We start from the raw sequence: 144,179 nt of genomic DNA, 5'->3' as shown, positions 1-144,179 counted from the left end.
AGAGAGTTCTTCCGGGTGGAGTATTCCACTTTGGTTGGGCTACCTCATCTGAGCTATTGACTTCGGTGACCGTTCTTTCCCGAATCTTTGGTTTAGACGATCTTATGAGAGCTGCAGCGGCACACCCGAAAGGGCAAACCCGTTGAGTATCTTGCCCGATTGTCGAGACCATTATCCGCCTTAGGATGACCTTGTTAGAATTTACCTGTAAGGGGAGGGTTTGATTCCTACAGATGCATGTTCTGATGGTGACTCTCTGATGGTGACTTTGGTTCAGTTGGATTATGGATATTTATTTCTGAGACGCCGGAGTTCTGTCCGTGGTATTTATCAGTGGGGATCCGTTTATTTCAGGATTCCCTGGGTTGGTACAGATGATTTTGTGGTTATCAGATCAATGGTTCTCCAGTGATGGTGGTGGTATATCCTCCGTTCCGTTTATTTCGGAACCCTGAGATGGATTTACGGTTACTCAGTACCTCAGATGGTTGTGATCAGTTCAGAGACCAGGGCTTCAGTGCAGTGGATGTTCAAATGACTTGGAGGATGGCACAGTGCATTGCATTCATGCATCAGCATCATTCACATTTTGCATTTATCCACATCTAACACATTTTTATCCATATGCAGGGGACATTCTTGATTGAGATATCGGTTGGGAGACTTCTTTGTTCCAGATATGAGGCCCGGCTTGAAGAATGATGTTGTATACAGTTTCTTTGATCCAGAGATTGATGCACTGAAAGAGATGATAGCATTGATTACGCCTGACCATGTGGGGATGTTCCGTGAGGCTTATGGGGGTATTCTGAAGGTGGTTTTCAGGCTTACAGAGGATGATAGGAGCGCCATCCATACTCTTCTCCAGTTTTATGACCCTGGTTTGAGATGCTTTATGTTCCCGGATTACCTGTTGGGGCCTTTGATGGAGGACTATGCTAGTATCCTGGGTATTCAAATCAGAGACCAGATTCCATTCTATGTCACTAAGGGGGAACCTAAGGTTGCTGAGATTTCTCGCACTCTTTATTTGAGCCAGGAGGTGACTAAGAGAGGTTTGAAGGAGAAGGGAAAGTTGCCCGGTTTTCATCTGAGTTTCTTGGAGGCTAAAGCCAAGGAGCATGCTGTTGTGGCTAATTGGAAGGCCGTTTGTGCTCTGCTTGCTGTGAGCATCTATGGAAATATCATGTTTCCTAACCAGAAGAACTTTGTAGATATTAATGTTATCCGGTTGTTTATGCAGAGGAATCCCATTCCTACCCTGGTTGGGGATGTTTATTACTCGGTCCATAATCAGAACGAGAAGCGGCGAGGGGGATTGATCAGATGTTGTGCTCAACTGTTATACAAATGGTTCATAGGGTATTTGCCTTCTAGAGGTACATTTGTCTTTCTTGATCCTACTGTCAAATGGTCAATCAGGTTGATGGGTTTGCGAGCCAAGGACATAGCTTGGACTCACAATGGTATGGCTGGACGAGATTTCATTTACAGTTGTCGGAGTCTTCCCAATGTGCCTCTTATAGGATTTCAAGGTTGCATTAATTACAACCCAGTGCTTCTTAGGAGACAAATGGGGTTTGCTGTGGAGGGTCCTCCTCTTGGGCGAGAGATTCAGGAGTCTTTCTACTTCCCAATTGAGGGTAATCAGCCAAAGTTAAGGCAAGTGTCTGATGAATGGGGCGACATTCAAAGGAAGGGCAAGGTTCCTTTTGGTAGGGTTAATAGCAGGTCTTTTCCTTCGTTTGATGATTGGCTTAGGAAGAGGATTGAGCTCACACATCTACCATTTCCTGGGGGTGATCCTTGGTGTCCATTGATTGAGGGGCCATGTTCTTCTATCAGCATGGAAGAGTTTCTTGAGATGAAGAAGGCCAGAGATCAGCTGCAAGCAGAGAAGACTGAATTGGAGATGAGTGTTGCTAGAATTCAGATGGCTAATCAGGAAATCAAAGGGAAAATAGAAGACCAGGATAAGAGACATGCCGTGGAGGTGAAGCGCTTTGAGATAGACACCGCCTATTACCGCAAGATCAGCCAAGCTTTGGAGTCATCTACGAAGGAGCACGACATTACCAAGGAGAAATTGGCTAGAGCTTTGAGGGTCGTTGAAGATGAGAAGAGGAGGCAGATCCTTGTGAAGAACCAGAGGGAAGCCAGAGTCAGAGTCCTTATCACCGAGTGGGAAGCAAAGCTGAAGATTAAGGAAGAAGAGAACGCGAAAATTACTGCTGAGAGAGATCATTATCTTCCTGAGAGGGATCATTATTTCCGTCAGATGAAGATTCATCAGAAGGAGGTGGGAAGACTGCAGCAGGAGAACACTGAGCTCAGGTTCGCCGTGAAGTTTACCAAGATGGTTGATGATGCAGAGCCGTCTGTGGGACCTTCTTCAGTGTAGACTTTTGTTATCATGTGTGGGATTACCGTCAGGCCTGTTGACGGAATTCACTTGCTTGTATTTTCTTTCTGATGCTGGAGAATTGTAATTTGATTTGTATCAGCCTGATGTATGATTCTTGCACGTATAGTGCACTTTTGATATACAGTGGTTGTTATCATTCAGCGATTGATCTTCAAGCTTTATTTGCTTGTCTGCGTGCACACTCACATAACACATACATGGTTGGTGATATCTTTGCTAAATCATAATTCTCTGCTCTGTATGGTGAAACCAAATGATTGATGTCAGAATATTGTTGCCGGATTATTATCTGTCTCGATGAAACCAGGATCGAAAGACAGAGTGTTCCTCATATGGATAGACATTGCATTCATGCGTGAGTCATAATAACCTGTCTTCTGTTTTGTAGGTGTAAGTTTCTAACATGTTTGATTGACACAGGAATGATGAATCCACCCAACGCTGACATTCTCGAGCTGAAAGAGAAGATGAGTGAGCTGATCAGTGTTATGCAAGAGTTCGCCTTGGGGCAGAAAGCTATCACTGAGAAGGTGGAGAGAATTGAAAGTTGGCTGAGAATGGGGGAAATACAGGGAAACGCTGCGCCGTCTGGAGTAAAGAAGCCCTTTGGTGATAGTCAGCGCAAGAAGGAGGGAGAATCAAGTGATGTGTCTGCCCAAAGGGGAAGCGGTAGGGATCGTTATCACCCGTATGCTGCTACAGTAACGATTCCTGTTGGTAATCAATCTGTACGACAGCAACAACAGCCATCTCAACAGAGAACACAGAGAGCTGGGTGCCAAGCAAGGAGAAGGATGACTGATCATCAGTTTGATAAGCCACCCATGGTGTATGCTCTTCTGTTTAAGAGGTTGAAGGATCTTGGGTTGGTTCAGCCGAGGACGTTGGCTCCGGTAGGATCATACCAAAGGCTTGCAGGTTACAATGAGAACATCAAGTGTGAGTTCCATTCTGGTGCACCCGGGCATAGCATTGAAGGTTGTAAAGCTTTTAAGCATGTCGTTCAAGATTTGGTGGATTCTAAAGCCATCAATTTTGCACCGACACCAAATGTTAATGCTACCCCCATGCCGGTGCATGGTCCTATGGGGGTGAACGTGATGTCAGAAGATAAGAGAAAAATGGAGGTGACGGATGTGAATCAGTTGAGGACTCCACTGTCTGTGGTCAAGAGGTATCTGATGAAGAGTGGAGTTTTCCCTGGTTGTGATAATCGTTGTGCTGCTTGCACCGTCACTGCGAATGGGTGCGTAATGCTGAGGGAGGCGATTCAGAGAATGATGGATGAAGGACGTCTCCGATTTGAGAAAGTTGATTGGGGGGAGGAGGAGATCTTCGTCAGCCACCTATCATCGTTCAAATATGTAGAAATGGACGGTGAGATATGGGAAACACCGAGCCAGGCATTCGAAACCGTCAAGGTGGAGAATGCTGTTTTTGTCAAAGAAGAGGAGAAGCCGTCCATTTCTTCGTATAAGCAGGCCGCTGAGGTGGTGAAGAGTGGAGAAGCCCCAGGTTGGGGAAAGATGATTGACATCGCCACCAAAGAAGACAGATTTGGGGTTGGTTATCAGTCGGGGCGAGGCTCGTCTGGGCAGAGCAAGGGACGTCGTCAGCCATTCACATTCACCAGCGCTGGAATGTTGGATCCAGATCGCATCTGTGCGGTGGGTGAAGAGATCGACAGTGACTGCGAGCTTGATCAGTGGATAAAACCGTGCGTACCAGGGACGGAGATCCAGAACTGGAAGGCCGAAAAGATCATCACTGTCACTCTACGTGAAGAGTAATATTTCTTGTTTTCAATTCTGTCTGCATGAAAGCCATACGTTTTGCCCGAAACGTAATGGTCCATTGTAAGGGCCACCTCATGTGTTTCATTGTGCAACATTTTGCATCATTAATAAATGGATGTTTTTCACATTAAAAGCGGTGTTCCCTGTTTTTCATTTATTTTGCAGTTTTAAAAATAAAAAATGGCAATGTTTATTTTCATTCTCTTTCCTTTTGATTTGTCTCGTTTCGACCTCAAAAGCAATGCATGAATCCGCATTCATGTAGATGCGACTATTCTCCTGATCTCATTGATAACAATTTGGTTACACATTTGTATGACTTCGACAATTCGATCTATCATGCCGAAGAAGAAGGCGAAGACGATTGTGAACTGCCGGAGGAATTAGCCAGGTTGTTCAAACAGGAGGAGAAGGTGATTCAACCGCACGAGGAGCAAGTCGAGATTGTGAATCTGGGTACCGAGGAGGCCAGGAAAGAAGTGAAGGTCGGGGCTGCTTTGGAGGCGAATGTCAAGAGCAGAATGGTAGCCTTGTTGAAAGAGTATGTTGATATCTTCGCCTGGTCTTATCAAGATATGCCAGGGTTGGATACCGATATTGTTGTGCACAAGCTACCGTTGAGAGCAGATTATCCTCCAGTAAAGCAGAAGTTGCGCAAAACTCGACCTGAGATGGCCATGAAAATCAAAGAGGAGGTACAGAAGCAGTTAGATGCTGGTTTCCTCGCTGTCACTAATTATCCACCTTGGGTCGCGAACATTGTGTCGGTGCCGAAGAAGGATGGGAAGGTGAGAATGTGTGTGGACTACCGGGATTTGAACAGAGCTAGCCCGAAGGATGATTTCCCATTACCTCACATCGATGTGTTGGTAGATAATACAGCTCAATTCTCGGTGTTTTCCTTCATGGATGGCTTTTCTGGCTATAATCAGATCAAAATGTCGCCAGATGATATGGAGAAAACAACGTTCATCACACCGTGGGGCACTTTCTATTACAAGGTGATGCCATTCGGTCTCAAGAACGCCGGTGCCACGTATCAGAGGGCTATGGTGACTTTGTTTCATGATATGATTCATCATGAAATCGAATGCTATGTTGATGACATGATAGCAAAGTCCCAAACAGAAGAGGGGCATTTGGTAGACCTGGCCAAGTTGTTTGACCGGTTGAGACAGTTCAGACTGAGGTTGAATCCGAATAAGTGCATTTTCGAAGTGCGGTCCGGAAAGTTGTTGGGGTTTATTGTGAGTGAAAGAGGAATCGAGGTTGATCCTGCTAAAGTAAAAGATATACGAGAAATGCCTGAACCGAGAATAGAAAAGGAGGTTCATGGTTTCTTAGGTAGATTGAACTACATTTCACGGTTCATATCTCATCTAACAGCCACGTGCGAACCTATATTCAAGTTGTTAAGAAAAGATCAAACGGTCAGGTGAAATAATGATTGCCAAGTGGCATTTGAAAAGATAAAAGAATATTTGCAGGAGCCTCTGATTCTGATGCCTCCTGTGGAGGGACGACCGTTAATTATGTACTTGACGGTCCTCGAGGGGTCTATGGGGTGTGTACTGGGGCAGCATGACGAGTCTGGTCGAAAAGAGCATGCGATTTACTACCTTAGCAAAAAGTTTGCTGACTGTGAAACAAGATATTCACTGCTCGAGAAAACTTGTTGTGCTTTGGTATGGGCTGCTCACCGACTGAGACAGTATATGCTGGTTCATACCACTTTATTGATTTCCAAGATGGATCCGATCAAGTATATATTTGAAAAGCCAGCATTGACCGGACGGGTTGCGAGGTGGCAAATGATTTTGACTGAATATGATATACAGTATACCTCTCAGAAAGCGATCAAGGGGAGTGTATTGTCTGATTACCTCGCCCAGCAACCCATTGAGGATTATCAACCGATGAAGTTTGAGTTCCCTGATGAGGACATCATGTTTCTCAAATCGAAAGATTGTGAGGAATCAATCCCGGAGGAGGGGCCTGACCCTGAATCCGAATGGATTCTGATGTTTGATGGGGTCGTTAACGTGAATGGTAGTGGAGTTGGTGCTGTTTTGGTTACGCCGAAAGGATCCCACATTCCTTTTGCTGCCCGGCTAACATTTGAATGCACCAACAATGTGGCTGAATACGAAGCTTGTATATTGGGTATTGAAGAGGCGATTGATTTGCGGATCAAGAACCTTGTCATCTATGGAGATTCAGCTTTGGTTGTGAATCAGGTTAACGGAAAATGGTATACGCATCAATCTCATTTAGTTCCATACCGGGACTATACGAGGAGATTGTTGACGTTCTTCACCAAGGTGAAATTGCATCATGTGCCGAGAGAAGAGAACCCTTTGGCAGATGCTTTGGCTACTCTGGCTGCCTTGATTAAGGTGCGGTGGTGGAATCAGTTCCCTAGCGTTGAGGTGGGACGTCTGGATAGACCGGCTTATGTGTTTGCTGTCGACACAGCGCCTGATGATGAAAAGCCGTGGTATTACGATATCAAGCGCTATCTGGAAACCCAAGAATATCCTGAGGGAGCATCCAAGAAGGACCGAAAAACTCTGAGGAGGTTGGCCATGGTGTTCTATCTGAACAAGGATGGGGTTTTGTACAAGCGGAATTTCGATTGGGTTTTGCTCAGATGTGTTGATGACAAAGAAGCAAGCCAATTGATGAAAGAAGTACACGAGGGGTCGTTTGGTACCCATGCCAGTGGGAATGCAATGGTGAAAAAGTTGTTGAGAGCTGGTTATTATTGGATGACGATGGAGGCCCAATGTTTCAATTTCGTGCGGAAATGTCATAAATGCCAGATTGATGCTGACAAGGTGCACGTGCCTCCTAATCCGTTGAGTTTGATGTCGTCTCCGTGGCCGTTTGCTATGTGGGGCATTGATATGATCGGGAAGATTGAGCCTACGGCTTCGAATGGGAACCGGTTCATATTAGTGGCTATTGATTACTTCACCAAGTGGGTGGAAGCAGCCTCTTATGCAAATGTGACGAAGCAGGTCGTTGCCAGATTTCTCAAGAGAGACATTATTTGCAGATATGGGGTTCCCGAAAGAATCATTACTGATAATGGTTCTAACTTGAATAATAAGATGATGGCAGAACTGTGTCGGGAATTCAAGATCGAGCATCACAATTCTTCTCCTTATCGTCCGAAGATGAATGGGGCGGTTGAGGCGGCCAATAAGAACATAAAGAAGATTGTGCAGAAAATGGTCGTGAACTATAAAGATTGGCACGAGATGTTGTCGTTTGCATTGCATGGGTATCGAACCTCGGTGCGCACGTCTACTGGGGCAACGTCGTTCTCACTTGTGTATGGGATGGAAGTCGTGCTACCAATTGAGGTTCAGATTCCGTCGTTAAGAGTCCTGATGGACGTGAAACAGGAAGAGGCTGAATGGGTAAGGACTCGGTACGAAGAGTTGAGCCTGATTGAGGAAAAGAGGCTGGCGGCCATCTGTCATGGGCAGTTGTACCAGCAGCGGATGAAGCGTGCTTTTGACCGAAAGGTGCGACCTCGTGTGTATCATGTGGGAGGTCTGGTGTTGAAAAGGATCCTTCCTCCTCAAAACGATCGTAGGGGCAAGTGGACACCCAATTATGAAGGACCGTTCGTGGTCAAGAAGGTTTTCTCTGGCGGAGCCTTGTTGTTGACGACCATGGATGGCGAGGATTTTCCATCCCCTGTGAATGCGGACGCAGTTAAAAAATACTTCGTATAAGAGACCCGCTGGACGAAAAGAATAAAATAGTCTAGGCAAAAATGGGCATCCCGGCGAACCATAAAAAATGAAAAAAGGTTCGGGCAAAAATTAGGGATAAAATGAAAAAACTATACACCCGGCAAGTCGAAAACCCCACAAGGGCGGCTTGGGCAAAAAAGGGTATCCCGGTGGACTGAAAACCCGAAAGGGCGGTCCAGGCAAAAGAGGGATTGAAACGAACAACTGCGTCCAGCATGATCGTTTGTGCTTTGGTTACGACACCAGGATAAGCCCCCGGCAGGGATCAATCGGAAGCGTCTTGTTCAGAAGGCAGAAAGCGCGGAGAGTCTTGAGGACATATGGGGTGTAACCGAGTTGGAACTCGATGAGATCACGGGTTCACATTGCCATTAGGATAGATTTTTCCTTTTGTGCGCAATTACCTCTTTTCAGGGATTGCTTCCTGTGTATTGCTCATTTATGAGCCACATTTTCAATCAATAAAATGCATATTCATTCAAATAATTTTGTCTTTGTTTTCATTACCGCTTTGATTGCAAAAACATCCAGTTATTTTTTATAAGAATATTTGCATTTTGAGACATACAGGTCCCTTCCAATGCATGTTTATAAGATTGAAAGCCTGAAATCTTATTCGGAAGTTTGAGTGACCTAGGTGTTGAAATTTTGGCACGCCTAGGGCACGTTTTTATCTAACGATCTCTTTTGCAGGTGCTGTTAGATATTTTCACTCACTTGCAGGTTGTGATGTGAAGCCTTTTGACAAGAGATCCCCGTGGAGTCCAATCAGGGACGAGGAATTGAAGAATGGTGAAAAGACGGCGAGAGGATCGCGACGATCCTGGAGGATTAATCAAGAAGACTCTTCAAAGTCTGAAAAATTGGAAAGTTGATACCAATTTGAGGGGTTCGATCTCCGTAGGGTACGGAGAAGTCAAGAATACAAGGTGATGAATCAGAGAAGTCCAGACGAGTCTGGGAGCTCTCAAAAGTGGAAAGCTGACACTGTGGTTAGATAGTGAATGCCAGTGTTCGACGAGTCGACAGGTGTTCCGTGTCAATATTCCGTATTTTCCCTAGCAGGGTCGGGATTGTTATCTCCCCAGCAGGTTTGGGATCGGTGTTTCATCGGCAGCCAGATCTGAAGGTTGTTGTTTCCCCTAGCATGATGGAGCTTGTTAGTTCCCCAGCAAGTCGAAGATTGCTGTTTTCCCCGCAGAGTGCGTCGGTAGCTGTTTCCCAGCGAAGTTCCCCAACCGATCGGGTTCAGTGGAAGTCATCCCTGGTGAGGTTTGTCCTTTCCCCAACAGCAGTGCTATTCCCCAGTAGGGTGGAGATTGAAGTGGTATCGAGTTCCTCAGCAGAGTGTCTCGAGCTCCCCAGTGGAGTCCCTCGAGGGGGATACTTTTTATGCATTCATCATTTAGATAAGCATAGCATATTGCATAATAAATTGCGTAGCATTTCCATGGTTATGGAGCATTACGATGGAAAAAAAATCATGCATCATCATTGCAAGCATAAGCTAGTCTCAAGTCGTGGTTACCGTTTGAGATTCGGGCTCGCCGGTTGGTGAAGATGCTACTCAAGCCATGGTTACCGTTTGAGAAGTGGTTTCGCTGGTTGAAGGATCAACATCAACATTGCAAGCATTAGTTACTCGAGCCGTGGTTACCGCTTGAGAGTTGATTTCACCGGATGGTGAAGATGTTACTCTGAGGAGCTTAGCATCGTGACGTTGGATCAACGGTATTCCCCGGTAGTGCGATACTGGAGGAGATTTCTGTCGTGCGATATGGAAATTAGAAGATGTTACTCTGAGGAGCTTAGCATCGTGACATTGGGTCAACGGTATTCCCCAGTAGTGCGATACTGGAGGAGATTTTTGTCGTGTGAGATGGAAATTAGAAGATGTTACTCTGAGGAGCTTAGCATCGTGACGTTGGGTCAATGGTATTCCCCAGTAGTGCGATACTGGAGGAGATTATTGTCGTGCGAGATGGAAGTGTGAAGATGTTACTCTAAGGAGTTTAGCATCGTGACGTTGGGTCAACGGTATTCCCCAGTAGTGTGATACTGGAGGAGATTTCTGTCGTGCGAGATGGAAGTTTGAAGATGTTACTCTGAGGAGTTTAGCATCGTGACGTTGGGTCAACGATATTCCCCAGTAGTGCGATACTGGAGGAGATTTCTGTCGTGCGAGATGGAAGTTTGAAGATGTTACTCTGAGGAGTTTAGCATCATGACGTCAAATCAGCAATGTTCCCCAGTAGTGCAATATTGGAGGAAAATTTTCCGTCGGGCAGAGATGGAAATGAAGATCAGAGAACGTTACGCGATCAGCGCGAAAGTCGGGGTTCAAATGTGGTGATCCGGGATCATCCGCGTGGAAGAAACATATTTGTTATGAGGTTCAAAAAAAAATCAAAAAAAAGTTGTGGGGTTCGAGGAAAAAAATCAATCAAAAAGTTTTGGGGTTCAAGAAAAACAAAAAGAAAGAGAGAATTAAAAGAAAAGTTGTGGGGTTCAAGAAAAGCAAAAAAATATAATAATCCCCAGCGGAGCGCAAATTGTTCGTCTGTTCTTGGTATTCAACCACTTTTCACTCTGATCATCTGAAAGTCGAGGTTGTTCATGTCGACAGGTTCACAGTGGATTGAATAGGGGCAGCTGTAACACCTCAAAATTTTCCCTCCTCTTCTTGGGACTAGTTTAGCATATTGCATTTCATGTTTTAGGACATTAGGCATTTGCATATTGCATATCATGTGATAATAAGAAGGTCATCCTCCTAAGTCTTTCTCAGAAGATAGAGAGTTTAAGAGATTCAAGCCTGAGGGTCTCCATAAGTTGATCATCAACCATCTGAGGGTTTACAGTGCATTAGGGTTTCTTGATCCCTCAAGGAGGTTGAGCATTATCTTATTGGCAAGGGTACATCATCATCATCATGGTTCTATCACCATCAAGGGTTTTAGAATTCATGCTCATGTTCCTTGGGATTAGGGTTTTGACCTCTGGTCAACCCTAATCATTGACTTTTCTTCCAACCAGGGATTCTCAAGGAGATGGTAGAGGCTCAAAGTCCATAGTGCATTGCCAAGTCATCTGGGGCCCATAAAAGTCAACTGCAAGTCAACTGAGGGCTAGGAGGTGGAGAAATGGTTTGAGACACTTCATTCATGTCCCAAAGAGGCTTATTCATCATGTCAAATACATATCTTGAATAATTTGAGGTCAGATCAAAAGTTTCCAAAAATGGAAAGTGACCTGTAATTGAAAGTTTCCAAAAATGGAAAGATTTTGGTCCAAATTCAACTTGATCTTACATCATCAAAGAAGCTTCAAATGAAATTTAGTCCAACATGAAAGTTTAAGATCTCTCTCTCCCATTTCCAAAAAGTCCAAGATCATGAGCATCTGATGAATGGTTGAGAAGATGTGGTCAAATGATTGCCAAGTGTGCATGGAACTTCAACAAGCCATAACTTTTGATCCAAAGCTCCAATTTGAGTGCCTCTTTTTGCATTATGCTCCTTATGACATATATTTTCCAAATCCATCATTGCATTGCATGAAATTTCATCATATGATCATTTGCCCATGCATGCTCATTTTGGAGGGAAAATGGAAAGTTTGAATTTGGTGCATCATATGAACTTAATTCCAAGCCAATTATGCTCATGAGATGATTTTAAGTGTATTTGAATGATAATTTGGCACTGTTCACGTGCATTTCTTGCCATGCATAAGGTGAATTGGCAATTTGGTCATACACCTCTTTTCTTCTTAATTTTTCATTAGCCAAGTTAATTATCATTAGCAAAGTAATTAGGAGGTGGTATATAATGCTAATCATAACAGAATTTTCATTCTAACACAATTCTAGATCTAGATCTCATTTTCCCTCCAAATTTTTCTCTCATTGGAATTCAAATTTTCTCCATACAAACACATAATCTCTGCATAGATCCTTCATCATCATGGAATTTTGAGCTAGATCCATACATTTTTCATGGAAATTGAGCAAGGTTTGGGACTGTTCAAGTACATGAACACATCCATGGAAGTTTGAAATTCAACAAGATCTAGGAAGATTCAAGTGTTGTTTATCATTCAAAGCTTCAAGGCAAGGTTGTTGGAGCTGGTTTGGATCATTTAGAGGCTTGAACACGTGCAATTTCGTCACTGCCATTCCAGGTTGGTGAAAATTCGAAGCTCTTAATTCTTAATTTTATGGACATGATATTGTAGAGCTTTGCATGCTGGTGATTCTGATCTAAATTTCATTAAATTTGGTTGATATTTGAAGAAGTTATGATGAATTGAAAGTTTGATGTTCATAGATGTTTTGCTTCGATTCTTAAAATACATGATGATTTAGACTGAAATGATGCTCGATATGTGTTCTACATGTGATAACCTTTCCATTGATATAATTTTTATGAAAATCGGCAAAAAAAAAATTAGTGAGGCTACTGTAGCACCACCGTCTTCATGAAGAAGACGGTGGAAACCACCATCCCTGTCCTGTAGCGCCACCGCCTGCTGTATGTGCTAGGGCAAGACCAAAACGACGTCGTTTGGTCCAGCGCGCTTACCTGCTTCGATTCCCAGGCGCAACATTGGCAATTCTTTTTTTGATTTTTCATGCCTTGGCCAAAAACGACGGCGTTTTGTATAGCGCCATCCTCACTTCGATTCCAGCCTACAACATTATTTCCAATTGCTCACACTTTTCCATTTCCCTCCATATTTTCATGTTTTGATCTTCATTATTTCAATATTTTCTTGTCAACTTCAAAAAATCATATCAAATTGAAAATTAATCCAATTCAATCCAAATTTTTTGCTACATGTTCATATGGATGTCCTTTATTTTTTTATATGAATTTCTGGATTTTATCATTTCTGGATTTTATCATTTCTGGATTTTGGATTGTGGGCTGTTATTTGAACATGCATGCAAATGTGACATGCTTCAGTCATTCTATTGTGAAATTCTCATACATTGGCCAATTGGTTTGAAATTTGGTATGTTGATTCCTAACATGTTGCTTGATGTTTGAGGCTTGGTTGTGTATTTTTATCATTTTTCATCTCTGTTTTAGACACATGGATATTTGGTGTGACAATGTGTGTCACACAATTTGATGTCATACTTGTGCATTTTCATTTCTAGGTCAAATGAGCTCTTCTGTTTCCAATTTTTGGCATGATGATTGTATTTGACATGTTGTATGTACATAAAAATTTCCATGTTTGTTTGATTCATTTCTGTTTTAATATGGAATTTTGATTCTTCATGTCCAATTATGATCACCTTGTGTACCTTTTGCCTTATCTTGTGCAATTGATGACTTTGCCATTTGATTTAGGTTTGGTCCTTTTTAGGACATGTTCTTACTTGAATAAATATGCTTCATGTTGAATATTGGTTATTGTTTTGACTTTTTGCTTTGCCTTTGACCCTAGTCTTGGACTAGTGGTTTGTTCTTATCTTTTGAGCTTTGTATTTCAGGTTCAAGCTATTAGCTCTAGTGGTTGATGCAATCTCATGACTTGAGATGCAAATTTGCTTTATCCACTAACCTTTGTTGTGTTGTAGGTTCCTTGGTGATGAACTCACTTGAGTTGATTGGCTTACATTGTGCATATTGGTTGTAACACTGTTGACTGTTTGTTGGATTTGTCTGAATGTGAATATTGACTTGTTTGACTTTCTCACAGGTACTTTAGCCGCTTTAACTCATTGCTTGAGTTGCTTTGCTTGTGTTTGGCATACCACCTAAGTAACCATTCTATTCTCCATGTAGTCTGGAAGCCCTGTCATTTCTTTTGGCAGGCACCTGTCTGAAGCCCTCCTTAAGAGGCAATGTTTGTGATTGTTTATATTTGTGCCATGTACTTCAAAGACCTCCTAAGTGAAAAGGCATTGGCAGATAGAAGGGATTTGCAATCAATCCCCTGCTATTCAGTTGAGTCTTTCATCTTGCTTGCACTACGTGCTGATGCATTTCGAATAAACACCCAAGATCCTTGTATATAGAGTCAGTCAAGTGGAGTAGAGTCCCACATTCTGAACCCCCATGTTTTCATTGATTTGAAGCTCACCCAGGTATGGGTTAAGAGATATGAGTTCTTACCCTCATTACCTTTTCATCTGCTCACCCTGACGGTCAATGTCAGTGCTTAAGAGCCTCAGACACCCCTTCCAATGATGGCTTGTTTGTCGAGGTTGATATGACCCCTCGACTAAAGCCCAGCCTTGTATGAGCGACTTGTTTGCATATAGCGTGTGATACTTGTTCACCTGTGCTTGTGCTTGCTTACTTGTTGATTAGGCTAGCTTGTTTCCTGTGCGAGTTAGGATTTGATTAGAGACCTCAACATAGGGATCATTTGCATGACAACTTCTAGGCTCGAGTCGTAGTCTCCCTTTTAGTTGTTATCTCCCTAGTCTCTGGTTAGGATAAAGTTCTCCCCTGTTCAGGGGAACTACGTCGCCCTGATCCTCATACCAGATGAGGTACGTAGGCAGGAGATCGTGCGAGATCTCTCCGGGCAACCTTTTTCTTTTTTGCGTGTGTTTTGCTTGACAGCTATTAGGTCCGAGTTCCCGACTCCCTTTTAGTCTGTGTGTTCATCCACTTTGTTTCTCTTGATGTCTCAGCGTCTTCTTGGTGTTCGCTTGACAGCTATTAGGCTCGAGTTCCAGACTCCCTATTAGCTTGTCTGTTTGATAACCTTTTTATGTGTGTTAGGAGTTGGATGTAAGACCAGCGATTGGCATTCCGTTTCCTATTTGTTGTTTATTTGTGGAGTCTGATGTAAGCCCAGCGATTGGCATTCGGTTTCCTGTTTGTGTTTCTTTTGTTTGGAGTCTGATGTAAGTCCAACCATTGGCGTTCGGTTTCCTGTTTATGTTTCTTTTGTTCGGAGTCGGACGTAAGGCCAGCCATTGGCAGTCTGTTTCCATTTGCGAGTTTCTTTTGACGTCTCAGTGTCTTTGTGTTGTGTTTTGTTTCGACGTGCGTTAGTCGAACTACGGTAGCTCTGATTCTCATTCCAGATGAGATACGTAGGCATAGGATGCGATATCCTAGCGAGCCCATTTCCCATTTCCCCGAACTACGTCGACTCTGATGTTTGTTTCTGACAAACTACGTAGGCCCAGGATGCGACATCCTGCCGAGTCCGCTTCCGTCTTCTTCCGTCTGTGTTTTATTCCAGTGTGTGTGCATTCTTTGAGCAGTTATTCAGCAACCTTATTCTATTCTTTTCTGAGGGTGGATCCCGTCGAGTACGACGGACGTGAGGGGTGCTAATACCTTCCCCTTGCGTAACCGACTCCCGTACCTAGCAATCTCCGGTCGTAAGACCATTTCCTTTCCAGGTTTACTTCAAGCGTTTCCTTTCCCTCCTTTCGGATAAATAACGCACGGTGGCGGCTCTGTTTGTTTGTTTTTTCCCGCCGGTTATTTTTCGCGTTGCGACACCTCCAAGGAGAGGCATGTGATATTTGATAAGACCTCCAAGAGAAGAGGCAATTGACGGATAAAAGGGATTAGCAGCCAATCCCCCGTTATTCAGTGTGTCGTTCTTTATGCTCGCACTACGTGTTGATGCTTCTGAACATGTGCCCCAGATCTTTTGTCCAGAGTCTGTCAAGCGGAATAAGATCCCACTTTCTGGATCCCCACGCTTTCTATGTCATGAGCTCACCCTGGCTAGGGTTAAGTGCTATGAGGTCTCATCCTCATTACCATTTTGAGCTGCTCACCCTGACGTTCAATGTCAGTGGTTAAGAGCCCAGTTGATTACCCTTACAGTTTGGCTTGTTTGTCGAGGTTGATATGACCCCTCTTGACTAAAGCCCACCCATTGTTTGGGCCTCTTGTATGGATATAGTGTGTGATGCTTGTTCATTTGTGCTGGTGTGTTTATCTGCTTTCCTCTTCTCATCTCCATTTTTGTAGGAGTTGTATGATTGATTTCTGAGGAAGTTGAATGCATGTTAGAGACCTCAACTTAGGGATATTGATTGCATGACAACTATTAGGCTCGAGTCTTAGTCTCCCTATTAGTTTGTTGTCTCCCTGGTCTCTGGTTAGGAGAGTGTTTTACCCCTGTTAAGGGGAACTACGTCACCCTGATTCTCATACTAGATGAGATACGTAGGCAAGAGGTTGCGAGCAATCTCTCCGGGCACCCTTTTGTTTGTGTGTGTGTGTGTGTGTGTGTTCACCCTTTTGTTTTTTTTTTGTGTGTGTGTGTGTTCACCCTTTTCTTTTTTTTGGTGTGAGTACTCGTTTGTTCAGCATGTGTGTGGTGGTGTGTTCATACCTTGGGGTGTAAGTCCATGTATTGGCATTCTGTTTCCTTTTGTTTGTTGTTGTTGGGAGTCAGATATAAGTCCATGTATTGGCATTCTGTTTCCCTTTGAGTGTTTCTTCTGACGTCTCAGCGTCCCGTTTTGGTGTCTTATTTCAGCGTGCGTTAGCCGAGCTACGAGTGCTCTAATTCTCCTCTGGATAGAGAAGATACATAGGCATAGGACGCGATGTCCTAGCGAGCATGTCTCCCTTTTCCCGAACTACGTTGACTCTGATGTTTGTTTCTGACAAACTACGTAGGCCCAGGATGCAACATCCTGCCGAGTCCATTTCCTCCGTCTTCTTTCTTCTTTCACCTGTTTATTATTCCAGTTTGTGCAATTTCTTTGAGCAGTTTATTAGCAACCTTTTTCTTATCCTTTGAGCTATCTTTTGAGCATGGATCCCGTCGAGTACGGCGAACGTGAGGGGTGCTAACACATTCCCCTTGCGTAACCGACTCCCGTACCTTGTAATCTCTGGTCGTAAGACCGTTCCTTTCCCTTTCTTAGGTTAGTCCTGCGCTCCCTTTCCGTCATAGGATGAATAGCGTCGGTGGCGGCTCTGTATTTTCCGCTGGTTGTTTTTCACGTTGCGACATTTCCGCTTTGCAATTTATCCAACCCTCCGATTGGAGCAGGTTTTTATTACTTGTCTTTATCTTATTTATTTTCCCGCACTCGCTTTACTTTATTTATTTTCCCGCACTCGCTTTACTTTATTTATTTCCTCGCACTCGCTTTACTTTCGTTTATTTCCTCGCACTCGCTTTAAATTATTTATTTCCTCGCACTCGCTTTAAATTATTTATTTCCTCGCACTCGCTTTACTTTATTTATTTCTCGCACTCGCACTACTTTTATTTACTTTCCGCACTCGCACTACTTTTATTTACTTTCCACACTCGCACTACTTTTATTTAAATTAATGCACTTTTACTTTACCATGTCTAACTAAGTTTATAAGGTTAGAATGTAAGGATCGTAATTGAACCGATAATCCGTACAATTGTTCGTAGAAATACTTAAGGGTTATTTTAACTTTCAACTTAAGTTTTCCCGCACTTCAAAATGTTCCCCAAGTCCTCTTAAGACAACCAACTAAGGTTCCAAGAACTTGTAATTGTGGATGTTCTTTCTCTCGGGATTCATGCTTCGCTTTGAATGCTTGGTAAACAAATTGGACTCTCAGATTCCTGGAAAAGACATGCATATGCAAAGATTTGTCATCATGAATGATAATGTAATAATGGTATGATATAAGTCACATGGATTCAAAACTTTGGTATGTTCTGAATAATCTGTATGTGCCACATGTTGCAAGTTCAAAGGTTCGACGTAACATGAGTATCTAGGTAGGTAGAGTCTATGGTTTCCTGCAATAAGAACCCATATCCCCCTCACAGGTGTAGACTATGCTCCAAGGTGGTCCCTAGAAGGTCTCCCAAAGTCATCGACTCGAAATGGAAATACCCTGTCGTAGCGAATACTCACAAGACAAAAGTATTTCCATGTGAATCTAGTCTAGGTGTGACTCTCGTGACAACCTAACGCGTGAAACGCAGGCGTACATGACCATCCACGAGTCTAACCTATGTGTATGCTAAGCTCGGTTATAGAGCTTTCCTCTCATGTAGTCTATCCCATCCCAATAACAACACAACAGATGATATCTATAATATAAAGCAAAGAAGAAATGTGATAAATAGAAGCGAGTAAATCTATAAAAGTAAATACCTAAAACTAGCGAGGAAACAACCTAAACTAGGCTCGACTCCTTTTAGCGACTAGGAAGTACAACAAGTAGCAAAGTATCCCCAACAGAGTCGCCAGCTGAAGCTAGCGGAAATATACCCGAACGTATCGCATGCTCGAACATACAACAGAGTCACCATCGAACTTTATTTATCCCCAAAGGGAAGGGAAAACATTGATAAAACTCGGGTGAAAGAGATATGTTGGGTAAGGAAGTCGGTTATGCAAGGGGAAAGTATTAGCACCCGAAACATCCATGGTACTCCATGGGAACCATTTTGATTGTTCTCGCTCGAATAGGTGTTATCTAAAGATTACTCGCAAAACAATGGGGAAAGGAAAGAAATAGATAGAGTGCTTGGTAAGCATTGGGGCTCTCATGCCTACGTATCCTTATAGTGCAATGAAGAATTCAGAGCTTCGTAGTTCAAGGAACTAGAAGTGGGAGGTGAAAAGAATTGTGATAGAAAGTATGGTCTAAACCAAAGAATTGTATGGTTTGAACTCCAACAAGGGTGAAAAGATAAACCCAAGAGTAAACAAGCATGAACTAACAAGTGAGGGCCTACAGCGTTGTATCACTGTATTGGAACAACCGAAAAAGAGAGGAATTAGGTGTCTGGGTTAAGGGCCAAACAGCGCTTGGTTCACAAGGAGGTACAAGATGGAGCACAAAGGTCTAGTGTATTTGGCTCGAAGCAAGGGTATATCACATGAAGTGAAGGAATGTAGAATATGAGTGTATCACGGAGATGAATGGAATAAAGTGACCACAGTCACAGAATTGGATATTTGGTAACAAGTGACTGAATAAGTGTTGTTTGAAATCGAAAGGTGAAAGTGTATTGGAATCCATAAGAGAAATGAGATTTCCACCATAGAGGGAAACAACTTTAACCGCTACAGGGTGTTAGCTAAAAAGAAGGAATTAAATGTTTGGGTTAAGGGCCAAACAACTCTTGGTAGAAATACGGACTATTCGTTAGGCGTCCTAAAAGGGTGTATATGGAATTCCAAGGAAAGTATATTTTGATGTCAAAGAGTCAGTATGTCACTGGGTGAACGATTTATGATCGAAAGCAGACAATGGTTTGTGAAAGATGTGAATGATGCCCTAAGGCAAAGGAGGAATAATTATAAGTATGCTCGCCAAGGATTCGCATCCTTGTGCCTACGTATTCTCATCGTGCAATGAGAAAGTTAGAGCAATCATAGTTCAGAACTACGAGAATAGAAAGAGGGACATAGAGTGATGAAAAGTATAACTTGTACCAACAGAATGGTATCAAGGGAACCCACAACTGGAGGGAACTTGGAATCAAAGAGTAAACAAGCCTCTCAACCAAAGGAATGAATTAAATGTTTGGAAACGAGCCAAACAACTCTAGATTCATAAGATGAATTGGTATTACAACGTCTCAAAGGGGTAAAAGCAGGGCCCAAGAGAAAGTATTGTTGTGTACAAGGAACAATATATCACTGGATGGGGAACGAACAGTTCGAGTTCAAACAAGAATAGTATCTTGGGTCCAAGAAAGGGATAGACTCTTAATCGAAGAGCAAAGTGGCGTCTTAGCCGAAAAAGACTGAATTAAATGTTTGGGTGACGTGCCTAACAACTCTCAATTAATGAGGCGGACTATCATTATCGTCCTAAAAGGATAGACAAGGAGTCCAAGGAGAAGTGTGATTGATCTCAAAAAGATGGTATTGATAGAATGAATGGAGAATGATTGATTGATAAATAGGGTAGCTCACAAAGAAACCGGGTTCTCCTGCCTACGTATCCTTATAGTGCAATACGGAAATCAGAGCTTTCATAGTTCAGCCCACTAGGGCTGAAAGCTAGAATGATTGGAGGCAAAAGAAGGGATGATAGAATGATTGGATTAAAGTGATATGAATAGAATAGACTTGATAGTTACTGGATGAGAATTGCACTAAAGTCTATGGGTAAAGGCGGATACGATAAGCAACGAGCCAAACGTCTTGCACCCAAAGATATCCATAATGAGTGTAGGAAAGCTCTAGTCTCATTCCTTCTTTACCACTTAAGGCTCGTGACATGTGATTCTCGTCTTAACCTTTAAGTGGAGAGAGAAGAGTCTTTGTAGTTGTTTCTTCCATTGATGATGATCTTATCAATCGTTCGATTTGAATTGCACTAAAGTCTATGAATAGAGGTGAATACAATGAGTGTTGGGTCATACGTCTCATACCCAAAGATACTCAGAATGGGGGTAGGAATACTCCAGTTTCACTCCTTCTCCATTACTTACGGCTCGTATCGTACAACTTGATTCATGATTGATAAGTTGTTGATGTAGTCCTTGCTTTGTTGTTTTTGCTTTGTGAGGATACGTATGATTAGAATCGTGCTAAAGTTTATGAATAGAGGTGAGTACGATGAGCGCAGGGTCATACGTCCCATACCCAAATATACTCAGAATGAGGGTAGGAATACTCTAGTCCCACTCCTTCTCTATTGCTTAAGGCTCATGCCACACGATTCTAACTTTGATTTAACAAGTTTTTGTAGTTTCCACCTTTGACGTACTTGAATAATCAGTTGCTTGGTATGACTGAGGATTCCTTGATTGAAGATCTTATCTTGAGGCCTTGAGCTCCACAGCTTGGAAGAAAAGTCTTTTTAAGTGACCAGGGGTCTTTTGGTCACTCAATCTAGACTGTGGGATTGTACAAGTTCAAAGGATTTAATCAATCAAAATTTTTTTCGATCAATTTAATCATGGGTTTTATTTTGGTTTTAGGGAATTAGGTTAATTCTACTCTAGAAGTTAGTGATTGTTAGAAACTATCCTAAGGGATCATGCATTGATTGATTAAAGTTTATTGTAAATTCTAAGTTAGAGGTCCTAAGGGAGCATGTACATATTGGTCAAAATATTGATTAAAAACTCTATGTATAAGTCCTAAGGGAACCTACAATTGTAAGGAAAAGACTAGTTCCTAATGTCAAATTCTAATCCTAATGGGATCATGTCATTTTATCACTAAAATAACAAAACCAAGCCCATAAGGGCAAAATGGTCATTTGTAAAATATGTCAAATTTTAACCGTGGCCTAAAGTTGATTAAGTCCTAATGTTAAAAATGATATTGTTCTAAGTTCAATTAAAGGCTAATTGAAATCTAATCAAAGTCCTAATTAAAATTCTAATTAAAATTCTAATTAAAAGTCCTAATTAAATCCTAATTAAAAGCCCTAATCAAATCCTAATATCCTAAAATCAAGATTAAATTCCTAATTGTCAATTATCAACATAATTAATCTAATACTATCCTAATTAATCCAATTAGAAATTGTAAAAAAACAATTAAGAAAAGAAAAAGAAAAAAAAACAATTAACTAGGAGGTATGAATTGGAGATGAAGGTGCAGACTGAAATAACCTAATGGGCTGCAAGTGAGCCCAAACCAATTTTTGGTACAGGAAGCAAAATTCCAAAAATGGAGGTGGGGTGTGAAACAAAAAATACACCTGGGATGCGTCCAAGCCCAAATGACATTTCATTCGTTCATGGGGGGTGTACGCTAGTAATGTATGTGAAACAACAGAGATGCCAATGGGCTTGGCTAAGCCCAATTTCCATTTCTTTTGATACTCATTGGGGGTGTGCTAGCAATTAGCAAGGTATGAAAAGGAAATCAATGGGCCTAAACGAATTAAGCCCAATCACCCTCGCCTCTATTCACTTGTCTAAGTCAACAAATTTAAATTGGCTTCCTATGCGCGCTCACTCTCTCACTAGAGTCGGCAGTGGCCTATAACTAAACTATTACCACCACTGGATGCATAAATGTATGCTGAAATTCTGGTATCAGATATGAGATGTCGAAGATAATGTCATGACACTAATATCTGAGTAACACAAACATGATAAAGATAAAGAATGGTAATGCAAGAGACATAAGCAATTGTTAACCCAGTTCGGTGCAACTCACCTACGTCTGGGGGCTACCAAGCCAGGAAGGAAATCCACTAAATAGAATCAGTTCAAAGACTCTCAGTACACTTCAACAAGTTACAGTCTTTCTCACCTAATCTCTACCCATGTAATTTCTACCTAAGCACTCTTAGATATGAGAACCCACTCACTCCCCCCCAATCACACTTGTGATTTTAAACAACAATTCCTTGTGAAAAGAAGACACTTTTCAATAACACACACTTGATCTTACTTAACAACTTCAATCAAGTAGACACACACTTGATCTTGCTTAACATCTTTAATCAAGTAGACACACACTCGATCTTGCTTAACAGCTTTGATCAAGTAGACACACACTCTTGCTTACAAGCTTAGAGTGACAGATTACAACCCACAAATCTGACTAATTCAATCATCTATGGATGAATTGAATGGCTTACAAGTCTCACGACTAAACAAGACACAAACCCTTATACTCTCTCAATATTTCGCTCAGTATTGGTTGTGTATCAAATCAGGTTTTCCAAGTCCCTTTTTATAGAAGCTTTCAGCTGGGCTTGGACATCTTGAAAACCCTGAAACTATTTTCCAATTAAATCTTCTCATAACAGCTGGTTAGATCTCCTTGGAAAATAAGTAAATCAGGTTGTAATCAATGATTGAATGCGCCTGCAAATCAGATCTTCAATCATACATAGATTTCCATTAAATGCGCAATCACATAACACATAACATTCACCCTGAATGTTCTGTGTACAGGATGTCATGACATCGGGTCTGACATCCTGGAACAATCCTGCATAATTCCATTTATAATTTCCAGCAGGTACAAAATATCAGATGTCATGACATCGTGTATGACATCCTAAAACAATCCTGCATAACTATGATTTTAAACTCCAATAGGTACATAGATATCTTATGTTAAGACATCACATGTAACATCTTGTGAACACTCTTTGTTTTACCAAAATTGTTGCCAACACTTAGAACCAACAAACTCCCCCTTTGGCAAATTTTGGCTAAAACATATATCTGTCCTTTTTGTTCACAAGAAAAACTATCAGCAGTTAAATAACGGTTTAAACAGCAGCAGAAGCAAACACAAAATTACTAGCTATAGAAGCGACTAGTAAAACATACAAATGCACAAGGGTACTTCTTCTCCCCCTAAATCTGTGCAACACAAACATCTCCTTTGATAATAGTAGCACTTGTAACCACAGCACCTGTAACAGTCATAATCACCTTCTGACTTCTGCTTCAACATCACTTGTGCACCACATCAGACATCTCCTCCAACATCTGTAAACAGAACATCATTCTGTCTTACAAAACACATCTCCTTCAATAATAACTGCTCACCTGTTCAGCTACACCAGCACATACATCTCCACACAGCTTCCACATACATCTCCACACAGCTCCATATAGTCATTTCTCCCCCTTTTTAGTCAAAATTGACCAAAGGTGGCCAATTAGACAAAATAAATGTCAATCAGCCTAGCAGAGAATGTCACAACAGATGTCATAACATATAAAATGTTAAAACATAATTGTTAGGAGATACAAACCATAATTATACACAACTATGATGGCTGAGATAATTAGAAATCCATGGAACTCATTAAGAGCCCAAATATTACATAAAGGCATCAGTAAGGACTGCCACAAATTACACACATTTCAACATAAAAAAACAAATTCTTCAGCATCAAAACAGCAGGGGGCCAGTCTTCATAACAACACACGCAACAGCCAAACCAACTCAGTCTTCATCACAACTCACACAGTCTTCAGTTCAGGGGGAACCGTTACCACTCAGTCTAAGGAAGAAGTATCATCTTCACCTTCAGAATCAGAGCTGCCAGTAGATTGAGCATTGGACCTCTCACTTGAGGTATTGGCATCTGAATCCTTGGTCTCACCAGCCTTCTCCATCTTTTCCTTCTCTAAGATATTAATAAGAACCTCCAAAGCCTCTTTCCTTGCCTTGGCAACCCTAATACCATTATCCAGCTCCTTGCAAGTTTCCTTTAATTAATCAATCAAGCTACCTTGAGAGGCAGGCTCCTTTCTTGCAGATGTCATGACAACATCATTGACATGGCTTCCTTCAAACAACTTGTAGTGAATGGGTAGTGGAAGCTTTCTTCTGCTAGGAATATCACTTGTGTTGAGAATGCCTGGTTGCTGGCTCAAGATAATCCCACAAATGATATATGGAAAGGCAATGGGCAGCTTCACTGCATTAGTGGAGGCATGTCTGACAATTTGATCAAACATAAACCTTCCAAAGTCAAAGTTTATCCTGATTCCAATAGCATGAATGCTTCTTCCAAGACCAATAGAGATGGTTGAGATATGATTAGTAGGCACCCAGTTGGCTGAACCAATCTTATGTAAGATGGCATATTTGACAGTTAGCTTGTCAACTGATAGGTGATTCTTACTAGGCCACTCCTTGACTTGGCCAACAGTAATAGTCCTACAGACTTCATTGTCTATAGCCTCTAAATCCATACGTCCTTCAGTTCCTCTCCCTAGGAACTTGTTGATTATGGTTGGGGAGAATCTCATACATCTACCTCTTACAAAAACCTTGCATGATTCCTTTCTACTCTTTTCAGAAATATCCTCAGGGATATTCATAACAAACTCTTTTACTAACCCCTCATAACATTGGGGTAGAGCAACCACAATCTTCATCAGTCCAGCAGCCTTAATCAATTCCATGACTTCCTTCACCTCTACAGTCTCATTTCCCAGCTCCCTTTCAACAGAAACCCTCATTTGAATGACAAACTTCCACTTGGCAACCTCATCTTCTAGATGGAAAAAGATGTTATCTAAGTGCAAGCTGCAACTTTGCCTGGGGACTTTTTAACAGCCTGCCTTTTAGCAGGGGAGATATCTGGGACATTGTCTTCGACATCTTCTTCAGAGTCAGAACTCTCTTTTACCTTCCTCTTCCTAACCTCAACTTTACTCCATGATTTGGAGGGTCCTACACCAGCAACCTTTTTCACTCTTCTTGCTGTCCTCATTTCAGCCACAGTCTTCCCTTTTCTAGTCCTTAGTTTCTTTGCTACACTTGGTTTCACAAGATAGACCAATGTGTCATCTTCTTCCTCAGAACTTTCTTCCTCCAGATCAATAACATTCTCAGCAGTTTCATGAGACACATCTGCAGGTTTCTTACTAGGTAAGGTTTTACCTAGAGAACATAATCCCTCAGCAGCCACTTCCTTCTCTGATCTAGATGAATCATCATCTTTCTCAGCTTGGGGTTCCACCTCAGGAGAGGGGTCCCTTCTAGACAGAGGGGTAGAAACACCCTTGACTGCATGCCCTTCATTCAGAATCCTAGTAACTAGGTTTCTAATGGTACGATCAGTGAAGTGCGTGTCATCTTTATGAGGAGATTTTTCAGGAATGTTACCTTGGTTACTTCCAGCTGTGGAAGAAGGGCCAGGGACGTCGCCTGGAATAACAGAGAGGGGGATAACCTCCAGAATATCTTCATCCAAAAACTCCATGGAGGGAGTCCTTCCTTTGTGAGTGGGTTTTGATCCTGATGATGAAGGATGTTGTGACATTTTGTTAGACTTTTGGAAAAAATCTCTTTGCCCTAGCAGAGGTTTTCTAAGAAGTTGGATGAAGATGGAAATGGTAGTGTGGAGGTAGCGTATGGAAATGGCATAGATACTAGTTCCAATAGTAGGTAATGATTTATCATTAATGTGGCTCTTTCTTTTAAATGGGCAGACAATATTTTTATTACCTTTTCCACTCCATTTTAATTGTTATAACTTCACAAGAATCCAAATCCCCAATTTCCCTCTTAAAAACTGATTATCATTCAAAACCCTTGCAAATTTGTCAGCTAATTGCATTTCATGCTTTAGTGCTGTGATTTTGTCCTCCACAAATTCTCTAATGAAGTGATGACAAGAATCAAAGTGCTTAGTCCATTTGTGCTGAATATGATTTTTGGACATAGTTGTAGCACTCAGGTTGTCATAGTACAATGTCATGACATCGTGTGTGACATTGTGTTCAATCAACATTATATTCAACCAACCCTATTGAGAGCAGCTACTTCCAGCTGCTATATATTCAGCTTGATATATAGCACAAACACCATTTTTATCTTTCAAAGGAACAGGTGTCCTTTCACTCTCCATCCCAATCTTCTTCACATTGGTCTTGGCACATTTGCTTTAAGATAGACACATAGACCCTTCCATCTGTTTGACTTGTAGCTCAAGTCCAACAAGGTTCTTTCCAACTTCAGACTGCATATGACTAGCAACATGTTCAACCATCTGATCCACCCTCCTATCTATTTGAGCCACCATGACCTTTTCTCCTTTGGATGTGATGTCAAGTCTGAGTTCCTGGTGTGACATCCTTGTATGACATTTCTCACGGACTTGTCTTTCATCAAACTTCAATTTGGGAGTTCCTCTAGCAGATATGATCACTTTTATCCCTTTTTCTTTGACTGAGGTACACTTTGAGGAATAACCAATTTGAGAGCTCCACATGTAACAGTTGTCTTTGGTCCTGACTCCTTTCATGATCACTTCACTTACTTTGTTAGTAATCAGACATTCAGCTTTAGTGAAGTTAACATTTAGACCTTGGTCACATAGTTGACTAATGCTTATTAGATTTGCAGTTAAGCCCTTAACAAGTAGGACCTTGTCAAGTTTAGGAACTCCAGGGCAATCAAGCTTACATATCCCTTTGCTCCATCACCAAAAGTCACATAGCTTATGGCATGAGGATGAAGGCTAGTTAGCAGGTCTTTGTTTCCAATCATGTATCTAGAGCACCCACTGTCAAAATACCAATCTTCTTTGGCTGAACCTCTGAAGGGAGTGTGAGCTATTAGACTTGTAACATTAGTCTTAGGAACCCATTGCTTCTTGTTGACAAGCCTGTGATGTTTGGGTCTTGGTTGGTAGTGAGTCTGATGATGAACAGGGCTAGGATAACCATACAGCTTATAGCAGAAGGACTTCTGGTGGCCAAATTTTCCACAGTAATGGCACATCCATCTTTGGTATTTCCCTTTCTATTGTCTTTCCTTCTGATGTCGTGACATATGATGTGACATCTCAGGTTTGCTTTTAATATGGCTGCACTTAGGTTTGGATTTAGGTTTGCAACCAGTGTAACTGCACTAAACCCTAGATTCATTATACCCAATGCCAGATTTGTCTCCTGTTATTTGTCCAGTTTGGAGAATCTTGTCTAAGGAGTCAGATCCATTGTTTAACATTCTAACATACTTGGTCAGCTCTTCTAGTTTAGAATTCAAGAACATAGCTTCACTTCTTAATTTGGAGATGGTTTTCACATGTTCTGCCTTCTCATTCTCCAGCTGTACTATCACTTTCTTCTGGCTCTCAACTTGTTGACTTTCATCTAGCTTGGCATTCAGAACCACTCCTTCTGTTTTTAATTTGGAGATAGTTTCCAAGTTTTCTTCCTTCTCATTCTCAAGTTGAGTTATTACCTTCTTCTGGCTTTCAACCTGTTTACACACCTCTGCACTTTTGTGACACAACTTTCTGTAAGTAGTGGCCAACTCTTCAAAGGTTACTTCATCATCACTTGACTCTTCATCAGAACCTCATCTTCATGTCAATACAATCACAAGATTTGCAGCTTCCTCTGTTTCACTCTCATCAGACCAGGTGGCAGCAAGACTCATCTTCTGCTTCTTGAGGTAGGTTCCACATTCAGTTCTAATGTGTCCATACCCATCACATTCATAGCACTACACTTCTTTTCCTTCTTTGGACTTATCATCAAACCTTGTTCTTCTTCTAGCATTGTTGGATTTACTGATGTCAGATGAGATGTTCTTGACATTAGCCTTAGATCTTACATCCATCTTGTAAGACCCCAATTTTGTCCCTAAGATCCCTCATGGCATCATAACATTGCAATTGCATAGCCTCAAGGATCATTGAGCATCTTGGTTCCCTTTGCCTTTAGGTGGGACTCCTTGTGAGTGGTTTGAGATCCCCAAGCATGCTTGAATTATATACCATTGCTTTTCTCATTTTGTTTACTAACCAAAAGCACAAAAATATGTCACTAACATCTTTTGGTTGTAGCTTGAGCAATCACAAGGTCAAAAGCTTCTAGGAGATCATTGGTACAATGACATGGTCAAGAAGAGGTGAAAGCAAGCATGGTAATGGTTTCCAAGGCTCTCATCCATCAAATATGCCTCTCTAGCATCTCAATTTATCATGTTTGATCCAAGCAAGTCAAGGGTTTGAGGTCTTGTTTTTTAAAGAAGCCTTAATTCATCTGTGCATCACAATGTCTTGCTCATGAAGCAACCTCAGCCCATGGTCAAATATAATCAAGGGAAGTTCTTTAATTCTTCATTTCATGCATATTTGAACTCATTTGAGTATCCTCAATCATCAATTCATCAACGTATGAGTTGTGGACTTGAAAAGTTGATCAATCAATTCATCTGACTATTGTGGAATGCACTGAGACCTAAATTTTGATGTGTTGGTCAAATGGAGATGGTTCAAAAAGCAAATATGTTCTTAAGGACAATATGAACAACTTTCATGTTCATCAAAATTTGATTTGAAGCTTGGAAAACCATCTGCCATTCCAATACATTATAGGTCATTTTGACTGAAACAATAATTTTAGGCCAACTTCCCAAGGACATAACTCACTCATTTTTTATGATTTGAGGTGCGATCAAATGAATTGGAAATCTTAAGATGTCTAATTCAAATTTTATGTTGGACAAAATTTCAAAATCTCAAAGGAAATACATGTGATAATGCAAGACATTATAGGTCCTTTTTGACCAAATGCATTAAAAGTCAAAAAAGTCCAACTTCAAGTGCCCATAACTTCTTCATCAAAAATCCAAATGATGCAAAACTTAAGTCCATTTTGAGTTTATTTAAAATATCTACAACTTTTATGTTGGAGGTTTTTCCATTTGGAGCATTCATCAACAAAACAGAAGGGCTTGAAAGTTGGCCAATTTTAGAAACCTTGCCTTGACATGTTTTGCACATCACCCTTCAAGCTCAAATTTCACTAATTTCCAAGGCCCAAATGAAATTTTGATCAACATGACATTTGTTCCTTATACAAATACCTTTCCAACCATTACTCATATGCTTATATTTGGATTTTTCATGAGTGACTTTCGAAGAGCTGAATATTTGTGACCAATTGTGAAATTCACATTGAATCTTGAAATGCAAGCTATTGCAAGGCAAATTACACGTCCATTTCCCTTTGGTCATTGCTCAGAGTTCATTTGGCATTGCTTTTGGGCCTTGTGAATGATCATGCAAGCCCATGCAAGTGATATCCAAATTCATGCACACGGTTTCCTTCACACTTCCCTTGCCAATTCAGCTATAAATACATGCTTCATTCCCTCCATTTGAAGAAAAAATTTCAACCTGAAATGCTGCTGAAATCGTTCCCTAACCATCACTAAAGAAGCAATTGCATTTTCTTCAAAAAAATTCAGATCTTGAATTCAACTTCATCTGGTTGTTTTCATAGATCTAATGCTTCTAGACCTTCACTCCACACTCCATTGAACTTCTGTTTTGATAAAGCAAGCAAGGTTTCAAGCTCAAATCACCAGAACTCAAACTTGAACTCCAACTGGTATTTGCTTCGATTCTCTTCATCCTTTGACCTATTGGCTGTGATTTTGTGTTGGCTGAAGTCCTCTCAATGGAGGCATCATGTTTATGCTTTTAATTTTTGCAATTCATTGAGTTCATGATGAACACCAGAATTTTCAACTTCTGATTTCTCAAATCATAGAGATCTAGAATGAAAATGGATGGTATAGGGATGATGTACATCATTCCAGCTTTCTATTGATGTATAGATCGCACGTTTTGGTTGCCTTTTTATTTTCTACAACTTGGCCGGAATCTGGGAAGCTCACCGGAGAAGACGGTGGCTCCGGTGGCTTCATCATTGCCAGTTTAAATCCTGGCCGTTGGATCCATTCTCCAGATTTGATCCCGTCCCTTCATTGTTATGACTTTTAATTCTTTCCCATACGCGTGCATTGACCGTGGATCACCATAGGTGCGCGCTTCTTGGCCTCATGATTTGCCAACTCAATTAATGAGCTTAGATCAGACGGTCCACGCTTTTTCCAATTTCTATTTTCTGTTTTATTTTCATTTTATTTTCTTTAATTTCAATTATTTTCAAAAATTAATATCTCTCTCATTTTTTATCTAAAAAATATGGGACCAATTGCATTATTTCCTAAATAAATTCTAGTTTCTATTTCTAATTTTTAATATTTTTTATTTTGTCATTTGATATTTTTTATGAATTTTCTTTTTTCTGGTTATTTTTAATTCATTTTAAATAGTTTTTGATATTCAAAAAATGCAAAAATATTTTCCTAACCTATTTGAATGATGATGGATCTATGAAAAATATTCTCATCAATTTTTGAATTGATTTGAGATTTATTTGAGATTTTAGTTCAATTAGGTTGTTTTTATTCATTTTTAATTGATTAAAATTAGTTTCTGACTTTCAAAAATGCTGAAATTTTTTGTCAAACTTTCTTTGACCTTGTTGAACTTAGGATAAATCACTTGGACCTTTCAAGGTTGATTTGAAGTGATTTTGAAGTTTGACCTTTCCATTTATTTTAATTCAAGTTTATTTTTAATATTAAAAAATGCCAAAAATATTTTTATTCTTTTCTTGACTTCGAATCTTCATCTCACTTCTGTTTTTGATTGTTTGACCTTGACTTTTAATGTTATTGGTCAACATATGAGGATTGGTACATGAGGTTTCATTTAATGCACTTTAATTTTGTCATTTTCATTTTCTCTTATTCAACCTCTTCTTCTCCTTCTTCTCCTTTTTTCTTTTTGATCAATGAGTTGAAGGTTGATAAGTTAGCATTGATTAGAGGGATTTAACCTTTCTTGGTTCAAATCTAATTCATCTTGATCAATTGATCAAGTGAATGGCTTTGCATTAAGGATAGGTTGTCTTTTAAATCATGCATAAGGCTTAAACCAATACAAGATCAATCCTCTTCTCCTTTTGGGCATGGCAAGTTGTTGGGACTTGGTTCACTAATCAAGACTCCTAACTTGTGTTTGTTGCCTACATTATTATTGACCAACCTCAGATAGTTGTGACTTCTACATAAGTCCAATTACGATTGCTTAACATAGCGCTAAATTTGCCTTATGGCACACTAACTATTAACAATTAACCTTTACTTTATGCAATTTACTTTTATGCAATTTACTATTCTTGCACATATTATCCATTTGATTTTCTCTTTGCTCACTTGAGCACATGTTTATGTTAATGCCATTTGCCTTTTGCTCACTTGAGCACATAATTGTGTATATATTATTTTGCTTGTGTTTTTGTTTTGATTGTTGTGGACCAAATGCAAAGAATTGGACTTAGATTCTAGGACCTTCCTTATGCAAAATTGGAGTAAAATAAACCTTAATGTTGAAGATGGATTAGAAGGACCCAATCTCTAAACTCACTCTTGTCCATTCTTGATTTGCTTCATAGAACTTTTTGATGTGTGTGCTTTTGTGCTAGGAGTCCCCATTTGAGCTTAATTGGAGGATCATTACCATGTTCATTCAAGTGGAAGATACAAGACACATTGAGGATCTCTTATGAGACTTGTTTGATTGCTTATACTTTGTGGTTGCTTATTCCAAAGGATGGGAGCTACTTGGATCATCAATATGATCTCAAGAGAGGAACTCCTAGTGTGGTTTCACTTCTTATCCCTCACCTTTTTATTTTCCTTAGGACTTTAGCCATTCTTCTTCTTCTCTCCACTCTAACCCAAGCCAAAACTTTTGTGCAAACATTTAACTATTGTTTTCAAACATTAGAAACCTAAGCATTATGCTTTTGATTTCCAAACCTCCTTTTCATAATACTTATTTTGAATTGAACCTTTTAATCTACTTTGACCATTTTTATATATACTTCTAATTTGTAAATATAACACATTCAAATGTCTTTTGTGGTTCCAATGGCCACCTTCTTAATCAAATTTTCCATAACCTTTAGCTATTAGGTTTGAGTTATCCTTGTGGTAGATGTAATACTCACCTATATCCTTAGTGATGGACAATGAGTCTTCCATGCTTATTATAGGGTTAACCCCTCACTAGCATGTTGAAGCTATCCTCACATGGTGGATTTGTGGTTTGGTTGAGTTTTCTCCCTTTGATAATAAAAGACCTTAAGGCTTTTGGACCAATCAATTCACCAACTCATTTTGAGATTTTTACCCCGAACTACGAGGTTTTGATCCTAATCTTTTGTAAGATGGTACTTAGGCAATGGGTTTATCCATCCAAACAAAAATGTAAATAAACTTGTATATTCTCTTCTCATCTCTTCAATCATGTTTGCACAAATAAATTTTCACAAAATAACAACCTTCACAAGTATGAAAAGGGCTCCCTAGGAGTACCTAGGATATTTTGGGTGCCTAACACCTTCCCATCGCATAACCAACCCCCTTACCCAGATCTCTGTTTCTTTTACTAGTTTTTTGTTAAAACTTTTAGGTTTTTGTTCGCTTTCTAACCATTCCTTTGGATAAATAGAAGTGTGGTGGCGACTCGACTTGTATGGTTTACCTTGGATTTAGTCAATATCTCTAATGGTAACGAATACCCCGCTACACATCTTTTTCAACAATTTGTTGAACTGTCTTCCGAGCATTGCTACATCATTTGCCAGATCCTCATCAACATCCTGACTATTTTCCTCCTCTGTGTTTGACATGAAGGCTATGCTTTTGGTTTTCCTTTCAGATCCATCATTCATTCCCATCTCAAATGTTTGGAGGGAACCAATTAGCTCATCAACTCTCATGTTGGAGACGTCTTGAGACTCTTCTATGGCTGTCACCTTCATAGCAAATCTCTTAGGGAGTGACCTGAGTATTTTTCTTACCAATTTTTCATCTGACATCTTCTCTCCCAGGGCTCCCGAGGAATTGGAAATTTCAAGAATACTCATATGAAATTCATGAATATTTTCATCTTCTTTCATCCTTAAAATTTCAAACTTGGAGGTGAGCAGTTATAGTCTAGACATTTTAACTCTAGAGGTGCCTTCATGAGTGGTTTTGAGAATGTCCCAAGTATCTTTAGCCACCTCATAGTTGTTTACCAACCTGAAGATATTATTGTCTACTCCATTGAATATGGCATTCAATGCTTTAGAAATTCCAAGGGCTAGATCATCCTCTTCCTTGGACCATTGTTCTTCAGGCTTCTTGTCAGTTGTGGCTTCTCCTTCCTTAGTAATTACTGGATGTACCCATCCTGTTAACACAACCTTCAAAGCCTTATTATCCAGAGATTTTAAGAAAGCTACCATTCGAGGTTTCCAATATTCATAGTTAGATCCATCCAAAATTGGTGGCCTGTGAACAGATCCTCTATCTCTCTCCATAGTACCAGAAAGTATTGTCCATAGATCTCACTCAGAACCAGAGCAGGATGCCTGCTTTGATACCAATAGAAATTTTGGTATCATATATGAGATGTCGAAGGTAATACGACACTAATATTTGAGTAACACAAACAGGATAAAGATAAAGAATGGTAATGCAAGAGACACAAGCAACTGTTAACCCAGTTCGGTGCAACTCACCTACGTTTGGGGGCTACCAAGCCATGAAGGAAATCCACTAAATAGAATCAGTTCAAAGACTCTCAGTACACTTCAACAAGTTACAGTCTTTCTCACCTAATCTCTACCCGTGCAATTTCTACCTAAGCACTCTTAGATATGAGAACCCACTCACTCCCCCTCAATCACACCTGTAATTTTAAACAACAATTCCTTGTGAAAAGAAGACACTTTTCAATAACACACACTTGATCTTACTTAACAGCTTCAATCAAGTAGACACACACTTCTTGCTTAACAGCTTTGATCAAGTAGACACACACTCTTGCTTACAAGCTTAGAGTGACAAATTACAACTCACAAATCAGACCAATTCAATCATCTATGGATGAATTGAATGGCTTACAAGTCTCACGACTAAACAAGACACAAACCCTTATATTCTCTCAATATTTCGCTCAGTTTTGGTTGTGTATGAAATCAGGTTTTCCAAGTCCCTTTTTATAGAAGCTTTCAGCTGGGCTTGGACATCTTGAAAACCCTAAAACTATTTTCCAATTAAATCTTCTCATAACAACTGATTAGATCTCCTTGGAAATAAGTAAATCAGGTTGTAATCAATGATTGAATGCGCCTGCAAATTAGATCTTCAATCATATATAGATTATCATTAAATGCGCAATCACATAACACATAACATTCACCCTGAATGTTCTGTGTACAGGATGTCATGACATCGGGTCTGACATCCTGGAACAATCCTGCATAATTCCATTTATAATTTCCAGCAGGTACAAAATATCAGATGTCATGACATCATGTATGACATCTTGAAACAATCCTGCATAACTATGATTTTAAACTTCAGCAGGTACATAGATATCTTATGTTAAGACATCACATGTAACATCTTGTGAACACTCTTTGTTTTACCAAAATTGCTGCAAACACTTAGAACCAGGTATGCTAAGCATGAATATGGTAATGGATTTGGGAAACAAACATGGGATCAGTTGAATCGAACATGAACGTGGAAGAACCCTAACTGTATGATCTCAAATTAAATAGCGCCTGACACGAATTGATCCCTACTACTATGGGGATTTCACTCCCTATCCTAGATGTTACGCTCCGTTACGCTCAAAGTAAGAAAACATCACGGAGGAGAAACGGACTTACCAGAGAAGACGATTAGAAACTTCAGCAGGTGAGTTCTTGAACTTGATTCGAACTCTTCTTCTTCCTCTTTCTCCTCCTTCTTCTTCTTCTTCTGAACTAGGAAACAGTGAGATGAGAATGTCGTGGCTTAGCTCAAGCAGATTGAAGCTTCAATGTGAAGCTTCAATAGTTTATAGGAGAGAGAGCTTTGAGTAGGGTGAGGGAAGAGAGATTGCAATAGAGAGAGCGCAAATTCGAGAAAATGCCAAGGGTGTGAGAATGTGAGTGATGAATTCCTTAAATAGAAGTGAGGTTTGGAACTTTGGTAGGTTTGGATTTAGGTCTGGAGTTGGTTAGATATGGCTTGAAATCAGTTGGACTTAACTCAGTGGGTTTAGATAGACCCCGGAAGCTCACTTGACATCTAATTATGTTATTCCTTCCAAAAACTCTAGCTCGATTCTAGCAACATCACAGTGTTCTAGTGATCGTTAGTAGGCTTATCAGGCGAACACGTACAAGTAAGGGGCCACGTAGCCCTTAAGCACAACATGTGGCATATGATCTGATTCCTAAATGATTAAAGTCAATCATCTTATATTGGACATTGTATCTCCTTGTAACATCATTCTGGGAAGACCCTCTATCAATGTGTTAGGGGTTGTTGTTTCCACCAGGTACCTGATTCTAAAGTACCCGCTACCTAATGGGCAAGCTGGGGCTATTCAAGGTGTTCAACAAAGAGCCCAAGAGTGTTATCAGAGTAGCTTGGCGACATAAGAGGAAGAGCTCGCCTTTGTGGGCGTCCCCCTCCCCGAGGCGTTGGATGCAAATGGTGATGGTTGTGATCCTAGACTAGGCAAAGACAATGAGAGGCTCGCGCACACAAAAGACCTAAATAAAGTACAAATAAGCCCTTCACCCCACCAGGTGACAAAGATATGTACCTCTCTCACTGAGGAAGAATAACGTGAGTTAGTCGACCAATTTATCAGAAATGCTAACTTGTTTTCTTGGGATACCTATGACATACCAAGAATAGACACCGGGGTGGTGTGCCACCATTTTTCTGTCAACCCTTCTACCAAGCCAGTGACGCAGAGGAAGCGAAAATTTGGCGATGAGAAGAGAGTCACCATCGATGAAGAAGTAGGCAAGCTATACGATGTTGGGTTCATTACGGAGACACAATACCCAACATGGCTAGCCAACACAGTATTTGTGAGGAAGGTGGCAAACAATTGGCACATGTGCGTGGACTTCATCGATCTCAACATGGCCTTTCCTAAGGACCCATATCCTTTATCTGATATTGATCGCCTGATTGATGGGTCCTCGAGCTATCGCATGTTAAGCTTCATGAATGTCTATTCAAGGTACAACTATATTATAATGGGCTCCCTAAATGCGCCAAAGACGATGTTCATGTCAAATCCTGACAACTACCACTACTACAATGGCATACCTTTTGGTCTAAAAAATGTTGGCGCCACCTACGAGTAACTCATAACTCATGGACGTCGTCAATGTCATAAAGCATGGTTAATAAGGCAATGTCATAAAGCATGGTTAATAAGGCATTCATTCCGTAAGCACATCAATAATAATCATCACATATATTTGTGAGCTTGCCGTCTCTCTCTCTCTCTATATATATAAAACAAAATATCCATATTCTACTAAACCTACATTTTAGTGGCGGGACTGACCAAAAATCCCTTAAATCAAACAAACACGAGTTGGGGTCAAAAATCTCCCAAATAATAGTCGTCTCGTTTCGGAAAGACAGAAATGGAGTGGTGTATGTCAATGCCAAAGGTAGAACTCCATGCTCACCTCAATGGATCCATTAGAGACTCCACCCTTCTGTATGTTTTTTTTCCGTCTTCTATTCACCTCTTTTGCTTTTTCAATCTCATTCTCCAACACTCACTCTCAATTCCTTTTCCCAGAGAACTTGCTAAAGGTTTGGGTGACAAGGGTCTCATAGATTTCTCCCAAGTAGAGCATGTTGTCCTCAAAAGTATGCCCATTTTCCTTTCTATTCTTCTTCTTTTCAATGCCAATTGTTACTATTAATTAGTACTGGCTAGAAGAAATGTACTTGTTGTAATTTAACTTTTTGCAATTTCAGTACATTTAGGAATCACAATGTCTATTTACTCCAAATTAATTTGGCCAGTACTTACCGGCCTTGATTTTTAGAAAAAAATTAGAGTAATTATTGGGAAAAACCTAAATCTGCTTTGAAATAGTTTATATAGAGTGACAAACTCTAATATAGGATCAGAGTCTATCGATGGAACCTTGGACGATCCACAGATTAAATCCATGCACCAAGCCCAAAAAAAGTGTTGAGCGTGAGGAAGTGTATTGGGAATGTTGTATATAAATTACCCATAGCCTCGATTCCCATGCAATGTGGGGATTATTTTGGCCAATCCGTAAAAGTTGCACCAGTCGAGGCTAAGGGGCACGGTGCAAACTTCGAGTTCCTATAGACGGTGTAAATGTTCCGGTCAACCTCAAGTCCGCGCCTCTGCGACCATGAGGTATTGTCCATTTTTGGTGTGAGAATCCTCACTGCTCTGCCCTTTAAAAAAGATGCCTTGTTGGGTTAAGATGTATGGGTGTTGTATATAAACTACCCTTAGATTTGATTCTCAAGCAATGCAAAAGACTATTTTGACCAACTCATAATAGTTTAGATAGAGGATAGAGCAAAAACTATTAACTAGAGATAGTGGGAGACCAAAGAAAACTATAGATCCATGTACATTTTTTTTGGAAACCTCAAATGTTAGTATTATGCTAGGAGTGGAGTTTGAATCCTCAACATCCTTATACTCTGCTACTGCTACTTAACTCGCCTGCCCTAGCTACCTGACCAGCCTTATATCCCTTTCTATCCGTGCACTTAATACATTAGATTGTAACGGTGTTGACTTATCCAAGTAACTGATGGCACCTTAAGGAAAAGATTTAATTGATTTTGTTTGGATAGTAGTTTTGTTCCGTATGGTAGATGTTGAAGAATTCCAAAAGGATCCATGTATTCAGGTTCAGGTCCAATACGTTGTTGTATCCATGCAGATATTTCTTTTTATAACCATACAATTGCTACTACACATACTGTGATTCCCAATACAACAACCAAAATTGGTACCGGTATCCTTATAATGCTGATTGTGGTTTTGTCAATATAGATGATCGTTCATTATCCGAGGTATTCAAGCTGTTTGACGTAATCCACATTCTTACAACTGATCATGCCACTGTTACAAGAATTACCAAAGAAGTATGTTTGCTTGCTTAGCGCTTACTGTCAGTATTTTATTAATCTGGAATTTTTGCCTTTGCATTTACGCTAGCAAATTCAAAACGCAGGTTATTGAAGATTTTGCGTCAGAAAACGTTGTGTATGTGGAGTTGAGAACTACTCCAAAGGTAACTAAAGGATCTCAGTTGGTAGGTTTGTGTTTTTTTGTTTCCATGGATTTGGTGAAGAAAACATTTGGTTAATTTCATGCAGAAAAATGAGGCCAAAGGAATGAGCAAACGCTCTTATATTGAAGCTGTTCTGGAAGGTCTAAGAGCCATCAGTTCAGTTGATGTGTGTTTTATTCCTCACAGCGAGGAGCTAAAGAATCATTCAAACCCTATTTCAATCTCAGCCATAAATGATAAATGTAATGAAAATACTAGGAAAAAAATCTTTGTTAGGCTTCTCTTAAGCATTGATCGTAGGGAGACAACAGAAGCAGCAATGGAGACTGTAAGTTTAATACACTGATTTTGGGCCAGCTTATAGGCTTTTTTGTTACTTCCTAGGGATAATATGCTTTTTTTGCTGCAGGTCATGCTTGCGCTGGAAATGAGGCATTTTGGGGTTGTTGGAATTGACCTCTCTGGGAATCCCGCTGTTGGTGAATGGTATATCAACTTGATCTAGGATTCAAGTGCAGTATTTTGTTTCAAATATCATATATTGATGCTTAAGCTCAAAATCTCCTGTTATTATTTACAGGGTTACATATTTGCCAGCGCTAAAATTTGCTCGAGGACAAGGTCTTTATGTAACTCTTCACTGTGGAGAGGTGATTTTTGTTTTTCCCTGTAATTGTTACTATTGTTGTTTCCCTGGCTGGTTTTTATGACTTATAATGCTTTTTAGGTACCTAATTCAAGGGAGATACATGATATGCTTGACTTTCTTCCCGAGAGGATTGGACATGCATGCTTCTTTGAGGAGGAACACTGGAAAAAGCTGAAGTCCACTAAAATTCCGGTAGGATTTGCAAACTCTATCTTTTTTGTTAAATTTGAGTTTTATTTGATCTGGCAAAGTGGAAGTGAAAACCAATGATGTCTCTCCCTTCTATTGATCATTCCTTTAGGGCTTCTAATTGTGGCTATGTTTGAATTTGAATGCTTCATATGATATTGTCTGTTCCCAACTTATTAATCGACAAGTTCCATATATTCTAAATCTTTACCATCTTCATCATATTCAGGTTGAACTTTGCTTGACATCGAACATTAGGACATTGTCCGTTCCATCAATAGATGCTCATCATTTTGGTAGGTTATTTTGTTTACTTTTCAAATTGAAAATCATAAAGATAGAATTAATATAAGAGCCTCATTGTATTGTCAGTGTCCTTTAATGCCGTGCTTTTTGTGATGCAGTGGACTTGTATAAAGCAAAACATCCTGTAGTTCTGTGTACTGATGACTCAGGTGTGTTCTCTACCAGTCTCTCCAACGAATATAAAATTGCCGCTTCTTCATTCGGTAAGTTTCACTTTACTCTTGAACTAGATAGAATGTAAACTAATGCCTAGTAAACGTTGCTAACTAGTTGATTTGGATGTTATCTAGGCCTTGGAAGGAAAGAGATGTTTGAGCTATCAAAGAGTGCTGTTGAGTTTATATTTGCAGATAATACAGTAAAGGAGGATTTGAGAAATATTTTTAGTTTAGCGGCAAAGAATCTGGAGCTCTAGCCTCTAGGTACAATTCCGTACACGGGGATTGTGTGGACGTGTACGAGTTTACAGCGAGCTACACAACTTACTGCTGTTATGTTAGTAGACAATGAGTTAACTTAACAAGGTTGGATGGGTGCTGGTACTTTAGAATAGATTGGAATTGGTTCTTGGTAAAAAAATTGTTTATAAACCAGGCAAACAAGTGGTTATTCTAGGAGGTTTCAGTGGCTTGTGAATTTGGAGATAATCAAGCCATTAGGCATTATGTATATTTGACCACTATGAACTTGCTCATATTATGCCATGCAACACAACAAGAGACTTTTTTCTTCTTCTTGGGGGTGGAAGATTGCAGTTAAGTAAGCCAAAGCAGGTCTAGGTACATGGTTTCCTTGTCTGTTAAATTTTGTTATTTTGTTTTCTTGACTAATCCGATAAAGTTGTTAAAAGCAGGATGAATTCAAGTCCATATTGACTAAGAAATTTTATAAGAGAGAGGTCTCATATACTCCCTAATAAGTTTTTGAGTGGATAAATGGTTGGATCCTAAATCTTTAGTCCATTGACGGTCTCTATATTCCCTAACAAGTGGATTCAGAGTTATGGTTAGGCTATTAAATTGTTTTGGATGAATATGTGGTGTCAAAATAGCCAATTGACACTACCGCACTCCCCTCTAATAAGAAGCCAGTGAGAAAAAACAATAAAATTGATAATCCAAACCAAATCAGACACAAAAAATCCGATTGTTTTTGGGTTGGTACAAAAACAGGACCAAACCAATAAAAACGACGTGGTTTGATTCGACTTTCGGTTTTAGTGTTTACGAACCGTCAAACTGATAAACCAAACGGATAACTATAAATATCTATTTATTCTTTTATTTAGCCCATTATCAAGTTCATCTTTGTTTACATTTTTTTTCTTTGAACAAAATAGAAACAATAAGCCATTAAAACTTGCTTTCACCAATTTACTTTTCTGACAGTTTGCTACCATTGAATTTTTGATGTGTGTTTGAGGTGTGAAACATGTTAACTTATGTGCATTGAAACTTTGTTTTTATTGTTGTGTTTATTTGTTAAGTCTTCAAATCTCTTCCCAATTTTTTCATATCAAGTGTCAACTTTTCTATTTGATAGCGAACTTATTTCATAATGTGATGAAAGTTATGTCAATGTTTCGTATGGATTAAGAACAACTTATAAGTTATTTGAAAAGTACAGCATGAAATATATTATATGAAATGTATTATTTGAAAAAATAATAGTATAAAATACATCGAAAAACATAATAGCAAATAATACATAGATGAATATAATATTTAGAAAAAAATGTTGTAAACCGATCAACTAAATCGAACCAAACCGGTTAGTTTGGTTTGATTCCAATTTTAAAAGATACTAAAAATCGAACCAAATCAAATCGATGAAAAATCATCGTTTCGGATAATGTTTTGACCAAAAATCGGTTTAAATCAAACCGATTACATCCTTAATGGTTAAAGCGGTTGAATTGTGTTTTTGAGAAATATGTGATGTCAAGGTAGTCAATTGACACTATTGCGCTCCTCAGACTATTAACAAAAAAGTCTTTCCTAACAAATATTTTTGATAAATATGTGATGTCAAGGTAGTCAATTGACACTAGCATACTCTCCAAACTTCTAACAAAATATGCATATAATGATTTGACCCTCTTTAATCATGGAATCTTAGGATCAATTTATAACTACTAGATTAATTAGCTATTTAAATATGTTTAGTATATTTAGTCATGAGTTATACCTTTAAACATGAAATTGTGACATACCATGAAATATCACAAGTCACGAGTTTAATTTTATGCATTCCAAATTTCTCAGCAGATGTCATAGTGATTTAGTATATTATTAATTAGTTTGATAATATGATATATTAATATGCCTTAAAAATGTTACAGAGTAACATGTTAAAATTTTATGTATGTATATCTTGGTACAAACATACCTCAACTCTTCCATTCATAAGTGGAATATGTTACCTAAGAATGGTCAAAGTCAGTGCTCTCAAGAGAAGAATACTGAAAGGGGTTTCATATTAAAACTTTGAATTATGTGAGAAAGGATCCTACATGAAAATGTTATTGTTTCAAAAACTATGAATGATTAAACTTGGTAGTTGGCATGGATTAGAATAATATTATCCATACATCACGCTTTAGAATCAAATTCAAAGATAACACAATAAATGTGTAAAAATTGGCATGATAGACAGCTAATGGATCTCCTCTATATTTTTTATAAATAGTTTGGTATTGAAATTTTCATTAAGAATAGGAATATTGCGGGTTTGAATATGGACTCATATATATCTCATGTATATATACAATTGTCAATTGAATTTTCTTAACATAATTACATTTCCATTATTCTAATATCATTAAATTGAAGTTATTTTTTTAATTCAAAAATATAATAATAGATTATTAAAAGATAATATAAATTGTTAAATTAATCTTTTTCAAAATACCAAAAAATATGCTTGAGAGTACAAGCTAGTAATTAGACAACAAGAATTTTCAATAAAGTCACTTAGAAAAAGTTAAACTACCAAATCCAAATATAAAATTCAGTCGGCCATGGGTGCTTTTGAATAGAGTGGAGAGCCGAAGGCAAATAGCCAACAAAATGACACTATCCTGGCTAAAATAGTTCTAAATAAGTGTTTTTTTAAAGAATAAAATTGTTAAAATATTCAAAAGCGGACGATATACAAGAATATAGAATTTTTAAGTTGGTGATTTTTTTATGTGAGAACGGGGTGGAGGGAAAAGTTATCCGATGATCCTTTAGAATAGGGATTGAGAAAGTATCATCTGTTCCGCGAATTTTCTGATCCCGACCATATTATTTAATTTTAATATATAATATATAATTATATAATTTTATATGTTTTTCATTAATAAAATAATTAATATATTAAAAACGGAAGAGTTATCGGTTAATCATTTTATTTTTTGTTTTATTGTATAATGCATTGTTTAACTACCCAAATACCCAATCCTATACAAGTGCATCCATTAGATATGATATACACAATCTCTCCTATTTTTTCCCTCTTAATTCTCTTTGTCTTCTCCATTCTTCATCTTCTTTATTCTCTTCATCAAAATAATCACTCTCATTTGTTCAATGTGTTTATGATAATTACTATTTGACTTCAGTACATTTCAATTAATAATTTATTTTTTATTTAATTAATGAATTAATAGTTATGTTTTCGTAAGTGCAAGTGTTTTTGCATCTTTTTTTGTTATTGATACAATACGTATTTAAATAAATAAAAAATATCTTTTTTAAAAAGAAAAAATAATGAAATACTAATGTAATTTTAATGGAAAAATATAGAAATTTTTCTAAGACTCGATATAAAATAACAAAATATATTTTCAAGCGTTTTTTAATATAAAATAATCTCCGACCCTTTATTTTATTTTTCTCATTTTAATTCATCAACTTTTATCACTTTCAATTATGTCTTTGTTATTTTGAGTTTTAATCAATTAAATTCCAAAACAATTACCAAATCTCTACAATTAACAATCAAAGTTAAATTCTAAAATCATTCTAATTATACCTAATCATTTCTAATATTAACTAATTATTTCTAATATTAACTAATTAACGCAACTCAATCTAATTAATACTACTAAGCTATACTATGTCGTCAATTAACTAACAAAAGCAATGGAAGTGGATCCATCTCCAAAAACATCATGGGCCTGAAAAACTGCCTAGGGTCCAACCGCAGGAGGGTGTGTTGGCTATGGAGGGAGGTAAGCAATGCAAAATTCACTTGGGTTTGAAAGGGTAATAAGGTCAAATTCCTTTGTTTCAAAAATCAGTATTTGCACAGTCTTGATAAATTTTCTCTAGAGAAATCATTTAGGGGGTGTACCTATCGTACTTTCCTAACATACATCAGTAGGAGTCATCTCGACTCTGATGGGACTCCTTTACGACATGGTGAGTGGAGTGAGACTCTTTATAGGCGGGGTTGTTGAAGCACATGGTCAACTTCTCTCCCATGAGCATGTAAGGTTCAAATAGGGTTAACATTTCCTTGACATATTTTACTTTATTCTTCCCTAACTTTTGCCCAAATTGATGGTCTCTAAGAAAGCCATTATCAAAGATCTAACACTAAAAACCTTACTGGCCCTCTTCCACCTCAATAGAGACATGTGTGAGTCGGTCTATGTAAGATCTCAAGCTATAGTTATTCCCTTGGATGACCCCGTTCAGGGCAAAAAAAATTATCGGTCGTCACTTCTGGATTGTGAATTGCGTAGAAAACCCCTCACATAATTTCCCCTAAGAGTCGATGCTTCAGTATGGCATACCATTGAAGCACAATCAGGCCAACCCGATCGAGGTTAATGCATATATTTGCACTTGGAGGCATCATCTGTGTTGAAGTAACTAAGGTGATCGTTTACGAGTTGTACATGCTCGTTAGGATCTCATTTTTCGTCGTATTCGTTTAGATTTTGTGGCTTCTCCATGGACTTCGGGATCTTGCTCTCGAAGATTCTTACTGACAGCGGATGCTTCGTATGTATCATTTTTGTGAAATTTTTTGCTCGAGTCAGGGAAGGAACGTGTCTTCCCGATCTCCCCTGAGGCTTCGGGGATCAGTATGAAGTTTCTTGCTCTTACGTTGATCCTTTGACTAAGGGGCCTCGTCTCTCTTCACCCTAGTTGGTTTTGGGATGATAGCATGAGTAGTTCCTAACGTAACCTCTTAGATGATATTTCTATGGGATGAAGTGTTATGAAGGATTTCTTCCAAGCGTTGGATTTTCTCTTCAAGCAGATGCTAGTTTTGTTGTCGAACTATGTTAAACATGTTATTTAATAATTTGTTAGCACCTTGTACACTGAAGTTTTCTTGTTGATCATGTATCGAGGTTTGCTTATTGAGAATGGAGGTTTGACAAGGCTTCTGGTTGTATAATCGAAGGTGGTGAAAGAGTCTCACTCAGAGTAACTTGAATAATCTGACTAACTGCGAGGCTTGAACCAGATCTGGATGTAGCGAAACAACTGTTATAGGATCTATGGTGTTTGTGGAGGAGGGGGTTGTGGTTAACTACTTGATACTAGAGTAGTAACAACGGCTTCACGCTCAGCGACATATTGAGTGACCTTAGATCTAGCTATCACCAATAAATGTAAGAATTTAAGGTTTGGAAATTCGAGGAAACAAAATTGAGATTATGTTTGATTGAATCAAGATATAGTGGATCTCCTCGCTTGATTGAGAGTGCTTTTGCTCTATTGATTTGACCATATTGCAATCAATGAAGTTGAAGTGCGGGTGTAAATTTATGAAAATCGTAGGAATCAGAAGTCAGTTACCATATACGACACCATTATTCTGTTATGAACCCAGGAATGTATGTTGGTATGGCGGTGATGGAGAATCATAACTTCTGACGTAGTGGAATGGGCCCCCTGCAAGGTTAACACTCCAACACTGAAGTCAATATGTGAGGAATAAGAGTGGAATAAAAATTTGATTTAAAACTTGTTACCTCAATTTGGCTCTCTCTCTCTCTCTCTCTCTCTCTCTCTCTCTCTCTCTCTCTCTCTCTCTCTCTCTCTCTCTCTCTCTCTCTCTCTCTCTCTCTCTCTCTCTCTCTCTCTCTCTCTCTCTCTCTCTATCTATATATATCTATATCTATATATATATATATATATATATATATATATATATATATATATATATATATATATATATATATATATATAGAGAGAGAGAGAGAGAGAGAGAGAGAGAGAGAGGTGTAAATAAAGAACTTGATTTTTGTTAGAAGTGAAAAATAGAGAATCGTCTGATGTACTTGCAGTTGATATCTATTGTGAAGATTCTAAAACGAATGAACCCTGGTGGTCGACCCAAAATAGTCATAAAAGTAAAAAAAAAGCCTTTTTTTCATCTCATTTATATGAGAAAATCATGAAAATAAATCGATAAATATTCCCTCTTCATCCTACTTTTGTGATCGTAGTTCTAAATATAGAGATCATCTGCATTCCAGTGACGCAAGAGAATCCAAAAAGTGTCAGGTATCAAAGGTAAATAAAACATAAATTATGATGTATATATGTTTGACAATTTGAACTCAAAATTTAATACTTATAGTGGTTGTTCAAATCATATGACCAAAGATATAAATATTCTCTCTTATTTTCTAAAAAAGGAAACTTTTCTTCTCATGACAGCAACAAAGGTAAATATTTTGGATTTGAGACTATTAATAAGAGTTCTAATATTACCTTTGAGTTGTTGTGATTGTTGAAAATTTATAACATATTTTATTTAATACTAAGTAAATTGTGTAACAAAGATAACAAAGTATCACATAAATCTTTTATATGCAAGGTCTCTAAAACCTGGGAACAAACTCTTTCCATTAAAACTTTTTCAAAATTCTAAAAATACCATAACTAAATAAAAACTCCTACACGATACCTTTGATGAACTAACCCTATATCTATTCTAAAGGTATAAGCTTTTGTTTATGCATATATTATAAGAAAAAGATCTATTAGAAGATAAAGATGAGGAAAAACAAATTCAAAGAATGGACAACTTCGAAAAATCATCATCTTAATAAATAACATAAGAAATATCTCAATAGAAAAATACATCATTAAACAAATCAACTTGAAGAATGTGAAATGCAAAAAGAAATCCAAAGCTCTACATCAACAAAAATGAAGAAGGCCAACAAAGACTTTCGCTCAATGAACTAATCTCAAAGCTAAATATTATCATATGTGGGAGAAGTATGATCTTATGTCCTACTTAAATGTGCCTATAATGTTTATTTTTTTGTTTTTATCAAGTAACCCACGCCTTTCATTTTAAACAAGTTATTTTCATCCTTTTTACTCATTGTGCTTCATCTTTCTTTCATTTGTGATTATTTGTTTTACCTCTTTTTGATAATGTCAAAATGGGAGAAAAAGGAGTATACTTCAATCATTTTTCTTCTTAACCTCTCTTATAAGTCACCTTCTTGAGAGATGTTTTGTCATTATCAAAAAATGAGAGAATACAACTCAATATGTTTAACTAGTATAATAGGGTTAAATGATGACAAAATGAATCATATAAGAACTATCACAAGCATCACCAAGGATGAAAAAGATTGAAGCAAGTCATAAATCCATAAGGTTCTGATGTTTGGCACAAAATGATTAATTGTTAAAAATAACATCAAAAGAATTGCAGTTTGTACAAATTCTCTGGTGATATTGTGCTTTATTTTGTATTTATATAGTTTGGATTATTAGTGTGTAAATAAGCAAGAATAACTCTTAAAACACCAAGACAATGCACACACTCACTTAAAATAATTTGCAAAACTTAATATATTTTTAAAATCTTAAAATGGATTATGGATAATGTCTAATTGATTATAGATCATGCTTAATCGATTATATAGAGAGAATTTGACCTATAGTCGATTATGAATCATGTCTAATAGACTATGGGGAAAAATCGCTTTATAATCGATTAAGGAAATCACCTAATCGATTAGGAAGTCGTTCCAACAAACTTTTCATTTTTTTACTAGGTCTAATTAATTAGGACAAGTTTCTAAACGATTAAAATAGAATTCTAATTGATTAAATAGTGGATCCGACCCAAAAACTTGTTTTTAGTAAAATTCATCCTCTTATATAAATTAGTCTCTTGCACTCTTCTAAATAATAGAAATATGAATACCTACTCTATTTTATCACTCATTCTCTTCTCATAAACAAATTTTATTCACTATATTGTCTTAGTACTCAAAGAGTGAAAAAATTATATTGAGAATTGTGTAATTATGTTGATATGTTGAAATTGTATATTTAAAAGGTAAAATTGTGCATTTGTAATTCACTTGGAGGTTTTAAGTTAAAATTGTAAAAAATTTAGTGTACAAAAAGATTTGACGGGTTGAACCTATGTAAAAACTCAACTTATTGATATTGTAAATTTTAAGAGGAAACTCTTGGGGAATGGAACAAACTGCATGGTTTAAGGTTAAACCAATAATGTTTTTAGTATGATCTCTCTAACTTCACCTCTTTACTTTATGATGTATATTTTTTTTACAGCTTAATTTGTACTTCTACTCACTTCTTATAATCAATCTTTTATACAAAGTTTTTTGAAAATCATATAACAAAATTCACCATCTATCTTGTGTTTAGAGTCACTTATTCAATACAATGTGTATAAATCATTTACAATTATAACACTGAATACTTTTGTTCACTGATTTATTTTCCTTCCTATATACATGAGCAATGTTGTTTCTTGAAAAAGATTCAAATTCTTCATCTTTATTGAAGTCATCTTACTAAGATTCCTCCTTCTTTAATTTGTATTTTCATTTCTACTTTGAACTACCACCTTGTTTTTTTTTTGGATGAATGACTATGTATAATCGGTTAATTAATTGATATTTATTTTCTCAAGCATCATTTTCTCATGTGCTTCTAAGAACATTGTTATTCCTGAAACTTTATCACTGATAATTTGTTTTATCAATGGCCATTAGTATGTAATTTAATTTGGAGGAGATAGTGTACATCAATTTATTTAAGATGGTTTGATTAGAAAGAATTTTACCACAATTCTTCATTTGCTGGGTAATCATCATTGCCTTATGACAACAATTTGTTTTTTTCTTCATCTAGAACAACCTAATTTGTCTTCTTAATATTTGTAAATAACTTTTTTTAAGTCTGTCATCACCAACACGATTTTTCATATATATTTTGTTCTCTATTTTTTTATAGGAACTTGTTCATATTTTATAGATATTTATATTTGTTTGTCTTTCTTTGTTGTTTTTAGTTTTCTTAAGATTTTGACCTCTGTCTATTTCTTTTTACTATTTTTACTTTTAAAAAAAATATTTTTTTTACTATATAAAACATTTGCAATCAATTTTATTATGTGAAGCGAGAATATCATTCGTAAAAAAACCACACGAAGTGAAATAAGATTTATGTGATCCTTAAAATTGACCTTAAAAAAGCCTATGAATAAATTGAATTGAGTTTTATCACGAAAGTTATTTATCGTTTAGATATTCCTCTTAATATTAAGAGTATTATCTACCTTTGTATTAAATTTCTCATATTCTCACAACAATCAAATACAAATCATATGTTTTTGGTCTAGAGTCTTAAACCAAATTGCGAAAATTCATATTTTTTGCATACCGAAAACATTAGAGATAATAATACTACTAGTACTAGTGTGACTAAAACTTATATTGAGATTCTCAAAATGAGAATTGATGACGCTTACTGAAATTCTAGTTATCAGACTTTAGATGTCACACGGGTTGTTATGACATCCAATTCTGCACAGACAGGAATAATGCAGAACTTAAACGTAAGTGCAGTAAATAACACAAGTAATTGTTAACCCAGTTCAGTCCAACATGACCTACATCTGGGGGCTACCAAGCCAGGGAGGAAATCCACTATCAGTAGTATTAATTCAAAGTTAAACTCACCCGTTTACAACTTATCACTTAATCCCTACCCAATGCAATTTCAATCTTACACTAAGATCAGAGTTCCTACTCACTCCCCCTCAATCACCTCAGTGATTACTACCTTTAATCAATATTAAAGACAATTTGAAGTCACACTTCAAACAACTCTTGATTGTGCTTCACAGCTTTAATCAAGATACACAGCACTCACGCTTAAAAGCTTTGAGCGACACAACACTTACAACTCAATAAACACCCTATGCCACAACAATCATCTACTTGATAATGGCTTGGCTTACAAGATACGTCTAATACAAGACTCACAAAAATACAGCGGTGAAGTATGATGGACACACAAAATCTTCACGCCTCAAAAATCCCTGAAACTGAATGAAGGAACGCCTTCCTTTTATATTGCAGTACCTGGGCTTTTGCACCTGTATTCTCCTGAATTTAAGGTCACGCGAGTTCCCATAAATTCAACATTTAGGTTACTAACAAATAGGCTATTTGTTAGGTTCATTAAATGTAGCTTGGTTGTTGATTTCCTGGATTTTCTCTCAGCTGTTGAATCCCTGAAGAATAGCCTGAGAAAAAGCTGAAACAGAAAACTGAACAACCTACAATATAGCATATGCTGTCAGGAATGAATGTCACGACATTCAGCTTAACATCAAGGTCTATATGCTGAGTCTGTTTTTCCATAAAACAGACTGTACAATTTTGCTGACCTGTACATGATCAAAATGACCATACTACAGTAACAACTTACATTAATAAATGTCAAAGTGTCCAATTTAACATTTACACATTTGGCCTTAAGTTAGTTCTGTTATTCTCTTGAAGAACAGACTAAGTAACATGTTGAAGTATAGCAGAATACCACTCTGTCTAATGTTCAGTAGCTGCTGTCAATGATGAATGTCATAACATCCAGTTTGACATTCAGTCAGTAGGCCTTATGCCAGGTCTGGTCTTCCCTTGATAACCAGACTGGAAATAAATACTAAGTTCTAACAGAACACCAGCTGTTCTATTCCTTAGTATCTGCTGACAGGTATGAATGTCACAGTATCCAGTTTGACATTCAATAAATCCTGTGTTAGCTAATCCTGCGGTAACTACTCAAGTGTGTCATGACACCAGTCAAGACATCAGAGTACAGTTAGATATTCTAACCTACAATGTAGTCACATACCATGTCATGACATCAATCAAGACATTAGTAACCAGCTAGTGTTTTACCATACAATGCAGCCAATTAAGCACCTACAAACTCCCCCTTTGGCAAATTTTTGGCTAAAACACTTTGATCCCCATAACAGAGTTCATAGCAGCGGAATCACACACCTAGCAGGAAATAAGCCTAGCTAATACACTCAGAGTGGCAGCACACTCACACACATGGAAGTTAAATAAAAACTTCACAAAGCAGCACACATACAGAAGTTAAGTCTAAAATATAAACTTCAACACACAGCAGCTGCAGGGGAGGGAGTTAAATAAAAACTTCACACACAGCAACATACAATCAGAAGCTAAATACACACTTCATCACACATCAGCTGCAGTAGAGGAAAACTTCAATCTGTCATGTATGAGAACCTGTTTTAACAAAGTTTAACAAAGTAAACTTCTGCTGTCCTGGGGTATCAGTTGTCACTCCCCCTTTTTGTCCAAAAATGTTGCCAAAGCAACACTTTAAATTACAGATCCACAAATAGTACGTAGAATTACACAAATGACAGAAAACACACAAAGACAAGTATTTAATCCTCAGCCTCATCATCAGCCTCCTCTTCAGAGCTGGCCTCCTCCTCATCCTCAGAACTTTGCCTATCAGCTCCATCCGTGTCCTCAGCAGAAGTCTCCAATTGCAAGATGAGCTTTTCCAAAGCATGCTTTCTAGCCTCCAGCTCTTTGCAGGTCTCTCTGAGAACTGCAATAACAGCAGCTTTGTCTGGTTGGTTGCCAGCTTTGGATGTTTCTCCCGATGTCAAGACAATATCAGGGACATGCTTGCCCAGGAACAGTTTGTAGCTGAAGGCCAATGGACTCTCTCTTCTTTTCACAAAGTCATTATCTGTTAGGATGTGTGGAAATTGATTCAGCACAATGCCACATATGAGAGATGGAAAGGCAATAGGTCCCTTCACACTAAAACTCCCAGCATGTTTCATTGTCTGATCAAAGATGTAAGTACCATAGTCCACCTTTGCCTTGGTTCCCACTGCATAGATGAACTTTCCTAACATCACAGACACAGTTGACTTGTGATTTGTGGGTACTCAGTTGGCTGCTCCAACTTTGTGTAACATTGCATACTTTACACTTAGTTGACCGGCCACCAGCTTCCCTTTGAGAGGCCATTTCCGGACTTGCTTTGCTGTGATGACTTGACAGATTGTATTGTCAGTCACTTCAAGCTCTGGTTGCACTTCATCTGATCTTCCCAAATACAGATTTATCACTGAGGGGGAAAAGGTCACACACTTGCCACGCACATAGACCTTTCTGAATTCTCTCGATTTCCCATCAGCACACTCCTCGGATAGATTTACAATGAACTCCTTCACTAAGGTCTCATAGCATTTAGGGAGTTGAGTCACAGTTCTCATCAACCCTGCCTCTTTGATGAGATCCACAATCTCCTTACATTCCAATGCATTCTGAGCCAGTTCTCTCTCCAAGGCCAGCCTCTTGTGGTAGACATACTTCCACCTGTTAACACTGGAGGCAAAGTGGAAGGACACATTGTCAATGGGAACTTCTGGGACACTAGCAGCCAACTTGCTAGAAGACGGCTTCTTCCTGGACATGGATGTTGTGACATCACATGGGACATCAGATTCAGACTCCACCACCACAACCTTGGTCTTCAACTTCTTGGGCACCTCTTTGCTCCAAGGTTTGGCAGGTCCATGACCTTTCCTTTTGCGTGCACTCTCTGTCCCTGTTTGCTTGTGAGGAGTTGTCTCATCAACTTCCTTGGATGGAGACCTTTGCAGCACTGTCTTTTTCCCTCTCCTAGTTCTGACCCTCTTGGCTATGCTAGGGATAACCGAGGCCAACAGTTCGTTATCAGAGAACTCGTCCAGGTTGACTGTGTCAGCTCTAGGGTTGGCGTCAACATCTTGAGGGACACTTACTTTCTCACCTCTCACCTTGCTTACATTTTTATCATTCTTAGGACCTTCTTCAGGTAATCCAGCCACATTTTCCCTTAACACAACTGCGGTTTCACGACATGCACCATCATCGGGTACGATAGTGTTCAAGGGAACAGAAACCCCAGGAACATTCTGATCCCCGGACAGAATCTTAGTGACCATAGAGGCAATGGCATTGTGCACATACCTCGATCCTTCCTTGGAAGGGTTGTCCAGAGCGATAGCTGAGGAGATTCTGGAGACCGTTTCTTTTGGTCTTCTTGCATGGGACGACGTTGCAGCGTTGACACTAACTTCCTCCCGGTTGGGATTGTTGAACTCCGTGCTGTGAGAATCGGACATGGTGGTATAGGCGGTGGTATCGGATTGATGTGCCATGCTGAATATCTCAGAGGGAAGATGAACCGTTTCTTTGGAAGAGGGTTTGCACGAATGGGGTTTGAAGCGACTGAATGTGAAACGCTTTATGCAAGAGTAAGGTCTATTAGATTTTGACCACTCAGAGCTCACTATTTGTTGTTTAATAATTTGACTTATTAAACAGTAGCTAACTAACTTTATTAGTTGCTATAACTTTTCAGACGCACGCATTCCCTCTTTGCCCTTACTATTGTCACACTTAGTAGCGTACAATGTCATGACATTCCGGGTGACATTGTACCCTGTCTGCATCAGGTTTCTCCATACTAGGGATGACCACCTGCTACCACAACCTAGGTACTGAGTTTCTGCAGACGGCAATAGTACACACCTCTGTCTGTCCCTTTTATCTACAGACAGATATGAGACTCTTCTCATAGCTCCCTTGGGAATGTTCTTCTTCATTCCTTTTCCCTGAAGGGGATCAAGTCTTCCATCCCCCAGCTTCCCTTCCTGATCTCCCTTGAGAGAGTCTTTAGATTTCCATAGATAGCAATTATCTTTGGATCTGTCTCCTCTCACCACTTCTTGATTGCACTCATTCAACACCACACATCCTCCCTTGGTAAATTCCACCTTGCATCCTTTGTCACATAGCTGGCTTATGCTTATGAGGTTCACAGTTAGTCCTTTTACTAACAATACACCATTCAATTTTGGAGCTTCAGGACAGTCCAGCTTGCCAACACCCTTGACTTCTCTTTTAGTTCCATCACCAAATGTCACAAACTTGGTGGGAGGAGGATGCAGATTCACCACTAGGTTGCTCACCCCAGTCATATGCCTTGAGCAGCCACTGTCAAGGTACCATTCTTGTCCGATATGTGCCCTTGAAGATGTGTGAGCAAGGTTAGCAACGCACTGTTGATTCTCAGGAGTGAAGTGATGCTTAGATACCTGCTGCTTAGGATTGCCCTGAGATGACTGCTTAGCCGCCCATGTTTGTTTCTTACTGAGGATATTATGCGTAGACACCTTCTTCTTAGGCCTACCTTGTGAGGTCTGGTTTGGGTAACCATGTAGCCTATAGCAGAAGGGTTTTATGTGACCGAATCTACCACAGTAATGGCATCTCCATCTCTTAAATTTCTTCTTCTGATGATTGCTCATTCTGGGTCCTCGATGTTGAGACATTGGATGTGACTTCCCTTGGGATTTCTGAACTTTAGCCTTTGGGCGTTTGCGTTCAGCTGAGGATCTTTTCCCCGAGCCTAAACTAGATGAGGTTCCAGACTTCTGTCCTATCTTCAGGATCTCTTCCACGGTGTCAGATCCCTTATTCTATAGTTTAATGGATTTGGTCATTTGGTCTAGCGTAGAGGTCAGCAAAGAAATCTCACTCTTCAGACCCTCTATGACTTTCAGCTGCTCTAGTTTCTCAGCTTCTAGCTCTTTGATGAGTTTCTTATGCTTTTCTCCTTGGATACAAACTTCTGGACTTTTAACACATAGTTCTTTATATGAGGCAGCAAGTTCATCCAAGGTGAGCTCATCTCCACTTGAGTTATCCTCTGAGGCACAGACACTGGTCAGAGCAGTGACATGTTTGGCAGATTCTCCTTCAGATTCACTCTCAGTGTCTTCTTCTGGCCAGGTGACAGATAGCCCTTTCCTTTGCCTCATGAGAAAGGTAGGGCAGTCAGCCTTAATATGACCATATCCTTCACATCCATGGCACTGGATTCCCTTGCCTTGGTTGAACTTTTCTTCAGAAGTTGATCTTTTTCTTATGTCAGACGGAATGTTCTTGACATTAGGTCTACCCTGTTGATCAAATTTCTTTATGAGCTTGTTGAATTGTCTCCCAAGCATGGCTAAGGTTTCTGATATACTTTCATCATCTTCAGTATATCCTGCTTCTGACTCTTCTTCAGCATTAGATACAAAAGCTACGCTTTTGTTCTTCTTTTCAGTATTCTCACACAAGCCCATTTCAAAGGTTTGGAGAGAACCAATGAGCTCATCCACCTTCATATTGGAGATGTCTTGTGCCTCCTCTATGGTTGTGACCTTCATAGCAAACCTTTTAGGCAAGGACCTGAGAATCTTTCTTACAAGTTTCTCTTCAGCCATTTTCTCACCTAGTCCACCAGAGGTGTTTGCAATTTCAAGAATATTCATGTGAAAGTCATGAATAGTCTCATCCTCTTTCATCCTCAGGTTTTCAAACTTGGTGGTCAACATCTGAAGTTTGGACATCTTCACCTTGGAAGTACCTTCATGAGTTACCTTGAGGGTATCCCAAACTTCCTTAGCTAGTTCACAGTGGTGCACCAGCCTGAAGATGTTCTTACTGATTCCATTGAACAATGCATTCAAGGCCTTGGAATTTCCAAGAGCTAGTGCCTCTTGCTCCTTGTCCCACTCCTCTTCAGGAATCTGCACACTGACTCCATCCTCACCTGTCTTCGTTGGATGTTCCCATCCTTTGTTGACAGCTCTCCAGACTTTGCTATCTAGAGACCTTAAGAAGGCTATCATACGAGGCTTCCAATCATCATAATTAGAGCCATCCAACATGGGTGGTCTATTTGAGTGTCCTATATCCTTGTCCATGGTACTAGAAAGTAACTTCCCTAGATCTCACCTAGAAATTCACAGGCAGGGTGCCTGCTCTGATGCCAATTGAAATTCTAGTTATCAGACTTTAGATGTCACACGGGTTGTTATGACATCCAATTCTGCACAGACAGGAATAATGCAGAACTTAAACGTAAGTGCAGTAAATAACACAAGTAATTGTTAACCCAGTTCAGTCCAACATGACCTACATCTGGGGGCTACCAAGCCAGGGAGGAAATCCACTATCAGTAGTATTAATTCAAAGCTAAACTCACCCGTTTACAACTTATCACTTAATCCCTGCCCAATGCAATTTCAATCTTACACTAAGATCAAAGTTCCTACTCACTCCCCCTCAATCACCTCAGTGATTACTACCTTTAATCAATATTAAAGACAATTTGAAGTCACACTTCAAACAACTCTTGATTGTGCTTCACAGCTTTAATAAAGATACACAGCACTCACGCTTAAAAGCTTTGAGCGACACAACACTTACAACTCAATGAACACCCTATGCCACAACAATCATCTACTTGATAATGGCTTGGCTTACAAGATACGTCTAATACAAGACTCACAAAAATACAGCGGTGAAGTATGATGGACACACAAAATCTTCACGCCTCAAAAATCCCCGAAACTGAATGAAGGAACACCTTCCTTTTATATTGCAGTACCTGGGCTTTTGCACCTGTATTCTCCTGAATTTAAGGTCACGCGAGTTCCCATAAGTTCAACATTTAGGTTACTAACAAATAGGCTATTTGTTAGGTTCATTAAATGTAGCTTGGTTGTTGATTTCCTGGATTTTCTCTCAGCTGTTGAATCCCTGAAGAATAGCCTGAGAAAAAGCTGAAACAGAAAACTGAACAACCTACAATATAGCATATGTTGTCAGGAATGAATGTCACGACATTCAGCTTGACATCAAGGTCCATATGCTGAGTCTGTTTTTCCAGAAAACAGACTGTACAATTTTGCTGACCTGTACATGATCAAAATGACCATACTACAGTAACAGCTTACATTAATAAATGTCAAAGTGTCCAATTTAACATTTACACATTTGGCCTTAAGTTAGTTCTGTTATTCTCTTGAAGAACAGACTAAGTAACATGCTGAAGTATAGCAGAACACCACTCTGTCTAATGTTCAGTAGCTGCTGTCAATGATGAATGTCATAACATCCAGTTTGACATTCAGTCAGTAGGCCTTATGCCAGGTCTGGTCTTCCCTTGATAACCAGACTGGAAATAAATACTAAGTTCTAACAGAACACCAGCTGTTCTATTCCTTAGTATCTACTGACAGGTATGAATGTCACAGTATCCAGTTTGACATTCAATAAATCCTGTGTTAGCTAATCCTGCAGTAACTACTCAAGTGTGTCATGACACCAGTCAAGACATCAGAGTACAGTTAGATATTCTAACCTACAATGTAGTCACATACCATGTCATGACATCAGTCAAGACATTAGTAACCAGCTAGTGTTTTACCATACAATGCAGCCAATTAAGCACCTACACTTACTCTTTTGCTAATGGTTATCGACATGCATATGTATATTTAAAGATCACAAATGGTGATTTAAAATAAATAAATTATACATGATAAATTAAAATATTTGATCTTTGCGGGAGTCTAAACCCTTTGAATAAATATTTATTTGATATGTAATATTAATTTTAATAATGTTATTTTAAAGAGATTAATTATTATGCACTGTCAGTGTAAAAAGTTTTACACTGTCGATTCATCACCATCATCCGTCTGCATTACTTTATAGATTTTTAAAATAAAAATCAAATTTGTTTCAATATCCAATGGTCATGATTAACTGACGGTGTAAAATTCTTTTACACTGTCAGTGTATTTCAATTAAATCCTATTTTAAAATAGTTTTACTATCTCTCAATGGTCAATGAAGATCATATTACATTCCCTTGATTTTACTCGACATTTTAACTCTAATTCATAACCAAAATTGAAATAATACTATTTACTTCTCTATAAGAGAGACAAATCAATGTATTTATTTACTTGTCCAATATGAATGCAACACACTTCTTCTACTATTTTTGAAATTAATATAATTTGGCATTTTTTTTAAATAACTTCTTTATTTTGCCAATCTCTAAGATTTACATTATATACTAGTAAATATAATCCGCACAGATAAATATATTTGGTATAAATAGAATATATATTTGATGCAAATATAAATTTAAAATGAATTATTTAATTATAAAATAAATAATAATCATATAAATTGAATTGTATTAAATAATTATAAAAATAATCATATAAGTTTTTGACATTTAAAAATAATAAAGATATTTACTAATTAAAATAAAATAGTATTGCATTTATAGTGACAGGGAAAAAGAACATTTTATAATAACACTAAAATTATATCAAATACTTTGATTAGCTTCAGTGTCATCTCAATTTCCTTGATTATTTCGTCCAACCCAACATCTTTATGCCAAACTCATCACAAGGCAGTTGAATTTCTTTCTTCAGTTTTAATACTTTACACTTTTGATTTAAATAGTTTCACTATCTTCAATGGATACCATATTACATTCCTTTGATTTTACTCAATATTTTAGCTTCATTTCACAATCAAAATTAAAATAGTACTGTTTACTTTTTATCAAAGAGACAAATCAATGTGTTTGTTTAGTTAGATATGCATATGATACTTCTTTTACTATTTTTGAATTAATATAATTTGTCATTCCTTATCAATAATTTATTTATTTTGCCAATCTCTAATATATAGTTTTAACTTAATCTTTTATTCGTAATTTTTACTGTTTTCCCCCACACATTAATATATAGAATTTTTTTTCAAAAAAATCAAAAATAACCAATTATTCAAAAAAAAATCAAAATAACCAAGTTTAGTAGAGGATGCGCTAGATGAATTGGCGCATCCCCAAAGTGTAAAGAGGAGGCGCCAATAGCATTGCCACATGCATTGGGCTCCTCATGAGGAAGCGGCAATGCTAGTGGCGCCTGCATTGAGCCTCATGAGGAGGCACCAATGCTAGTGGCGTCTTAGTGTGTTTTGGTTGGTGGGCGCCAATTCATTTGGCGTCTTCTTGTGATGGTCATGTGGACGCCAATCTCTCAGGCGCCCACAAGTTTGTACAATGAATGTTTCGTCTCTATAAATATCACGTCTTGGATACAATATTTTTCACTCAAACTCATCTCCTAATACCATAATTTGTCTAGTTCAACCATTAATTTCAATTATCTTTGTTTCAACAATGTCTGCATACATTCAGAAACAAAATGCTGATGTAATATTTTTTGTCGTTGCGGCTCCGATACAGGTTCGACTTTGGAACACATATATGTTTGAACATCTTAATCGGACGTTGTACACTTGGTTAAAGGGAGAAATTGGAGAGGGTGAACGGGTTAGAAGAATACAATGACTTGTGTCCACGTTCAACCAACACGAAGAAGTGCGCGAATGGGTGAATATTAAAACCGACCAAGACGCTCGTAGGATGATGCATTACATGTTCAAAATTGTTTTGATGGTTGTAATCGCATAGTTTTTGTATTCTAGTTGTTTTAATTGTTTGTGTTATTTTTTATGTAATGGTATTTTCGTCACAGACGTCTACTATGAAATAAATTTAGTTTTTCATATATTGCAACAGAGGTACATGTGAATTTATCTGGTTGTGCTCGTTCCAACACTAGGAAAGTTATTACGATTGTGACCTGGTTGACGGTATGAACTACATAGTCTAACCATTTTGTTCGTCATATCCATTTCGGTTCGAATTCGGGTGCTGTTAGGGCGACCTTTTTTCTTCCTTCGCATAACTTCGTTGTGCCAGACGATGTCCCCTTGATATTCTGGCTAATAATCCTCTTTTGCCACTACCGAAAAACTAATTTTAGAAACATTTGAAAGGATGGCGACTTTGTAAACTTTAGATAGCAAGTAGGATGAATCCCTTCAAACCTTTGAGCATACCACAATGACATGGGAGCAGGGGGTACGAAAGGCTTGGAACCTTCCGCAATCGCACCAACCTCTATCTATTTTGACTCTCTACTATCCCATCGGCATGCCCTCATTATGATCCATGGACTCGACAACACTAAACCAACCTTTAGTTTGGTCAAATACCGTAACCACGTGTGTGTTTGCTTTGGCAGTTTCATGTCTGATAAATTTCATTGAAGCATCACTGAACAACTGTCCATATTGCAACACTGAACTCCATTTTGAGCGTCTGGTTTCAAACAACGCCCCTAGCCTGAAATATGTAGCCTGCACCAAAGCGGTTATTGGTAGGTTACAGATGCCTTTGAAGACAGAGTTCATTGATTCCACAAGATTTATTGTCATGTGGCCCCAACGCTGACCGTTGTCGTATGCCCTAGTCCATTTCTCCAACAGAATACTATTGATCCACCGTACCACATCTTCGTTTGACAATCTTATTTCCTCGCGGTAGTGTTTGAAAGAAGGTTCTGATAATGCGTAACCTGCATTGACAACCTTCTTCCGCAACGTCTTATCTTTGATTTTCCGCATGAAATTCTGAGCAATATGTCTAATACATAACACATGCGTCGAAGGAGGATTTTGCCAGCCATTGTCAATATTGTTATATGCACTGATGATTGAGGGGTGTCTGTCGGAGATCAAACACAAGTTAGCCTGAGGTGCAACTTGCAATCGGAGATTTCTTAGGAAAAAACCCCATCCCTCAGCAGTCTCCTCTTCAACTAGGGCAAAGGCGATTGGAAAAATATTGATGTTCCCATCTTGTGTCACTACCATCAGTAACGTTTCTTTGTATTTTCCGTAGAACCATGTACCATCAATTTGTATAATTGGTTTACAGAAAGAAAAATCTATGATACATGGTTGATACGCCCAGAATAGACGGTGAAATATTCTATTTCCGACAGCACACGTACCATCTGGTGTATAGGCGGGCAATGTTTCCATCTTGACAATTATCTCGAGAGCATATTGTTTTAGAGCCAACATGTATTTTGGAAGTTGTTTGTAAGACTCCTCCCAATTTCCAAACATTTTTTCAACAACTTTTGTTCTAGCTATCCATGCCTTCCTATATGATGGAGTGTACTCGTACTCTGCCCTAATATGCGAGATTATTATACCCACCTTTAGCGATGAATTGTCGCTAATGACAGACAATATTTCATCGCATATTAGCTGAGAGCTTAATTTATGATGATCCTGCATTGGGTTTGTCAGCATGCATGTGTGATCTGGACCCATTGATCCAATCTCTCAAGACTCGTTCCTCTTCCGGTACGAAGCTGACAACCTAAAAAGGTAGTGCTCATTCGGACAATAAACTTATACCTCGATGTGTCAGTTCTGTCAACTCCAAAATCAGCTGATAGTTGCATGTGGAATTTCTTAATGGCTTTTACACGTTTCTCTTTTGTGCGAAATGTGTCTCCTTGTTTTAGAGATCCTTGCATTTGCACGTAAGGATTGTACCATACATTTGCCGAAGGTTCATCTGAACCCAAATTTAACCTTGTCGTGTGTTGGGGTGGGCAGTATACATGACTTACTGGTATTGGCTCCTCTTCCTCTTCAGCGTTCACCATTGAATCAACCATGATCTCAGGTTCCTCTTGTTCGTCGCCTGGAACATTCACCTCAGCTTGTTCGTCATTAGTCTCACAAAACACTTGTGACTGATCAATATACTGAGACACCTGTTGTTGATGTGGTAATATATACAACTCTATATTGTTGTAACCGGATTGTCCGTGACTGACAAACATATGTTGAACATCATCATCATCTCGAATCTTCTTCTGATAAAATTTTACCTGGTTTTTTGCAAACCAAACCGGATTTTTATAGATGATCTGACCCACATTACTGCACTGTAATTTCTTTTCTATTCTTTTTTTCAGATGTGAAAATTTTGATCGTCGATTTATTGTAGATCGAGTTACCTCTGTGTTTCGAAAACAAAAACTGAACAATTGATGATCAAATATTTCACCTTCGACATGGACACTGATCATGTAATGTTGTGTGGAAGACATTTTGTTGAAATATTAAATATGTAGATAGCTTGAATGGAATTGAATGCATTGCTAAGTTGTTCATCTGCACAACATAAATAGCTTGGTCATTGCTAAGTTGGTCGTTGCATTGATAACTTGGTCATTGTTTGTACAGACTTGACCATGCATGCAGTAGAAAGAATCAAGCATGCAGAGAAAAGAGTGACAAGAACACACATGCGCCAGGGAATCAAAGAATCTCTGAACCTTGAGCCATAGGATTCCCACCTAGGCGCCCATTTCTTAGGCGCCATAAAGTAACTGAGGCGCCAAAGGGTTGGGCGCCTCTTCACAAAAAATGGCCTTAGGCGCCAATAGGAAGGGCGCCCATTCCTATTGCCCTACACTAAGGCGCCAAGAGGAAGGGCGCCTTTTCCTTGCATGTGAGGAATCACATGTAGGCGCCAAGAGGAATGGCTTCTCTTCCCTTGCATGTGCTTTCTTCACATGCGTCAAGAAGAGATTCCTCACATGCTAGCTTTGTCTCACATTCTGAATTTTGTCATTACCTTGTCTCCTCTAGCCATTCCATGCAACCAATCACATCCATTTTAGGTTGCAAACCTACTCACTCATTCATCTATAAATAGTCTCTCATATCAACAATATCAAATCATCTTCATCAATACTCAATTATATTCTTCTACCACACTTCTTTCATCTACCACACTCAAGCTTTGCAAAATCAAATCATGTCTTTGTTGACTATGAGCGATGAACACAGAGGCACACTCGAGAATATCTCGGCATTTGTATGTTATCTCTCTCTTTTAACTTTTTATGTTTTTTGTGTTATACCTTTGTTATCTCTCTCTTTTTACTTTCTATGTTTTTCTTACTTCTTATAGATGTGTGTTTGTTGAGTCTGTATTTCTTCTTCTAATTGTATTTTCTTACTTTTTTGTTATTAGGATCCGAAGAGGTTTAGATACCGCGTACATGAATATATACCCCACGATCCTTTAATAGAACCATATATTAGAGGATATGGATTTGGAAATCTACTAAACATTGTTTCATACTCGGTGGACTACAAGTTCATTCTGACTTTGTTGGAGAGGTGGAGACCCGAGACCCACACATTTCACCTTCCGATTGGTGAGTGTACTATCACACTTAAAGACGTGTACATGTTGTTGGGTCTTCGTATAGACAGAAAGGCAGTGAATGGTCGAGTTAACCAAGACAACAATATAAGCAATTAATTATTGGGTGCCCCTTTGTTAGACGACGAAACTGAAGGAGACACATTCGGTCAAGCAAGGAGGAAAGGTATAAATTTAAAATACCTAAAACAATATTATGCCAGTATAGTATTGTCCGACGATTCAATCGAGTATGAGAAAATAATAAAAGTTCGGTGTTATATTATGATTTTATTTGGTAACTTTTTGTTTCCATAAAGTACAGGTAATTCTGTAAATATAATGTATTTACCTTTATTACGCAACATTAATAAGGTAAACACTTATAGTTGGGGTTCAACTGTGTTGGCCCATCTATATAGTGCAATGTGTAGAACTTTAAAAAAGAATACTTGTACTTTTTTTTTCATGTGCGTATTTGCTTCAAGCTTGGGGGTGGTCAAGAATGTCGTCGCTCGCCCCGATAAATGAGCGCCCATTCGTGTTCTCGTTTGCAACCAAGTAAGTTTAACACTTTACCATTCACCATTTAGTTAATTATATTTATCATTATAATTAACAGTAAATAATATTTTTCACTCATTTTTTATCTTAGGTGGTCAGTAAGGGGAATGAACTACAACAGGTGTCTGAAACACGCTATTATAGTCTATCGAAATCTATTGGACCACATTGGACATGACGATGTAATAATCCTACTGAACTATATTTTAATTTAAAAATACTTCTCAAATTATTTTCCATCTAACCATTTCGTATTGTTCTATAGTTTGTTTGGAGGCCATATCTGGGTCTGAATCATGATGTGAACCATGACGATGCTGCAGTTTGGACAACGAAGACACTGATTATCCGATTCACTGCGGTGGAAATGCACCAGAGTGACTGGGTCAAACTGCAGTTCGGAATGCTACAACAGATTCCAGAATCTCCTACGTGTTTGGGGAATTGACATCAAAAAAGGGTGATGCACAGTGGGATTATTCTGACTGGAGAGACTTTGCAAAAGACATGTGTCGTCAATGAAGGAATCTACGACAACACATCTTGAACGAACCAGTCATCCAAGGTGCAAGATCCACTCAACAATATATGACATGGTTTAGGTCGGTAACAACTTAACAATTTGTATCTGAGCCACAGTATTTGATGGATCCACGCCAACTTGCTTCATCATCGTATGCCCCACAACAATTCACCACCCAACACCAATGTGAACCCACCCAAACCCAACAACCAAGCACACAACATCAACCGACCACATACACATAACAACCAAACACCCAACATCGCAATTCGTTCATGCCAACCACCCAACAACCAACCATCCAACGTCGCACCCCGTTCATACCACCTACCCAAACACAAAACCAAGAATTAAACCCCGCATCCACAATCGTTTACAACCCAGATAATTCATATGGGTCACTTCACCGTAGCCCCCACCGATGAACACCCAACCATTGTTTAACTATAGTACGTCCCAAGAACCATTGCTTCGTTTCCAAAACGACTAAATTGCTCAATTTAGGCAACTATACCGTCCCCAATTCACCCACCCCCAACGCCCTAACTACGATGACATGGGCACTAAACTCCATTACGGAAGCGCCGTTGGCCAGAGCCCCTCCGGATATTGGGAGCAAATGATGACACATTTGTCAAATACCGCTGGAACTTCCGCCGGACCTTCCAACCAGCCATCGCTCGATCAGGTCAGCACCCAAAGACCGCAAACACCTCAAGAAAATCGTGGGAGACCTCGGAGACAAACTAACACACCGGGATGTGGAACTGGGAGACGTTATAATCGGGCAGGTCATTAGTTTATTGTCAGTTCAATGTAACAAATTATTACATATTCAATGAATTTATTTATTTTCATTACTATTTCTTATTTATTAAATATTAAAAATTCAAAAAAAAAATAGGAGGGGGTGCATGCGCCAGATGAATTGACGCATACACCAACCAAAACACACTAAGGCGCCACTAGCATTGGCGCCTCCTCATGAGGCCTAATGCAGGCGCCACTAGCATTGGCGCCTCCTCATGAGGAGCCCAATGCATGCGCCAATGCTATTGGCATCTCCTCTTTATGCTTTGGGGATGCGCCAATTCATCTGACGCATCCTCTACCAAACTTGATTATTTTGATTTTTTTTTTAATAATTGATTATTTTCGATTTTTTAAAAAAAAATTGATTATTTTAAAAAAAAATCTTAATATATACACATCCAAAGAAAACACAATTCCAAGCCGTATATATAAGCCTCTAAACCCTAATAATTCCATGTTGCCACATTAGCAACCTAAAAACCCTTCCTCTCGCCTCTCATTTTCTCTCGTTCATAACCAAAATGGTGAAGAGAAGCAAGAGTGAGTAAATCAATTACTTAATCTCTTTCATCGTTATTGTTATCATTGTTTAATTGAATCCATTGATCTGGTTTTCATTTGCAGAGAGTAAGAGTAAGAGGGTTCCATTGAAGAAGAAGTACAAAATCCTGAAGAAAGTGAAAGAGCATAACAAGAAGAAAACCAAAGAGGCTAAGAAGCTTCTTCAAAGTGGTAAGAAGAAGGTTGAGAAGGATCCTGGTATTCCCAATGATTGGCCTTTTAAGGAACAAGAGCTCAAAGCACTTGAAGCTCGTAGAGAAAAGGCTATTCAGGAATTGGAACAAAAGAAAGCAGATCGAAAAGAAAGGGTATTGTTTTTTCTTTTCAATTGTGTTTAATTAGGTTTTGATATTAAGAAAAAAATAATTTGATGTTTTTTATTTGTTATGGTTTTTGATAAGTAATTGTATCAGAAAAGAATGGGAAATCTTCAATTCTCTAGTTGAAGTGTACTATGAGGATTTGTTGTGATATATGTCGCACCCCAAAATTTGACTTTGGCTTTGTTGACCACATCTTGATTAATCTCGTTGTCTCGTATTCATCTCAATTTCTTAAACTTCGCGTGACAACTGGTTTGATTAGGTTTTGTGTGTTTTCGTTGCTTACCGTGTTGTATTTCGTTGTTTTAGCAAAACCTGGCCGATATCGTTGCCTCGTATTTATCTCGCTTATCTCTTTTGTGCGTGGCATCGCTTCGATTAGGTTTTGTGCGTTTTTATCTATTTAATTGTTTGTTTGTCGGTATTTTAACTGTATTTCGAATATATTAGAGTTTTCGTATTGTCCGATTATTTGTGATTGTGTTTGTCAGCGTTTTCGTGATGTCGTGTTGATTTTATTATTGCCTAGGGTTGTTTATTTAATTACGTGTTGTGCCGTGTGATTTAATCGAGTCTGTTTGAGTCGTGTTGTTGATTTTACTGGTTTACCGGTTTACTGGTTTATTGGTTTTATCAATTTGTCTGTTTTGCTGTCCAAATTGTCATCATTTTTATCGCGTTCGTGTCGCTCGATTTTATCGTATTTTAATCGTGTGCCGTTAATATTATTTGTGCTTAATATTAATTGTGTTTAGTTGTTAATTAGTTTATTTAATTAGGGTTAATATTATATTAGTTTATTATTATTATTATTATATAATATATAAATATATATTATTAATTTATGTTAGATATTTTTTAGGTTTCTTATTGTTTAAGTAATCTAAATACATATTATTAATTTATGTTAGATATTTTTTAGGTTTCTTATTGTTTAAGTAATCTAAATATATATTATTAATTTATATTAGATATTTTTTAGGTTTCTTATTGTTTAAGTAATCTAAATATATATTTTTAATTTATGTTAGATATTTTTTAGGTTTCTTATTGTTTAAGTAATCTAAATATATATATATATATATATATATATATATATATATATATATATATATATATATATATATATATATATATATATATATATATATATATATATGTGGTTAGTAAGAAAAAGAGAGAAGGTGGATCAGTAAGGAAAAAACGTGTGGTGAGAGAAACAGAGAATTGAAAAGAAATATTTGTCCAAAAGGTTACCGTATTTCACTTGTTCTTCATTTTCGGTAACCCAAAATCGTCCCGATTATTCACCGAAACACAAAACCGATTTCATATCTTTGAAGTTCGTTGAGTCCAGGTCACAAATATCCAAGGTTCATTTCATTCCGGCGTCGTTTCACCGATCAAAAGCGACGTTGAAGTCAGGTACTCACGAAGGCAGCCAGCACTGCGTCGGTGATGGTTTCCAGCTTTCGGTCGATCATTTGGACGATCAGAAGTTCATCCTCTTCACACAAGGTAATATTCTTCACTTATCTCTGAAATCGGAAAAGTTCCGGCTTGCCGACATGTGTTTTAATATATTATTAATCTAAATATATATATATATATATATATATATATATATATATATATATATAATATATATATATATATATATATATATATATATATATATATATATATTTTTGTCTATTATAGATCTAAATATATATATATATATATGTATATATATATATATATATATATATATATATATATATATAAATATATATATATATATATATATATATATATATATATATATATAATATATATATATATATATATATAAATATATATATATTATATATATATATATATATATATATTATTTTTGTCTATTATATATTATTTGTCTAAATGTACATATATATTATTTTTGTCTACTATATATTAATAAAATATAAATATATATATATATATATATATATATATATATATATATATATATATATATATATATATATATATATATATATATATATATATATATATTACTTTTGTTTACTAAATATTGTTTATCTTTTATTATTATTTTGCATATATGTTTTATTTAAATGTTAGTTAAATTAATTATTTGTTTAAATATTTATTTTAATTAAATGTTTATTTATATCAAATGTTTATTTTGTCTAAAGTAAATATTTATATTGTTTTTTTTATATTTGTTTATGTTGTTACTAACCGTTTCGTTTCAGTTTCAGCTCGATTAACTCCACTAACTATTCGTAATACTAACTATTCATAGCTAACTGTGTTGTAATAATTTACTTTCTCGCATTTTTTATTTTCTGTATTATGTGTTTAATCGTATTGTTCACGTTTTATGTTAAAAAATCGAAAAATCCAAAAAAGAGAAACCCGATGCGATTCCAACGGTCGCCGTTTAAGAAACCCTTTTCACACACTCACAAGCTTACTCTTGGGCTTCCTTATAATGAGCCCATTTATTTATTGTTTCAGGGTTTAGGCTCATTCAAATCTTTTGCCAGCTTTGGCTTTTCAGTTTAAAAACATTTTCAAAAGGACGTGTCAGTCTCGAAGCCTCCCGCCTAGGTCGAGCAAGAGATGGCAAGACACGCCAATCTAAAATCAACAAAACAGACTTTCCCCTTTTCTTTTGGGAGAACTACGTGGATTCTGATTTCTCCATTGCGCCTTGGAGATACGTAGGCATGAAGTCTACGACTTTATCGAGTCCAAAAACAATAAAATCAAGTTCTTTTCTCATCTCCCCAATCAAACGATCAAAGCGAAAAAAGCAAAGCATTCACATAAACATAAGCAAAAAGGTTCCTGTGGAGTACCACAGATGTAGAGGGTGCTAATACCTTCCCTTTGCATAACCAACCCCCGAACCCGTAACTCTAAAGGGATTTATCGTTATTTTTCCCTTCCTTTTTTGGATAAAATAAAAGACGGTGGCGACTCTTGCATTTAAAATATTTTTCAAAACGGGTTAAGTTCAATCAATACTTAATCTCGTGAAAAATCCCGCCGCGACAGAATGGCGACTCTGCTGGGGACAACAATGCTTAAACTTATTTGAGGGTTTAGCCTATCTTTGCTTGTTTATATGTTTGCTTTGTGAATATTTGCTAAATTGTATTGTTTGTAATGTTTGTTATTTTGGGTTTTGGGGGATACTTGTGATAAATCCTATACCCGGATTTGGGGCACATTTGAGATAGGATGGATGATAATTCAGGTTGACTTGATAGGAGACAATCCTTACCGAGTTGACTTGAGCCTTTGTCCGCTTGGTGGAGGCCTCTTTGAGGGTGATAGTGCTAAACAAGTCATTTGTGAGGCATTGTTGCTTTCGACGGGCCCGTGAAGCCAAGGACCTTAGTTTACCTTTACCCCATCTTGGCCTTACTTAGGATGTGATGCGGTGACCACTTCGGACCAAAAGTCTGGTTTGGTTGATACGCGATATCACACTCAAGCGAGATTCTTTTGAGAATAATATTGGAAAGCGGGCAGTTGCTTAACTCGGTATTATCCGAAAAAGGATCCATAACCTTGGGAACTTTTAGAACCCGTTTGGCAGGTGAACCTTAGAACTTATCTTGGGGCTTTGTCCTAAACTCCATGCTGGTGATGAACTTTGAGCCTTGTATTGTTTGACCATGTTTGTGTTTGTTGCATTCATGCATGAAATGCATTCATTCCCATCATTTCAACCTTTTTCCAAGGAACTTAAAGTGAGGATTGCAAATATTGCAGGAAACATGGATTTTGGACGAAGAAGTGTGAAAAAGTACAATCTCATCAATCCAAAGATAGATGAACTAAAGAAACTGGTTTCTTCGATCGCAGATCCTATTGGTTTTAGAGACAGATATGGGGCACTTATATCTTTATTGACACTTAGGATGGAAGAAGGGTTATTGCAGACATTAGAACAGTTCTATGATCCAGTCTATCACTGTTTCACATTCCCAGACTATCAACTCATGCCTACATTGGAAGAGTATGCCCAGTTGCTGATACAGTACCTTTCTCTGGTTCAGAAAAGTTACCCGAGCACAGTTCTCTTGCAAAAGTGTTGTACATGAAGAAGTCAGAATTCAAGAATAACTTCACCACCAAAGGAGGACTTCCAGGTTTCACTGCCAAGTTCTTAATGGGGAAGGTTTCTTATTTTGCCAGTCAAGGTTGTGATATTATTGTGGAGCATCTGTTCGCCTTGTTGATCTACGGTTTGTTACTATTTCCTAATATTGAAGGTTTTGTGGATTCATATGCTATACGCATCTTCCTAAGTGGTAATCCTGTTCCAACTTTGCTCGGAGACACCTATCATTCCATCCATTACCGTACTTTGAAAGGAGGAGGAACCATAGTCTGCTGTATACCGTTACTCTACAAATGGTTTGTCTCTCATCTTCCTAAGTCAGCTACTTTTTGGGATCGCAAGTCAGGACTTCAGTGGTCACAGAGGATTATGTCTCTTACCCAGTCAGATATTGCATGGTATAGTAGGGTTTTAGACGATGTGAAGATCATTGATAGTTGCGGAGAGTTCCCCAATGTGCCCCTCATGGGCACAAAGGGAATCATTTCTTATAATCCAGTACTTGCTAGGAGACAACTCGGTTACCCTATGAAGGACAAGCCTCCTAACATTCTTTTAGAAGGTATTTTCTTGAGGGATAACGAGGAGGACCCTACCATGAAAGAGAGAGTAGTAAGAGCTTGGCATCGTGTTTGTCGCAAAGGGAGACTTGAATTGGGTAAGAAAGATTGTACCTCCTATGAGCCGTACCTCCAGTGGATCAGAGCCAGAGCTATACAGTTGAAAATGCCATACCCACATCATGATCCTATCAAACCCGCTCCGTTGAAGACCCCCTACCTTCCGCTAGATGAAAAAGAAGAACTCCAAGCCACCTTGGAGAGGGTCAAGAAAGAGAGAGACGCTTGGAAGGATAAGGCTCAGATGCTCGAAATGGAAAATGAAGAACTTCAAAGACAGTTAAAGGAGCAGAGTGGAGAAGATCGTGCAGGTAAACGTCCAAGGGTGCAAGAGGATTTATTTTCCTCAGGCACAACAGATTACTCCCAGATTCCACAGTCCTCAGGTGCATGGAAAGGTCTTGTAGACAGTTTGGTGAAGGAGAAAGCTTTTATGCAGAAGGCCTATGAAGAAAGAATTGAGAGACTTGAAGGACAACTCCTACTTGTTTATGCTCGTCCTGATGACACATGTCTTTAAATGGTTTTCTTGGTTGTATTTTGGGTTGATAACTTTGTTTTGTTATCAAAAATGTTTGCAATTCTATTTTTTCCTTCACTTAGAGTTCCTTGGAAAATCATTCATTTTGCATATCCATGCATCACGTGCATACAGGTTGTCTGTCTTGGTCCAGTCTTCTAACAGTTGCTTCCCGCCAGCAGATCCATTTCAAGCTGACGCATAATTACAACACAAGAGCCAACTACAAAAGAAGAATGGAGATAACAAATAACGAGAACCGAGAATTGAAAGCTCAGGTTGACCGCCTTTCTGCTATGGTCGAGACATTGATAGCAAACCAAACAGCCCAAGCTGCTCAACTTCAAACAGCACAAGCTCAGGTTGCCGAAGCACAAGATGCACAGATCCAGGCGCAAGCACAGGCAGCAGAGATGCGCAACCAAATGTTAACCGCCCATCTACAAGCAGAGGAAGCCCAGGCTAGGGCTCAAGTTCATAATTCAGGACAGACTTCGGCACAGAATCAACCTCAAATTCAGAATCAGACAACAGCAGCACCCGTCACTACAGTCATCGCTTCAGAAATCAACGCTGTCTCAGTCACTTCTGTTACCATCACAGCATCCCGTCCTTGGGAAATACCCAGGGATCTTAATCAAGATAGATATCAAGAAGAGTTCGTTCCACCAAATGCTCCTGTCTTCACTAATGTGCCTCCCGTTGTTCACTATACTCCTCACCTAGGAGAACCTGTCTATCACGGCCCTACCCCAAGTGAGGATCCTGGTCTCAATGATAGAATGGATGAATTCCAGGATCAGTTTGCGGAATTACAAAAAGAGATAAAAGCTCTTCGAGGGAAAGACAGAATGGCGACTGGAGTAGTTATGAAGAACTGGACCGCAGTTGACATCCCACATTGTGTCCACATATCAAAGTAATTAAGCTTTTCAGTTTTCAAAAACCTTCCGCTTTAGCCCAAAGCGCGAAGCATTAATTTTGTAAAATGGGCACTTTTGTCAAAAACGTACTATCCATGAAAAAGATCTTTTGTGTTCCTATACACTTGTGTCCTTTTATCTTTTCAGCTTTTTCGGAAAATGGTAACACAAAAAACCTTAAAAAGAACACATTTTTGCATGGCATGGTCAGTCCTCTAAAAACAATTGTTTGTACAGGTTACTTAAACCCGTTGAACACAATGACATCATGCCCTCTCCCAACTTTGAACATTCTGTATTCGAAGCTGAAGAGGAAGAGTGGGATGAGATTCCAGAAGAGGTCGCCCGCCAGTTTGAAAATGAAGAAGACACTATTCAGCCATACAAGGAGTCTTTGGAAACAGTCAACTTGGGTTCGGAAGAAAATGTGAAAGAAGTCAAAATTGGAGCATTGTTATCCCTACAGGTTAAGGAGCAATTGATCAGCCTGTTGAAAGAGTATGTAGATGTGTTTGCTTGGTCTTATCAAGATATGCCTGGTCTCGACACTGACATCGTAGAGCACAAGCTACCTTTGAAGCCAGAATGTCCACCGGTCAAACAGAAATTAAGAAGAACACATCCAGATATGGCCGTCAAAATTAAAGAAGAAGTTCTGAAGCAAATAGATGCTGGTTTTCTTGCCACTTCAGTGTATCCAGAGTGGATAGCAAATATTGTGCCAGTTCCTAAGAAGGACGGGAAGGTACGAATGTGTGTCGACTATCGTGACTTAAATAGAGCAAGCCCAAAGGATGATTTCCCCCTGCCTCACATTGACATGTTGGTAGACAATACAGCAAAGTTTGACATATTCTCCTTCATGGACGGATTCTCCGGGTATAACCAGATCAAAATGGCTCCCGAAGACATGGAAAAAACTACCTTCATAACACCAAGGGGAACATTTTGTTATCAAGTAATGCCGTTTGGGTTGAAGAACGCAGGTGCTACTTACCAACGAGCCATGACAACGCTCTTTCACGACATGATGCACAAAGAGATTGAGGTTTATGTGGATGACATGATCGTGAAGTCTCGTTCAGAAGAAGGTCACTTAGTAGATCTATTGAAGTTGTTTCAACGATTGAGGAAGTTCCGTCTTCGCCTCAATCCGAACAAATGCACATTTGGCGTCAGGTCAGGTAAACTCTTGGGCTTCATTGTCGGCCAAAAAGGCATTGAAGTTGATCCAGATAAAGTAAAAGCTATCCAAGAGATGCCCGCACCAAAAACAGAAAGGCAAGTGAGAGGTTTTCTAGGACGATTGAATTACATATCCCGGTTTATTTCTCACATGACTGCCACTTGTGAACCTATCTTCAAATTGCTGAGAAAGAGTCAGAATTGTGTTTGGACAGAGGATTGTCAGAAAGCATTTGACAATATCAAAGAGTACCTCATGGAGCCTCCTATCTTGTTACCACCTGTTGCTGGAAGACCGTTGGTTATGTATTTGACAGTGCTTGAGAATTCTATGGGCTGTATTCTGGGTCAACAAGACGAAACTGGAAAGAAAGAGCATGCCATTTACTACTTAAGCAAGAAATTTACTGACTGTGAATCACGATACTCCTTACTCGAGAAGACATGTTGTGCATTGGCTTGGGCTGCTAAGAGATTGAGGCAGTATATGTTAAGTCACACCACTTGGTTGATATCCAAAATGGATCCAATCAAGTACATTTTTGAGAAGCCTACACTCACTGGTAAGATTGCCAGATGGCAGATGCTGTTATCAGAATACGACATTGAGTATCATACCCAGAAAGCTATCACGAGCAGTGTGTTGGCTGAGTACCTTGCTCACCAACCCGTTGAAGATCACGATGATAATGAGGATGAGTTTCCTGATGAAGATGTCATGTTCCTAAAATCCAGAGATTGTAAAGAGCCACTTCCTGAAGAAGGACCTGAACCAGATTCTCAATGGGGTTTAGTATTTGATGGAGCTTCCAACGTTTATGGACATGGAGTAGGTGCAGTCATTATTGTAAGAACAAAAATAGTTCTACAATAGATTCCATGATTTTGATGATAACAAAGGATGAAACCAAAAGTGGCACCCTAACGAAAAGTTTCTAAGTGTGCAGGGTTCTAAAGAAAGAAGAAATAAATCTGATGATGTCATCAGATGCAAAACAAGATCAGATGCAAAATCTCAAGTATCAGAAGCATCTAAAGTGAAATCTCGTTTCAAGAAGCTCTGACTCTGAACAAATGCCTTCTGCAAAGTCTGAAGTTATCAAGCGTCATCTGAACTTTCAAGAGATAACATCAGAAGCCAATTTCTCCAGATACACAAAGACTCTAATCAGAATTGTTAATCATGATGAAGTAACGTTTAAGCCAAGTTAAAGTTCTGCAAACGGATTTCCTCAATTAGAAAGAGACGTTAATCTCCACTTCCAAGAGAAAAGATACTAATTGTGGTAAGTAGTCACTTCTAAGTGAAAAAGTCTACTGCAGAAGCTATTAATGGAATGGCGTAATTACATCTCAATATCCAACAGATTCAACGCTACTTCAACTCTACTTCAACTCCTATAAATAGAGAAGAAATCTCATTCAGCATACACCAAGAAATCACTAGCCAAAACTATACTGAAATTATATCACGCTCAAGAAAAACTTCTTTGTTCTTCAAAGATTTTCACTAAGCTGTTGCTTATCAAGTGAAAAATTTGTTCTTAAGTTTGTAATATTTGCTTTCTTAGAAGCACTCTAGATTACACATCTTGTATCTATTTTTATTTGATTTCCTCAAGTGACTTGTTGTAGTCTGTAGACTTGAGAGGACTAAGAGATTTTCTTTTCTCTTAGGGGTTGTTTGTAATCTTTCAAGATTAGTGGATTAAGTCCTTGTTGAAGGCGAAATCACCTTGGCCGGGTGGACTGGAGTAGCTTTGTGTTATAAGCGAACCAGTATAAAATCTTTGTGTGATTTCATTTTGCAAAAGCGCTTATTTTTTCAAACAATTCAAACCCCCCCTTTCTTGTTTTTCTCACCTTCAATTGGTATCAGAGCTCCGGCTCTGTTATTGATTTTCAAATCAAACACTTAACCGTGTAGAGAGATCCAGTGCGAGAAAAACAAATGGCCCACTCAAATGAGAAAGATTCTTACAATGCCAAGCCTCCTGTTTTTGATGGAGAAAAGTTTGATTACTGGAAAGATAGAATCGAAAGTTTCTTTCTGGGTTATGATGCTGACCTCTGGGACATTGTCACAGATGGATACAAACCTCCAACCTTAAATGGAGCTGAAGTTCCCAGAAGCAAAATGTCAGAAGATCAGAAACGTGAGTTCAAAAATCATCACAAGGCCAGAACAATACTTCTAAATGCTATATCATACAACGAATACGAAAAGATCACCAACAGAGAGACGGCTAAAGATATACTTGACTCTCTGAAGATGACCCATGAAGGAAACTCCCAAGTCAAGGAGACGAAGGCTCTGGCGTTGATCCAGAAGTATGAAGCCTTCAAGATGGAAGATGACGAAGCTATAGAAGCTATGTTTTCCAGATTCCAAACTCTTATTGCAGGTCTTAAAGTGCTAGACAAGGGATATACGACTGCAGATCATGTTAAGAAGATTGTCAGAAGTCTGCCAAAGAAATGGAGACCAATGGTTACTGCTCTGAAGCTATCAAAGGATCTGAACAACATCAGCCTTGAGGAACTTGTTAGCTCTCTCAGAAGTCATGAGATAGAACTAGAGGAGGATGAGCCTCAGAAAAGGAACAAGTCAGTGGCGCTGAAGTCCAGACCTGAAAGACGGAAGTCAGACAGAACCAAGGCTCTTCAAGCAGAAACTGCAGACACTGATGACTCTGAACCTGAAGACTCTGATGATGAAGAAGAACTGTCCTTACTAACCAGAAGAGTTAAGCAACTCTGGAAAAGAATGAACAACAACAACTTCAGAAGATCAAGACCCAGAGGGGATAGATCAGAGTCAACTTCAAAAGGTAAACCTAATAAAGATATTACCTGTTTTGAATGTAAAGAAACAGGTCATTATAGAAATGAATGCCCCAAGCTGAAGAAAGATAACTCTAAGAAAGAAAACTTCAAGAAAAATGCCTTCAGAACAAAGAAGGGATTAATGGCGACCTGGGACGATAGTGAATCAGGATCATCAGAATCTGACTCTGATGAACAAGCCAACGTAGCATTTATGGCTACCACATCCAGCAGCTCAGATGAAGAATCTGAAGAGGTATTTTCTGAACTTTCTAGATCTGACTTAGAATCATGTTTATCAGAAACTCTTACCTCTCTTCAGAAATTAAAACAAAAAGTTAAAAGCATTAAAGGCCTTCTTAAAGCAAAATCTGAAGAATGTAGTGAACTTGAGACAACAATTCTAGCACATGAAGATACAATCAAATCTTTAACGTTAGAAAGAGATGAAGCTAAAACAAAAAGCTTAAAATTAGAAGAAGTGTTGTCTCAAGCACCACAAACTTCAAATGAAATTATTTATAAATATGAAGAAGCCTTTCAACAATTTCTGAAGAATGGGATAAATAGGAGTATTATGGCATCCATGATTTATGGAGTAGGTCAGAATAATAAAAAGGGTATTGGGTATGATTCTGATTCTGATAAAACTTCTACCAGTAACCAGCTTAAATCTCCTTTTTCATATCATTACACACACACACAAGAACAAAAATTTAAGAATGCTAGAAGACCCAAAGTTGTAAGAAACTCTGGGAAAACTAATCTAAAAGGACCCAAGAGATTCTGGGTACCGAAAGATAAGATTATCTATGTTGCAGATATCCTATGCAGCAAAGTTCAGACACCAGTCATGGTACCTGGACTCTGGATGCTCGCGACATATGACGGGAAGAAAGTCTATGTTCCAAAGCCTGGAACTTAAAGACGCTGGCTTCGTAGGCTTCGGAGGAGATCAGAAAGGAAGGATCAGAGGCTCCGGAACTATTGGTAATGGTACTCTTCCCTCTATATCTGATGTTCTTTATGTAGAAGGATTAATGCATAACTTGTTATCCATAAGTCAATTAAGTGATAACGGTTATGATGTAATCTTTAATCAAAAAACGTGTAAAGCCATTAATCAGAACGATGGCTCTGTCCTTTTCACAGGCAAGAGGAAAAACAACATTTATAAAATAAATCTTTCTGATTTAAAAGATCAAAATGTTAAATGTTTAATGTCAGTTCACGAAGAGCAATGGGTATGGCATAGACGCTTAGGCCACATTAGCATGAGGAAACTTTCTCAGCTAACTAAACTTGAGTTAGTCAGAGGCCTACCTAAACTGAAATTTTCTTCAGATGCTCTGTGTGAAGCTTGTCAGAAAGGAAAGTTTTCAAAAACATCTTTTAAAAAGAAAAATGTTGTTTCTACCTCCAAGCCTCTGGAGCTTCTTCACATTGACTTATTTGGTCCTGTGAAAACAGCATCAGTCAATGGAAAGAAGTATGGACTAGTAATCGTTGATGATTACAGCCGCTGGACATGGGTAAAATTCCTAAAGCACAAGAGTGAGTCTCACTCTGTATTCACCAGTTTCTGTTCTAAAGTGCAAAAAGAATTTGACTCTAAAATTGTTAGAGTCAGAAGTGATCATGGTGGAGAATTTGAAAATAAAGATTTTGAAGAATTATTTGATTCTAATGGAATATCCCATGATTTCTCCTGCCCTAGAACTCCACAACAAAATGGAGTTGTAGAGAGGAAGAATAGGACACTCCAAGAAATGGCCAGAACCATGATCAATGAAACTAATGTAGCAAAGCACTTTTGGGCAGAAGCTGTAAATACAGCGTGTTATATTCAGAATAGAATCTCTATTAGACCTATTCTGGATAAGACTCCCTATGAACTGTGTAAGGGAAGAAAACCCAACATTTCTTATTTCCATCCTTTTGGATGCTTTTGCTTTATATTAAATACTAAAGAACATCTAAACAAGTTTGATTCCAAAGCACAGAAAGGTATTATGTTAGGATACTCAGAACGCTCTAAAGGCTATAGAGTATACAACACAGAAACCAAAATTGTGGAGGAATCAATTCATGTTAGATTTGATGATAAGCTTGACCCTGAAAAGTCAAAGCTAGTTGAAAAGTTTGCAGATTTAGAGATCACTCTGGTAGAATCTGAGAAAACTCCAGAAGCAACTGTCACTCCAGACTCTGAAGAAATTAAATCTCCAGAAATTCCAAGGAAAGTCAAGAGTCGTAGCAACGTATCTGAAGAGTTGATTTTGGGAAACAAAGATGAACCTGTTAGAACCAGATCTACCTTCAGAACTTCTGAAGATATTCCTCTGGGACTAGTGTCTCTGATTGAGCCTACGTCCTGTGATGAAGCTCTTCAAGATAACGATTGGGTGGCAGCTATGCAAGAAGAGTTAGATCAATTCTCCAAGAATGATGTCTGGGATCTCGTTCCTAAACCCAGAGGCACTCATGTCATTGGAACCAGATGGGTTTTCAGAAACAAACTGAACGAGAAAGGAGAAGTTGTCAGAAACAAAGCACGACTGGTAGCTCAAGGTTATAGTCAACAAGAAGGTATTGATTATAATGAAACTTTTGCTCCAGTCGCAAGGTTAGAGTCTATTCGTCTTCTTGTATCATTTGCTATTAATCACTCTATAAAATTATACCAAATGGATGTCAAGAGTGCATTTCTAAATGGTTATATTTCAGAAGAAGTGTATGTAAATCAACCTCCTGGTTTTGAAAACTCAAATTTTCCAGAACATGTTTTCAAACTTAAGAAATCCTTATATGGACTTAAACAAGCTCCCAGAGCTTGGTATGAACGCTTAAGTAATTTTCTTCTGGAACAAAATTTTATCAGAGGGAAAGTTGATTCTACACTCTTCTGTAAAAATCATAAAAATGATCTCATGATATGCCAAATTTATGTTGATGACATTATTTTTGGTTCTGCTAATATTTCTGTTTGCCAAGAATTTTCTAAGTTAATGCAGGCAGAATTTGAAATGAGTCTAATGCAAGAACTAAAGTTCTTTCTGGGAATTCAAATCAATCAAACTCCAGAAGTCACGTACATTCATCAAAGCAAGTACATTAAAGACGTTCTAAAGAAGTTTGATATGTCTGAATGCAATTCTGCAAAGACTCCCATGCATCCAACTTGCATTCTGGAGAAGGAAGAGGTAAGCAACAAGGTTTGTCAGAAGCTCTATCGAGGTATGATAGGCTCTCTTCTCTATCTGACTGCTACTCGTCCTGATATTCTCTTTAGCGTCTGTCTTTGTGCCAGATTCCAATCAGATCCTAGAGAATCTCATTTAACAGCTGTTAAGAGAATTCTTAAGTATCTGAAAGGAACCCCTAACCTGGGCCTGATGTATGAGAAAACATCAGAGTATAGGCTTTCTGGTTATTGTGATGCAGATTATGCAGGAGATAGAATAGAACGTAAAAGCACATCTGGAAATTGCCAGCTTCTGGGAAACAACTTAATCTCCTGGGCTAGCAAAAGACAGTCAACAATTGCTCTATCAACTGCAGAAGCAGAATATATCTCAGCGTCACTATGCACAACTCAGATGCTCTGGATGAAACATCAGCTAGAAGATCTACAAATCTTTGAGAGTAACATTCCTATCCTTTGTGATAATACTGCTGCTATTTGTTTAAGTAAGAATCCCATTCTACATTCCAGAGCCAAACACATAGAAATTAAACATCATTTTATTAGAGACTATGTTCAGAAAGGAATAGTAACGCTGAAGTTCATTGATACAGAACATCAATGGGCAGATATCTTTACTAAGCCTCTAGCTGAAGATAGATTTCGTTTCATCTTAGAAAATCTGAACATTAAAAATTGTCCTGAGTAAAATTTGGCTCTGAACATGTAAAATGAGACTCTGATAAAAACAAATATACTTCTGCCTCTGACTCTGATACTTCTACCAAGTTAAGAAGATATCTGAGTTAGAAATCTTCAGAAATCCTTTTGTATTCCTGAAGATCAGAAACATCAACACGTGGGGAACATGCGTCTAACCCTAGAACTTCTAGACAGCTGTCAAGAGAAATCAAAGGTCAGAACGCTTGAAATCTCCTCGAGCAGTGTGCTTACTGTTGGGATTAGACATTCATTAATGAGCTGTAATCATTTTTCCCCCAAACGTGCCATTTTGGTTTTTGTGCTAACGCTGGTATGTGTGTCGTTTTGCATGTGTTTTTACCCTTAGGTATATAAACACTTTTCTCACATTTCACACACTTATCACTCTCACTCACTCTTAAACCCTAAACCCTCTCTCGAAGTTTTCTCTGCAACCTTCTCAGTTCTTCATCTTCTTCATCAATCTTCATCATGAATCCTCAAGAACAATCAGTTTTTGACTTCTCCCAACAAATGGAAGCTGCTTCTAACCCCCAAACTTCAAACACTCAAACACCCATGGTTGTAGATGTTACCACAACCCCAGTTTACAAAGAACCTCACATTTTGGAACGTGAACAACACATTCATCTTTCAACTCCCTTTGAAGGTTTGGATGTACTGTGTGAATCGCTGGTGGACTTTGAGAATTTGAAAAGAAATGGCGTTGATTTAACTGAAGATCTTCGCAAGCAAGGTTGGGAAACCTACTTCAACAGATTGTATGGTCCAATCTATCCTCTTCTGGTGAAAGAGTTCTGGAGATGTGCAGATGCTGATGATGAGTTCATTGTTTCCTTTGTTCTGGGAGTGAAGATCATCATCACAGAAGCATCTATTGCTTCTTTGCTGAATATGGAGAAAGCTGGAGGTAAAAGGATTTACAACATTCCTCCAAGGTCCAAGCGCATCACAGAAGTCATTAACCCTACTATCTTCAAAGCAAACGTTGAAGGAAACCCATCTAAGAACAAGGAGCTTCATCAGAACCTCCGAGTTTGGCTGAAGATTATTCTGGGAACAATCCATCATCGTCCAGCCTCCAACTCTTCAGATTATATAAATGCTGATCAGAAGTGCATCCTCTACTGTATTCAGAAGGGTATTCCAATCAACCTCCCTGTTCTTCTCTTCAGATATCTGAGGGATTCAGTCAGAGAAACAAGGAACAATATGAAGCCCAGATCCTACATTCCTCTGGGAAGATTGCTCTCTGACATCTTCATTGAGCATGGGCTGGTAGATGCTCTGGAAAAGACCAGATGCATGGATGATCTGGCAATTGACGTTGGAAAGCCTCTGAATGCCAGAAATCTGAGGAGTATGGGAATCATCAAGGACATCAGAGTCAAGCCCACTATGAATGTAACCTGGGAAGCTCTGAAGGATCAGAGGAAGATGCCTCATGGCCTTGAGAGGTTCTTCAAGAACGAACCCAGAGACGCCATTGCTATCTACCTTCAGGATCGTCTGGATGAAGGCATTGATATCTCTGATTTCCGCCTTGAAGACTGTCTGGACTCTGTTGAAGATCTGGTCAGATACAAAAGAGGCCTTTCTGAGAAGAAGATAGCTGAGGAAGCAAGGAAGGCAAAGAAAGCCAGAATTGGAGAAACCTCTGGCACCAAAGCTTCAGCACCTCTGAATGTCTCCTCTGGTAAGTCCATTCCTCCTGTCTCTTCTGAATCTGTAATGGCTTCCTCTAACCCTCTCTCCTCTCAACCAATTTTTACAACCTCAGAAATACCACCTTCTACCATTAGAACCTCTCAACCTCCACCTGTTCTAAAAATTGCCCGTACTTTTACAACAACCTCTGACCCTAATCAACTATATCACCACAGCTCTTCCTCATCCTCTGAGTATGAGTCACCACCTTACCTTTTCCCTTCTTCTAACCAAGAGTCCTCTGATCATGAGTCCTCTGATCAAGAACACTCTGACCCAAACTCCCCAACAATAGCTGAAATTTATGCTAAAAATTTCGCCCCACAAACTCAAACACAAACTGAAGTAACCTCTCCCCTCCGAACTTCTATTCCACAACAAACAACCACCATTACCTCTGAAAATCAAACTTCCCTTCCACCACAAACAACCACCACACCCTCTGAAACTCAACCATCTGTAATTCGCCCATCTGAACCTTATATCACTCCACCATTAATTCCCGCTGTACCTAGCCCAGACTCTGACCCATTAGATGTAAACCCACTCTATGCTTCATCCCCCAGTCTTCAACCAGACCCAGATTCTGAACTTCAACCAGAAGCAGAATCTGAACCCCAGCCAGAACCAGAAACTGAACCTCAACCTCTACATCTCAGCCCTCAAAACTCTCCACCTCATTCACCTGAACCTGAACCTAAAATTATCATACCTACCCTTGAGGAGGCCATTATGCAGGTTGCAGAATCCTCAGTCCAGAAGATCAAGTCTCTGGCTAAAAATTCTGAAGTCAGTGATGATCCTAAATCTGTTAGGACACACTGGAACAGAGTTATTAGTTGGATGACCTCTGAGTCTTATAGGCTGAAGAGTATCTCTGAACAAGTCAGAAATGGCTACATCAGAGACTCTGAGGAAAGACTCCAGGAAAGACTGGCCAGAGAAGCTGAGGCCAGAAGGTTAGAGGAGGAGAGACTGGCTAGAGAAGCTGAGGCCAAGAGATTGGAAGAAGAAAGGTTGGCTAAGGAAGCTGCAGAAGAAGCTAAGAGGTTGGAAGAAGAACGCCTGGCAAAGGAAGCAGAACTTCTGAGAATTCAGGAAGCAGAAGCCAAGGCTAAGGCAGATGCAGAAGCCCAAGCTGCTGCTGAAGCTGAAACTCAGCAGGCTCTGATTCAGGGGGAGTCTTCCTCTGCGATCCCTCTGATTCTTAACACTCTGAAGGAGATCAAGCAAGATCAGAAAGAGATCAAGCAAGATCAGAGTGAGCTCCGGGCAAGGATGGACAAACAAGACGCTCTGAATGAAAACCTCCAGAATATGTTTGCCATGCTACTACAGAGACTTCCTCCTCCTCCAAACCCTTAGGCACTTAGGATTTATTTTGGTTGCCTAGTGTTTTTGCTTCTGTCTTTTCTTTTTTAGCTCTGATATTCTCTTGAATCTGTTGTTTTTGACTGCTGTTTGCCTTTGTGCTGTTTAATGAAGTGTTTTTCTCTCTATTTTTTATGTTTTATGCCTTTTTGATTATGCCAAAAAGGGGGAGAAATTATTAAATAGCTCTGATGAAAATTATGTCTAAAACCTTAAGCATTCTGCAACAATTATAGAAATAGTTCTGATATAAATAAGCTCTGATTAAATAATAGCTCTGATTAAATAACTCTAACTTTAAAGTTAAGCATTTGCAGAAAGTTTTCAGAAACCTAATTACTTGGAAAAGCTCTGGTAAGAACTTCTGAACTCCCTAGCGCTAACTCAGGGGGAGCTTTTGTCTATCTGATCTAATATTTTTCATGTTTCATCTGATAATTTTATTTGTTTTGTCATCATCAAAAAGGGGGAGATTGTAAGAACAAAAATAGTTCTACAATAGATTCCATGATTTTGATGATAACAAAGGATGAAACCAAAAGTGGCACCCTAACGAAAAGTTTCTAAGTGTGCAGGGTTCTAAAGAAAGAAGAAATAAATCTGATGATGTCATCAGATGCAAAACAAGATCAGATGCAAAATCTCAAGTATCAGAAGCATCTAAAGTGAAATCTCGTTTCAAGAAGCTCTGACTCTGAACAAATGCCTTCTGCAAAGTCTGAAGTTATCAAGCGTCATCTGAACTTTCAAGAGATAACATCAGAAGCCAATTTCTCCAGATACACAAAGACTCTAATCAGAATTGTTAATCATGATGAAGTAACGTTTAAGCCAAGTTAAAGTTCTGCAAACGGATTTCCTCAATTAGAAAGAGACGTTAATCTCCACTTCCAAGAGAAAAGATACTAATTGTGGTAAGTAGTCACTTCTAAGTGAAAAAGTCTACTGCAGAAGCTATTAATGGAATGGCGTAATTACATCTCAATATCCAACAGATTCAACGCTACTTCAACTCTACTTCAACTCCTATAAATAGAGAAGAAATCTCATTCAGCATACACCAAGAAATCACTAGCCAAAACTATACTGAAATTATATCACGCTCAAGAAAAACTTCTTTGTTCTTCAAAGATTTTCACTAAGCTGTTGCTTATCAAGTGAAAAATTTGTTCTTAAGTTTGTAATATTTGCTTTCTTAGAAGCACTCTAGATTACACATCTTGTATCTATTTTTATTTGATTTCCTCAAGTGACTTGTTGTAGTCTGTAGACTTGAGAGGACTAAGAGATTTTCTTTTCTCTTAGGGGTTGTTTGTAATCTTTCAAGATTAGTGGATTAAGTCCTTGTTGAAGGCGAAATCACCTTGGCCGGGTGGACTGGAGTAGCTTTGTGTTATAAGCGAACCAGTATAAAATCTTTGTGTGATTTCATTTTGCAAAAGCGCTTATTTTTTCAAACAATTCAAACCCCCCCCTTTCTTGTTTTTCTCACCTTCAATTATCACTCCAGGAGGTTCTCATATTCCTTTCACGGCAAGAATTTGCTTTGAATGTACAAACAACATTGCTGAATATGAAGCCTGTATCATGGGTCTTGAAGAAGCCATTGACCTCCGCATCAAAAATCTTACTGTTTATGGTGACTCAGCGTTAGTTATCAATCAGATCAAAGGAGAATGGGAAACACGCCACCCTGGCTTGATCCCATACAAAGACTATGCAAGAAGATTGTTGACTTTCTTCACCAAGGTTGAATTGCATCACATTCCTCGGGATGAGAATCATATGGCGGATGCTCTAGCTACGTTGTCTTCAATGTATCAAGTGGGTTCTCCAAACGAAGTACCCAGAATTGTGATCAAGCGACTTGATAGACCAGCACATGTGTTTACAGCTGAGGCCAGTTTTGATGATAAACCATGGTACCACGATATCAAGCATTTCCTTCAGACTCAGGAGTATCCTCTTGGAGCAACAGAAAAAGATAAAAAGACTTTGAGAAGATTGTCAGGCAGTTTCTTCCTTAATCAGAATGTGCTCTATAAGAGGAATTATGACATGGTCTTACTCAGATGTGTTGACAAAAAGGAAGCAGAAATGTTGATGAAAGAAGTTCACGAAGGGTCCTTTGGTACTCATGCAAACGGCCACTCTATGTCAAGAAAGATGTTGAGAGCTGGTTACTACCGGTTGACCATGGAATCAGATTGCTACAAATTTGTAAAGAAGTGTCACAAATGTCAGATCTACGCTAATAAGGTTCATATACCACCAACCTTTTTGAATGTGATTTCTGCTCCTTGGCCATTCTCAATGTGGGGCATTGACATGATCGGTATGATTGAACCCAAAGCTTCCAACGGACACCGTTTCATTCTCGTGGCAATTGATTACTTCACCAAATGGGTGGAAGCAGCTTCGTATGCAAAGGTGACAAAGCAAGTGGTGGTCAGATTCATCAAAAATAATCTCATTTGCCGATATGGCATTCCAAACAAGATCATCACTGACAATGGCTCCAATCTGAACAACAAAATGATGGATGAATTATGTGAAAGTTTCAGGATCGAGCATCACAACTCTTCTCCTTACCGTCCCAAGATGAATGGGGCAGTTGAAGCTGCAAATAAGAATATCAAGAAGATCATTCAAAAGATGGTTGTTACCTATAAAGATTGGCATGAAATGCTGCCTTTTGCACTACACGGATATAGAACATCAGTCCGTACTTCAACTGGGGCAACCCCATTTTCACTTGTATACGGTATGGAAGTTGTGCTACCAATAGAGGTTGAAATTCCATCAATGAGGATACTAATGGAAACTCAGTTGTCAGAGGCTGAATGGTGTTAAAGCAGATATGATTAGTTGAATTTGATTGAAGAAAAAAGAATGACTGCCTTGTGCCATGGACAGTTATATCAAAAGAGAATGAAGCAGACATTTGATAGGAAGGTTAAGCCGAGAGAATTCAAAGAGGGTGACCTTGTGCTCAAGAAGATGATACTATTTCACAATGATTCTAGGGGCAAGTGGACTCCTAACTATGAAGGATCCTATGTTGTCAAGAAAGCCTTCTCAGGCGGTGCTTTAATTCTTACAAACATGGATGGTGAAGAGCTTCCACGTCCCGTGAATACAGATGCAGTCAAGAAATACTTCGCCTAAAAAATGAAAAGAACAGCTCGCTAAGTTGAAAACCCGAAAGGGCGGCTTAGGCAAAAATGAGCGTCTCGGTGGACTGAAAACCTGAAAGGGCGGTCCAAGCAAAAATTAGAGACATAAAAAAACAAAGAGAATATTATCCCGGTAGATTGAAAACCCGAAAGGGCAATCTAGGCAAAAGTTAGGGATTTCAGGCAAGTAACTGCATAACAGAGATAAGATCATTGAAGTATCAGAATATTTTCAACAGTTCTCCAACTTTCTCAAGGCTGCAATACAGGTCAAAAGTGAAAGAGAGAATGATGTCATTGTAGTTCAACGTACCCTTTTTCCACGAAATTACCATTTTCCAATTTGTAAAGATCTATGGAATCACGCTGTTGGCTGATTACCATCCTATCAAATCAATTTGAGCCTTTCTATATTTCTTGGCACTCTTAATTTTCATTTCAATTTACGAAAGTTCTTTTACTTTGACAGATATGTTTTGAAACAAAAGTTTTGAATTAAAAACAGTTTTTGAAAAATATAAAGATTATTTATTTTGATTTGTGGACATCAATAAAAGGATTGAGACATGTGGTCCCAGTAATTCTGAAATGATGTGATTCCAACTAGACATGTTCATGTTACTATCCTTATATGTATATGATGAAAAAAATCTCCACAGGTGTCTTGGCAGTAATATTTCTCCAGCAGAGGTTGTGATTCTGGATATCCCCAGCTATGCTTCCTAGTTTTCCTCAAGAGATCATGCAAGAAATATTTCAAGAAGTTTCTTCCCTTCACTTGGGGCATGAAGACTCCCCAGTTAATTGATCATGAAGACTCCCCAGTTTAATTGATCATGAAGACTCCCCGGTTAATTGATCATGAAGACTTTGATCCAGGTTTTAAGTTACAGATTTGGCCTATGGGATTACTACAGGTATTTCCCCAGTAATTTATTAAGGCGGGATCAGCAATGTCCCCAGCAGAGGATGAGAAGGAAGATTTGATTTCCCTGAGCAGGAGTAATACAGAGGTCTCCATCCCTCAGCGAGTGAAGAAAGTTGATATTCAGAAACTACAGGGAATCTCCTGTTGTTCTCTGTCCATTCAATAGAAGGATATGTCTCCGCCTCAGTAATGTTTTGTAGTAAAAGAAGAGTGTGTTATGCATTTTGAGCAAATTCAAGAATTGCAGGATTTCTCCTGAATTCTCATTTATATTCAAAGGTCAGACATCACTGTTCCCCGACAGAGTCTCCTAGAGGAAAGATCTCGTAACCAGATATCAGACACCATAATCCCCTACAGAGTCTTCAGATACAGAAAGTCTCCATGATAATTAAAGCAAAAAAATCAAGGATAGATTTCCCCTATATTCTTATTCCCTGGAAAGATACCACCTATCCCCAGCGGACTTTATCCCCAGCGGAGTCTTCCAGAAGAATAATCCCTTCTGTATTATCAGCAAATTCAAGAATTGCAGGACTTCTCTTATAATATCATCTTATTTCCAGAGGATAACACCTTGTATCCCCAGCGGAGTCCTCAGAAAGGTCCAATCCTCATATACCTCACAAATTCAAGAACCACAGGGAATCTCCTGCATTTTTGAAGTAGAAGGCATCTCCATTCTTCTACGGAATCCTCAGCAGAGACAGACTTTTAAAGAAACCTGGATATGGTGCTCTTGTACCAATTCCCCAGCAAGTCTTTGTACTACTCCCTAGCGAGTCTCAGTGCAAATCTCCATCAAGTCCTTATGCAGCTGTTAACATTTTTAGTTATTCCTAGTTTTGTCTGTCCATCATGCATTCATTACTAAGTATTCACGCATATCTATGACATATCATGCTTGCATTCATATGCACCTTGTTTCCTTGTTTATATTGTGGGTTGAGTCAATATCTCCATATAGAGTATCCTCATAAGCAGCAAAATACCTTTTATTGGTCATGTTCCCCACAGAGATCTATGCCTCGTGGAAGATGGTTGTTTCAGTTGTAAATCCTGATGAGTTCATTCCTCTTCAGTTGAAGTCTTGTTTGACCGTTTCATTCTAGTTCTATCCTAGTTTGAACCTCGTGTCTCTAGATAAAGCTCAGAAATTGCCAGTAAAAGAAGGCAACAATATAGTCTTTGTGACTCTCATTCAGTAAAACAGACAGGACAGATATTGTGTCCAAGTCCTTTATGCCTTCATCTTTGAGTTGGTACCCGTTACAAACTTGAGTTACCTACATCCATGAGTGGTAACCTTTGTTATCCCTCGGATAAATTAATTACTATCTCCATCTATGAGTTGATAACATCCTCACAGAAAGTTCCATGGTTCTACCTGCAACTTTGAGCTGGTAGCGTGCTTTCGTCTTTGAGTTTAGCACAGATTCCTTTTGATTCCACCTTCGTCTTTGAGTTGGTGAAGTACCTGCAACTTTGAGCTGGTAATATGCATTCATCTTTGAGTTCGCACATTTTCCTGTGATTCCATCTTCGTCTTTGAGTTGATGGAGTACCTTCATCTATGAGTAGGGTATGTTTGATCCTTGTTGAACTGATAGTGTGCTTTCATCTTTGAGTTTGCACAGATAACTTCTGATTCCATCTTCGTCTTTGAGTTGATGGAGTACCTTCATCTATGAGTTAGGTACATTTTGTTCCTTCCACCGGCATCTTTGAGTCGGTAATGATAAACATCCCCAGGAAAATATGTTCTAAATTCTTTTAAACACCTTTGTCAATGAATCGGTGGTTGCCTTCAACTTTGAGTCAGCATTTCTCTGTCTACCTCATCAATGAGTTGGTAGTGTGCATTCAACTGTAAGTCTGCACAATGATCCTTAGATCTGATGCTTCATCTACACCATCATCAATGAGTTGGAATTTGATTTCCCTAGCAGTGTTATTATCAATCTTTTGAAGCTTGCCTTCAACTTTGAGTTGGCATGTCCTGTTTACCTCATCAATGAGTGGGTAGTGAGCTGTCAACCATGAGTCAACGCAGTTCGATTCTTATTATGCCCTTGTTATACCTTCATCCTTGAGTTGGTATTCATCTTTTCTGTTACCTCCATCTTTGAGTTGGTAATGTACTGTCACATCAGTACTCTTGTTATATTGATCTTTTCCCACTTTCATCTATGAGATAGTGATGTATCGTCAGCATTGAGTCGATATCTCTTTTCCTCCTATTTTCCATCTATGAATAGGTAGTGAATCTTCCCCAGCTGAGTATTCTCAGTGTTTACCTTCATGCATTGAGTCGGTGTATGTCCTTCCCCAGTAGAGTTTGCACTCCTGTGTCTCTGTGTCTGTCTGTCTTTTGCATCATGCATACATGCATTTGCGGTCAAATTTTGTGGCGTTTGTCATATTTAATTACCTTACGCCATTCGATAGCCTCCGGCTATCTGGCCTAAGTTAATTAAATAGGGGCATCTGTCGCACCCCAAAATTTGACTTTGGCTTTGTTGACCACATCTTGATTAATCTCGTTGTCTCGTATTCATCTCAATTTCTTAAACTTCGCGTGACAACTGGTTTGATTAGGTTTTGTGTGTTTTCGTTGCTTACCGTGTTGTATTTCGTTGTTTTAGCAAAACCTGGCCGATATCGTTGCCTCGTATTTATCTCGCTTATCTCTTTTGTGCGTGGCATCGCTTCGATTAGGTTTTGTGCGTTTTTATCTATTTAATTGTTTGTTTGTCGGTATTTTGACTGTATTTCGAATATATTAGAGTTTTCGTATTGTCCGATTATTTGTGATTGTGTTTGTCAGCATTTTCGTGATGTCGTGTTGATTTTATTATTGCCTAGGGTTGTTTATTTAATTACGTGTTGTGCCGTGTGATTTAATCGAGTCTGTTTGAGTCGTGTTTGTCATACGGTGAACTGGACTTTTTGTGGTTTTAATCGCAATGTCGCGGTTAGCAAGAGTCGCCACCGACTTTTCTTTTATCCAATAAGGAAAGGTGGAAAAGAACAGGAAAGACCTTAATTTAGATTTTGGGTTCGGGAGGTACATTATACAAAGGGAAGGTGTTAGCACCCTTTGTATCCATGGTTATCCATGGGCTCTTAATTGCTCGATCACTTATATTATTTTTGTCTAAAAAAAGTGTTTGTGAATTGTTTGGAAAATTGTTTTGAAAAGAGAATTTAACTTTGTAATGATTCTTGTATGAATGTATACAAAGTGGTTATCTCGTTTAGTTTTGAAAATTGTTTAGAAAAATATAACTCGGTAATGATTCTAGTATGAATGTATACCAAGTGGTGATTTTCTAAAGGTATTTTGAAAGGTGTGAGGTGCGAAAAAGTGTTTTAAGTTGTGAGCCAGCAATTAAGAGTTATACCGACCCAAGGTCTTTACGGGCATTTCCTATCCTTATGAGGGTAAAACTGTCCTTATTATTGAGAAATAAGTAGTTTTATCCTTTGGATGTAAAAGGGTCATCGTAGGGTCATCGATTGGTCATTGAAGGCAACAGTTATGAGGATACCTTAGCATTCGAAGGGACTATCATCATTTAACCGTAGGCAACATCGGAGGGTCATCGAGGGACAAAGTTGTATATTCGAAGGCAACATCCGAGGGACTATAATTTATTTTATGATGATTTAACCGAAGGGTCTTTGCTAAGGGTATCCCCACATTCGCGGGACATGACCGTAATATCGTAATCGTAAGGCAACAAAGAGAGGTCCAAGATCACTTATTCAAAGGCAAAGTTTTACAATTAATTATATAATTAGGATGAAACTCCACATTAAAATTATTAAAAATAATATATTAAAAATTAATACATTAGAAATTAATACATTAAAAATTAATTTAGGGTGAAACTCCACAAGGGTATCCCACAAATAAAGTGGAATACCTAGCCAATAACCTTTTCCTGGGATATGTGAACCTGTTTGCGAAACTCAAAAAAAGAGACATGTCAAAACACCAAATCAGGGTGCAATCGAAGATTACACCGGAGAAATATCACAACAATAAATAGGATAGGATGAATAATGCATGGCTATGATAAAACATAAAAAAAAACAGAATAGAAAAGTCAGCTACTGTCTCGTTCGCCTCTGCTTCGCCTAGCGAAGGCCAGGCGAATATTCGCCCCAGGCTCGCCTAGCGATGTGCTAGCGAGCGGCCACGAATTTTGGATTTGAAAACAGCCCCATGTTAGGAACCTTGAATTTTTATGGCATTTAATCACAGGAACAGCATGGTCAAACATTCAGGGTATTCAGGCATATTTAAATTCACATACGAAAGCAAATTATATATCAACATTTAATCATGATGCATTATATATGCAAATATGGCCAATTGAAAGTATAAACAATAGAGATACGCAAACCTGTTTGCCAATTCAAGGTTGAAGGGGTTGATCACTTGTGGTATCGGAATGAGTTAGGCGGCGGGAATTGGGCGGCGGTGGCTTCGGTGCGGATGGGCTGCTTTCCGGATTTCTTTACTCTGAATTCTCCGGGTTGGCAGGGTTCCTATGCCAAAGTTTCTATCCGTCCTTCTCTGTTCTCTCTCTTTCTTTTTCCTCAAGGTTTTGTTCCAAGGAAACCTCAGAGTATTTTGCTTCTCTTCCTTCTTTCTCCAGTGAATCTCCCAGTGTAAACTCCAAGTCTAACTCCCCCCTTTTCCTCTACTGAAACTTCAGTATTTATAGACTAATTTTGTGGGTAATGGGCTTGGAATGAGGGAGATCCAAGTCCAAAATAATTTGTTATATTTTATTTATTTATTTATTTTAATTATTTAATTAATTAATTAATTAATTAATTAATTAATTAATTAATTAATTAAAATTTTTTTTTCTTTTTTTTTTTTTCGTTTTTTTTTTTTTTTTCAGGAAAAATGATGGGTAAATTTTGGGGTATGACAGCTGCCCCTGTTCAATATTCTTGAACCGAGAGAGTTAGGATGGCGTGTATGCCATTCGTGGTCTGGAGGTGGAAGATTATTGAACACTAGAATGCCCCAAAAATTTGCACTTGAGGATCGACAGTTGGTCTTGATGGAGATGGGTTTAAAGATGCCATCCGGGAGGTTTGATGACGAAAGCTTCAGATCGAGCCGTACATTAGGCCAATTTGAAGACATGGGTGCCACACTGGGTCGTACATTAGACCGAATAATGAGTCATCCATTAGGCTGCCGACTTCGCTGGGGAGTCGGAGTGTGTCATATGCTGTTGGGGATAAAGGATCAGAATGGACCATACGCTAGATCGTATCTGAGTTGAAGAGAGAGCCGTCCGTTAGGCTGAATCTGATGATGAAAGGGGTAGTCGTACACTAGACTACACTTCAGAAATGTACCGTACACTAGGTAGCATCTGAGTAGTTGAGGATCCGAATGGGTCGTACGTTAGACCGCATTGGAGTTGCTGGAGCTCAGAATGGATCGTACATTAAATCGAATCTGAGTTGCAGAATGAGCCGTCCAGTAGGCTGAATCTGATGGTAAAAGGGAGTAGTCGTACACTAGACTACACTTCAGAAATGTACCGTACACTAGGTAGCATCTGAGTAAGGGAGTAGCCGTATACTAGACTACCATTCAGAAATGTACCTGTCCGAAGGTAGCATCTGAGAAAGGGAGTAGCCGTATACTGGATTACCATCCAGAAATGTACCTGTCCGAAGGTAGCATCTGGGAAAGGGAGTAGCCGTATACTAGACTACCATCCAGAAATGTACCTGTCTGAAGGTAGCATCTGGGAAAGGGAGTAGCCGTATACTGGACTACCATCCAGAAATGTACCTGTCCGAAGGTAGCATCTGGGAAAGGGAGTAGCCGTATACTGGACTACCATCCAGAAATGTACCTGTCCGAAGGTAGCATCTGGGAAAGGGAGTAGCCGTATACTAGACTACCATCCAGAAATGTACCTGTCCGAAGGTAGCATCTGGGAAAGGGAGTAGCCGTATACTGGACTACCATCCAGAAATGTACCTGTCCGAAGGTAGCATCTGGGAAAGGGAGTAGCCGCATGCTAGACTACCATTCAGAAATGTACCTGTCCGAAGGTAGCATCTGAGTAAGGGAGTAGCTGTATACTGGACTACCATCCAGAAATGTATCTGTCCGAAGGTAGCATCTGGGAAAGGGAGTAGCCGTATACTGGACTACCATCCAGAAATGTACCTGTCCGAAGGTAGCATCTGGGAAAGGGAGTAGCCGTATACTAGACTACCATCCAGAAATGTACCTGTCCGAAGGTAGCATCTGGGAAAGGGAGTAGCCGTATACTAGACTACCATCCAAAAATGTACCTGTCCGAAGGTAGCATCTGGGAAAGGGAGTAGCCGTATACTAGACTACCATTCAGAAATGTACCTGTCCGAAGGTAGCATCTGAGAAAGGGAGTAGCCGTATACTGGACTACCATCCAGAAATGTACATGTCCGAAGGTAGCATCTGGTCAGATGAAGGTCTAACTTGGTCGTGCATTAGACTGTACTTGAGTTGAAGAAGGTCAGAATGGATCGTACGCTAGATCGTATCTGAGTTGTTGAGGGTCAGAATGGATCGTCCGTTAGATCGTATCTGAGTTGAAGAAGGTCAGAATGGATCGTACGCTAGATCGTATCTGAGTTGTCGAAGGTCAGAATGGATCGTATGCTAGATCGTATCTGAGTTGAAGGAGTCATATGTTGAGCTGAATCAGAATGAACCGTATGTTAGGCTGTATCTGTATACGTTGTACTTGCAATAAATGTCTGGGATGGGCTTAAAGATGCCATCGCTAGGAGGATATCGAAGTGTTGTCAGAATGAATGTTCCCATGAATTGCATCTGGAATATGTATCTGAATCTTGTCTGTGATTGATAAAGGCGTCTGCCTGAATGAGCCTTTTACTTTGACTATATCAGGAGGATAATTAACCTGCAAAGAAAAGTTAGCTTTATGCTATGTCATGATGCATGAGATGTTTTATGCTTTCGAAAATAAATGCGAATGTTGTATGCATGCGTATGCTGTGAAATGATGTAATGAATGAGTTATGCGTATGAGAAGTTCTGCTTGGGGACTCTACTGGGAAAAATAAATCCCCATCTACTGATTGGAGATATTCGTGTTGAGGACCCTCTCTCGGCTGGGGGTTCTGATTTCTGTCTGATGGTAGAGATATTCAACAGAGCCTGGCTGGGGATGGATGAGATGATCAATCTGTCTGATGATGCCGACCTCTGTTGGGGAATAGCTGGCTGTGCCGGGGAATACTGCCAACTTCTTCTGGGGAAAAACAGGCTTGCTGGGGGAAGAGAATTGGTAGTGGATTCATTGGAAGCATGATTAGACCTTATCCTCGATCCCGAAGTCTTGTAGTAATTGCTATTGCTATTCTATGTACGTATTTTTGATAAACATTGATCATATTCAAATGCACATATTAATTCAAATTAAATCAATGGACATTTACGCAACCAAAACAGAAAAGTAAAAAACAAAAGCATCTTTTTTTGAAAGAGGGTTGTATTGATTTTTGAAAGAAGGCCTATAAACAGGCAAATTGTGTACAAGGAGACAGAAATCCTAGTAAGAGGAAATTGTCAAAAACAAAGAGAAAGCTATGCAGAAAAAGTCCTATTGATTTTAAGTCTACTACTGCCATTATGTCTTCAAGCATCTCATCCCCTGCTGTCGGATAGAAGTGATTGGCTTGGTCAGTCCCTTGAACTTGGATGAAAGTTGACTGAGAACGGGACATAGTCATACGCTTTAATCCCTAATTTTTGCCTGGACCGCCTTTTCAGGTTTTCAGCCCACCAGGATACCCTTTTTTGCCCAAGCCACCTTTTCAGGTTTTCGACTTGCCGGGTGTACATTTTTTTATATATATCCCTAATTTTTGCCCGAACCCTTTTGGTTCGCCGGGATGCCCTTACTTTTGCCTAGATACGTCGATCTAGCGGGTCTTTTTCATGCGTAGTATTTTTTAACTATGTCCGCATTCACGGGATGCGGGAAATCTTCGCCATCCACTGTAGCAAGTATCATGGCTCCACCAGAGAATACCTTCTTAACTACAAATGGCCCTTTGTACGTGGGAGTCCATTTGCCTCTGGGATCAGTTTGCGGTAGCACGATACACTTGATTACCAAGTCGCCAATTTGATACACTTGTCGCTTGACCTTTTTGTTGAATGCCCTGGTCATGCGCTTCTGATATATCTGCCCGTGACATACAGCCGCAAGTCTCTTCTCATCCATCAAATTTATCTGATCGAGTCGAGTCTGAATCCGTTCCTCTTCATCTAAGCCCGCCTCTTTCATGATTCTTAGCGAGGGAACCTGAACTTCCACTGGTGAGATGGCTTCCATTCCATAGACTAAAGAGAACGGAGCTGCCCCTGTCGAAGTGCGTACTGAAGTGCGATAGTCATGAAAAGCAAATGGTAACATCTCATGCCAGTCTTTGTACATTACTGTCATCTTTTGTATAAGCTTCTGGACATTGTTAGCAGCCTCCACGGCGCCGTTCATCCTTGGCCGGTACGGAGAAGAATTAGAGTGTTTTATTTTGAACCGCGTGCAGAGTTCAGTAACCATCTTGTTGTTCAAATTAGCACTATTATCAGTGATAACTCTTTCAGGAGACAACAAGTTTCTCGAATAGATATTTGATAGAACCCATCTTAGAAATCAATAAAGTGGTATGATTCAACATGTACTGTCTTAGTCGGCGAGCAGCCCAAGCCAAAGCGCAGCAAGCTTTCTCGAGCTATGAGTATCTTGTTTCACAGTCGGTACCTTTTGCTAAGGCGGTATATGGCATGCTCTTTTCGACCAGACTCGTCATGTTGCCCCAACACACCTCATTGGATTTTCTAACACGGTCAAATACATGATTAGAGGTCTTCCTTCAACTGGTGGTGTCAGAATTGGAGGTTCTTGGAGACACTTCTTGATTTTATCAAAAGTTTCCTGACATTCATCATCTCTTGACTGTCCTCAGTAATTTGAAGATAGGTTTGCAAGTAGCAGTCAAGTAGGATATAAACCGGGCAATGTAATTCAAGTGCCCCAAGAGGCTTCTGACTTCTTTCTTGTCTACTTTTAGTACTCAGATCGACAGTTTCAATTGACTCCTCATGCGGCTGTACAGTCCTTTCTTCTTTCAGTAACAGTCTGGCAAGTTCTTCAGGTACTTCACAATCTTCCTCACTTCCATCTTCGGCTTGGTAGATCGGATTTTCGAAGTCATAATGAACAGTAGCAGAACTATTATCAACAGGATCCAAAGTGGATGTGGATACGCAATTTGTTACGTGAGTGTGTGCAAGAAAGCATAGCTTATTTGAAAAATGACAGGAAAGATAAAGAGCGCAATATTTGAATGCAAAAAGTCCATTGATTTATCGAATATGAATATGCTTATGAGAATGACAAAACATTTAACCAAATTTGATACATTGAATAAACAACAAACAATTACTCCTGACTAAAGGAAGTTGGAATAGTGTCTTCAGCCTTCCAATTATCCAAGTTGCAATCGCTATTCACATCTTCTACAGCATTAACAGTCTTGTCATGATCGGGCATAGGAGCAGTGATGACATTAGGAATATCCAGAGGATCAAATTCAAATTCCCCAGCGTCGATCATATCCTGAATCTTGTTCTTCAGTGACCAGCAATCATTCGTATCATGCCCGGGGCTATCGGAGTGATAGGCACACCTGGCGTTGGGATTATAACGAGGAGAAGTAGTGTTGGGTTTTGCAGGAGGATCTCTGAGGGTAATTAAATTTACTTTTAGCATACCCTGCAGTGCTTGTGCTAAAGTCATATTGATCTTCGTAAACTGCCTTCTTCCCGGGTTAATGTGCCTCACAGATTTCTTGTCCTTTTTCTTCTTGAGCAAGAGAGTCTTCAGTTCCTCCTGCCCCTTGGATAAGTTCAAGATCATCTCCTGGAGTTGAGCATTCTGAGCCTGGAGATCTTTGACAGTTTGTTCGAGGTCCATTTTTCTGTTTGAAGGAAAACCGTGAGAATACTGATCCTTTTAGAGTACCTGTTATGCAATGTCATGTTATGCTATGCAATGTATGAAATGTTTTCAAGGACTTTTGGAATTTAATTTTGCATAAACTACCAAAAAAGAAAGCCACTTTTATTAATAATATTTGATTAATATTCATTATAATAAGAAGTAAAATACAATAAAAGCTCAGGTCTCCCAGGGACGGCTTCTTTTTGGGCGAAGATATGTATTGAGTCTTCGTTCCTCATTAAGCTGGCCGGTGAGCTCTAACACCTTCTTCCTTGTAGCACAGAACTGGGCTTCAAAAGTATCCCTTTCCTCTCTCAACTGGATCCAGGACTTCTTTAACTCTTCAACATCGGTAGGCATATCTGGATAAGGAACGATCTGAGGAGTACCTCCTTCAGCTTCTGGTTCAACAATCAGTGGTCCGACTGCCAGATATGGCATGACAAGTTCACGAGCTCTTGTGCGGACCCATCTGAGATAAGGTTCCATAGGAATAGAGTTTTTCTGTCCTAAAGTACTTCTTTTCACCATGCCCCAAGCTCGCACAAATCTTTGACGGAGACCTTGGGAATCGTTATCATAGTCAAACACCGTGCCTTGTATAATTATTTCATGTGGACCATCTCTTCGAGCACAACCAAACTGACGTAGGGCTAAAGCAGGATTATAAGTAATACCTCCTCTTATCCCCATGAGTGGTACATTAGGGAATTCTCCACAACGGTCAATGATGATATTGTTTTCTTTGAAATGAGGACACCAACGGATGTCTGAGTGGGAGAGCGACATTATCCTTTGAGACCATCTCAAACTTTGCTTATTCTTCAAGACTGACTGAGGAAGGTGCGAAATAAACCACCTGGATAATAAAGGTATGCAGCACATGAGAGTCCCTTGCCTCTTCATAGTACGAGTGTGAAGGGAATGCAGAATGTCGCCGAGCAAGGTAGGCACAGGGTTACGAGCGAGAAATATCTGAATAGCATTCATATCTATGAATTGATCTGGATTAGGGAATAACACCAAACCATAGATTAGTAATGCTAGAATCTCCTCGAAAGCATGGACATTCATGACTTTTAAGAATTCTCGGGCCTTATTCATCAGAAATTTGGCAAGTAAACCCTTAACTCCACTTCTTGTTACCCAATTAGCTTCAATATCTGACTTTGTCATGTGTAAAGCTGCGGCAACTTTTTCGGACCTCGGAATCTTTTCTAAACCACTGAAAGGTATTTGATCAAGAATAGGTATCCCAAGCAGCTGGGAAAATTCTTCTAATGTGGGCACCAACTGATAATCTGGGAATGTGAAGCAATGATGTTTAGGATCGAAGAACTGGAATAGGACTCTCATCATATCTTCTTTGAAACCAGTGGTAACCAAATCGAGGAGAGAACCATGCTTTTTGACGAACTGAGCCTGATCAGGAAGTTCTGACACTAAATCCTTGAGTTGAGGAGAGATGACTACAAAATTTATCCGGATAGTCTTCTTGGGAGCCATAGCCTTACAAAATAGAGCCAAGTTAAATCCCTAAGTCCTCGAAGTGATTAGTGCAATGTCATAATGTTATGATGTTATGATGTTATGATGTTATGATATTAAACAAATAACAAGCATAAGCAAGTCATACAACAATCATTCCTAGGTTTTAAGGCTTGCATGAGTTCCATAGGTAAGTACCCTCCCCACTGAAGTTTGGTGGGTTCAACCTGTCTTAGAATAGTAACCGGGTTCTAGAAGGATCTCAAATCATTGACCTTTCCTTAAGTCCACTTCAGTGCAACACCAAGTGGTTGACCGAAGCTTCCCTAAAGTCCAATCTCAAAGAGTGTAGTATCGAGTCTCAACCAACTCCAGTCGGAACCGAAGCCAGTTATCTCACTACTTTCTAATGGCCAGGATGAGTCAATTAGGGTTCTAAAGGTCTGGTTAATGCTTTTATGACACCACGCGAATGCCAAATATTTCCTCAACTAACATGAGGAACATCAGGACATCCAAAGTGCCACATTAACCGTAGCCATCATTTTGACCATTCCAGTATACGCCGGACAGTCGCGATGATCTCTTGCTACTTACCTAAGGTACACTAGATCCGGGTGTAGGATCTTTCACTCAAGCATAACATACCCAAGCAATCCCTTAAAAATAAATCAGACAAATTGAATAAGTGATCTTGTTTTTAAGGTAACCTCTCTTTTTAAATATTCCCCAGCAGAGTCGCCAGTTCTGTCATACGGTGAACTGGACTTTTTGTGGTTTTAATCGCAATGTCGCGGTTAGCAAGAGTCGCCACCGACTTTTCTTTTATCCAATAAGGAAAGGTGGAAAAGAACAGGAAAGACCTTAATTTAGATTTTGGGTTCGGGAGGTACATTATACAAAGGGAAGGTGTTAGCACCCTTTGTATCCATGGTTATCCATGGGCTCTTAATTGCTCGATCACTTATATTATTTTTGTCTAAAAAAAGTGTTTGTGAATTGTTTGGAAAATTGTTTTGAAAAGAGAATTTAACTTTGTAATGATTCTTGTATGAATGTATACAAAGTGGTTATCTCGTTTAGTTTTGAAAATTGTTTAGAAAAATATAACTCGGTAATGATTCTAGTATGAATGTATACCAAGTGGTGATTTTCTAAAGGTATTTTGAAAGGTGTGAGGTGCGAAAAAGTGTTTTAAGTTGTGAGCCAGCAATTAAGAGTTATACCGACCCAAGGTCTTTACGGGCATTTCCTATCCTTATGAGGGTAAAACTGTCCTTATTATTGAGAAATAAGTAGTTTTATCCTTTGGATGTAAAAGGGTCATCGTAGGGTCATCGATTGGTCATTGAAGGCAACAGTTATGAGGATACCTTAGCATTCGAAGGGACTATCATCATTTAACCGTAGGCAACATCGGAGGGTCATCGAGGGACAAAGTTGTATATTCGAAGGCAACATCCGAGGGACTATAATTTATTTTATGATGATTTAACCGAAGGGTCTTTGCTAAGGGTATCCCCACATTCGCGGGACATGACCGTAATATCGTAATCGTAAGGCAACAAAGAGAGGTCCAAGATCACTTATTCAAAGGCAAAGTTTTACAATTAATTATATAATTAGGATGAAACTCCACATTAAAATTATTAAAAATAATATATTAAAAATTAATACATTAGAAATTAATACATTAAAAATTAATTTAGGGTGAAACTCCACAAGGGTATCCCACAAATAAAGTGGAATACCTAGCCAATAACCTTTTCCTGGGATATGTGAACCTGTTTGCGAAACTCAAAAAAAGAGACATGTCAAAACACCAAATCAGGGTGCAATCGAAGATTACACCGGAGAAATATCACAACAATAAATAGGATAGGATGAATAATGCATGACTATGATAAAACATAAAAAAAAACAGAATAGAAAAGTCAGCTACTGTCTCGTTCGCCTCTGCTTCGCCTAGCGAAGGCCAGGCGAATATTCGCCCCAGGCTCGCCTAGCGATGTGCTAGCGAGCGGCCACGAATTTGGATTTGAAAACAGCCCCATGTTAGGAACCTTGAATTTTTATGGCATTTAATCACAGGAACAGCATGGTCAAACATTCAGGGTATTCAGGCATATTTAAATTCACATACGAAAGCAAATTATATATCAACATTTAATCATGATGCATTATATATGCAAATATGGCCAATTGAAAGTATAAACAATAGAGATACGCAAACCTGTTTGCCAATTCAAGGTTGAAGGGGTTGATCACTTGTGGTATCGGAATGAGTTAGGCGGCGGGAATTGGGCGGCGGTGGCTTCGGTGCGGATGGGCTGCTTTCCGGATTTCTTTACTCTGAATTCTCCGGGTTGGCAGGGTTCCTATGCCAAAGTTTCTATCCGTCCTTCTCTGTTCTCTCTCTTTCTTTTTCCTCAAGGTTTTGTTCCAAGGAAACCTCAGAGTATTTTGCTTCTCTTCCTTCTTTCTCCAGTGAATCTCCCAGTGTAAACTCCAAGTCTAACTCCCCCTTTTCCTCTATTGAAACTTCAGTATTCATAGACTAATTTTGTGGGTAATGGGCTTGGAATGAGGGAGACCCAAGTCCAAAATAATTTGTTATATTTTATTTATTTATTTATTTTAATTATTTAATTAATTAATTAATTAATTAATTAAATTTTTTTTTTTCTTTTTTTCGTTTTTTTTTTCGTTTTTTTTTTTTTTTTTTTTTTTTTTTTCAGGAAAAATGATGGGTAAATTTTGGGGTATGACAGTGTTGTTGATTTTACTGGTTTATCGGTTTACTGGTTTATTGGTTTTATCAATTTGTCTGTTTTGCTGTGCAAATTGTTATCGTTTTTATCGCGTTCGTGTCGCTCGATTTTATCGTATTTTAATCGTGTGCCGTTAATATTATTTGTGCTTATTATTAATTGTGTTTAGTTGTTAATTAGTTTATTTAATTAGGATTAATATTATATTAGTTTATTATTATTATTATTATTATATAATATATAAATATATATTATTAATTTATGTTAGATATTTTTTAGGTTTCTTATTGTTTAAGTAATCTAAATATATATTATTAATTTATGTTAGATATTTTTTAGGTTTCTTATTGTTTAAGTAATCTAAATATATATTATTAATTTATGTTAGATATTTTTTAGGTTTCTTATTGTTTAAGTAATCTAAATATATATATATATATATAGATGTGGTTAGTAAGAAAATGAGAGAAGGTGGATCAGTAAGGAAAAAACGTGTGGTGAGAGAAACAGAGAATTGAAAAGAAATATTTGTCCAAAAGGTTACCGTATTTCACTTGTTCTTCATTTTCGGTAACCCAAAATCGTCTCGATTATTCATCGAAACACAAAACCGATTTCATATCTTTGAAGTTCGTTGAGTCCAGGTCACAAATATCCAAGGTTCATTTCATTCCGGCGTCGTTTCACCGATCAAAAACGACGTTGAAGTCAGGTACTCACGAAGACAGCCAGCACTGCGTCGGTGACGGTTTCCAGCTTTCGGTCGATCATTTGGACGATCAGAAGTTCATCCTCTTCACACAAGGTAATATTCTTCACTTATCTCTGAAATCGGCAAAGTTGCGGCTTGCCGACATGTGTTTTAATATATTATTAATCTAAATATATATATATATATATATATATATATATATATTACTTTGGTTTACTAAATATTGTTTATCTTTTATTATTATTTTGCATATATGTTTTATTTAAATGTTAGTTAAATTAATTATTTGTTTAAATATTTATTTTAATTAAATGTTTATTTATATCAAATGTTTATTTTGTCTAAAGTAAATGTTTATATTATTATTTTTATATTTGTTTATGTTGTTACTAACCGTTTCGTTTCAGTTTCAGCTCGATTAACTCCACTAACTATTCGTAATACTAACTATTCATAGCTAACTGTGTTGTAATAATTTACTTTCTCGCATTTTTTATTTTCTATATTGTGTGTTTAATCGTATTGTTCACGTTTTATGTTAAAAAATCGAAAAATCCAAAAAAGAGAAACCCGATGCGATTCCAACGGTCGCCGTTTTAGAAACCCTTTTCACACACTCACAAGCTTACTCTTGGGCTTCCTTATAATGAGCCCATTTATTTATTGTTTCAGGGTTTAGGCTCATTCAAATCTTTTGCCAGCTTTGGTTTTTCAGTTTAAAAACATTTTCAAAAGGACGTGTCAGTCTCGAAGCCTCCCGCCTAGGTCGAGCAAGAGATGGCAAGACACGCCAATCTAAAATCAACAAAATAGACTTTCCCCTTTTCTTTTGGGAGAACTACGTGGATTCTGATTTCTCCATTGCGTCTTGGAGATACGTAGGCATGAAGTCTACGACTTTATCGAGTCCAAAAACAATAAAATCAAGTTCTTTTCTCATCTTCCCAATCAAACGATCAAAGCGAAAAAAACAAAGCATTCACATAAACATAAGCAAAAAGGTTCCTGTGGAGTACCACAGATGTAGAGGGTGCTAATATCTTCCCTTTGCATAACCAACCCCCGAACCCGTAACTCTAAAGGGATTTATCGTTATTTTTCCCTTCCTTTTTTGGATAAAATAAAAGACGGTGGCGACTCTTGCATTTAAAATATTTTTCAAAACGGGTTAAGTTCAATCAATACTTAATCTCGTGAAAAATCTCGCCGCGACAATATAGCGTGGTTTGTGAAATATTGAAAAGAACAAAATAATGGGAAATCTTATCTGATAATGAATTTGTGAAATAGGCATGCTTGGTTTTCTAGTTGAAGTATTTTATGAGGATACGTAGTTTATGAACTTTAGATTTCACTACTGTATTAGGCATTCGTGTTTCATTTTGTTTTTCCCTCTAATGAAACCCTTTAATTTCAAGGAGCTGTGTTTCTAATTCCCTCTTATACTAGTATACTTCAAAGATGTAGGAATATTTGTATTATGTGTTAAGCTTGATATAAGGTGATTTACAAAGTTAGAAATCCTTTCTAGTTTTGTATGCATTGTATGATTTCTATTTTCCTAATAATTTGAAACTTTACAATGCTCAACCCTTGTTTCAGGCTCGTAAAAGGAAGTTGGGCTTGTCGGAGGATGATGATAACTCTAAATCAGTTGAAACAGCTTCTCTAGAAAATGTTGCCACTGCTGCGAAGACTAAAGGTATTTTTATTTTACTTTTGTTGCAAATTTTGTTCCGGTCAAATAGTTTTATCTTGCAGAATTACTTGTCTTATATTCATTATGTTTTTTTTAGTAGATAGTTCGGATAGGGCCTTTTACAAGGATTTGGTAAAGGTTATCGAAGCCTCTGATGTTATACTTGAGGTCCTTGATGCCAGAGATCCCTTGGGTACTCGTTGTGTTGACATAAAAAAGATGGTGATGAAAGCAGGACCTGAGAAACGACTTGTGTTGCTTTTGAATAAAATTGGTAACTTTCCTGCTCACCTTTTTATCCCCTTTCTCCTTTTAGGATTTTTTTTTCCATTGAGTACTAATTTGTGCTTTTAATTCAGATCTTGTTCCTCGAGAATCTGTCGAGAAGTGGCTTAAGTACCTTCGAGAAGAATTACCTACTGTCGCTTTCAAGTGCAGTACACAACAGCAACGATCAAACCTAGGGTGTAAATCTTCTAAAAAAGTCAAACCAAGTAATACTTTGCAATTGAGTGATTGTCTCGGAGCGGAGACACTTCTCAAACTATTGAAGAATTATTCAAGAAGTACGAGGTAACAGAAGATCATTTTTACGTCCATTGTCATAAGCTTTATGTTCATAATTTAAAACGCCATTATGTTTGCAAGTGTTTTTTATAATATGGTTGAATTATGTATCACATTTTCTTATTGTGATCAAGTAAATTTAGGAGTTAGTATAATTAAACTGATTTTTGCAATTTCTGAATAGAAGTATCAATCTCCAAATATATTTTATGAATTCATCTAGCTTCACTTCTAGTCTTATAATTCATGGTTCTTATCTATTTTGTCTTTGTCTTTCACAGATCAAGAAGTCAATCACTTTTGGTTTGGTTGGACTTCCCAATGTTGGTAAGAGTAGTCTTATTAACAGTTTAAAGAGATGCCATGTTGTCAATGTCGGTGCTACTCCTGGGTTAACAAGGTCAATGCAAGAGGTTCATTTGGACAAAAATGTTAAGCTGCTGGATTGCCCTGGTGTTGTTATGCTGAAGTCTCAAGGAAATAATGCTACTATTGCATTAAAAAATTGTAAGAGAATCAAAAAGTTAGAGGATCCAATTGGCCCAGGTACTTCAAGTCATTTCCTTCCCCCATTATTTAATCTACACATTTAGTTCTTTATATTGGATTAATATTACTGGAAATGGATGGTTGAAGCTTTATGTCCTCTGTATCACTTGTTTTATCACCTTTAAGTTTTAACTATTAAGACTATTTTCTATCTGGTTCGCTCTCCCTCTCCTTGTGCTTCCATGGATGCCTAAAACCACTAAGACATGACTTTATCTTCATTTTTACTATGAGAGCTATCCTAGGTTTCTGCGTTTTTAATACTATATTCCTAATCCTATCTTTACTTTCTAATTGTTAACTGTCATAATGCCAATTTATGTTATTTTTTAAGTTGAATGCTTGGCTGCATACTTCTTTTTCTGGATGTAAATCAAAGTTTGGTTTATTGAAATCATTTTTTAAAATGTTTTGAAGCCTCCTTAGAAATTTAAATTTTGAAATCTTGACCTTTAGGCTCTATTATGAAGTCTAATCCTTTTTTCACTTTTCTGCGACAATGCAGTGAAAGAAATTCTCAAGCTCTGTCCTGCCAGGGTGCTGGTAGCTCTTTACAAGATTCCAAGTTTTGATTCAGTTGATGACTTCCTACAGATTGTGGCTACTGTTAGGGGCAAGCTCAAGAAGGGTGGAATAGTTGACATTGAATCTGCTGCAAGAATCGTACTTCATGATTGGAATGAAGGTATGCTTATACATAATGGAGTAAGCTAGATGAATTAAAACATGTTTCTTTTGAAGTTGAAAATTATGAAGAATTTGGTTTCTTGCCAAAAGTAAGAAAAAAATTTGATTGCACTGTTTCAGGTAAAATACCATATTATACTATGCCCCTAGTTAGTGAAGCAGAACCTTCAGAGGCCAAGATAGTTCCAGAGTTTTCTAAAGATTTTAACATTGATGAAGTCTACAACGGTGAAACTTCTTTTATTGGTACCCTTAAATCGACTATTGACTTAGATCCTGTTGAAGTTCCTTCAAGTTGCCCTCTTAACTTTGATGAGACAATGTTAGAGGTATGCTTTTGATGTTTCTGCTTCTGTTTTATTAAATATGTTGAAACTTGAAATACTACTTTTAAAAAAGGGCCTTGGAATCTTACACATTTATCTTACTGTCTGTTTGGGTTTGGAGGGAAATGGACGAAGGTGTGATTATTTTAAATTGTTATTCGGTTTAAATTTTGTTATTTGGAAATTTCAAGACCCTTTTCATAGTAACATATTTTTAGTCTGTTTTTAATTAAAACATCTTACTGTCTTACAATTTTTTTTGTAGGATAACGAACATGTTACTTTGCCAAAACAAGATGAAGCTCCTGATAAAGTGGCTGACAATGATGAGGATGAATCCATGGAATATGATAAAGATGATGTTAGCAAGGACAAGGGTAAAACAGCAAGTAGTAAACAAAATGAGAAGTTATACACAGTAGATGGTATACTTAATCCAAAATTGAAGCGGGCAGAGAAGAAGAAAAAGAAGAAGGCTAACAAAGCTGGTTCATCTGATCCCATGGATGGTCATTATGACTTCAAAGTTGATTACTTCAAAAAAGACAAAATGGATGTTGAAGGTGGCAGCGGTGATGACGGCAATGATCGTCATGATGAACAAGTTAACTCTGAGGTTCCCATGTCTGGCGTTGAGGTTGATGAACGATTAGGATAGACATGGTTTAAGGTTGCGCTTTGGAACATTGCCTTTATTTTTCAATATCTTAAATTGTTGCATTAGTTGATACAGCTATTGTATATACAATTTTGGCAAGACAAGAACTATGATTTTCATTACAAAGAGGATTTGTTTTCATATATTTTTTCCAGGTTTGAAGCATGACTTGTTTATTTCTTGGGTGTTTGATAATTTAGGGGAGTGTTAAAAATGCTTAAGGCTAAGCACTATTTAACAAATTACTCAATTTAAATTCTATTTATTGAAACAAATTGCGTTCACAATGGAATTTTATAATTCTATAATTTCCTGTCCAATTCAGTTTTGATATCCGTTGCGTGAAAATTCTTAAACTGACCGGAGGTTACTGCTGCACTCCGTATTACTGATGGAGCACTTGTGGTTGTTGACTGTGTGGAAGGTGTATGTGTCCAAACTGAAACTGTGCTTCGACAAGCCCTTGGAGAAAGGATCAGGCCTGTTCTTACAGTTAATAAGATGGACAAATGCTTCCTTGAGCTTCAGGTTGATGGAGAGGAGGCGTACCAGACCTTTCAAAGAGTTATTGAAAATGCTAATGTGATTATGGCTACATATGAAGATCCACTTCTCGGTGATGTTCAGGTGTATCCGGAGAAAGGAACAATTGCTTTTTCTGCTGGTCTGCATGGTTGGGCTTTTACTCTGACAAACTTTGCAAAAATATATGCCTCAAAATTTGGTGTTGATGAGTCCAAGATGATGGAGAGGCTTTGGGGAGAAAATTTCTTTGACCCAGCCACAAAAAAATGGACCACCAAGAATACTAGTTCAGCTACTTGCAAACGTGGGTTTGTTCAGTTCTGTTATGAGCCTATTAAGCAGATCATTAACACTTGTATGAATGATCAGAAGGATAAGTTGTGGCCTATGCTTACAAAGCTAGGGGTCACCATGAAGTCTGATGAGAAGGACCTGATGGGTAAGCCATTGATGAAACGTGTCATGCAGACCTAGCTGCCAGCAAGAACTGCACTTCTAGAAATGATGATCTTCCATCTTCCATCACCATCCATGACCCAGAGGTACCGTGTTGAGAATTTGTACGAGGGTCCCCTTGATGATCAATATGCAAATGCTATCCGAAACTGTGATCCTGATGGTCCTCTGATGCTTTATGTCTCAAAGATGATTCCAGCATCTGATAAAGGAAGGTTTTTTGCTTTTGGCCGTGTATTTGCCGGTAAGGTGTCAACAGGTTTGAAGGTCAGAATTATGGGACCAAATTATGTCCCTAGGGAGAAGAAAGATCTATATGTGAAAAGTGTTCAAGGAACTGTCATTTGGATGGGAAAGAGACAGGAGACTGTTGAGGATGTGCCATGTGGTAACACTGTTGCTTTGGTTGGTTTGGATCAATTTATCACGAAGAATGCTACATTGACAAATGAGAAGGAAGTTGATGCCCACTCTATCCGAGCTATGAAGTTTTCTGTCTCTCCTGTTGTGCGTGTTGTTGTTCAGTGCAAGGTTGCTTCAAATCTTCCTAAGTTAGTTGAGGGTCTCAAACGTTTGGCTAAGTTAGATCCTATGGTTGTCTGTACTATGAAGAGTTTAGAGAACACATTATTGCTGGTGCAGGAGAGCTTCATCTAGAGATCTGTTTGAAGGACTTGCCGGATGATTTCATGGGTGGAGCTGAGATTGTTAAATCCGACCCTGTTGTTGTTGGAGAATTGCCATACAAGGCGCAGCGGAATAAAAAAGTTCTCCATTTAGTGATCCTTACGAATGGGCATGATCAGTGATAGAATCGTTACCTCTTGTGGCGATTCAAACCTTTGGTGCAGATCTCTGATAATGATCAAAACCTTTGATACAGATCCACGGGGCGATCACGAACGTTGAGCGAAACGTCTCTACTCAGTCCACACGAACGGATTCCTTCAATCGCAGTGCTAGCTGTTATGAATGAAGGCTTTGAGTGAGAGAAAGAGGGAAACAAAATTCCAAGTCTCTACTTGAATTTCTGTCTGAGTAGATTGGAGTGACAATGCTTCTACCCAAGGGGTTCTATTTATAGAACCACTTGTGTGGGCTTCAAGCTAAAAAGCCCACTTAAGTGTATTTTGGCCCATATCTTATAATATGCCCAAAATCACTTAAGTATTTAGTACCTTACCATATTTTGTCTCCCACTTAAGTGCACCGTACCTTACGGTGTTCCTTAGTTACTCTATCTCTCATCAATCCATCCTTTGTGTGTGACCCTATAGGTTTTCGGGGCGTTGGCAATTATATTAAATCATGCATTTAACATAATAAACAGTGAGCGGTATCTAGCAACACATCACTGCTACCCAAGTCACGAAAATGTCATGTGATCTGACAAAACCTCTTGTGATAATAATTATGTGTATAATTACCCCTTTGCCCTTATGTCTATATTGAACACAAGGTATAGACCGTGTCACCCTTGTCCAGTTCAATATTTGGCCCATAGACATTTATCCTGTTACGCAGGATTGGCAAATTCCATCTAGGACACTCATGTCCCTCAGCATGCTTCGTGGAGTACCCATCAACTGTCTTTATGGTTATCCAGTTACGGACAACGTTGGATCAGCAATAAAGCACTCGACTCTACATCTAGGATCCATAGCGGTTTCAGGTCGAAGAGTGGTATACACTATTATCACCATAAGAATAACTTATGACACTTTGCATAACTTTCTATATAGTATTCTCATAGCGGGTCAATCCGGTATAAATATTACTCCTAATATTCATACCTATGTTTAAGACTTGATAACTCTTTATCCATGATCCATGAGATGTGATCATCAGTCTACAAACATAATAGTCTTAATGCTTTAATGTTATCCCACTTCACATTAAAGCTCGACTACGGATACTTTAAGAACAGTGCCCTCATGTTTAATGTGTTCTCATGATTAAGTCACACTTAATACATTAAACAGACTATCTATTCTAGGGACTTTATTAATCAACCATAATAAAGAAAATGCCTTTTATTATTAATAAATAATTCGATACAAGTACCAAAAGTATTGGCCTCTAGGGCTTACACCAACAGTTGTGTCCTTCAGGGAGACTGTTCTAGATAGATTAGTCTGCACAATGATGAGTAAATCACCCAACAAGCACAACCGGTTGTACATGTGATTTTTTATATTTAGATCGTGTTAGAAAATGAGTTTATAAAACAAAATATTGTATTTTACATTAAAAGTTGGTAATAATTATTTTAGGTTTCATCGTCATTTTAAGTTGTCGATTAATAAAAAATTTCTTATCGTAGAGAAGAAAGTGTTAGGATTGATACATGAGAGTTTAGAATGAAGGTGGAAGAATCTTTTCACAAAACAATTGGATTGGAGTAATCTTGATTTTTGTTATATAATTTTATCTTGAAGGAAAATGTTATTGCGTTGATTTCTTATCTTAATGTTGGCTACGCAGTAAAATATGGTTATTAAATTCTTATTTTCAAAGGATAAATTGTCTCGAACCCAACACACAAGTTCATTTAGAACTAAGTTATGCAAATTAAAGTGTCTATGTTCGCATGGAAGTTGGTAATAATAGAATCCCCGCTAAAAATAATTTGGAAAGATGTGGAATAATACTGCTAGGTTCGTTGGGATGTGCAAGGGTTGTGGAAGAGATGAGAATTCAAATTATCATCTATTTTTTGAGTGAGTTTTTTTGGACATATTTGAAGCAATGCACTGCAACCATCGAGGATCGTAAGTGTTCATCTGAATGACATTGATATTCATGCCCTTAAATTTTGTGGTTCCCATTCTTTTAGCATGGAGATTAGAAAATGATTTCAAGTCACATATTTGACAAACACTTAAGTTATTTGAGAGGAAATAAGTGTGAGTATTTTTTACATTTAAGAAACAAGACCTTTACAATTGGTTGATATGATCAAAATCCCATATTGGTGGTGGTTGAGGCCAAAAGGGGGAGACACTCCTCGATTTATTTATTTTTTGAATCAACCCTATTGTTATGGTTATATGTTTGAATAGGTTTTGATGACTAATAACTCAACAAGATCAAATATGGTATCATCATCGAAGATTGAGTTTGAATCAAAAAGCGATGATAATCTAAAACAAGTTTGAATCAAAGAGCGATGATATATTCCGAAGCCTCAAGTGCCTTTATATTATTAGTATCATGTTGTAAAATAATGTGTGGTTCTCTTAATATTAAAGTATATATACACTCACACAAATATTTTTCCAAACAACTCCTTCAAAATCAAGGGAAATCTGAAAAATACAAAAGACGACAAAAAAATAAAAAAGAACTTATATTGCATGAGATGACAACGACATGGACTCATATGATGATTTTGAAAAACATGAAGAAACAAGCAAGACCTATCCAAAGAATGGAGAATCTCAAAATATCATTATCTTGACAATTCCATAGGAGATATCTAAAAATGGGTGACAAATTAAAGCTCTCTAAACAAATGAACTTAAAATGTGTGACAAGTGAATCCAACAACTTTTTCAGCTTACAACTTTATCAAAGAAATTAAGTAGTATTCAAAATTAAAAATATTGAAGAGTTGTTTAAAATATTTGATATATAAAAAGAAATCTCAACTTATACTAATCGACAAAAATGATGAAAGTAAACTGCTAGAAGAAGTAAAAATCAATGTACGATCGAAATTTTTCTTACATATTTCCATTCATCCTAATTTTATATGTAACAACAGCATGTTCACTTGTTAAACCCAGAGATTCATCTTTGATATCTATCGATCATGCACTCTATATAACATCCCAAATTTTATTAATTAATTTAATTAAATTAATTAGAATTTTATCTGATTAATTGATATTTTTAAATTATTATTATGGGATTGTGGGGGTAAGTATCCTTGGAATAGAGTCTTAGATTAATATATATATATATATATATATATATATATATATATATATATATATATATATATATATATATATATATATATATTGATCCTATATTCCTGATAACAAAAGAACAACAAGATCAATAAAACAAAATGCGGAAATAGAATTAGAGGTTTTACCTCCAGTCATTGTTGCAGTGTTGTGAGTGCACTGTCTTTGATTCTTCCAAGCTCTTGCTCTCTCAATATAGATGGTGTATTTCTTTTACGATGAGAGAAAGCTTTGGGGACCAAAGACTATTTATAGGCTTGATTCTACCATCAAGAATTTAAAGTCATTAAAACTCATTACCACCCAATTAAATGGTCATATTAATTTACATTAAAACCAAAATAAATCATACCCTTTTCAGAACCAAAATCCCAAAACTATGGACCACATTAAATTGGTTTTTATTATTAATACTTATTATAATAAAAATAAGAAACCGTTACATTCTCCCACTTGGTGCATAGAACTGATTATTAGCATAAATGAGTCATGGAAAACTTACTCAAGAAATAAATATGTGAATCATAAAGATAGTCCCTCTTAAAGCGAGTAGTCTCATCTATGTATTACAATATGTCTATTTTCAAGTATATATCTGTAATGTGGTAACTAACTTGATGAATAAACCAATGTTTACTCTTGGTCCAGATGTAACATATTTTCTCAAACTGATATGCGCATGAAAATGAGAAAACATCACAATATAAGAGTTTTATTAATTAATTGTATGTATACAATCATAAGAAGGACCCAAGTCCCATGTTCTCTACATGATACTTAAATTTTATTGGTGGCATGCCCTTAGTCAAAGGATCAACGATCATTAAATCAATACTAATGTGATTAATAACTACTATTTTATCTTTAACTCTTTCTCTAATGGCTAAATACTTTATGTCGATGTGCTTGCTTCGACTTCCACTTTTATTGTTCTTAGCCATAAAGACAGCTGCTGAATTATCGCAAAAAATCTTCAGAGGTTTAGAAACAAAATCCATGATTCTAAGCCCAGAAATAAAACTCTTAAGCCATACACCATGAGAAGTAGCCTCAAAACAGGAGATAAATTCGTCTTCCATAGTAGAAGTAGCAACCAAGGTTTGCTTAGTACTTCTCCATGAAATAGCTCCATCAGCCATCATAAAAATATATCCTGATGTTGATTTACGAGAATCAACACAACCAGCAAAGTCAGAGTCTGAATAGCCGATCACATCAAGATTGTCCGTCTGCCTATACATTAGCATGTAATCTTTTGTTCCTTTAAGATATCTCAACACCTTCTTTGCAGCTTTCCAGTGATCCATACCTGGATTACTCTGATATCTTCCTAAGATTCCAACAGCAAATTCGATGTCGGGCCTTGTGCATACTTGAGCATACATAAGACTTCCAACAACAGAAGCATATGGAATGTTCTTCATTTGTTCCCGCTCAAAATAATTCTTAGGGCATTGATTCAAGTTAAATCTATCACCCTTGACAATGGGTGCAACACTTGATGAACAATCTTTCATTCTAAATCTCTCTAAAACTTTATTGATGTAGGTTTCTTGTGATAGACCCAAAATTCCTCGAAGTCTATCTCTGTGGATCTTAATGCCAATGACATAAGATGCCTCACCCATATCCTTCATATCAAAGTTTTTAGAGAGGAATTGTTTCACCTCATGTAGAAAACGTTTATCATTGGTTGTAAGTAGTATGTCATCCACATACAAAATGAGAAAATAAATTTTACTCCCACTGACCTTCTGGTATATACATTGATCCATGCGGTTTTCAATAAACCCAAATGAAGATATCGTTTCATGGAATTTAAGATACCATTGACGTGAGGCTTGTTTTAAACCATATATGGATCTCTTAAGCTTGCAAACCAAATGCTCACCATTATTAGAAGAGAAGCCTTCAGGTTGTTTCATATAAACCTCCTCCTCTAAATCACCATTAAGAAAGGTTATTTTCACATCCATTTGATGCAACTCAAGGTCAAAATGTGCAACTAATGCCAAGATGACACAGAGAGAATATTTCTTTGATACAGGAGAAAAAGTATCAGTGTAATCGATTCCATCCTTTTGAGTAAATCCCTTAGCAACGAGTCTGGCCTTGTATCTCTCAATGTTGCCTAATGAATCTTTCTTGGTTTTAAAGACCCATTTACAACAAATGGCTTTTGCCCCATTAGGTAACTCTACAAGATCCCATACGTCGTTGTTTTTCATGGAATTCATTTCATCATTCATGGCATCACACCACAAATTTGACTCTTTGCAACTCATGGCTTGTCTAAAGCTCTCAGGATCATTCTTAGCTCCAACATTATAGTCAGATTCTTGTAGATATACAATGTAATCATTAGGAATAGCTGATTTTCTTGTCCTAGTAGATCTTCTTAATGTTTGATCAACATTTTCTTGTGGATCTTGTTATTCAACTAATTGTTCATCATCTTGATGACCAACTTGATTTACTAGATCATCAGTAGCTTGTGGAGTCTCGATGATTGGTTGATCAACATCCATTTAAACTTGAGGGATGTTGTAAATAGTAACCAATCTATTACTTGAAGTGGAAGGTTCATACTCTATATGATCATGCACAGAAATTGAATTTTTGATTTGATCGCTCCCACTAGTCAAATGATTTTCAAGAAACTTTGCATTTCTTGACTCCACAATCCTAGTTGTATGAGATGGACAATAAAATCTATAACCTTTAGACCTTTCGGCATATCCAATGAAATACCCACTAATGGTCCTCGGATCTAGTTTCTTTTCTTGTGGGTTATAAATCCTCACCTCAGACGGACATCCCCAAATGCGCATATGTCATAAACCCGGCTTTCATCCTTTAAATAACTCAAATGGTGTCTTTGGGACAACCTTGGATGGAACCCGGTTTAGAATATACACAGCCGTCTTTAGTGCTTCATTCCATAATGATTTAGGAAGATTAGAGTTGCTAAGCATACTCCGTACCATGTTCAATAATGTTTGGTTTCTTCTTTCTGCAACACCATTTTGGTTCGGAGAACCGGGTGTCATACGGTGAACTGGACCTTATTGGATTTGTAATCGCAATGTCGCGGTTAGCAAGAGTCGCCACCGACTTTTCTTTTATCCCATGAGGAAAGGTGGAAAAGAACAGGAAAGACCTTAATTTTAAATTCTTAGGTTCGGGAGGTACTTTATACAAAGGGAAGGTATTAGCACCCTTTGTATCCATGGTTATCCATGGGCTCTTAATTGCTCAATCATTTATGTTTTTTTTTTTGAAAAAGGTGGTTGAGAAATGTGTGAAAAATGTTTTGAAAACGAGAATTTAACTTTGTAATGATCCTTGCATGAATGTATACAAAGTGGTTATCTCGTTTAGTTTTTGAAAGTAGTTTAGAAAAATATAACTCGGCAATGATCCTAGTACGGATGTATGCTAAGTGGTGATTTTCCAAAAGGATGTTTGAAAGGTGTGAGGTGTGAAAAGTATTTTTTAGGTTATGAATGAGCAATTAAGGATATACCTGTCCGAGGTCTTTACTGTCATTTTCTATCCTTGTGAGGGTAAAACTGTCCTTACTATTGAGAAGCAAGTAGTTTATCCTTGGGATGTTAAAGGGCCATCGTAGGGTCGTCGATCGGTCATTGAAGGCAACAGTTGTGAGGATACCTTAGCATTCGAAGGGACTATCATCATTTAACCGTAGGCTATACCGAAGGGTCATCGAGGGACAAAAATGATATTTTCGAAGGCGACGTCCGAGGGACTATGATGATTTTACCGAAGGGTCTTTGCTAAGGATATCCCCATATTCGCAGGACATGACCGTAATATCGAAATTGTGGGGTAATAAAGAGAGGTCCGATATCATTTATTTAAAGTCCATGTTTTAAGTTCATTAGGTAATTATGGTGATACCGCATTAAATCGATACATTAAAATCAACACATTAAGGATCACTACATTAAAATTAATTGGGCCATTAATATGAATCTTCACATTAAAGTGAAATAATTTAGAATCCATCTCCATGAAGGCTTCCCCTGCATAAAGCGGAGTACCTAGCCAACTATTTCTTTGGAAGAATGCTAGCCTTTACACCATGAACACACGGATTAAAGCATCGAGGTAAAATACAATTGGAAATTGCACCATAAGATAAATATAACAGCCAGGAATTTAAGCCAAATAATGCAGAATCATCATTAGGTAAACATAAAATGGGCAACAAAGAGACAAAGCAGCCCCTGTCCCGTTCGCCTCTGCTTCGCCTAGCGAAGGCTCAGCGAAGGCTCAGCGAAGGCTCGCTGCAGGCTCGCCTAGCGATGAGCTGGCGAGCGGCTACGGGTTTGAAATTTGAGAACATTATGACCTCAACCTGCAGCATGGCTTATGGCATCCAACACATAATTATATGGTTCAGTTTCACAATATTCAAGCACATTTAAATTCTCATGCAAAACTTCAAAATGTTTATGAATTCAATTATAATATCCTCCACAAATTAAGAACATGAAGTGGTACCATATGCCAAGTGAGAGTACAAAACGATATCACATGCAAATTAAGACACTAAAGTGGTACCACATGCAAAATAAGGACACAAAGTGATAATCATATGCCAATTAAGAAACTAAAGCGATAATAGTGAGGCAAACCTGTTTGCAAATCAAGTTGCAACCTTGAATCGGCGTGCCGGCCTGAGTTGGGCGACGGTGGCTTCGGAGCGGGTAAGCGGCCTTCAGGGTTTCCGCCTTCTGAATTCTTTGGACCAGCAGGGTTTCGGTGCTAGGGTTTCCTCTGGATCTCTGTGTGAGTGTCTCCGGGTGAGTGAGTCCGTCTCTGTGTGTCTCTTTCGTGGCAGAGGAGCAGGTATTTATAATAGTGGTAGTAGTGACCTAATGGGCTTAAAGTGAGGTCCAAAAATTCCAATTCTCGCAAGCTTCGCTAGGCGAAGGAATTGCTCGCCTAGCGAGCAAGCTAGGTTTGGGCTTTTTCTGGACCTGATGCTTCGCTGGGCGAGTGACATGCTGAGATATTCGCTAGGCGAAGGAATTGCTCGCCTAGCGAGCAAGCTATTTTGGGCCACTTTGGATTAGGCCTGTTGTGAGCTGGGCTTTTGTCCATTTGATATCAGTGCCTTGCAGAACAAGTCAGAGGGTCTTGGAAAATGTTCGGTAGTGCCAACGGGCAAATTTTGGGGTATGACAGCTGCCCCTGTTCAATATTCTCGAACCGAAAGAGTAGAATGGCATGTGTCGTTCGTGGTCTGGAGGTGAAAGATTATTGAACACTTAGAATGCCCCAAAAATTTGCACTTGTCCATTTGTCCTGACGGAGATGGGCTTAGAGATGCCATCCAAGAAACTTGCTGAGGAGATTTCCAGATGATGTCGTACGTTAGGCGATGTCTGAAGGCATGGATGTCATACCGGGTCATACGCTAGACCGTGTAGTGAATCCTCCATTATGCTGTTGACTTCGCTGGGGAGTCAGAGTATGCTATACTGCTGGGGATAAGGGATCAGAATGGATCATATGTTAGACCGTGTCTGAATACCAGAGTGAGTTGTTCATTAGGCGGATGACTTTGCTGGGGATGAAAGATCAGAATGGATCGTACGCTAGATCGTATCTGAGTCGCAGAATGAGCCGTACGTTAGGCTGAAGCTGCTGAAAAGGGAGTAGTCGTATACTAGACTACCATTCAGGAATGTACCTGTCCGAAGGTAGCACCTGAGAAAGGGAGTAGTCGTATACTAGACTACCATTCAGGAATGTACCTGTCCGAAGGTAGCACCTGAGAAAGGGAGTAGTCGTATACTAAACTACCATTCAGGAATGTACCTGTCCGAAGGTAGCACCTGAGAAAGGGAGTAGTCGTATACTAAACTACCATTCAGGAATGTACCTGTCCGAAGGTAGCACCTGAGAAAGGGAGTAGCCGTATACTAGACTACCATTCAGGAATGTACCTGTCCGAAGGTAGCACCTGAGAAAGGGAGTAGCCATATACTAGACTACCATTCAGGAATGTACCTGTCCGAAGGTAGCACCTGAGAAAGGGAGTAGTCGTATACTAGACTACCATTCAGGAATGTACCTGTCCGAAGGTAGCACCTGAGAAAGGGAGTAGCCGTATACTAGACTACCATTCAGGAATGTACCTGTCCGAAGGTAGCACCTGAGAAAGGGAGTAGCCGTATACTAGACTACCATTCAGGAATGTACCTGTCCGAAGGTAGCACCTGAGAAAGGGAGTAGCCGTATACCAGACTACCATTCAGGAATGTACCTGTCCGAAGGTAGCACCTGAGCAAGGGAGTAGCCGTATACCAGACTACCATTCAGGAATGTACCTGTCCGAAGGTAGCACCTGAGCAGATGAAGGTCTAACTTGGTCGTACATTAGACTGTATTTGATGACTGGAAGGTCTAACTTGGTCGTACATTAGACTGTATTTGATGACTGGAAGGTCTAACTTGGTCGTACATTAGACTGTATTTGAGTGGTATTTGAAGATTTGAAGGTCTAACTTGGTCGTACATTAGACTGTCTTTGAGTTATTGAAGGTCAGAATGGATCGTATGCTAGATCGTATCTGAGTTGAATGAGTCATGTGAATCAGGATGGACCGTATGTTAGGCAGTACCTGAGAAGTGAAGGTCCAACTGGGTCGTACATTAGACCGTGTTGGGAGTAGTTGGAGATCAGAATGGATCGTCCGTTAGATCGTATCTGAGTGGAAGGAGTTATATGTTGAGCTGAATCAGGATGAACCGTACGCTAGGCTATATCTGATAGTATTTGTATATGTTGTATTTGCGATAAATGTCTGGGATGGGCTTATAGATGCCATCGTTAAGAGGATGTCAGAATGGATGTTGACATGGAGCAGATCTGAAAGATGTATCTGAAGAAGAAAGTAGTCGTACGCTAGACTACACCTCGGAATATACCGTATGCTAGGCAGTGTCTGAGGGTTATAGTTGAATTTTGAATGTACTTGATAAAGATGTCTGTCTGAATGGGCCTTCGTTTTGACTGTGTCAGGAGGATGATTACCTGAACAATAAAGTTAGCTTCATGCCATGTCATGATGCATGAGATGCAAATGTTGTATGCATGCGAAATGATGTAATGAGTGAGTTATGCGTCGGGAATAAATGAGAGCATTGTACACATGTATATGTTATGAAATGATATAATGTATATGATGCGGAACAAAAATTGTATGTAGGTATGTGATGTGAAATGATGTAATGAATGCACTATGTGTCTGAAACGTTCTTCCAGGGGACTCTACTGGAGAGATAGATCTCAGTCTACTGGTCGGAGACATTGGTATTGATGGCCCTTCCTTAGCTGGGGATTCTGTCCAACGGGGCCTGGCTGGGGATAGAAGAGATGACCTGTCTGTCTGGTGGTGCCGACCTCTTTTGGGGAATAACTGGCGTTGCCGGGGAATCGAATTAGCAACAGCCTCCTTGGAAAGCATGGTTAGACCTTCTCCTCGATCCTGAAGTCGGGTAGTAATTGCTATTGCTATTTTAGGCATGCATTTTTGTAAACATTGGTCATATCCGAGTGCATAAGTCAATTCAAGTTAAATCAATGGACGTTTACGCAAACAAAACAGAAAAGGTAAAAACAAAAGCATCTTTTTGGAAATGAAATTGTATTGATGTTGAAAGAGGGCCTATAAACAGGCAATTTATGTACAAGGAGACAGAAATCCTAGTAAGAGGAAATTGTCAAGAAAAAGAGAAAGCTATGCAGAAAAAGTCCTATCGATTCTAATTCCACCACTGTCATTATGTCTTCAAGCATCTCATCTCCTGCCGTCGGATAGAAGTGATTGGCTCGTTCAGTCCCTGGAACTTGGTTGAAGGTGGCAGAGAACGGGACATAGTCATACGCTTTAATCCCTAATTTTTGCCTGGACCGCCTTTTCAGGTTTTCAGTCCACCAGGATACCCATTTTTGCCCAAGCCGCCTTTTCAGGTTTTCGACTTGCCGGGTATACGTCTTTATATATTTATCCCTAATTTTTGCCCGAACCCTTTTGGTTCGCCGGGATGCCCTTACTTTTGCCTAGGTACGTCGACCTAGCGGGTCTCTTTTATGCGTAGTATTTTTTAACTATGTCCGCGTTCATAGGATGTGGGAGGTCTTCGCCATCCATTGTAGCAAGTATCATGGCTCCACCGGAGAATACCTTCTTAACCACAAATGGCCCTTCGTATGTGGGAGTCCACTTGCCTCTGGGGTCCCCTTGTGGTAGAGTGATACGCTTGATCACCAAGTCGCCTACCTGATACACCTGTCTCTTGACCTTTTTGTTAAATGCTTGGGTCATGCGCTTCTGATACATCTGCCCGTGACAAACAGCCGCAAGTCTCTTCTCATCAATCAAGTTTATTTGATCGAGTCGAGTCTGAATCCATTCATCTTCGTCTAAGCCCGCCTCTTTCATGATTCTCAGAGAGGGAATCTGGACTTCCACCGGTAAAACAGCTTCCGCTCCGTAGACTAAAGAGAAGGGAGTTGCCCCTGTCGAAGTGCGTACTGAAGTGCGATAACCATGGAGAGCAAATGGTAACATCTCATGCCAGTCTTTGTACGTTACTGTCATCTTTTGTATGATCCTCTTGATGTTCTTATTAGCAGCCTCCACGGCGCCATTCATCTTTGGCCGGTACGGAGAGGAGTTATGGTGTTTAATTTTGAATTGCGTGCAGAGTTCAGTAATCATCTTGTTGTTCAAATTAGTACCATTGTCAGTGATAATCCTTTCAGGGATGCCATACCGACAAATAAGGCTATTCTTGACGAACCGTGCCACTACATTCTTGGTGACAGAAGCGAATGAGGCTGCCTCTACCCACTTCGTAAAGTAATCAATAGCGACAAGAATGAAGCGATGTCCATTAGAAGCCGTGGGTTTAATCTCTCCAATCATATCGATGCCCCACATTGCAAAGGGCCAAGGAGCTGTTAACACGTTCAATGGAGCAGGAGGCACATGTACTTTGTCCGTATAGACCTGGCACTTGTGACAGGTTCTGGAGTGATGGTGGCAATCAGCTTCCATGGTAGACCAATAATACCCTGATCTCAGGATCTTCTTGGCCATTGTATGTCCACTAGAATGAGTCCCAAAAATACCATCATGCATGTCTTCCATAATCCTTTCTGCTTCCTTTCTATCCACACAGCGAAGCAGAGTCGAATCATGATTACGTTTGTATAACACTCCATTACTCAGAAAGAATTTAGCGGAGAACTTCCTCAGGAATTTCCTGTCCTTAATGGATGCCCCTTCAGGGTATTCCTGAGCTTCTAAATATCTTTTTACGTCGTGGAACCAAGGTTTCTCCTGTACCTCCTCGGTGTCAAGTTCATAACAGTATGCTGGTTCATCTAACCGTCCAATGGTAATCATGGGAGCTTCGCTGCCCCATCTGACTCTGAACATAGATGACATGGTAGCCAGTGCGTCTGCCAGCTGGTTCTCCTCTCGTGGAATATGTTCAAATGCTATTTCTTCAAAGTATGGGATTAATGTCATCACCTGCTCCCGATAAGGGATGAGATTTGGATGTTTAGTATCCCATTCCCCTTTGATCTGACTGATTACCAAGGCCGAATCTCCGTACACACTCAAAAACTTGATTCGCCAATCTATAGCAGCTTTGAGTCCAAAAATACACGCTTCATACTCAGCCATATTGTTGGTACAATGAAAACATAGTCTAGCAGTGAGAGGCGTATGGTAACCTCCAGGAGAAATGAGTACAACCCCAACACCATGGCCCAATGCATTAGAAGATCCATCAAAAACCATAGTCCATCGGGATCCCCATTCGGGTCCTTCATCTGGTTTAGGTTTTTCATTATCAGCAACAACCATGACATCCTCATCTGGGAACTCAAAATTCATAGATTGGTAATCATCCACCGCTTGATGAGCCAAATGATCAGCCAGCACGCTTCCTTTGATTGCTTTCTGGGTAGTGTACTGGATATCATACTCTGTTAAGATCATCTGCCATCTCGCTATTCTTCCGGAGAGGGCAGGCTTCTCGAACATGTATTTGATGGGATCCATCCTAGAAATCAACAAAGTGGTATGATTCAACATATACTGTCTTAGTCGGCGAGCAGCCCAGGCCAAAGCACAGCAAGTTCTCTCGAGCAGTGAGTATCTTGTTTCACAGTCGGTAAACTTTTTGCTCAGGTAGTATATGGCATGCTCTTTTCGACCAGACTCGTCATGTTGCCCCAATACGCACCCCATTGAATTTTCTAACACGGTCAAATACATGATTAGAGGTCTTCCTTCAACTGGTGGTATCAGAATCGGAGGTTCCTGGAGGTAGTTCTTGATTTTGTCAAAAGCTTCTTGGCATTCGTCATTCCATATCATCTCTTGATTCTTCCTCAGCAATTTGAAGATGGGTTTGCAGGTAGCGGTCAAGTGGGAGATAAATCGAGCAATGTAGTTTAAACGTCCCAAGAAACCTCTGACCTCTTTCTCCGTACGGGGGACTGGCATTTCCTGAATAGCTCTCACTTTAGCTGGGTCCACCTCAATTCCTTTACCACTGACAATAAAGCCCAAGAGTTTACCGGATCTTACTCCAAAGGTGCATTTGTTCGGATTCAATCTCAACTTGTACTTCTTCAACCTCTCGAACAGTTTGTATAAATGATCGAGATGTTCTTCTTCAGTATGAGATCTAGCTATCATGTCATCCACATATACTTCTATCTCATGATGAATCATGTCATGGAACAAAACCACCATAGCACGCTGGTATGTTGCCCCGGCGTTCTTTAGACCGAACGGCATTACTTTGTAACAGAAAGTGCCCCATTGCGTCACAAACGTGGTTTTCTCCATGTCCTCAGGTGCCATCTTAATCTGATTGTAACCTGAGAAACCATCCATGAATGAGAATAATTTGTGTTAAGCGGTGTTATCTACCAGAACATCAATGTGTGGGAGTGGAAAGTCATCTTTGGGACTCGCTTTATTCAAATCTCTGTAATCCACGCACATTCGCACCTTACCATCTTTCTTTGGCACTGGCACCACATTAGCAACCCATTGAGGATAAGAAGTAACAGCTAAGAAACCGGCATTGAATTGTTTCATAACCTCGACTTTGATTTTCTCAGACATTTCAGGACGCATGCGGCGAACCTTTTGCTTGACAGGACGGCAGTCTTCCTTCGTAGGCAGCCGATGCACCACTATATCAGTATCCAACCCGGGCATGTCTTCATAAGACCAAGCGAAAACCTCTACATAGTCATGTAACATCCGAATCAATCTTTCCTTGACACTGCTTTCCAATCCTGCTCCTATTTTGACTTCTCTTCTGTCTACCTCAGTACCCAGATTTACAATTTCGAGGGACTCTTCATGCGGCTGTATAGTCCTTTCCTCTTGCAATAACAATCTGGCAAGCTCTCCAGGTACTTCACAATCTTCCTCACTTCCATCTTCGGCTTGGTAGATCGGATTTTCAAAGTCATAATGAACAGTAGCGGAATTATTATCAATAGGATCCAGAGTGGATACGGATCTGCAATTCGTTACGTGAGTGTGTGTAAGAAAGCATAGCTTGTTTGAAAGACGACAGGAAAAATAAAGAGCGCAACATTTGAATGCGAAAATGTCCATTGATTTATTGAATATGAAAATATGCTTATGAAATGACAAAACCCTTAACAAATTAGCTATTGTGCCCCGGGTATAGACACAATGCTTTAAGAAGTTCAATTAGAATTTGCAATGCTAAATAGACAATAACAATTACTCCTGACTAAAGGAGATCGGGATAGTGTCTTCAGCCTTCCAATTATTGAGTCCGTCGCCAATTGTTGGGTAGATCCAACTATCCAGGTCGCAATCACTGTCAGCATCTTCTACAACATTGATTTGATCTTTGACCGTCTTTTCAGAGCTAAATCCCAGACCAGATTTATCAGACTTGTAGGGTATGTTGATCAGTTGACCCCAGCCAGTACAGCCACCATCTTCAACTACAGCTTGAGCATCTTTCAGAGAAATCATAGCAGGAGGAGCACGACCAACCTTGGGCATACAGGGAGTTGGCTTAAGGACAGGATCGGGCGGGGAAACCACTTCAAATGACTGAGTTGGAGTCTCGAAGAATTCACCATCCATTTCGACGTATCTGAAGATATGCACACTACTGACAATGTATTCTTCTTCCCCACACACAGTGACGATCTTACCCTCTATTGGATACCTCAGCTTTTGATGGAGAGACGAAGCTACAACACCTGCCTCATGAATCCAAGGGCGCCCCAATAGGCAGGAGTAGGCAGGACGAATGTTCATTACATAAAAGGTAGTGTTGAAAACTTGAGGTCCTATCTTGATAGGGAGAACAACTTCACCGTGGACAACACTCTTTGCACCATCGTAAGCCCGCACCACAATGTCACTAGGCTTCAGTTCAACGCTCTTGCAGTCAAGTTTCTCGAGCACGGTTTTTGGTAACACATTCAAAGAAGAGCCATTATCGATCAGCACATGAGACAGGGTGATCCCTTTACACTCAATGGAGATATGCAGAGCCTTATTATGGTTCTTTCCCGCTGGTGTCAGGTCCGTATTGGAAAAACCTAGGCCACCGTCGACAGTCAGATTAGCAACATAATTCTCGAACTGATCGACGGAGGTCTCCTGAGGTACATGGGCAGTCTTCAGGAATTTTATCAAGGCATTGGCATGAGATTCAGAAGACAACAACAAAGACAACATCGAGATTTTGGAAGGAGTGTGCCCCAACTGCTCTACCACATCAAAATCACTCTTGCGGATGATTTTCAACACTTCTTCCATTTCTCGTTTGGCAACGTCTTCAGTAGTATCTTCGACAGGTGTCTCTGACTGAGAAGGATTGACTGGTTCCTTTCCTCGAGTCTCAGGAGCTGGGGGTGAGATTTCTGGAGAGAAGATCCTTCCACTTCGAGTAACTTTACTAGTCCCAACAATGTCATTAGGATTAGCAGAGTCACCAACCTGCTTTACGCCATGGATGTAAACCTCACCTCCATAATTCCACGGAATGGCCTTGCTTGAGGAGTACGGTATTGGGCCAGGTGCAGTAATGATCAGGGGAGCTACCTTGGGCTCAGCAATGATCTTCACAGGTACCCTGGGAGCGGTAATCTTAACCGGAACTTTGGACCTTGCAATCATAGATATTTCTTCAATAGGGTTTTCCGTTTTAGAAACCCTTTCAAAGAGAATTGTACGGTCGTCCATCAGCCGTTGAATGCCATTTTTCAATTTCAAGCAGTCCTCGGGCCAAAGTGTGCAGAGATTGCAATCTTCAGTACAGCCTGGAAATAAACCAGCTTGCGATAAATTCCGCTTTATGATCGGGAGAGGAGATGTTAAGTCCGCTACAGTAGTGATGAGAGAATCGTCATTGAGAGCATTAACAACCTTGTCATGATTAGGCATAGGTGCATTAATGACATTAGGAGTCTCCGGAGGCTCGAACTCAATTTCCCCAGCATCGATCATGTCCTGAATCTTATTCTTCAACAGCCAACAATCATTTGTATCATGCCCGGGGCTATCGGAGTGATATGCACACCTGGCATTGGGATTGTAACGAGGCGAAGCAGTGTTGACATTTGCAGGAGGACCTCTGAGAGTGATTAGGTTTACCTTTAGCATACTTTGCAGTGCTTGTGCTAAAGTCATATTGAGCTTGGTAAACTGCCTCCTTGGTCTGTCTTGTCTTTGCTGGAAGTTTTGAGCTGGCGGGGCTGCGATCGTCACTGCTCCAATGGCATGGTCATCGATTTTCTTATTATGATTCTTGTGACCATACACAGCATTCGATTCGTTCTTCCCATGGTAGGACTTTTTACTGCTTGTAGAAGTAGCTGCCTGTAACTTTCCACTTCGAATACCGCTCTCCACCCGTTCACCTGTCAGTATAAGTTCAGTGAAACCTGATGAAGAACTCCCTAGTAGGTGGCTGTAGAATGGGCCAGTCAGGGTACCCATGAACAGGTCTATTAATTCTCGGTCAGTCATAGGGGGTTTGACTCTGCCGGCCAAATCTCTCCATTTCTGAGCGTACTCTTTGAAACTTTCTTTAGATCCCATGGCCATATTCTGCAACTGCAGCCGAGTAGGTGCTAATTCAGAATTGTACCGGTACTGCTTGTAGAAAGCCGTTGCTAAATCAGTCCAGGTGCGGATGTCAGAGCTCTCGAGCTGATAATACCATTCCAACTGAGTGCCAGATAGACTCTCTTGGAAGAAATGGATCCACAGTTTCTTATCAGTGGTATGCGGCTGGATCTTTCTCACATAAGCCCTTAGATGCATCTGAGGACAAGACGCACCATCGTACTTATTGAAAGTGGGGATTTTGAATTTGCGAGGAATGGTCACATCGGAGACCAGACCCAAACTTTCGAAATCCAGACCAGGTGTCTTCTGACCCTCCATGGCTAGCATGCGTTCTTCCAGCAATTTGTATTTATCATCTCTTGGAGAGTACTGTTCATTTTCATACTCTTCATCATCATCCTCAGGGTTAGAGAAATCAGCATTCTCCTCCTCTGAATCATTCTCCGCCCCCTCTTCTGGACCATTCGGGATTCCAAATTTGATTCTCGTAGCCTGTCCTTTACGCCTTCTGCCCGGATTAATGAAGCTCACAGCCTTTTTGTCCTTCTTCTTTTCAGCCAAAAGAGCCTTCAGTTCCTCCTGCCCCTTGGATAAGCTTAGCATCATCTCCTTGAACTGAGCATTCTGAGTCTGGAGATCTTTGACAGTTTGTTCGAGATCCATTTTTCTGTTTGGAGGAAAACTGTGAGAACATTGATCTTTTAGAACACCTGTTATGCAATGTATGAAATGTTTTCAAGGACTTTTGGAATTTAACTTGGCATAAATCCCCAACAAGAGAGAAATGTTTATTGCTACTTTTTTTTTGATCAATGTTCATTACAAAAGGAATAGTAGTAAAAATACAAAGCTCAAGTCTCCCAGGGGCGACTTCTTTTCGGGCGAAGATATGCATTGAGTCTTCGTTCCTCATTAAGTTGACTGGTGAGATCTAACACTTTCTTCCTTTCTACATTGAACTGAGCTTCGAAAGTATCTCTCTCTTCTCTTAACTGGGTCCAGGATCTTTTCAATTCCTCACCGTCAGTAGGCATATCTGGATAAGGAATGATCTGGGAAGTAGTTCCTTCGGCCTCTGATTCAACAATCAATGGTCCGACTGCCAGATATGGCATGACAAGTTCGCGAGCTCTGGCGCGTACCCATCTGAGATAAGGCTCCATAGGAATAGAATTTTTCTTTCCTAAAGTGCTTCTTTTCACCATGCCCCAAGCTCGTACAAACCTTTGGCGGAGACCTTGAGAGTCATTGTCATAGTCAAACACTATACCTTGAATAATCATTTCATGTGGACCATCTCTTCGAGCATGCCCAAACTGACGTAGGGCTAAGGCAGGATTATAAGTAATACCTCCCCTTATCCCCATGAGTGGTACATTAGGGAATTCCCCACAACGGTCGATGATGATAACATTTTCTCTGAGGCTAGAACACCACCGGATGTCTGAATGGGAGAGTGCCATTATCCTTTGAGACCACTTCAGGTTTTGATCATTCTTCAAGACTGATTGAGGGAGGTGCGAAATAAACCACCTAGACAACAAAGGTACGCAGCACATGAGAGTCCCTTGCTTCTTCATAGTACGAGTGTGAAGGGAATGCAAGACATCTCCAAGCAAGGTAGGCACAGGGTTATGAGTGAGGAATATCTTAATAGCATTCATGTCTATGAACTGGTCTGGATTAGGAAATAAGACCAAACCATAGATTAGAAATGCTAAAACATCTTCAAAAGCATGGACATTCATAACTTTTAGGAATTCTCGGGCCTTACTTATCAGAAATTTGGCAAGTAAACCTTTAATTCCACTTCTTGTTACCCAATTAGTTTCAACGTCGGACTTTGTCATGTGTAAAGCTGCGGCAACTTCTTCGGCCTTTGGCATCTTTTCTAAACCACTGAAAGGTATTTGATCCAGAATAGGTATCCCAAGCAGCTTGGAAAACTCTTCCAATGTGGGTACCAACTGACAATCTGGGAAAGTGAAGCAATGATGCTTAGGATCGAAGAACTGGAATAGGACTCTCATCATATCTTCTTTGAAACCAGTGGTAACCAAATTGAGGAGATGACCATGTTTCTTGTTGAACTGAGCATGATCGGGGAGTTCTAACACCAAATCCTTGAGTTGAGGAGAGATCGTTACAAGATTGATCCGGATAGTCTTCCTGGAAGCCATAACCTGTTCAACAGAGCAAAGCTAAATTCCTAAGTCCTTGAAATGGTTAGTATGACGATGTTATGATGTTATGATGTTATGATGTTATGATGTTATGATGTTATGATGTTATGATGTTATGATGTTATGCAAGCACAAGCATGTCACACAACAATTATTCCTAGGTTTTAAGGCTTGCATGAGTTCCATAGGTAAGTACCCTCCCCACTGAAGTTTAGTTGGTTCAACCTGTCCTAGAATAGTAACCGGGTTCTAGAAGGATCTCAGATCATCGACCTTTCTTTAGGTCCACTTCAGTGCAACACCAAGTGGTTGACCGAAGCTTTCCTAAAGTCCAATCTCAAAGAGTGTAGTATCGAGTATCATCCAACCTCAGTCGGAACCGAAGTCAGTTATCTCACTACTTTCTAACGGCTAGGATGAGTCAATTAGGGTTCTAAAGGTCTGGTTAATGCTTCAATGACACCACGCGGAAGCCAAATTTTTCCTCAAGTAACATGAGGAACATCAGGACAACCAAAGTGTCGCATTAACCGTAGCTATCATTTTAACCGTTCCAGTATACGCCGGATAGTCGCGATGATCTATTGCTACTTACCTAAGGTACACTAGATCCGGGTGTAGGATCTTTCACTCGAAGCCCCCCTTAAAAGAAGGAAAACATAAATGATATATTTTTTTTTTTTTAAGATGGACCTCTCTTCTTGTCCCCAGCAGAGTCGCCAGTTCTGTCATACGGTGAACTGGACCTTATTGGATTTGTAATCGCAATGTCGCGGTTAGCAAGAGTCGCCACCGACTTTTCTTTTATCCCATGAGGAAAGGTGGAAAAGAACAGGAAAGACCTTAATTTTAAATTCTTAGGTTCGGGAGGTACTTTATACAAAGGGAAGGTATTAGCACCCTTTGTATCCATGGTTATCCATGGGCTCTTAATTGCTCAATCATTTATGTTTTTTTTTTTGAAAAAGGTGGTTGAGAAATGTGTGAAAAATGTTTTGAAAACGAGAATTTAACTTTGTAATGATCCTTGCATGAATGTATACAAAGTGGTTATCTCGTTTAGTTTTTGAAAGTAGTTTAGAAAAATATAACTCGGCAATGATCCTAGTACGGATGTATGCTAAGTGGTGATTTTCCAAAAGGATGTTTGAAAGGTGTGAGGTGTGAAAAGTATTTTTTAGGTTATGAATGAGCAATTAAGGGTATACCTGTCCGAGGTCTTTACTGTCATTTTCTATCCTTGTGAGGGTAAAACTGTCCTTACCATTGAGAAGCAAGTAGTTTATCCTTGGGATGTTAAAGGGCCATCGTAGGGTCGTCGATCGGTCATTGAAGGCAACAGTTGTGAGGATACCTTAGCATTCGAAGGGACTATCATCATTTAACCGTAGGCTATACCGAAGGGTCATCGAGGGACAAAAATGATATTTTCGAAGGCGACGTCCGAGGGACTATGATGATTTTACCGAAGGGTCTTTGCTAAGGATATCCCCATATTCGCAGGACATGACCGTAATATCGAAATTGTGGGGTAATAAAGAGAGGTCCGATATCATTTATTTAAAGTCCATGTTTTAAGTTCATTAGGTAATTATGGTGATACCGCATTAAATCGATACATTAAAATCAACACATTAAGGATCACTACATTAAAATTAATTGGGCCATTAATATGAATCTTCACATTAAAGTGAAATAATTTAGAATCCATCTCCATGAAGGCTTCCCCTGCATAAAGCGGAGTACCTAGCCAACTATTTCTTTGGAAGAATGCTAGCCTTTACACCATGAACACACGGATTAAAGCATCGAGGTAAAATACAATTGGAAATTGCACCATAAGATAAATATAACAACCAGGAATTTAAGCCAAATAATGCAGAATCATCATTAGGTAAACATAAAATGGGCAACAAAGAGACAAAGCAGCCCCTGTCCCGTTCGCCTCTGCTTCGCCTAGCGAAGGCTCAGCGAAGGCTCGCTGCAGGCTCGCCTAGCGATGAGCTGGCGAGCGGCTACGGGTTTGAAATTTGAGAACATTATGACCTCAACCTGCAGCATGGCTTATGGCATCCAACACATAATTATATGGTTCAGTTTCACAATATTCAAGCACATTTAAATTCTCATGCAAAACTTCAAAATGTTTATGAATTCAATTATAATATCCTCCACAAATTAAGAACATGAAGTGGTACCATATGCCAAGTGAGAGTACAAAACGATATCACATGCAAATTAAGACACTAAAGTGGTACCACATGCAAAATAAGGACACAAAGTGATAATCATATGCCAATTAAGAAACTAAAGCGATAATAGTGAGGCAAACCTGTTTGCAAATCAAGTTGCAACCTTGAATCGGCGTGCCGGCCTGAGTTGGGCGACGGTGGCTTCGGAGCGGGTAAGCGGCCTTCAGGGTTTCCGCCTTCTGAATTCTTTGGACCAGCAGGGTTTCGGTGCTAGGGTTTCCTCTGGATCTCTGTGTGAGTGTCTCCGGGTGAGTGAGTCCGTCTCTGTGTGTCTCTTTCGTGGCAGAGGAGCAGGTATTTATAATAGTGGTAGTAGTGACCTAATGGGCTTAAAGTGAGGTCCAAAAATTCCAATTCTCGCAAGCTTCGCTAGGCGAAGGAATTGCTCGCCTAGCGAGCAAGCTAGGTTTGGGCTTTTTCTGGACCTGATGCTTCGCTGGGCGAGTGACATGCTGAGATATTCGCTAGGCGAAGGAATTGCTCGCCTAGCGAGCAAGCTATTTTGGGCCACTTTGGATTAGGCCTGTTGTGAGTTGGGCTTTTGTCCATTTGATATCAGTGCCTTGCAGAACAAGTCAGAGGGTCTTGGAAAATGTTCGATAGTGCCAACGGGCAAATTTTGGGGTATGACACCGGGCATGGTGTATTGGGCAACAATCCCATGTTCTTGAAGAAACTTAGCAAATGGACCAGGTGCTTGTCCACTCTCAGTGTATCTACCATAGTATTCACCACCCCGATCTGATCTCACTATCTTTATTTGTTTTCCACACTTGTTCTCAACTTCAGCCTTAAAGACTTTGAAGGCATCCAATGTTTCATATTTATTGTTAAGCAAATAAATATTCATATATCGTGAGTAATCATCTATGAAAGTGATGAAATATTTTCGACCATGTGCATCTATATCAGGACAACATATGTCTGTATGAATTATTTCTAATATACTTGAACTTCTATTGGCACCTTTCTTAGACATGTTGATCTGCTTTCCCTTAATGCAGTCAACACAAGTTTCAAAGTCAGCAAAATCTAGAGTATTAAGTACCCCATCTTTTACTAACCTTTTAATTCTCTCTATGGAGATATGTCCTAATCTTCGATGCCATAACATAGAAGAATTCTCATTAATATTACACCGCTTAGTGCCAGTTTGAACATGCATTGAACTATAAATGGATTCGATTTGTAAATTAATACAATAAATACCATCAGACAATATACCATTCCTAACACATTCCGAATTATAAAATAATTCAAACAAGGTGTCTTTAAAATTAAAGGAATATCCAAAAGGTACAAGTCTAGAAACTGAAATCAAGTTGCGTGAGAAACTTGGTACATAAAAGGTCCTTTCTAATTTCAAAACAAAACCATTATTCAAAATTAAATTGCAAGTTCCAATAGCTTCCACATGTGAGCCCATCCTGCTTCCTGATAGGACAGTCCGCTCACTTCCCACTGGCTTCCTTAGGTTTTGCATACCCTGTAAGGAATTTTTTATATGGATTGTTGATCCAGAATCAATCCACCAGGTGTTAATATTAACATCGGTCATATTAGATTCATAACAAACAAATGAGAATAAATTACCTTTCTTCTCAAGCCATTCTTTGAATCCAGGGCATTCCTTCTTCATGTGTCCTCCCTTTTTACAGAAGTAACACTGTGCTTCTTTCTTGATATCACCTTGCGGTGGTATTTTGAATTTCCCTTTCTGATTGGCTTGTGACTTGTCAGTTTTGAAAGTTCTGTTCTTCCCGCGAGTGCTTGTCAGCAATGCACTCTCACTCTGTTCCATTACAAGCCTTTCTTCTTCCTGAGCACACATGGTCATTAATTCATTGATTGGCCATTTGTCTTTATGTGTATTGTAGGAGATCTTAAAAGGCCCATACTCAGACGAAAGAGAGTTCAGAATATAGTGCACCAGGAAGGAGTCAGACATATCAATCTCAAGTTTCTTAAGTTGAGCTGAAATGTCACGCATTTTTGTTATGTGCTCACGCATACCTTTCACACTTGTGAGTCGGTAGGAGGAAAATTTCATAATTAATGTGCTTGCCAAAACCTTTTCAGAAGTGACGAACTGATCGTCAATGGCTTTCAGCAAATCACAAACATTCTCATACTGATCGACAGAACCACGTATTCCACCTGTGATCTTAGTCTTAATTAACATCACACTAAGCCGGTTGGATCTCTCCCACCGCTCATATAGTGCGATTGCAGCTGGAGTACTTTCATCTGTAATTGCAGGTGGTTCGTCTTTCCTAATAGGATAATCTATGTTCATCCGTCCTAGATGGAGGAGAATTCTTTCCTTCCACACCTTATAGTTATCTCCTCTGAGCTCGGGAATATCACATCGGATATCAGAAAAGTTAGTAGGTTGAGAAGCTAAAAAGATAAACAAAATTGATGTCAAAATTTGAGGCATAAATATTATCCAAATTGTATGTATTATCAATATAAACCTACCATAAAATAAATCTTGCAACATAAAAATTACTTGTGGGCTAAATTTTAATGTAATAAGATTTTTAAAAAAATGCGATAGATTTTTCAAACCTCACACTTTATGTGCATGATATAATTTTGTTTTTCTATCCAAAATTAATACTTTATGATAAAACAATCAAATTATGTACTAATTCATAATTCCTGTGGGCAAATTATGAAAATATTTTGACATTTTATCCCAATTAATCATACAAATATAATAAAAATTCCTATAGGAGAAAATTCATTATACCACGTATAATTAATTACAATTTTATGTCTAATAATTTATATGATCTCAAAACTTTAAAAAAATAATCTCAATTAATTTATGGATGTTGTGGCTAATTCAAATTAATCAAAATTATAACGATCACTAGACATAGTAACTCAATTATATGAGAGAACAAAAAATAAATAAATAAGATCTCTTATATAATTGCTCAACAAAATAATAATATTATAAATCAATTTTAATTTTTGCACAAATTTAATTCAAAGATTAAATAATAAGACATAATAATCAGTAAAAAATGAAATCATATGGATATGAACAGAATCAAAATATATGTTTAACAAAGCAGCCCGGTGGTAACATTCATGAATGATATGGATCACGTGATTACTGTTCATGCCGTAAGTTTCCAGAAAAAAAAATTTAGAACCAAAGACTATTTATAGGCTTGACCATCAAGAATTTAAAGTTATTAAAACTGATTACCACCCAATTAAATGGTCATATCAATTTACATTAAAACCAAAATATATGGACCATGTAGAGAGTAAGAGGTTGGTTTAGTTGTTTAGAGATTACTATAATTTTAATTAATTATTAGAATAATAATATTTTATTCAAATTAATTAAACAATTAGTAAAATAATAGAATTTGACCATTTATGAGATTTGGAGAAATAAAGGGGATAAAAGAGTTAGAGAGTTAGGGGTAATAGTGTGAATTATGAAAATTGAGGGTTAATGAGGTAATTAGTAAGAAATGTGTAGAAAATCCTAAGATATATTTGAAGTAAGAGAGTTTAGAGAGTTTTATGCAAAAATAGAATTTTGTAGTGAAAAGACACAAATGCTAGGGCTAAAGGAAGACTCCATTGTTATAGCTTAAAGTGTTATCTTGCTAGAAAATCCAAGGTAAGGGGAAAAAGACTATCAATTAGGTGTATTGCATGATGAGGTAGTGATAAGGAGTCTTTAACCTCATTAGGGTTCTTAGTTTTTATTCTTATGAATGGTTTATGATGAATTTTTGAAAATTATTGATGGATCTTGTGTTTATATGTGTTACTCTGATGAATTCATGTATGAAATATCATGAATATGCATGTATGAAAATTTACCATTGATGAAGGTGTGAAAGTTTGAGTGTTATTCATGAATTTGATGAAATTGTTGTTAAATTTGATGATGGAATTGCCACTGTGAAGGTTTTAGAGATGTGAATTGATGAGTTGATGAATTGGTGATTGAATTGATATGTTAGTTGATAGAGTTGGGGCTTAATGGGAGTGTGATTTTAATCTGAGAAAATAGATGATTGAAATAATTTGTTTTTGTGTTAAGAAGTGTTTGAGTGGTTTACTATCACTATGATTTTCAAAATACGTAAAAACCCGATTTTTGGCAAAACCCCGCAGTATGAGTCGACCTATAACCCTATGCATCAACCTCAAACCAATGAAATTGGATTTTTTTATTTAAAATTTACAGTATGCATCTATGCATATGTGTTATGCGTCGACCTGAAGCTGGCAAAATTGCCCATGCGTCGACCTATAACTCTATGACTCGACATATGGCTGCCAAAATGTCTGTTTTGTCTTTTGCTGCACTGCTCGATAATTTTTGATGTAACTTTCGTTTTGTAAGTCCAAATGAGACACCGTTTGAAGTGTTTGAAAGCTAGCGCGTAGAGCTACCTCATAGTAGTGCTTGGTGAAATTTTTTAGTTGTATTCAATTACCTACTGTAGGGATGTTTTAGATTACCTGTATGATCGGTTAACAAATCGTTATGCTTATACGATGATGTGTTGCTGTTTTGGTGAAGTAACATGAATGAATGCCTATGAAGTCATGTTTGATGAGTTGATATTGTTTGTTATTGTTTATTGATGTTGTAACATGAATTGATTGTTCCGTATGATGAATGATGTGATGCATAAATGGTGAGATGTGTATAGGGATCCTTTTGGTGTACCTTTTGTGATAATGCATGTTGTTAAGAATCACACATTATGGTGTACGGGCTTTGGTCCAGTTTTGGTGTGCTCTGGTCCGGTGGTATAGATCGGGAGCGAGTGATCGGTTATATGTGGGGATCGGTAAAGCATTACCTATGGTAATTGTAACGAACTTTGGTATGCTCTGGTCCTATAGCGAGGATCGGGAGCGAGTGGTCGGTTCCAGGTGGAAGCTGATGAAACTTACTTTAAATGATAATTCACTACCTCTTATCTCTTATCTTATGTTTGAAATTTATCATTGAATACACCATTTATTATTAAGTTTGTTTGAATGTTTTTGTTTTTGATGTATTTTAAATGTTTTTGTTTTCAATATATTCTTACATCATTGAACCTCTTATTTGAATTGCCTAATATTAAGTGGTTTTTAAGGTGAGTTTTTTTTATCTTTTACTTATATCTATTTATTGTTTTACTTATATATATTTATTGGTGATTTTTTTACCCAAATACCCCTAATTTTAAAAAAAAATCCCAAAATAATTCCGATTTAAAAAAAAAATCCCAAACTACCCAATTTTGAAGAGGAGACACCAGACCAATTGGCGTCAACTCCTAAAGTTAGAGAGGAGGCGCCAATTGGATTGGCTAGGGCACATGGTGTTGCCACTCCAATTGGCGCCCATGTGTTACTTTTGAGAGGAGGCGCCAATTGGTCTGCCGCCTTAGTGTAAAGTGAATTTTTTTTCGTTATAACTAGAGGTCTTATGTGAATCATTTTTCCGCATCTCATTTCATCATTTTGCAAACATGTTCGGTGTTCGTCGCCGCTATAAAAAGGTGATTTTTTCGAGAGACAAACCTCAGATGTTGATGCTCTTCTGGAACATCACTAGTTTCGATCAACTGAATAGGGAACTGGTTTATCGGTTAGATGGAAAAATACCATAAGAGAAAAAATTAGAAGTATTAAGAGACTCGACAGTATATTTGGTTGGGTGAGAATCAAAACTGATAAGGATGCTAGGGAAATGATGTTTTGACGAGATAACATCAGTTTGATTGTTGTAATAAGTTAGAAGTATTATGTTTTAAGTTTGCTTATGTTGTAGTGATGTTTGTTGTTAACCTTGTTGTAACAAAAAGTTAATGATATATAAAAATTGAAGGTTACAAAAATCCAAGGTTACAAAAAGATTATGACGCAGATGTTGCTCCTCGATTGGGACAGTTGTTCTTATTGTGTCCTGATTGACGACATATACTACATAGTCTTATCATTTTATCAGTCGTATCCATTTCTGTTCTAATACGCGTGTTGTTTGGCCATCCTTTTTTCTTTCTTCGCATCTCGTCGTTGTGCCAAACTCTATCACCTTCATATGGAGGCCAATATTCCTCTATTGGTAGCACTGAGAAGCTTTTGTTATACACATTCATGACGATAATGACCTTGTAAACATCAGATAGATGGTTGTAAGCGTCCTGACGAGTATGTGCGAATGCTGCAATGACATGGGAGTAAGGAATGCGGAAGGCCTGGAACTTTCCACAGTCGCACCAACTTCTGTTTAGTTTGACAAAATAGGATAAATTTGGTTTCCCCTCATTATGGTCCATTATTTCCTGTACGCTAAAATTTTGCCTATGACGGTCAAAGACTGTTACCGCGTGTGTGCTAGCTTTGATGCTCTCCTCTTTCATCACTTTCGTGCAACACTCACTGAATATTTACCCAGACATTAACATCGCACTCCATCTTTCACCTCTGGTTGCGACAGTAGAAGTCAGCCTATAATAGGTTGATTTGACCAAGGCGTTTATTGGTAGATTTCTAATGCCTTTGAATATGCTGTCCATGCATTCCACAAGGTTTGTTATCATGTGGCCCCATCGACAACCTCCGTCAAATGCCCTTGTCCACTGCTCTACTAGTATGTTATCCAGCCATTTTCATGCATCTTCATCAGATAGTCTAATTTCATCATGATAATATTGAAATGATGGTTGAGTTAGAGCATACCCAACATTCACCACTTTCTTGTGAATGTTCTTATCTTTGATTGCATGTATGAAGTTTGGTGCGATATGTCTAATGCAATAAACATAGGTAGAAGGAGGATCATGCCATCCGTTGTCATGGTTATTATAAGCACTCTCAATGGCAACATGTCTATCAGAAATCAAATAGAGATTGACTTGTGGAGTCACATGTGTTCTGAGATGTCGAAGAAAGAAACCCCATCCACCAACAATTTCACCTTCAACCAGAGCAAAGGCAATGGGAAAGACATTGTTGTTGTCGTCTTGTGCAACCGCCATAAGCAAAGTACCATTGTATTTGTCGTATAACCATGTTCCATCAATTTGAATAATAGGTTTGCAGAATGCAAAACCTTTGATGCACGGGTCAAACGCCTAAAAGAGACGGTGAAAAATTCTATTTCCAGCAACACAGATTCTGTCTGGCGTAAATGCTGGCAATGTCTCCATAATTGCAACAGTTCCTGATACATATGTTTTAGTGCCCATAAAAACCGTGGCAATTCTTTGTATGAATCCTCCCAGTTGTCGAATACCTGGTCGACAACCTTTGTCCTCGCAATCCACGCTTTCTTGTAAGAAGGAGTATAATTATATCTTGTTCTGATATGGGATATTATTATACTCACCTTCACTAATGGGTCTTTGTTAACAAGCGGCAAAACGTCTCTAACTAATATTTTTACCTTTATGGTGTAGATGGTCGACACGTGGTATGAGTTATAACAGATGTCCTAGATACTGTATTATCCAGTATCGCAGTCTCTTGGATCACCTTCGACCGACAGATGTATGGATAATAATCTAATTATTTCGTAATAATTTGTTAATTTCTTCTACCAAATTTATAATCTAACATACGTTCACATTTCAGTTCATTTGGTGTCCATACCTAAATTTGGATCATGACCATGAAATCGACGAAGAAGACACAACCGTATGGACTACATGCACACCGATCATAAGATTCACCACTGTGGAGATGCATAATAGTGATCGTGTGAAATTGCAGTTCGGTATGCTTCAACACATCCCAGATCCCCCAGCAAACCTAGGAGAATGACATCTACGCAAAGTTAACGACCAATGGAACTTTAACCCATGGCAAAGCTTCGCTATATCTGAATGTCGTAAATGGAAGCACCGTCATGACCATGTCTTGACTGACGTTGTGATGCCAACTGAAGAAAAACCAAGTCGTACTTATATGGCTTGGTACATATCGATTGGTTTTGAGTTCATCGCCGATGATATGTACCTATAAGACCCACGCCAGGCAACATACACACCAGACGCCTCAACATCTAACCCCCAACAACATTGTCAGACTGGCTACACACAACCCCCTATCCGTCAAACTTTTTGTTCCACAAACACACAAACATATAACCATAACATGTCATACACCCAACCACAATACCAAAAGCATACCTCGTACCACCACCAACAACTAGATCATCAATTAGAGACCCAACATCGCTTCACACCCAACACATCACCCTACCAAAGTCGCCTTAGCCAAAATACTCAACGATTATTTAACACCAACCGTCCCTCATCCTACCACAGCTAAGAAGCCCAAACATCTCAGAACCGAAACCTTCAACAACCCTATCTCTACCAAACACCACAACAATCTTTCCAACATTTCCTCGACGCATCATTCACACCAATGTCTCCCTTCAATCGTCACCAACAAGTCAAACACAACCCAACTACTCTGGCATGGATCATGAACTCAGTTATGACGGTACACCTTCAATGCATACACAAGACTACGTTGATTTGTCTAACTATCTCAACAGGCAATCTCCTGCAGTTGGTAGTGATGTTCCTGAGTCCTCAGATGCTCAAACACCTGGGGTGAATCATCAACGCGGGTTAGGGCCACGAGTTCGGGTAGCTAGGGGATGTGGGACCGGAGGTCGATTAGGCGATCTCGGTAATTAACATTAGTCTTTTTTATGTAAACGGGAATTCATATTAATATGAATTGGTCCGATTTCGACTTTATGTATCATGTAGACTATTTTTGAAAAAAAAATTACAAAACACATAGAGGTGTCAATCCAATTGGCGTCTCCCTTTAAACTTTACACATGGGCGCTAATTGGATTGGCAGCACCAGGAGCCCTAGCCAATCCAACTGGTGCATCCTCTATAAGTTTAACGTCTCCTCTTAAAAATGGGGTAGATTGAGATTTTTTTTGAAATCAAGATTATTTTGGGATATTTTTTTTTAAAATCTGGGTTATTTTTGTAAAAAATTCTTTATTAGTTTCTGATTTCGTAGAAGAATTCTATCTACCTTAACGAATAAAATAATTATACCAATGTACAGTACAAATTATTATACTACTACATTTCTAAAGAATTTAATTGATATACACTGACAGTGTAAAGATTTTTTATACTGTCAGTTAATCACAACCACTGATATATTTGAAATGTTTGACTTTTATTTTAAACATTTAAAAAATAATACAAACGGGTGATTGTGATGCAATGAGAGTGTAAATTTTTTTACACTGCATAACAATTAATCTCATTTCTAAATACTTATCACATAGAAAATATTTGTTTGTTTTTATTCATCACTTTCAAAATTCAATGCAACACTAATTATTAATTTGTCTATAATATTTTTTATTATTTATTAGAGAAGAATGAATAAAATATAATAATATATGTATGAAAATGAAAAATAATATTATTGAAAATAAAAAATATTAATTATTTTTTTAAAATTATTTATTTATAAATTTTAATAATTTGTTTACATTTTAATATAAATAATTTGTCAAAGATTAAATTTTAAATAAAAAATTTATGCTCATTTAATCAACTAATACATTTCTTTTTTCTTAATTACTAATTGTGTTTGGAAAGTAAAAAATTAATTTAAAAAGGAACTCATTTGATAATTATAAATACATATTTGGTGTACTAAACTCAAAATTTAAAATTGAGTTTTTTTAATTTCTTCATTAATACAATGTTAAAAATTGAAACGTAAAATAAATAGGCTGTCTTAATGTAAAATTTGTAAAATAAAGGATAAAAACATTAAAACCAAGAAAAGTAATAATGTAATATAAAGTCATAAACAAAAAAAAAATTAAAGGACACTGATTCAGAAATTGATAGGATTTCATGTTAATTAATTAATTAATCAACTAATTAATTAATTAGAACTGGTAATCATCTCAGACATTGCTTCGGTTCCTTCTCAGATATACCATCACCGTTCTGTGCATGATTCTCACTCACTGAAATCTTGATTCTCAGATTCATCATTTTGTTGAATCAGTTATCGTCTAATCGGCATTCACCTCAATCTACAACCAAATTCAGTTTCACCGACTCCATGGTGTAACTGATTCTTGCATCTGGATCCCAATTTCATAATGTCTTGGGGATTAGGTTGGAAGAGACCCTCCGAAATCTTCCACCTCACTCTCAGCTACGGCAATGACGATCCACCGGAGAGTCTCGCCCGTACTTCAACCTCCTCCCGTTCCTCATCGGCATCTTCATCATCCTCTTCATCTTCTTCCTCATCAATCGTATCTCAGGATCAGGACCTAGGTTTTCGAATTGAATTGGATTGGTCATCGTCAGATGATGAAGATCAGGTTGCATTAAAGCTTCAGTCTCAACTCATGGTGGCTTTGCCGATGCCGCAGGATACTGTCGTGATTGAGTTGATGCCTCGTCACGATGAGGATTCTGTGGATTTGAGTATGAAGGTTGTTAAGAGAAGGGATCCACTTAGGGCTATCACAATGGCTAAAGCTGTTAACTCTGGTTTACAGAGTGATGGCACTGGTGTTTTGACTCGGCTGTTGCGCTCTGAGATGGTTTCATCGACGCCGGAAGGCGACGAGAGTGTTCCCCGTGGCGGCGGACACCATTGGACTAGTCTTGCTGTGCTTAGTATTTGTGGTTGTGGCTTGTCGGTGAGATTTACTTTGTAGATATTCAATGCGAGTCCAATTTTATGATTTATTGTTGCTTTGATTAGAGTAGTTTCTTCTGATATGATTTTATGCGGTTAATGAATTTCAATCTGAGTTTCAATATTTAACATATGTAGTATAAGTTTTACCTTTGCGATTCATATGTATGATTTTGTTAATCTATGGCTGTTGATTGATATCTATAATTTCCAAATTTGAAAGAATTAGTTAGTCTGGTTTTGTTGATATTCTGATTTATTGCTAAGTAACATAAAATATCAATGTTTGTATGTCTTGTTATCTCTTCTCTGATTCTTTGGAAGGGCATTTAATTTCATAATTTCGGTGCGGAAGTCAAACACGATTGAGTTGGATCAGGGATTTTAACACTATATTTGTATACAGGTATTTCCAGTAGAACTTACACAATTGCCGCACATAGAAAAACTGTATCTAAATAACAACAAGCTGACCGTTTTGCCACCTGAGCTTGGTGAGCTAAGAAGCTTAAGAGTGCTTAGAGTTGACAACAACATGCTTGTCTCTGTACCTGGTAAGTGTCTCGTTGTTCGGATTACTACTATGCACGGATAGTGGTAGGTCAGTTGTTTTCATACGGGCCTAGTAGATGTAGAAATATTTTCACATTTACTTGTATGTGCACTGAGTAAACATGAGCCAGCAATACTATCTGAAAGTAACGAGCAGTGTTAGGATACATGAAGCTACCGATTGAAAACAAACATGGAAACCTTATTGAATTGGGTGACAGAAGTTATGGGCCCCACTTAATGCAGCAATGCATTAAAAATGACCCTGTGGATCCCGAGTGTTTACTATTAAGATATTTCAGAAAGTGTTTTCGAGGTTTGAAGATTAGTGTTTCTTGCTTTTATCTGATTTTTTTTTTTTTGAGCAGTGGAACTGAGACAATGTGTGGAATTGGTGGAGTTGTCATTGGAACACAACAAGCTCGTTCGGCCTCTTCTTGACTTCAGGTTTTTGGGTTAGATGGTTTTTGTGAATTTGTTTGGACTTCATGTATTCTTCTGGTCTTACTGTCACCATATGATAATGATAGGGCTATGGCTGAACTACGTGTTCTTAGGCTATTTGGAAATCCTCTCGAGTTTCTTCCAGAAATTTTGCCACTACACAAACTTCGTCACCTTTCTCTTGCAAACATTAGGATTGTCGCAGATGAAAATTTGAGATCAGTAAACGTGCAAATAGAGGTGGCCATTTGCAAACTAACTGGACTATTTTTTGAGATCAAAACATATTACATATTCAATTAAACATACTTTTTCTGGTCATTGCAGATGGAAAACAGTTCTTATTTTGGTGCATCTAGGCATAAACTTAGTGCTGCCTTCTCTCTTATATTCCGTTTTTCTTCTTGTCATCACCCATTACTAGCATCAGCTTTAGGAAAGATTATGCAAGACCAAGGAAATAGAGCATTTGTAGGTAAAGATGAGAATGCAGTGCGGCAGCTCATAAGTATGATAAGCAGTGACAATTGTCATGTGGTATGTTTTAATGGGTGTAGAGATCACCAGTTTTTTATATACTCTGCTGTTATATCTGATCATCATGATTATTCTTAATATTTTACAGGTTGAACAAGCCTGCTCTGCTCTTTCAGCCCTTGCCTCTGATGATTCTGTCGCACTGCAGCTGATGAAGGCAGACATCATGCAACCAATTGGAATAGTTCTGAAATCTGCAGGCCGGGAAGAGGTTATATCTGTATTGCAAGTTGTGGTTAAGCTGGCTTTTACATCTGATACCGTTGCTGAGAAGATGTTGACCAAGGATGTTTTGAAATCATTGAAAATCTTATGTGTATATAAAGATCCAGAGGCAAGTTAGTTTCATTTTGTTATATGATTTAATTGATTCCGTATGAGTTTTAATAAAACATTTTTTTTAATAAATTTGTTTTCACTTTTAATTAGAGAACTGCCATATTTCACTGTCTTTTGTTTATTATATGTATAGGAAACGGAAAAAAAAATCTCTTTTTTGTTTTTTGTTTTTACTGTTTCATGTACAAATCATGGACAACAAGTAACAAAGCAAAAATCAACGTGGTTGTTTTGCAATTAAAAGTGAAAAATTAAAACACTAAACAATTTCTGAAATCAAACATATCTTTATATTGTATAATCTTTTAATTTAAAGGTTTACTCCATAGGTGCAAAGGCTAGCTCTGGTAGCTGTTGGGAATTTGGCCTTTTGTCTGGAGAATCGTCGTGTCCTTGTTACCTCTGAAAGTTTGCGAGAACTTCTCTTACGCATGGCTGTAGCCACTGAACCACGTGTTTATAAAGCCGCAGCTCGTGCTTTGGCAATTCTTGGTTTGCCTCTGGAGATAACTTTAGCTGTGTTTTCAGCAGTTTTATTCTGTTTATTGAATTTAATTCATTCTTGCACGTGCTGTAGGAGAGAATGAAAACCTGAGGCGTGCAATAAGAGGGAAACAAGTGGCAAAGCAAGGGCTTCGCATACTCTCAATGGATGGAGGTGGGATGAAAGGTCTAGCAACCGTGCAAATGTTAAAGGAAATTGAAAAGGGAACCGGAAAACGAATACATGAGTTGTTTGATTTAATATGTGGTACATCAACGGGTGGCATGCTAGCTGTTTCCCTTGGGATGAAGTTAATGACTTTAGAAGAATGTGAAGATATATACAAGAATCTTGGTGAGGATGTTGCTTTAAAATGGCACAAATTATACTTTTAAATTTTATGGATCTATTTCCATACCCTGTCATTCTTTCTAAGCTGATTCAATTTTTAACTAGGGAAACTTGTTTTTGCTGAGCCTGTTCCCAAGGATAACGAAGCTGCAACTTGGAGAGACAAGTTAGATCAGCTTTATAAGAGTTCATCACAAAGTTTTAGAGTTGTTGTTCACGGATCAAAAGTATGCACTTCTTTTCTTTAGGTTTTTTGTACTGTCAATTTTTTTATCACCTCTCTTTTACATACATATAAACATGCTTTTACGATAGGAATTAATCTTGACCGACTACCATAAATGATAGTCAATATTAATTCTAAAGCAAAACCAATCTCAACCATTCATTTCTCAGTGGTCCATATTAGCTCCTCTATTCTCACATGCTCGCTTGATATGCTACTTGTTTATATGATATATGGAGCACGTCCTTTAGAAATGGGGGTGGAAATGAGACAAAGTTTGTTATGTAATTTATTTTATATTGAAGACAGTGTATTAGAAGTTAAGCAGAAGTGAAAATGAATTAAATTGATAGTTTGAGAGAGAATTCTCTGAATTCTCTCTGAACTTCATGCATGTGAATGAGTAACAACAATCAGTTGAAATTAGTTAAATTCTCCTAACTGGTAATTGTGTCACTTTATTAGAACTAACTGCCTATAAGAGTATAAGTCTAAAACAGAGTTTAAAAGGGCTGAATATAGCAGCTAGAACTTGCTGCATAAGCATGATAACTCTGCT

General features: G+C 38.5%; 4 protein-coding genes and 1 pseudogene across 4 annotated transcripts in view; all 5 read left to right on the top strand.

Annotated features, from left to right (window-relative positions):
* Positions 1-36,554: 36,554 nt before the first annotated feature.
* Positions 36,555-40,232, top strand: LOC127138382 (N6-mAMP deaminase). The gene is made up of 11 exons (XM_051064818.1): positions 36,555-36,778; positions 36,863-36,933; positions 38,117-38,208; positions 38,298-38,357; positions 38,443-38,685; positions 38,767-38,843; positions 38,938-39,007; positions 39,085-39,198; positions 39,425-39,491; positions 39,600-39,704; positions 39,792-40,232. Exons 1-11 carry the CDS (start codon positions 36,702-36,704, stop codon positions 39,914-39,916), a joined length of 1,101 nt encoding a protein of 366 aa, XP_050920775.1. The 5' UTR covers positions 36,555-36,701; the 3' UTR covers positions 39,917-40,232.
* Positions 40,233-65,184: 24,952 nt separating this feature from the next.
* LOC127135746 (guanine nucleotide-binding protein-like NSN1) lies at positions 65,185-104,529 on the top strand. Its single transcript, XM_051062386.1, has 6 exons — positions 65,185-65,238; positions 65,323-65,567; positions 103,512-103,611; positions 103,709-103,882; positions 103,968-104,181; positions 104,457-104,529. Exons 1-6 carry the CDS (start codon positions 65,220-65,222, stop codon positions 104,527-104,529), a joined length of 825 nt encoding a protein of 274 aa, XP_050918343.1. The 5' UTR covers positions 65,185-65,219.
* On the top strand, positions 104,033-106,538 carry LOC127138381 (guanine nucleotide-binding protein-like NSN1). The gene is made up of 5 exons (XM_051064817.1): positions 104,033-104,181; positions 104,457-104,721; positions 105,230-105,409; positions 105,532-105,740; positions 106,003-106,538. The coding sequence occupies exons 2-5, from the start codon at positions 104,580-104,582 to the stop codon at positions 106,393-106,395; spliced, it is 924 nt and encodes a 307-aa protein (XP_050920774.1). The 5' UTR covers positions 104,033-104,181; positions 104,457-104,579; the 3' UTR covers positions 106,396-106,538.
* Positions 106,539-106,764: 226 nt separating this feature from the next.
* LOC127138380 (elongation factor 2-like) lies at positions 106,765-108,351 on the top strand (annotated as a pseudogene).
* Positions 108,352-139,907: 31,556 nt separating this feature from the next.
* LOC127138379 (phospholipase A I) overlaps positions 139,908-144,179 on the top strand; it is a 9,963-nt gene continuing 5,691 nt past the window's right edge. The window contains exons 1-9 of the mRNA XM_051064815.1: positions 139,908-140,688; positions 141,094-141,241; positions 141,608-141,686; positions 141,770-141,923; positions 142,011-142,220; positions 142,309-142,554; positions 142,889-143,051; positions 143,137-143,397; positions 143,500-143,621. Of these exons, the coding sequence (XP_050920772.1) occupies positions 140,137-140,688; positions 141,094-141,241; positions 141,608-141,686; positions 141,770-141,923; positions 142,011-142,220; positions 142,309-142,554; positions 142,889-143,051; positions 143,137-143,397; positions 143,500-143,621 (1,935 nt within the window). The 5' untranslated portion in view covers positions 139,908-140,136. The remainder of the gene's footprint in view (positions 140,689-141,093; positions 141,242-141,607; positions 141,687-141,769; positions 141,924-142,010; positions 142,221-142,308; positions 142,555-142,888; positions 143,052-143,136; positions 143,398-143,499; positions 143,622-144,179) is intronic.

Source organism: Lathyrus oleraceus, chromosome 4 (genome assembly GCF_024323335.1).
Source record: "Lathyrus oleraceus cultivar Zhongwan6 chromosome 4, CAAS_Psat_ZW6_1.0, whole genome shotgun sequence".
Classification (NCBI taxonomy): Eukaryota; Viridiplantae; Streptophyta; class Magnoliopsida; order Fabales; family Fabaceae; genus Lathyrus; species Lathyrus oleraceus.
The sequence above is the reverse complement of the archived record's forward strand: the minus strand, read 5'-3'. Positions and strand labels throughout refer to the sequence as shown.

What these genes read in the sequence shown, in the direction of transcription:
- LOC127138381 (XM_051064817.1), top strand. Translation starts at nt 104,580, where the DNA reads ATGCAAGAGGTTCATTTGGACAAAAATGTTAAGCTGCTGGATTGCCCT. An exon ending in ACTTCATGATTGGAATGAAG is followed by an intron (nt 105,410 to 105,531) that starts GTATGCTTATAC and finishes GCACTGTTTCAG; the next exon opens with GTAAAATACCATATTATACT. An exon ending in TTGATGAGACAATGTTAGAG is followed by an intron (nt 105,741 to 106,002) that starts GTATGCTTTTGA and finishes TTTTTTTTGTAG; the next exon opens with GATAACGAACATGTTACTTT.
- LOC127135746 (XM_051062386.1), top strand. An exon ending in GTTGCTTTTGAATAAAATTG is followed by an intron (nt 103,883 to 103,967) that starts GTAACTTTCCTG and finishes CTTTTAATTCAG; the next exon opens with ATCTTGTTCCTCGAGAATCT. An exon ending in AATTATTCAAGAAGTACGAG is followed by an intron (nt 104,182 to 104,456) that starts GTAACAGAAGAT and finishes TGTCTTTCACAG; the next exon opens with ATCAAGAAGTCAATCACTTT.
- LOC127138382 (XM_051064818.1), top strand. Translation starts at nt 36,702, where the DNA reads ATGGAGTGGTGTATGTCAATGCCAAAGGTAGAACTCCATGCTCACCTC. An exon ending in ATTAGAGACTCCACCCTTCT is followed by an intron (nt 36,779 to 36,862) that starts GTATGTTTTTTT and finishes TCCTTTTCCCAG; the next exon opens with AGAACTTGCTAAAGGTTTGG. An exon ending in AATTGCCGCTTCTTCATTCG is followed by an intron (nt 39,705 to 39,791) that starts GTAAGTTTCACT and finishes GATGTTATCTAG; the next exon opens with GCCTTGGAAGGAAAGAGATG.